The sequence below is a fragment of the Xiphophorus maculatus genome, chromosome 2 (assembly GCF_002775205.1).
Source record: "Xiphophorus maculatus strain JP 163 A chromosome 2, X_maculatus-5.0-male, whole genome shotgun sequence".
Classification (NCBI taxonomy): domain Eukaryota; kingdom Metazoa; phylum Chordata; class Actinopteri; order Cyprinodontiformes; family Poeciliidae; genus Xiphophorus; species Xiphophorus maculatus.
This window is the reverse complement of record NC_036444.1, coordinates 24,022,789-24,145,932: the sequence shown is the minus strand read 5'-3', so window position 1 is coordinate 24,145,932 and position 123,144 is coordinate 24,022,789. Positions and strand designations below refer to the sequence as shown.

At 39.0% G+C, this 123,144-nt stretch overlaps 3 protein-coding genes across 8 annotated transcripts; 2 read left to right on the top strand and 1 right to left on the bottom strand.

Annotated features, from left to right (window-relative positions):
- Positions 1–3,023: 3,023 nt before the first annotated feature.
- On the top strand, positions 3,024–10,577 carry fezf1 (FEZ family zinc finger 1). The gene is made up of 4 exons (XM_005799800.3): positions 3,024–4,185; positions 4,949–5,083; positions 7,105–7,237; positions 9,847–10,577. The coding sequence occupies exons 1-4, from the start codon at positions 3,382–3,384 to the stop codon at positions 10,080–10,082; spliced, it is 1,308 nt and encodes a 435-aa protein (XP_005799857.2). The 5' UTR covers positions 3,024–3,381; the 3' UTR covers positions 10,083–10,577.
- A 6,248-nt stretch (positions 10,578–16,825) lies between these two features.
- On the top strand, positions 16,826–49,116 carry aass (aminoadipate-semialdehyde synthase). The gene is made up of 24 exons (XM_005799761.3): positions 16,826–16,947; positions 18,231–18,469; positions 19,114–19,290; positions 22,579–22,663; positions 24,085–24,152; positions 24,251–24,397; positions 24,524–24,602; positions 25,711–25,838; positions 29,443–29,591; positions 29,718–29,840; positions 30,006–30,117; positions 30,244–30,303; positions 31,863–31,930; positions 37,957–38,078; positions 39,263–39,392; positions 39,564–39,674; positions 41,171–41,279; positions 41,385–41,525; positions 41,638–41,805; positions 43,212–43,307; positions 43,843–43,958; positions 45,861–45,949; positions 46,026–46,202; positions 47,714–49,116. The coding sequence occupies exons 2-24, from the start codon at positions 18,251–18,253 to the stop codon at positions 47,830–47,832; spliced, it is 2,793 nt and encodes a 930-aa protein (XP_005799818.1). The 5' UTR covers positions 16,826–16,947; positions 18,231–18,250; the 3' UTR covers positions 47,833–49,116.
- Positions 49,117–50,464: 1,348 nt separating this feature from the next.
- On the bottom strand, positions 50,465–115,197 carry ptprz1 (protein tyrosine phosphatase, receptor type Z1). Of its 6 annotated transcripts, XM_023347403.1 has the most exons (31): positions 115,173–115,197; positions 101,990–102,052; positions 100,381–100,560; positions 99,710–99,861; positions 98,035–98,130; positions 95,646–95,712; positions 95,399–95,556; positions 93,100–93,250; positions 87,781–87,965; positions 87,308–87,434; positions 82,867–82,907; positions 81,952–82,762; positions 80,473–81,024; positions 76,986–77,124; positions 69,754–69,839; positions 69,180–69,265; positions 66,440–66,460; positions 64,075–64,171; positions 61,199–61,281; positions 60,134–60,268; positions 59,853–59,987; positions 57,702–57,865; positions 57,490–57,625; positions 57,011–57,157; positions 56,028–56,121; positions 55,819–55,892; positions 55,401–55,517; positions 54,414–54,569; positions 54,031–54,173; positions 53,802–53,937; positions 50,465–51,312 (listed from the first exon to the last, which is right to left on the bottom strand). In XM_023347403.1, the coding sequence occupies exons 1-31, from the start codon at positions 115,180–115,182 to the stop codon at positions 51,190–51,192; spliced, it is 4,665 nt and encodes a 1,554-aa protein (XP_023203171.1). In that variant the 5' UTR covers positions 115,183–115,197; the 3' UTR covers positions 50,465–51,189. The 6 variants fall into 6 exon arrangements, with proteins under 6 accessions (XP_023203171.1, XP_023203162.1, XP_023203178.1 ...); XM_023347394.1 differs by having other exon boundaries at positions 80,473–82,762; XM_023347410.1 differs by lacking the exon at positions 80,473–81,024.
- Positions 115,198–123,144: the final 7,947 nt, after the last annotated feature.

The window sequence follows — 123,144 nt, the reverse complement described above, 5'->3', positions numbered from 1 at the left end:
TGAAAAAGACTAGAATGTTCCTTTCACTCCAACTCCTCTTAGGAATATATTGCACATATTTAATTATGAGATGTTCCTTTTTTTCCAGCCTAAACATTGTTGCTGTGTTTTGTCACCCTGGTTGCATTTTTGAAAGTCAATCAACACCTCCTTTGCTTTCAGTTACTTGTAAATATTTATGCCAGTATGGTTGGCTAATAACTCCCCTAGTCACAGCCACACCGGGGTTTTATGTTTTATCAACAAGTTGAAAAAGATCTGGTCTTCACCAGGTTCTCATATTATCTTCTTCTAACATCACGTTTACACACAATTGTTTCCCCATTATTATTAATTAAACAGAAACAAAGGCAAAAAAAAAAAAAATTGTGTATGCAAAGTAAGCTGAACAAGTACGGCTGTTGGGAAGGATTAAAGGAGAAAAGCTCTTCAGGAAAAAAACATTACGGTTGCCTCTTAACCTACAATACATCTGGAATAATAACTTCTGGAAATAGGAGATGAAAGATGAGAATGTTGCCTATAATGCACAGCTCTGTTTGGAGAAAATAAAAAACTGTATACTGTGTTTTATTTATTTATTTATTTATTTATTTATTTATTTATTTATTTATTTGTATTCAGTCATTTAAATTACTTACATCACACTTAGGTATAAATATTTACAATTTTTTTAGCACTTATGTTTATATTTGTATTTGTATTAACACCTTGGATGGAGTAGCTTGTCAACTAGTAAGCAATTTCCCTTTGATGATCAATAAAGTATTCTATTCTATTCTATTCTATTCTATTCTATTCTATTCTATTCTATTCTATCCTCATTCGGGAAGCACGGTGGTGGAGCAATAATGATTTGATCTCGATTCCAGCCGTAAAATCTGTGAACCTTGTTAATCGCATTCAGACGTGAATCCATCTGTCATGGAGCTGAAGCTGGAAGCTCGACCTTCACTGCTCGGCACGTAGAAGCAATGAAGCGACTGCTGCAGGTTAAAGCTGCTGCAGGTTAAAGCTGCTGCAGGTTAAAGCTGCTGCAGGTTAAAGCTGCTGCAGGTTAAAGCTGCTGCATGAGATTTAAAAACCGGGTCTACTCAGTTTTTAATACACAACTTTTCATTTTGGCTTAATAAAGAATGACAACATTAAAACAGTCACTGCATTTGGAGGTTATATTTAAATAATAAATTTTTTTGAAAACGTTCACTTGTTAATGTTTATTATGTCCTGAAATAAAACTCAAGCACCGGAAGAAGTGAGAGGAGAATTATTGAAACACTTTGAGGTTTCACATTCTCCCTGTTTTGAACTGAATCCTGTTTTGTTTCAAACAAACGTGGGATTATTGTTTCAGATTTGACTTGTTAAAATGTTTTAATTACATTAAGCCTAAAAATGTTAAAAGCAAATCGTAATGAATTGAGGCTCTCAGAAAACAGTCTTACACCATGTTTCCTTTCTGTCCTCATTGTCTGTAAATGTATTATTATTATTATTATTATTATTATTATTATTATTATTATTATTATTATTATTATTATTATTATTATTATTATTAGCATGTGAATATGTGTATGACAGAATGAGTGCGTGATGGTAGTGTGAAGCGCTTTGGAGTCATCTTGGTCCTTTTATATATATTGTGGGTCTTTTAGCTCTCATATCTTTTTATTTAACCGAGAAAACCTACAAAAATAATTAAACAAATAAAATTGATATCAACATCTTTAAACGTTTTTATATGAAATGTAAAAAAATATTTTTATTGAAGGTGTGAAGAGTTTGGAAGCCTACTTTAATTGGAATGTCCTACTGACACTCTGCGCATCAACGGTCACAGCAACAAATAAAACACGAAAGGAAGAAACAAGGAACGAAAGAAGCAAAGACTGAAGAATAGGAGTCGAACAGTTTTACAAAGAACAGAAACGTGATGATTTGATCTTGATCAAATCAAGAGACACTCGAAACATAATCTGTCATTTTAGTATTTTGAACCATTTGGACCTAATTGAAGCTATTAAAGTGATAAGTAGATAACAACAATTACACACGCACGCCCCCCCTCCCCCCATATACTGTATATATATATATATATATATATATATATATATATATATATATATTTATTTATTTATTTATAGGGCGAGACGACTTGATATATTCATTTCCTTTGAAAAGTGAAAGGTTATATTACCATAGGAATTCTGGAATAATAATAATAATAATAATAATAATAATAATAATAATAATAATAATAATAATTATTATTATTATTATTATTATTATTATTATTATTATTATTGTTGTTGTTGTTGTTGTTGTTGTTGTTGTTATTTTTGGGTGTTGCGGTTTTTAAAACGGTATGTTCTTCTTTAGGGTTTGAAATCTTACAGCTAAAGACAGTTACATTTTAAAATGAAGCAGACGAGCTGACACCGTAAAGGAGAGAGAAATTAACAAGATGTTGATGAATTGACCTAGATTACAACCGAAGCCTTGTCTTTAATAATAGTGAGAATACGTAGAATAGTAATAAAAGTTGGTGGGTCGCTTGATGGCATTTTCTGTGGTTTTCTGTTTTCCCATCACTTTTCTTCCTCCAGCCGCTTGTTTCTGCGGGAAATGTCTGACTCCTTCCTTCGGTGACAGGATGGGAGGGTTGCTGTCAGCTTCAACATGCCCGCGTTTAGGAATTTGTCATATCTGCACTGTTCGTGAAGGCGCCGTCTGTGTGATGAACTGGGGGATAAAAAGTTGTTGCGTTTGAAGCCACGGAGCTTCCAGTAAAAGACGGCGGAGAAACTGGGATTCAAAGTGGTCACAGAACACATCGCTGCTTTGAAATCCATTTTCTGCCGGACCGTTTGATGGCCAAGGTCCACGCGCTCCCAGCTCTGTGTCATCTGAAACTCGCGCATTTGAAGAGTCCTGATGTGATGTGAAAGTCGACGGCTCGTGACCTCGCGACCATATTAAAATGATGTCACGCGCAGCCACAAGTGGACTTGGGATTTATCAAGTTCCCTGCAGTTGAGCAGGAGTTGTGCCAGCCTCCTCCTGCTCCTCCTCCTCCTCCTCCTCTTTCTCCTGCGGAGACACGGAACTCAGAATCGACGGAGAAGAACTGAGCAAATGATCTACTTTCCCCCTGTACTTCCAGGGCGGTAACGATCAGCGGGTCTCGACACTCCGCACGCAGCCATCGAGCGAGCTGCGGCCGCCCGCTTTGCCATCATTAAGCGTGAAAACAGAGGCTGTGATTAAGAGGGGACTTCCCCGACAGATGATGCCCTTTCCTGCGGGCCGCTGAGGAGCAGCGCCGACCCCTCGCTCCTTCCACTACTTTGTTGTTGTTGTCTTTGTGCGGCTGATGCGAACATGATGGACGGTTCTCTCTGCCGCCCAGCGGGTATCCTAGGCGCCCCCCCGGCCACCGGGAGCCAGCCCGCGGGCTCAGACATGATCACCACCGGCGGCAGCACCAAGCCTCTCGCTTTCTCCATCGACCGCATTATGGCCAGGACACCCGAACCCAAGTCGATACCGCTCAGCACCTGGTTCCAGACCTCTCCCGTGGGGAAGCCCGACGTGTGTCCGTCCTCACTGCACTGCATGATCCCGCTGGTACCTCTCGGGTACGAGGCGGGCCACCGACTCAGCATCAGCGGGCTGGATCCGGGCCACTTGGACGGCTCTCACCTGCCGGCTCCTGTAGACATTTTGGGATTCGGGTTGAATTACCGAACCCAGCAGGAGGACTCCGTTGTGAGCCAAAGCGGCGGTCAGTACAAACTTTTCAGACCGCGGGTGGTGAACCAGTCCTCCCTCTCCACCGTGGGCACCATGTGTTACCTGAACTGCACTGGCGATGGAGGGGCCTGCGCCCCGCCGGCCGGCCTGGTCAACCTGCACCCGATGGCCTCGTACCTCCTCACCGCCCGACACAAAGCCCTCATCGCGGAAAAGAGCAAACAGCAGGGCGGAGAGCGCTACTCGGTGTCCGGGGTGCAGGCCTTCAAGCAGCTCTCTCCCAGCCAGATCCAGCACTACATGAAGGAAAGGGATCAAATGCTCACGGACAAGATGTTTAAAGGTTCCCCGGCAGCAGCGGCAGCGGCCCGACTGAGCGGCTCCTGTTCCGGCAGCAAACCCAAAGTGTTCACCTGCGAGGTCTGCGGAAAGGTGAGCCGGAGCCGGGGCGACTTCCAGCAGCCTGCAGGAGCGGTGCCAGACTGCGGAGGGCTTTTATCGCCGTTTTAAGATTTTTTAAAAGATTATTTCTGTCTAAATATTGCAAATGTTTGATTGTCATGACTGGTTTACCAAAAATAAACCAGTCGAGCGCTGCTCGGCCTTGACTTTTCAACATTTAAATTTCTACACACTCAAAAAGGAAAGGAAATTTCATAAAGGCAAGGGCATTAAATTTGTAAATAAATAAACGAATTAGTCAAATGGACCCTAATTTATTACTTGCTTTTCACCCGAGCTTTTTTCCGTTTTAGTTTCCTTCCGTTGAATAGAGAATTTATGGCTGCTGCTCCAACGGGAAAATAGAGGCCCAATAGATAAGAAACGCCAAAATTATTTCTATTTCTAAGTTTTGCTGTTTTAAAAATTCAGCAATTGCAGATTTTACCGTTAAAACAAAAATAACAGGAAGGATTCCAGGATTCGCTGCGCCATTTTATCACCTGATTGGAGCTGGGAGCCCAAAACAAACTCCGGTTATTTGCTCCGTTAATCATTCAGAATCAAGCGGGACACTGGATCGTTTTTTGGAGGGGGAGGAACGGGGGTTGGTTTGTTTCTTTTTTGAAAAAAAAAAAGAATATTTACAATAAAAAACAACAATAATAACAATAATAATAATAATAATAATAGAGCAGTAGGTGTAGTCTGATCTTCGTTCCTCTTCTTATTTCTGTTTATTTTCCTCTCTCAGGTGTTTAACGCGCACTACAATCTGACCCGGCACATGCCCGTGCACACTGGCGCGCGACCGTTCATCTGTAAAGTTTGCGGGAAAGGTTTCCGTCAGGCCAGCACGCTGTGCCGACACAAGATCATCCACACTCAGGTGAGACCGAGGAGCGCTGCTCGGCGGGCTGCGTGTGGTGCATCTGGGACTTCTGCTTTGGTTTCATGTTTTAATTCCGCAAAATGCTGTGAGTCAAAACTATTAAGCCTGTTTATTGATTGATTGATTGATTGATTGATTGATTTGTCTTTTTAGAATATGATTTGCTGGCCTATTTACTATTTTAATTAGAAACGCAAATCACGTTTAGTCTGTTCCAAAAATGATTGAATAACAGTCGACTAGTGATCAACTTTAAAAATGTGTTTTATGGTAACATTTTATCTCCGTCTAGATTGAGCCAGAAAGCCCACGTTCGCAGTAATTTATTTTAGGAAAGATTTTTCCGAACTACGTATTATTTCAAAGTTTTAAAAAACAGGGCGGGGGAGGTGGGGAGGGGGGAGGAGCAGTATGGTTAAAAATATCAGCATAAAGTGAAATTAAATTTTCCAGACAATCCCCCCCGGTCAGCTGACCCGCGTCTTCGTTTTTCTAATTTGACTATTAATGAGAACAGTTAGTGATGTGGCTTAGTTTCATAACATGTAAAATATTTGTTCTGTTATTAAAATGAAAAAGCTTTTAGTGAGTGAAATTAAAAGAGTCTGTGTTTTAGTTACACTGTAAAATTACTCAGATTAAAATAACAGTAATATTCTGGCAACTATTGTGTTTTCTCATTATTACATTTGTATTTGAATTCTACACTGAAACTAATGCACAGTTTGTTAGGTTACATTGGCAGGTTTCTACAAAACTCATCTAAACTGGACCACCTTTAGGCTAACATTCTCAAAAACCTTCAAATTAGAATACTAACACATAAATTGTCATAATTTTGCTCTATATTTCCAGAACAAAACAATTGTAATGCGTACTGATGCATTGCAATTTTACCAGCAAATATGAAAGATGATTGACACAATGTTCAGGAGTAAATTGGCCAGTTTTTTCAGGTAGAATATGTGAAAATAGAAATATAATGTAATAATAGCCCATGTCATTCATTTAATCTTAATTAAATCAGATTAACTGTAGTAAAAAAGCACATATTTCCATTTGAGACTAAAATATGGATAAACGTTCTATAGACAAGAAGTATGTACTTAGTATGCATAAGCTTTGTGAGTTTGTTTTGAAGTATGGCAATAACTGGCTTGTGAAAAAGCATTTCACCTGATTATATTTGAATTTGTCTGAAATTTGGCATTCATTGTACAAACAGTCTCAAATAGATCATTGGAACACTGAACATCCACTGAGATTCAGACTCTGTCTCAGGATGTGTGTTTTAAATAAGAAGGCCAGATGGGGCAGTTCTGCAGAGTGTGTCTCATAATTGAGACACACAGAAAACGGAACAGTGATGAAAAAAAAGGTCTTTTTAAAATTAAGAAAATTCACTCGTGTTACTCATAGCATCATTAACAAGCCTGTATCCGCTTTCATTAGACCAGTGGACCAATCAAAAGATCACTTATTACTGAGACAGGCTGTAAATAAAATAAAAGTGAAAATGAATTAATGTTCCAATCATGTTTACTTATTTTAGCTTCAATATTCTGGAATTAAAATAGAATGTAAATTGCTGTAATTGCTGACTATAATCAATTTTCCAGCTCTTCATGTTTGTTTCAATGAGGTACAGTTCTTTAGCTGGTGCTGTGGTAAAGAATGAAGGAGGTCAAGGACTTGGCTAACAGAGTAAAACATTTACTGTGGGCCTTTTTATTGATTCTATTGAAAAAAAAGAAGTTTAAATTATTAATGCAGATATGATCAATATGGCAAACAAGCCATTCTGAAAATGTAGCTTTATAAGACATAATATGTTTTGTCAAAATCAAATACTTTTATGTCAAATTTAACATAACTAAAATCACACAAATCTCTTCTTTGCCTCCTAAGCACCTGTACATCACTACAGTAATCCTTAGAATGTGTTGGGCATATTTTAAAGATAGTTTATCCCCAGTGACATGATCAATTAAAATATATCTCACAATTTTTTTTTACAGGAAAAACCTCACAAGTGTAACCAGTGTGGGAAAGCCTTCAACCGGAGCTCCACGCTCAACACGCACACTCGGATCCACGCGGGATACAAACCGTTTGTGTGCGAGTTCTGTGGGAAAGGATTCCACCAGAAAGGTGAGAAAAAGTTACACAAAGGGAATCCTCTGGACCGAAGCTCTTCCTGTGACACCTTTCATTCGATGCTCTGTATTTTAGCCGGAAACGTCTGGTCAAAGGAGTAAATCAGTTTCTTTTGTCATACTTTAAACCAAAAGAATTGACTTCTTGTGGAGTGAGCTTCTGCTCAGTGGCTCTCCTGGAGAGCAGCAGCAGTCCGTGGGCTTTGTTCTGAATGCAAACATTTCACAGAGAGTCGCCTAATGACTTTCCCCAGAAGCAGGCTGAATGCCAGTTCACAGCAGCTGTCAGCAGCGTACAGTAAACACACATTGTGGAAGATAGAAAAATATCCATGCATAAACTGGAATCCCTTTTAGATTACTATAACCAATGACCTTTACAATACTGTATCAACATTATCAATGTTGCCCTTAGAGCACTAAAAGAATGTTCAGTGATGTACAGCTGAGGAAACACCAGGATAAAGCCAGCATTTTAATATTGCTGTATATATTGGTAAAGATCACGGCCATGTTTGAAGGATGTGTTGTGCATGAAGGCAAATGGTGACATTTATAGATTACAACAAACACAATGCACATGTTGGAAACATAGATGGATCAAAACCTCAGCAAGGTTTTGATCCATCTCCGTATATATATATATATATATATATATATATATATATATATATATATATATATATATATATATATATATATATATATATATATATATATATATATATATATATATATATATGTACTGCTCAAAAAAATAAAGGGAACACTTAAACAACACAATATAACTCCAAGTAAATCAAACTTCTGTGAAATCAAACTGTCCACTTAGGAAGCAACACTGATTGACAATCAATTTCACCTGCTGTTGTGCAAATGGAACTTTGTACAGAACAAAGTATTCAATGAGAATATTTCTTTCATTCAGATCCAGGATGTGTTATTTGAGTGTTCCCCTTATTTTTTTTGAGCAGCCATATATATATATATATGGGGGGGCGGGGGCGGGGGTGTGGGCATGCGTGTGTGTGTGTATATATATATTTACATTTGAATAACGGAACACAGTATTCAGCGTTAACATTTTGGTGAAGATTATCTCCTGTTGTGCTGCAGGATCACATTTAACCAGGTGTTCTGTGTTGAATATGTATTTCTTTTGACACCACATTCCGAGATTGTATGTCTGAATGCACAGTGCTACTGCCTCCTCACATTCAAAGCAGCATATTGCAAGCATATTCTGTTTTGTGTTTTGATTAGTTACTGATTCTAGTAGTCTGAAATTATTCCTTGGTAACGTCAATTGCCAGAGTGATTTCATCAGGTTTCGTGTGGGCATCGTTCTGCTGATTAACAATGGTTTCAGAGCAAAGCCAGGGAAAGTATGGTGCAGATGGGAGTTTATTAACCTCCAACATCTCAAAAGAAGCGACGGCCCTCCCAGCTGAACAGTTGTAGCTGATGCCAGGAAATAACTATTTGTCTATTAAAAACCGAAAATTAAATGGTTAAAGTCTTAGATCTGTGAAATTGTGTCAAGAAGTGTAAAGAATGTTCTCTAAAACACAACCATAGTAAAGACTTTGCCTACTTAAAGATTGCTTCTATTCTTGCTCAAATGTTTCAGATCATCAAAAAAATTATATAAAGGAAAAACTGAATAAAGGAAGCATAAAACAAAAAACAAACAAAAAAACACTGACAGACAAGATCAATACCAATAAAAAGTTGGGTAAAATCAAGTTTCAGTTGGGTTGAAGGCCAATGAGTAAAAATAAGTTTTCAGACGGGTTTTAAAAATGGACAGTGATATGTAATGGTTGGATATGTAATGGTAGCATTCCAAAGCTTAGGGGCAGAGACAGAGAAGGCCCTTTCACCTATACGTGGAAGCTAAGAGGACCAGGAGCTGCTGGTCAGCAGACCTGAGTGACCAAGAGTGTAGCGGTGGAGAAGAGCCACGTCTGATTTTTCTCTTGAAAACTGCTCTCTGCGTTTACTCAGGTTATCTTTGTCTCCTGTTTAAACTGGTTTTATTTATCAAAAATGCAAAAACAGACAAAATCCATGATTTATTTTAAATCTGTAAAGGAGGAGTGTTATGTATTTTCCAGGCACATATAGTGGAATTTTGTAGCATAATAAAGTAATTCTGTTTCTTTTAGTTCCTTGAAATTGGCCTGTGTTTCTTTAAGAAACTCTTATTCTCTCTGACACTCCCCCTTCATCATTGCACCGATGCTCTTCCATGATGCCGTTTAGAACCGTTCTGAGGAGTGTTGGATTGAGAAGTATTTTGTATGAAAAGCTCAGCAGATGTGAGGTTTTCTGTGTGTCGGTCTGGAGGAGTGGGGGCTTGGCTGGGGACTACAGCTCTTAGGAGGAGCTTTGAGTAAATAGGCGGGGCTTTGTGAGAGCAACTGCTTAGGCACCTCTGAATGGTTGCCAGGGAAATTCAAGGGTTCATGCATGAGTGAATGCATGAGCACTTTTATATCATATGAAATCCCTTGAAATTATTTTTATGTATCAATTTGGTTGTTTTATGTTGGATCGAATGAATTTTGTGAGCAATGTTAAAACGTTGCTTGATCTCTGCAGGAAACTACAAGAACCACAAGCTGACACACAGCGGGGAGAAGCAGTTCAAGTGCTCCATCTGCAGCAAGGCGTTCCACCAGGTGTACAACCTCACCTTCCATATGCACACTCACAATGACAAGAAGCCATTCACCTGCCCCACCTGTGGCAAAGGCTTCTGCAGGAACTTTGACCTGAAGAAACACATCAGAAAGCTGCATGACCCAGCTGGGGCGCCCTCGCCCCTGCAGTCCTGAAATCCTTCTAAGCTATGACAAACTGAATCCAGCTCCTGGGCTGTTGAGGACAGATTCAGAAATGAGTAGCCTGTGTTCAGGTCTGTGCACTTTCTCTGCTCCAGTCCTTGTTAATTAGCACTGACTCTGAAATGCTCTGAAAACTAAGGTATTGTAGTGGTTTTTTCCCTTGTTTTACGCTGCATATGCTGCCCTCTGCTGTTTAAATGGGCATTTTGAACCTGCTAATAACTCAACTCTTTCAATCCAGCAGTTTTACCTTCAGCACAGTCATGGAGCCGTCCCAAGAATTGACTTTGATTCTTTACATGGCAAAGCGTGCATGAACTTAATCCACAGAGCATATTTTACCTCAATATTGTCCTTTTGTTCCCTCAAAATAAAAATAAAAAATTCAGTATTATTGATTCAAGCCTCCCTGAATCAGTATTTGCTGTATTGATGATTCCTAACCAATGCCACTGGATAATGTTTCATCTCATCAAAGCTAAGATAGTAAAGCCTGCTTCAGCAACACGTCAAAGTCTTCTGTGTCTTATTACTTCTGCAATGCTCTGACTCAGAGACCACACCATGGGACGCTCTGGCTTCAGCTTGCGCCCCCCTGTCTCCCTCCCTTCCGCCGCCCAGACCTTGACCATGGGAACCCAAAAAGGCAGTGAGGGGGGTTTTAACCCCTCCAGGACCTGGAGTGGTCTCCCAGGCCTAATATGGACTCACCAGGACCTGACTGAATATTTGCCAATTTTTTTTTTTGCCAATCAGCTCATCCAACTCAGTCAGATTTTCTAGTCGTGCCACTTCTCAGTTTGATTTAGGTCTGGACTTTGACTAGGCCTTTATGCGTATTCTTCGGTATTGATCTTCTATTGTAATGGTAATTGAACTGAATTCATACAGACCTTTTCTAATCATAACAACCCCTTAAGTGTCGTACACTACAGTCACAGTTATCCATTTGTAATCCCCTTCTTACACTGTAAAAAAGTCACTGTAGAATTTACAGTAACTTACTGGCAGCAGGGTTGCCAGCCAGTTACTGTAATTTTTACCATAAATAAATTACAGTAACTTTACTGTAAATTTTTTTTTACAGTAGCCTTACTGTAATTCTATTACAGTTTTACTGTGATTTTATTGCAGGGTTGCTGTAATTTTATTACAGTTTTTGCTGTAATTTTTATTACAATCTTACTGTAATTTGATCAGTGTTATTGTAATTTCTTTAAAATAGCACAGTAATTATATAACATGGTTACTGTGATTTCATCACATTTTTGTCATAATAAAATTACAGTACGACAAAAAAGTTGTCATTTTACAGTAGTTCATGAAACTGCATACTTTGCTAGCTTTTAAAAGTTTAAATGTGAACTTGCAACTTCATTTACCAAACTCTCAAAAAATGTTTTATTTTTCTAGTGAAAAAAAATACATGTATGTCTTAAAATCACTTTATTTTATTGTCAATTTAAATCTGACAAACTGAAGCAAAACAATATATAGTATTTTGCAACAGCAATATTTGCTTGTTACATAGAAGTCAAAGTATTGCAACCAAAGTGAAAAATACTCTGATCTTAAAACATAACTGATACATTTACCCTCATGGTAATATTACATTGAATACAATGAATTAAATAATCTTTACTAAAACAAAAGTACCCAAACGTCAAAGTTTCCAAGCAAACTGCGTGTCAAAGTCATAAAAAACAATGTTTTACCAGCTTTTCATGTAAAACATGCAGTCAAAATTCTAAATGTCTGTTGTTTTCTTCCTTTGAAGGAAGGAAGGGATCCAGCAATGTCAAATATTGACATTACATATTTTTCAAAACTTTATTGGAACCCCAACAGTACATCTTAAACATTTGGGCAAGTTTAAGACTTAGTGAATAGCCAAACAAAACCAACATGGATGAGTTTTGAGTTGGTCTCAGTCCTGAACTTCTCCAGAAATCATCAAAGGGTGGCTGGAAGATGAAGAAAGAAACACAGGCTTTAATACATGAGATAAACAGAGCATTAAACTGCATTTATGTCAGTTAAAGACAGACAGGATGAAAAGGAAAGATTTAGTGGACAGACACTCTCTCTGACCTTCCTTCATTGTAGCTGTCCTCCTGTCTGTCTATTAGAAATGGACAGGACAGATACAGAGAGACGGGCAGAGAAAAAGACAGACAGGGAGAGAGATGGAGTGAGAGAACTGATTGTGTGTAAATGTGTAATTTTACCATTTTAAAAGTTCCACTGCTTCATGAAGGAGGAGAATGGAGACCTGTAGATTCACTGTTGTCCTAGTGTTTTGCATTTTGTTAGAAGCTTTTGTTCTGCTTTCTGGGTTGAAGCCTAAGAATCGCCTAAAAACAGATGGGAGACTGTTTAAAATTACCCTTGTGTTTTTTAAGTACATCTACAAAATGTAGATTTTAAGTAAAATCTACATTTTTAGATTAGATGCCTGTGAACTACCAAATATGTTTTGTAAAGGCATTACTGAAATAGTTCTCATAGTTCTCACCTATGAAACAATACTCTAGGTGGCAAAAGGAGCTGCTGGACCCGCTTGTGCCCTTGATGCTGTTTCCTGAAAAATAACAATGTTCAGTGATATTAATTTTAATTTTAACTTAATACTCAAGTACAGAGAGACATTTCCATAGATGGATATATTATATCTCTATCCATATAATATGTTCTGTACCTTCTGTGCCTCTGTCTGTAGACCTAAGGATGGAAATACAGTAAGATGGCAATATCTCACTATGTCTTCCATCCATTAGTCTCTCTGTGTCTCCCACCTGGTTTAAAATAATAGCTAATGGCTTTATATTAACAATGTAAATGTTCCAACCTTGCAACGTTCAGATTTGTGGAGTACAGTTGTCCTCTCGACATTTTCCTCCACCTGAGCTGTGTCTCTCTGCAGCTGCTCCAGAGTCACTCTGTGCCTTTTCCCTGCTCCTCCGAGTCCTGCTTTCCCTGCCTGACCTGTTACTTTAGCTGGACGTCCATCTCCTGGTAGGACTGCAGTTGAGCTGGAGCTCCACTGACAGATGAAGACTAGACTCTGAAGTCAGCTGAATCTTCTGAACAGGGAAATCATTTCTGTCTCTATGTTTTGCAAAGGTGAAAACTGAAACCATACTGACAGGACCTGCATTTGTAAAGAACTTTTAAAACCACATTAGTATGGTTCCACTTCAGTTCCACATTAAATAAGTGTTTGTTGTAGTAATGTGACGAATGTCAGGAGGTTCAAGGAGTATGACTGACAGGGAGATGTAAATATGTTTATTTATTTTTTTATTCATTTCGAACATGATAGTAGCATAAAATCATGCACAAAAACAAGGAATGCAAAATACACCTATTTTTGTGCCACAGTAATCTTAGCATTCTGGAAAAGGAGTAGGAAGAAGTAAGAAACTTGTGAACTCCTACCCCATAAGCGCATACAATATTTTCAGATGGACCATCATTAATAAATCAAATCAAAAATAGAAATAAACAGGTTGATTAATTTTCCATTTTATCTGGGTTTACATGTCTAAGGATGTCTAAGTGTTTCAATAAACTTTATTGCAATTCAGTCGAATCATTTGTGCCAAAAAGTAGAGGATACAGAAGTTGTTAATGCCAACACATTTCATAAAGATGACCACAAGTGATGAACATCAAATGAGTTTAAAAGCATAAAATAGTTGCTGCCTTCTTCTTCTCTCGGTTGAAGGTCAAAAGTTGAGACAAATAACAAGTGCTTTGTTCGCTCTGTTCTTTTATTTTTATTTTTTGTGACAATTCACACTATTTTCAGATCCATATTAATCCATAACAAACTTTTAAAACTTTTAAAAGCTTATATTAATAATAGAAGCCCATTCTTGGTGCTCAGAAGGTTCAGCTGATTTTCAGTCCATTCCTGTCATAAACTCAGATGGAGCTGTGGAAGATGCCAGCTCAAACCCAGTTAGCAAGCTGATTGTTCTGAAATACTCCACAGAATTGTACAGCAGACCCAGAGTGAAATGTCCAGTGATGACAGATGTTCAGTCTGAGTAAAACTCATGATAAGATAAAGTGTTCCAGGCTGACCTGTGCTGTTAGCTGAAGAGGCTGACTCAGACGGTGGAAGGTGGAGCAGACTGTGATCCATCTGACCCTCCACCCACTGAGCACCATATTTCATTTCAACAACAAAGCTGTGTGCAGATCTTATTTAGGCATCAGACAGTGATATGTCAATGTGGAATCATGATGTAGTTTCTAAATTTAGACTGTTGGTCACTGGCTGGAGGCATTAACACAGCCACCATCGTGATACAGGGAACTTCTCTCACTAAGAATTGGCAGTATCCAATCTGCCTGTCTACAATTTAAATCACTTACAGTCAAACATGTGTTTCATATAGAAATCATATAAACAGGGCAGATCTTCTGGGGCTGACCCCAGTGTTGCCACCCTAAGGCAAAGAAAGCCTTGCCACTGTAGCTGGCAACTATGAATTCAAGAAATAATTATGGCAAAGTACATAGAATACATAGAGGCCTCATTGCCGTGATACAGCACCATCCAGATTGCAGACGGTGGATCTGCCAGTTAGCTAATACAAGTAAATGAACCGAATTTCATAAAGAACCCTTATACAAAGTATTTTAAGTTAATGCCTGTCACTGACATATTCTCTCACACACACTACAGTATATTAAAAAAGCGCAAAAGACAACATTTCTAACTTTTTGATGTGATTATGTGATTATTTTGGACTTTCTGAGTAAAGAGCACAATGTTTTACATTTGATACAACTGATTCTGATAAATCATTTTTATATAATGGCATTGATGAACACACACATGTCTACAGGGGTGTATTCATGAACATATTTACATGGCTGTATAATTCAATGTGCATTCGCCATTTCAAGATATGAAAAAAAAACAACTTCATTTCCTTTTTATTTTTAGGTATTTTATTATACTGACAATAAACTTTTATAATTGTTAAACATTAGCTACATATTTTTCTTACTTTTTTCAGGAAGAAAATTGTTACAGTATGATACAACTTTGGTATGGACAGCATAAACAATATGTGGAAAAAAGCAATAAATTCAAATAGACTCAATTATTTTATTTCATTACATAAACTGTCTTATTGCCCTAATATGTCAGAATGAGATATTTCTGAAATACTCACTGAAAAATACATAAAACATGAAAGAAAACTTAACTATTAACAAAATAGTTTGTGTAGGAACAAACATTTCTTACCAAAACTCATCATTCTGTTAGGAATAAAATGTGCCATTTAAGTTATAATTGGCACATTTATAACTGAGCACTATTGTAATTTAGTCAGTAAACACTGCAAAATGTATGTATGTATGGATTTATTTATTCTTTACCAGTAGGATGAAGTGACATCATGCCATGATGTTTATATAACTGTGACATATAAATTTAATGTCACAACTTTAAAGAAAACCATATGGTAACAGAGTTGACAAAGATTCTTGGATATATATTTTTAAAGAAAAATTGCATTTAGTAAAAACTGCTATAATGAGTTGCCGTAATAACAATATTGAACATTTTTCACTTCATAATTTATGTTGGGGGGAAAAAAAACACTAACAAACTCAGAAAACAAGAAGTCATATTTTTGTCAACTCTCCAAAATCAGATGACAGAAGATGACCTGAAACTGGCTCAGTGATGGGGTGTTATTTCACACACATTTACATACACACAATCATATGAAAGTTAGGGGTGGCAGACCTTCCCAAAAATAATATCAAAAAATATATATTTTGAAATACCTCAATAACGATATCACAACAAGATGTTCTGCTTTTTTCTTTCCTTTGGCCAAATAGTGTTTTTTTTTTTTTTTTTACTTTCCTTTGTAAACAGTCACCAAAATAAAATATATATTTATATATAAAATCACAAAATACTGCGTCAAAAAATAAATAAAATAGACAAACGTAAATGCAAACTAGCCAAAACCATTTTGGTTAACAAAAAACAGTCTGAAATCATTTTCCAAGTGTAAATAAAAATACTTAAATACACTAATGAAAGGAACTTCTGTGGTTCAACAGAACATTAGTTTTACAAGATGTCGAAAAGTTTCCCCCGCCCCAAGAACTCCAACAGCACTTTCAAAAACTGTGGTTTTGAATATAATATAATATAATATAATATAATATAATATAATATAATATAATATAATATAATATAATATAATATAATATAATATAATATAATATAATATAATATAATATAATCTGTCAATGTTATGATTTTTAGCTTTCATGTTCCCGAAACTGCAACTCCCTTATGACTTTCTTTCAACAGCATAGAACCTGTTTGCAGTTTGTGACAAGGGCGATCTGGCCAAAGCTAAAGGTTTATTCAATAAACTAGAATATTATTTAAAAGTTCATTTGTTTCAGTAATTCTCTTCTCACTTTTGTTCCACAGTACATTGATGTTTTCAAGCTTGTTAGTTATAATGATTTCTACAACATTGTGATTAGCAGATTAGCAGATTGTGATTAACTTAACAGAACAATATTGTGTGTTTACGGCTTTATGTAAACTATTTCATATCAACAGGGATGCGAATGACTCTGTTTCGTCTGTGCCAATACATTACGGCACGTAAATCCTGAAATGAATGTTTTTGTTTTTGAGGTTTTATTTTGAAACTCTGACCGGAAGCGGATTAGTTTACTCTGCGCACGTGTGGTGGAGCTACCTTGGATTTTCATGTTCTGGCTGGGTGACATACTCGGAGTATTATCGTAGCCTTTCTTGGCCCAGAGCCGCAGAGGCGAACAGAACCCGGTGAGAAAGGTAAGCTGGAACCCGCAGGAGCAGCGGTGCTGGTTCGGGTTCGGGTTCAGGTTCACGTTCTGGCTGTGTGGGCAGGTCAATGTGCGGAAGCAGCTCCAGAAACTGGAGCTCAAGCTACAGGTCAGGAAGTGTTTCCTAGAGAAGAGCTGCAGGGCTGCTGCGCTGTCCCCGGAGGCCCACTCTGTCCCACACTGTCTCCACTTCCTTCCCTGGGAAGAACTTCTCAGGTTACCCATACAGTGTAGCAGGGGACGTGATATGCAGACCATATGGTAACACCCAACTCACTGACGCTCCTATGTTGTTTAGAAGAAGTCCAGAACCAGAGCGTGTGATCTGCTGGGCTGTGGACATGGACACACTGTACGGTGTATGTGGTCAGGGCTCCTTTTGCATGAGTTATTGCATCAATGCAGCGTAGCACGGAGGAGAGCATGTTGCTTTGGTAGTGACCTCCAGGTCATCCTTTTGGTTGGTTCTGGAGCCTGTTGATGTGCAGTGTCCCTAGAGTTTAGCTCAGGCCAGGTTGCCATGGGAATACTATGGTGTTAGTATGTTTAGCAGTGTGGGCAGCATTTCTGTCCCGTCCTCCTTGTGGAGGACTTTACTGGAACAGGTTATTGAACAAAGCATGTTTCTATATAGGTCTGATTTCCTCAGAAACTAAAGTAACCATTTGAAGCTTTGAGACTTAATATTGAATATTTTTGATGGGTAATATGGATTTATGCCACTCATAGAGCCATAGTTAGTGGCATTTTCCCCCAATAAACATCATGATGTGTGAACTTGCTACAGATTGGCTGAACCAGCAGCTGCCATACTGACAGGAAGCTGCAGCTCTGCAGGGCCAGACGTTCTCTTCAGGTATGTGGTATAAGAACCAGAACCAGATACGTTCTGGTTCTATGGGCCAGTTGGTGGTTCTGGGTGTTCTGGTCGGGTAGAGCTGGGGCCTTAAGTTCTCCTGCAGCAGTGAGCCAGCCAGATCTCTCAGTTGCAAGTTGTCCATGCAGCTAGGAGTGATACCGATATTGGTATCAGTAGTGTGATCGATATTGGTAGCAGTTCTGTTATTGGTATCAATAGCTATATCAATATTGGTATGGATAATGGTATTCAGTATTTATCTATTAATATTGGAATTGTTATCTATTGATATTGATATTAGTATCAGTATTGATATTGGTATCCATATTGGTATCTGGAGCCCCCAGTCTCACCTCTGTGTCCTCTGAATGACCATGTTAGTCCTCAGCTGGTGTTCCTGTTTCCTGTCTCAGTCAGCAGGACGGCTGAAGCCATGCTCAGACTTGTGGGCCTGCACCGCAGCAGGACGCCCAGCTGCGTGGGGGCTCAGCGGCGCAACAAGCACCACAGGGCCGTCATGGCTATCCGCCGTGAGGATGTCAACCCCTGGGAAAGGAGGGCCCCACTGGCTCCCCGCCATGTCAGGGAGCTGACAAATGACGGTGTCAAAGTCCTGGTCCAGCCGTCTAACCGCCGCGCCATCCATGAGAAGGTAGGCCAGCTTTTTTTCAAACATAGACAGATACTCACTTGATTCGGGAACAGTCCACTACAGTCTGCTGTACAGCTAACTCATGAGCTATTCATGCAGTCTGAACCAGTACCTTGTGAAGGTATTCATATACCTGAACCTTTTCAGATTTAGTTGCATCATAAACTTGACACTCTTGTCTTTTTCTCTCTATATTTCTCAATTTTTTTGAAAACCTGACTTTATAATTTTTCTTGGCAGCATAGTAACTGCACAGTCGTTCTTGTCTTCTACTGACTGCTGCTGAGCACAGTCATCCAAGTGCGCTAAGCAGGAACGAACCATTTCATGCAGATCCAGGGGGTTGTTCAGTGAAAATATGGATGTGTGCTTTTTGGTCTGGGAGGGGTGACATTTATTTTTTACTGATAAACAATTTTAAGAACACTATATGATTAATTTTATAATTGACAAGACCCCCAATTTTTTCAGTTTCTATAAGAAATAAATAAATACATTTGTTCGAGGGCCTCCTGTCGGTCAGGGGCCCTTGGAATTGTCCTACCTTTTCAACCCTATACAGTGCTGCAGTAAAGCTCAGGCAGTGACGGACATACAGGTCATGGTGGTTCCTGCTGTCTCATTCACCATGAGCTCTGTTTCAGTTCTATATGAAGGCAGGGGCCATCATTCAGGAGGACATTTCTGAGGCATCTCTGATTGTTGGAGTGAAGAGGCCCCCGGAGGAGAAGGTCATCCCCAGGAAGACGTATGCTTTCTTCTCCCATACCATCAAAGCTCAGGAGGCCAACATGGGACTACTGGATGACCTGCTCAACAAGGTCAGTTACACACTGTTCTTCCTCTTAACAACTGTAGCCTACTAAGTACTCTGTATTCCTATGTTCACAACGAAATATGCTTTTGTCAAATATCAAGAATGATCTGAAAGTCTTTTATCAGTTATGTGTGCCAAAGCTTCACATGTCTAGCCCAACACACACTTCTCCTCAATAGACTTCCCTGTTCAATCTTTAAAGGGATCCATGGTTAGTTTGCCTATAAATGTTGTAAATTTTGTATTGACCAAAAATGTACTGTTTGTGATACAAATAAACACCTAATTGCTTAAAAATTTTTAAATATTTTGTTATATTTTTCACCCATGGAGGTTGCCATTTTTTCACCTTGCTGGGTTGATGACGCGGTTGTGTCCGTTTTCTACTTTACTGATATTTCCTCTGTTCCGCTACGTTACAGAGGAAATGCAGGAAGGCTAACTTTACCCCAGTTTTTTTTATCATGTTGTGCTTGACTGATGTAATGCCAGACTGTGTCTGTGTAGCCTGTAATAAAAAAAACAAACAGTGCTGTGACTGTATCATTTACCACATGACAAAAAAGAAGAGGGCAGTATGAAAAGTGCCGAACAAAACTTCCAAAGAACCTATTTGTGCCCTCAATATTTCTCTCATGAAAACTTTGAGCCATTTGTACAAGCAAAATTGACGAAGGCTTTAACAGGTGATCGTTACCTTCGCAAGCTAAAAGCAAATGCTGTGCTAACAGTTTTTATCTAGACAATGCGTAGACCTCACCTAGTGATGCGAAAGTGAGAGAAAAATCAGAGACATGAAGCGTTTGGAGCTCTATGAAATGATAACGGAGCTATTGCTACTGCCGCCGGTACTGAATGTGAAACCACCAATCTGACACTGGACGGGAGAACCAGACCCTAAACAGCTGCTACCGGACCAAAGACTAGACCTGACAGAGCTTCTTATAGAAATACTTAGCAGATCTCACACTTGGATCAGAGGTATGTGTCATGTATTTTATTTATGAAGATGAAGTTGGCAGCAGCGCCAACACTAGCTTCTTTGGCCATCTCTGTCCTCTTCATCTTCATTACTCCTTGTGATTTCTACATTCACATCAATTTCAATGTGCTGCTGTGCAATTTGAAAAGGCTTAAAGACTCATCGATGGTTTGGCTGGACAGAGCTGGCGTAGTCTGACCAAGCATGTCATGTACCCAGAATGCATTGCAGAGTGAACATGGCGACGTCCATGTGACAATATTCTATTAAAATTTATAAAAACTAAACAGCCTACCGTATTGTTACTGTATTATTTTTACATCTAAAATAAATATTTCTCAAAGTCACCCCTAGTTTCAAAATCAGATGGTTGATAATTTTTTGAAAGGTTTGATCATGGATGATACTATTTTAGTTGTTTTGTCCCTGACCTCTGATTCTTGTAAGAACAGTTGTTGATTGGTCTAAACATTCTGGCTCTAGTCATGTAGAAAACTTGCTGCCATTCATCAGCACTGTATTGGTCCACATTGGTTCTGGGATGGCATCCTGCTGATATGTCCAGGCCTGCAGGTCTTCCTTTCTGTCCGTCTCTGACACTTTGTCCTAGTTTCTGCCGGTCAGCCTTGATCAGTGCTTCAGCACAGGGTAACCCATGAGATATACAGCTGCTTGAAAGGAAAACAAAATTGTTCATTAATGTTTAATCTTTAGTCTAAGCACCAAAACTAAACTGAATTTTACTCATTGAAGACAAGAGAAGAACAAAGGAAAAAGTTAGGACACCCTACCCACTGATAGTTCATCTGCAGTAAGCTGGTTCTTGTATCCATCCACCATTTCTGATATCCTGAGGTTCTTCTAGTTAAAGGGTGTTTTTCATTTTACTTCTTTCAGGTCTCTGAAAGTCATTTATTTATATGTGTAATCTACCTTATCGTCACAAACCAAATTAATTTGACTGTAATTATCAGGCCACATAGAAGTCTGCATATCCTCCTTTACACACTAATTTTCCACAAAGTTGGAAACTGGGGATGAGGATATGGAAAGACATTACTTTCAAGCTTATATACACATTTAGTAAAATGTAGAGGACAACCCAGCAGGGTAGGCACATTCCTTGTGCTTCAAATCCTGCAACATATTTCATTCTCTGCACCCTAAGCGGAACAGGGTTCATTGAGAACAGAAATGAGTTCTCAGTGTCTCATAATTTTAAGGTCTATGTAACAATTTGAGATTTACAGTTGTCCCTAAACAATGTTTCCTTTAGTTCCATAGAGACTGACTTGATGGACTCCTAATCAGATGTTGAGGCCTGAGGGCCAGCCGCCGAGATGCTCAGTGATGGTCCCAGCCATCCTCACAAAAAACATTTTAATTAAGTGGCAACTCATTATTTTGGAACAATGTTGCTTTGAAGAAAACATAAAGAACAAAATGACAGGGAGAGAAAGGAGAGGTTAAAAAATCTGATTTCATCAGTTCAGTCACGATGACTGTGGCGGGGCTCTATTATGACTTGGACAAAACAAAAGTGAAAAGTTCACTTCAGTGAAATTTATTGTGCTGCTCTTTAGGCTTCAAGTGAACAAAAGAGGAGTTGTGCAGTGCATATACAGAGGACGTCCAAGGCAGGTAAAAAAAAGAAGGAAAAAACAAAAGAGCAGTACCTTCATTGAGAAAAGTCCACATTGCAAAGCTACCGGCTTTTCAGTATGACCTCTTGAGGGTCTAACCACAAACTGACTCCTTGTGGTCTTGAGCCCTTCTTTATAGCCACAGACTCTGCCCACAGGAAGAAAAAATAAAACAATTACTTCTAACTCAAGTAAACTCTTATCAAAGTATACAAAATAATCATAGCTCTGAGAAAAAGGAAAAAAAAAACAACTTGTGACCAAAAATACAATATTCAATTTAATAGAAAACACCCCATAGGTTCTGATGAGCTCATTAAGCCGTCATGCGACTCCTTCCCAGTGTGCCACAATTCGGAAAATGTTTGAAAATTTGAACCGGGAACATGTTTGACGCTGAAAATAACAAGCTAGGATGGATATACAAGAACACCGCATGTGCACCACAATGAACCGAGCCAGTTTGAGCTGAAACACAAAGTAAGTTGTCGGTTGTGTGAATGTGTGTGAGTGTGTATGTAAGTGTGCAGGTGTGCTTGCATGCTGGCACTTTACTACGTCCCAGCTCGTGATGGCTCTTCTGTCACAATGACCAATGGGAGTCAGGGTGTAATCTCCATCTATATTCCATGAAAAACAATAAGAAAATCAACTTTTTGTTTTTCAGGAAGTTCGTCTTATTGACTATGAGAAGATGGTTGACCCCAATGGTTATCGTATTGTAGCGTTTGGCCAGTGGGCCGGTGTTGCAGGTATGTTAGGTTCTCCTCTGTTTGTTTCAGCTGGTTGGTCATTTCCCAGCACTCCTTAGGCATAATCAGACATTATGATGAAACTGTAGCAAATGAATCATACTTTGTAATAAAATCAAATTTCACCTAATTAAAACCAGATTTTGTTGGAGCTAGGTCTTAGGTCTCATTCACACTGCAGGCCTTAAAATGTCTCAAACACGATCAAACCACTTGCATGTCTTGACAAGATGAACTTCATCCTTTGTACACAAAAGTTTTTAATATTTTTTCTTACAGTCTACTGTAAACTTCTCAGCATCATAGAGTGATGTTACTACCAAGTACTACCCAGTAACTACCCAGTTGTGAGGATTTCAGCAAAGATTTGAACGATTTATCCAAAACTGCAGGTAAATTACTCAAATCTTCACTGAATCTTCACAACTTCCTCTGCTTCTGTGCATTCAGCCTGAGTTGTTTACGGTTTGACTTGCCCTCATTACATCACAATATGGTGCTGGCGTTACTACCCAGTTACTACAGAGGAAACCAGCAACACTGTATTGCTGTGGAATTTATAGTAGTCTGTGAGAAATATTTATTATTAAAATAATAGGATGAAAGCACAGTAGTTAATCTTTTGAAATCATGTAAGTGGTTTTATTGAGTCAAATTTCTTTTTTGTGAAATCTGATTTCTTTATATTTTTTTTGTGTGGTCGTTCACATTTCCAAATATATGTGACATGTATGTGATCTGTTGCGTGAACTACAAATGACCTAAAAGCTGCTTGCATGCACAGCAGAGGACGCTGTAGAAGAAGAAGGAGTTTTATTTATAAAGCACTTTTTCAGCAACAAGGCAGATCAGAGTTCATAACATTCACACATAGCGAGCGTGCTCAGTGAACATAAACATGGATAATGGTGCAGCATATCTTGCTATTTTAAAGTTGTTATCCAACCAGAGCCAGCACATTAACAACTTGATCCTCATTATCATCCACCATGTTGTTTTTTTTCCCGCTTCTGTGTATCAGAATGCTGAATCGTGATGTTTATCAATAATGTACAGGTCGGATGAATGCCACCTGGCCATACAGACTCGGGTCACATTTGATCAGAGAATTGTCGGATTTAGGACTACATATTTACTGTATGTGCACTGGGTCGCATTTGTACAAATCCGATTTGTGGTGTTCAGGCTGTCATGAAAAGATCAGATACAGGTCACATAAGGGCAGAAAAATCTGATTTTAATCACTTCAGACTGCAGTGTGAACATAACCTCAGATTTTAGGGAGACCAAACAGAAAACCAATTTTTGTGTGCTAAATGAATCCAAATTCCATTTAACATGATTAAAAGTAATTTTTTTGGTCATTATCTTTTTCGTCAATCTAGGTGTATTAAAATGAAAATGACTCCACTTTCTTGTAGGAATGATTAACATTCTTCATGGTTTGGGACTTCGTTTCTTGGCTCTTGGCCACCACACTCCTTTCATGGTAACAAATTTATTCTTAATTTATTTGATCTGAATCTGTCCAAAAATGTTTCACAGGAACAAACAGAAGCAGTCACCTCTGCTCTCTGATGTTCACAGCACATTGGCATGGCACACAACTACAGGAACGTCAGCCAGGCCATCCAGGCCATGAGGGATTGTGGTTATGAGATTTCCATGGGTCTCATGCCCAGATCCATTGGCCCCCTCACCTTTTGCTTCACTGGAACAGGAAATGTCTCCAAGGTACACAAATGTTCAATTCAGTTTGAATATTCAAACATTGAGATTGAGATTAAAAGCAACCTGAATGAGAAGAGAAAGTCCCTGATTTTTATTTTTACATTCATTTTGTATTTTGTATTCCTTTAGGGAGCCCAAGATATGATCAATGAACTTCCTGTTGAATATGTTGAACCTCATGAGTTGAAAGATGTTTCTGAAACTGGAGGTATGATGTTTCTACAGCAGCAGTGTGTAGCTCAGCAGTTCTCCAACCTTTCAGACTGAGCTCCAACATTGAATAAAATGGCCACAATCTCACATACACAATGGAAAAATGGCTTCTGTGCAGTATCACATATTGGTTGTGTCTTGTTAAAATAAAGATGAAATAATTTTACATTCATGTAATTATGAGCCGTGATTACATGAATCATGGCTCATACACACGGCTTTATGACTCTTAAACACACAAACTGAACTTGTGTTTAAGAGTCATAAAGTTCATTTGGGCAATGAAACTAATACATTTATTGACCTTCTTTTACTTCAACAACCAGAGAATTCCCTCTGTTTTCATGATTTTCTAAAACAGATCAACATGAGAAAGTAGACTTTCTCAGCACGTTTACACGACCGGCCAATCGGAATGAAAATGCATCACATAAACACCGCAATCAGAATATTCTAATTGAATTAAGATCTATTGGAATTAAATTGTAATCTGAATGAGAGGGATAGTTTGGGACAATTGATAATTGGTTACCAGCTGGTTACCAGCTCTGAGTAGAGACCAGAAGAATGAGATCACAGATACAAGCAGCTGAAATGGGTTTCCTCTGCAGGGTGTCTGGTCTCTGCCTTAGAGATAAAAACTCAGAGTAGAGCCTCTGCTTCTCCAGAGGAACCAGTTGAGGTGGCTCAGCATCTGGTTAGGATGGACACCTCCCTGATAGGAGACCCAGGAGAGACAATTTACCTCAGCTAGGTTCGGAGAGGGAGGTCTGGGCCTCCCTACTTAAGGGCCAGGGACCCGATCTGGATAAGAAGAAGAAAATGGATGGATGTGCATGTCAGTGTTTCTGTCCTGAATAAAGCCTGGGCCATGTAAACACGTCATGACCAGTTTAACTAGTTTTGTGCTCATATAAGCAAAGCATTCGAATTATTTAATTCAAATACATTTTAATCTGATGAAGGATCTCTGTGCATGTACACAATCAGATTGTAGGATAAAATGAATCCATTTAGTTCAGTGTGTGTTGTCTGACAAAATGTGTCGACTTTAAACTTGATGTGGTGTTCTAACAACACACTAACAGAGTTGTTCTTCATAGATATGAACAAAGTGTATGCCACAGTTCTGAGCCGGCGCCACCACCTGGTGAGGAAGAGCGATGGCAACTATGATCCCATGGAGTATGAGAACCACCCAGAACTCTACACCTCACACTTCAGAACCAGCGTGAGTTACTTTTCTTCACTCTCCCTCCTCGCACCGCCTCCATGCAGCCTCCCAGGAGCTTCTGTCAGTCACTTGGAGCTCTCATGTTCCATTCAGCAGCAGGAACTAATATCATACTGTCCAGCAGTATGAAAGTCAAACACTGCCCTAATTAAAACCTATAGTGCAAAAGCACTCTGTACACAGGATATTTATCCCCATTTTGTGGGTAAATGATTGGTATATCAGATGAAATGTTGACATTTTCTAAATAAAGAAGCAAAGGATTACCTTTACGTCAGTAAACCTGACATTGTTTTCTGTAATGCTTCAAATATCCACACAATAATGCTTCTTGTGTTATTCTTACATATTTTAATATATTTGTTGCTTATATTGTTGTGCAATATTGCTTTTAAGTAAAATGCCTAAAAATAGAAACTCAACTTACAGGTCCTTTTTGGATCTAAAACTGTCTCATAATTCACAAATGCACAGAACAAAATCCACACTTGTATTTTTGATTCAAACACAAATATATCTTGATTTACAAGCTGTTTCTGGCGTGTGAGTTACGCTGCATTTGTGTGTGAATTTTGAGACTCCCCTGATGTCTCAATCCACAAATGTCTTTTTTTAATAAATGGTCTATCTGATTGGATGATCAGCAACCAATCAGATAGCTTCTTTGTTTCAACCAATCATATGAACGAAGCCCCACGTTTGGGGCTTCGTTCCCAACGAAGATTGGGAAGATTAACCCATTTCGACATTACTGTATTAATTATGTACCCATTTTCTCACCAATCACTGCATTTGGCTGAATTTTAATCAGTATTCTTAGCCTTGTTATAATGTAACTTCTTGTTTCATTATATCTCTTGAAAGCTGAAAATGCAAGATGAAAGCATGTGTGATTTCTTTCATTTTTAAATTTTTTGCAAAAACCATGTTGAGATGTTGTGTACAGTCTGCTTACATTGTTTACACAGTCAATGGGTGTAACTTGACATGTGGGACATCTTCCCTGCACTTCCTTTGTCTGTGCCCTTTGCGGCCTGCACTTTTTAAGATGTGCAAACGTGATTTTCTGAGCCATCTTTAAATGCACCACGAGTGTACACGTATTGGTGCGGGTTACACCTGTGGATCCAAGCTGGGTGGTGTTAGGATGTGTAATCTTCAGCAGGTAGCCAGGGTTAGAAGGCAAAAACCTTTTTGTTTCAGATAATGCTTTCTAAATGATGGTTAATATCATAAGTCAGGGGTGCCCAAAGTCGGTCCTCGAGGGCCGGCATCCTGAATGTTTTAGTTCTCTCTCTGGTGGAAGTAATAACCTTTTCAGCATGTCAGTGTTCTTCTTAGGCCTTCTAACGAGCCATTGTTGGATTCAGGTGCGCTAAACCAGGGAGAGAACTAAAACATGCAGGATGCCGGCCCTCGAGGACTGACTTTGGGCACCCCTGTCATAAGTAGACTAATGTTGGCATTACACATGTTTCTTCCCTTGCCAGCAAATGCCAGGGATAAACCCAACCCACTTTAATTTCTGTACAGAAGTTGTGCTCACTGCTGCTTTTCTCATATTTAAAAGAAATCTTTATTGTCACAATAGAAAGAGTCAGGGAGGACATTAGACCAGAGGCCAGCAGCAGGACTATGATGCAGGGTCTTCTCAGGTAAGGAGGGATTAGAAAAAGAGAAGGAAAGGGAAGGCTCTGTGTCTCAATTTCAACTTTTTCTATGACCATTCTAGGCCAAAAATATAGCTTAAGTAATTTGCATCTTTGACCACAACGTTTTGAAAAAGGTGCCACAACATCTGTAATTCTAGGCCACAATGATCACAAAAAAAAATCCAGTGCAACATCCTGGAGGGACTAATTTAAGATAATATAAGATAATACTTTATTGATCCCCTAAAAGGGGAAAATTTTGTTTGTCCTAGTATGACACACAATAATAAATAAATAAAGTAGTAATAATAATAATAAATATACAACAATAACTAACAATTAGCAGTGATAGTCTTAAGGACACTCAAATATTGCTCTATATATTGCTAAATCTATATTCAACATTTAAAACGCACAGCTCTAGACTGTGTGAGTATTATAAAGTCTGATAGCCTCAGGCAGTTTAGTTTAATTTGGTGCCTCTTCATAGTCTCTGAAAAAGATTACCGTATTTTCCGCACTATAAGACGCACCTAAAAACCTTCAATTTTCTCAAAAGCCTAATCCGGTGCGCCTTGTATATGAAAAAAGTTTAAAAATAGGCCATTCATTGTGTGCCGAAAATACGGTAAAATATTTTTAAAAAATTGAATAGTTAAATACATTACATAGTAAATAAATAATTGTAAAAATAATGTTTAAATTTTAGTGCATTAAGCAGTTGAAGGATCCCAATCATGTATTCAATTTTGGGCAGAATAGAATCCATAAACTGTGTTCTTTGCTCACTTTAACTTCCAGAGGCTTGCAGACACCATTAAAGGAAATATTTCCCCTTGTGTATTTTTTTGTCTGTGTCTTTAAAGTGATCCAGGATTGTTGAACAGAACATGTTGGCCTAAATATGTCGTAATTTTCTTGTTAGCTAAAAAGTTGCTGATCACACAGTGTTTCATTTATGAAGCTGAAGGTAAGAGCAGCAGCAAAACACTAGCTTCGTCAGCCAACTTCTTCTTCTGTTTGGTTCTCCTGATCTTCATCACCTCTTGTGCTTTCTACATTTCCATCGACTTGAAAGCGCTGCGGTTCAAATTAAAAAGGCTTAAAGATGTTACTCATGATCATCACTCTTTTGGCTAGGGCAGTTGGACCTGTAGAAGTCATTTACCCAGAATGCATTGCAATGTGAACATGGCAACTTTCATGTGACAATATTTTATTAAAATTTATAAAAACTAAACAACCTACAGTATTTTTTTTACATTTAAAATAAATACAATAACTAATGATACAATAACTAATCCTTGATTAGTTACAACTAATCATGGATCCCTTTCAATCCAGAGTGTATTGGGTTTGTTTGTTGTCCCTGCTACAGGAGCCGATGCTCATTTCTCCTATTTGTTGTTTTGAACCTTGTAGTTTTGGTAATTCGGTTCCCTAGCTGTTTGGTGCAGGATGTTCCATAGCAACCATGCTTCACTTTCTGATGTGACGTGCATTTTATTCTTTGTTTGGACATTTCTTTTAAATAATGTTCATGGTTGGATATTGGTTTAAATATTTTGACTGCATTACCTAAATCCATGTATATATATATATATATATATATATACAGTACAGACCAAAAGTTTGGACTCATTGGACTTATTGAATTCAATGAGAAGGTGTGTCCAAACTTTTGGTCTGTACTGTATATATATATATATATATATATATATATATATATATACTGTATATATCATTACCTAAATGATCCAGAAGGATTCACAGTAGGTATAGATGATGCATAGTGACATAATCAGCTGATCTGAATTGTTCTCATTATGTTTGGAACCTGCCAGTGGAGAATGAGCTTGCTGTGTGGATGGTGGCAGCATTATGTGGTGCTGTGTGAAGCAGGTTTAAGGTCAGCAGTGTCTCTCATCAGTCGTGTCTCTTACTACCAGGTTGCTCCCTACACAACATGTCTGATTAATGGCATCTACTGGGACCCCCACACCCCAAGACTTCTCAGACGCCTTGATGCCCAGAGGCTCATCAGACCCCTTAGATCCTTGAGTGCTCTCAACGAGGGGTCACCAGCGCTGCCTCACAAGTAAGAAACCTCCAAAAAGCAGCCATTGTGGTAACATGATATTTTCAGGCCGTAACTATAACTTTTACTGTTGATATGATGAATAAAGCTGATGCTCTGAGTGTTGACTGTCTGCTTTCTGCCCAGACTACTGGCCATCTGTGACATATCTGCAGATACTGGCGGCTCCATAGAGTTCATGACTGAGTGCACCACCATTGATAAGCCTTTCTGCATATATGACGCAGACCAGCACATAGATCATGACAGGTACACTGCAGACAGCTCACTTTAGAAGCTCTTCATCACGAACATCACTGTAGCTTTTGACACTTTTATTAGCATCACCACTTTTCTTAGGCTAATTTCTAAGGAACTTAGTCGTAGTCTGAACTGAGACTAATATTAGACCATGTTGTGTGTGTGTCTGTGCAGCGTGGAGGGAAATGGGATCCTCATGTGCTCAATCGACAACCTTCCTGCCCAGCTCCCGATTGAAGCCACCGAGTACTTTGGAGACCGACTCTTCCCTTACATCTGGGAGATGGTAAGCTGTGTGTTTTCCTTGTGGAGGCCTCTGTAAAAGCGCTGCAGCACGTCGCATTGGTAACCTCAGACTGATAGGGTTGGATTTCTAGAAAGTCATTTATTGATGATCAGTGTGTTATTCCAGCTGCTCTCAGATGCCACCAAGTCACTCAATGAAGAGGAGTTCAGCCCACAAGTCAGAGATGTAAGTGATGTCATTTGATTATCCAGATATTATTGATTTGTTTGGCAGAGTAAGGAGCATTGTTTAAAATTGTTTACACCAGACGTCATAGCAACTAGAGTAAAGTTTAAGTAATGCCCAGTTCACACTACATGATTTTAGAATTGTCGGCCGATGGTCAGCCGGTTTTCAAAACATGAGAGACCACACACTAGCCGATTGAAAATCTTGCGTATAATGTGTTCGATGGTAGAATGTGAGGTTTCACTCACAAACATTCCAATTCTAGATATGAAATCCCTTAAAATTCTGCAATACCACACCTAAATTTAGAGTAAACAAACATGGACAACGATGTTGAAGCGGTAACTTTAGTTTGGGAACATATTTTAACCGAAAAAAGACGCACCATAAGTCAAAGCTTTAGATTAAGAACTGGAGTTAGCGAGATCAAGGGTTATATTTGTTACACTACAATATGGAGGTGAGTTGTACTTTTTCCTCCCTTTTAACAAACATTACACTGGTTTGTATTTCTTTTCCTGTTAAGTCGTTTAATTAGCCGTAACCATTTAATTATAAGTTTTTAAGTTTTTGCTGTGTTGATGTAGAATATGTGCATGTACTGGGCCTTGTTTCAGAAAGTTGAATAATTGAAAGATCAGAGCAGTGTGAGCTAGAAGAGTGTATGTCCTGCGTACTCGTTTTTAGAAAACCAGATGGCAGTTATCCTTATTTTTTCCCCAACTGATCGTGAAAGGGTAACGTCTACCAGCTCCATTCATTGAAACTGCATGGTGAGTTAATTGCACATTTTCTGGCATCACCTCCGCCGCTCCTGAAGCCACGTGCACAATGTTTGTGCAGTGCACTGCGCTTGTCACAGTTTAATGAACTTCTGCACCTATTTCTTTCTATATTTACTCCTCTGTTTAGACTACAGATAGCTTACAATAGATAACATTTTCTGTATTTCCCTGTTGTGTTATTACTGCAGACTGAAATTAAATGCACCATTTCAACCAAATGTTAGAATGCGCTTCTAAACCAGATGTACTGTGTGCGAAAAGTTTATAATTTTTCTCTGTTTTTTTTTTTTTATTATAATTTTTTCTGATTGGCAACCTGTCATATTCACCAGGCTGAATTCTTCCTCCTAGTCGGGGACACCACATACGCTGTGATAGTCGGAGCTCTTTAAATCGGAGCGGTCCCAACATTCTACCAGCTGGACCCAATCAGTCGTAACACACCACACACTACAGGATGATCAGTTACAATTATCTCAAACGACTATCTTAGAACGCAGAACATTCTAAAATTGTCGTAAGCAAAATTGGGGCAAAAAATCGTGTCATGTGAACTGGGCTCACGACTTTTTTTCCCAAAGTGATTTAAAAATTAGGATGTAACAACCCCTTCAGAAAGCCTAAAAACTCTTCATCTGGACCAGTTTCTGATTATATCATAAAGGAATCTGGACCACTGAAAAGATATAGTTTTCCATTGTTATGACAGACAACAATCAGGCCTTTTCTTGTAGTATATTAATGTGACCATCTAAACATGTTTGTCTCCAGGCCATCATCACCTCCAATGGAGCTCTCACCCCAAAGTTTGAGTACATTGAAAAAATGCGAGAGAAAAGGTACGTCCCCCTGCTGGTCGCTGAGTCACTGTTTTCTGTTATCAGCTCTGAAGGTTGCAGCTTTACTGCACATACCTCAGAGCCAATGTGCTTAGAGGCCACGCTTATTGGCTGAATTCCCTCTTATGCTCTATCGAGGCCTTGTAATGACCCATTAATTTGATTCAGGTGTGTTGGAGAAGAGCTGTATCTAAACATTGCAGGACTGTAGAACATGAGGACTCTACACCCCTGATTTAATCCAGTCATTTTTATGCATAATCTGACCTAAACAAGGAAAAGCGATCCAGTCCTTATTACCTGCATTCCTATATTAACAGTTGTTAATATCAGGGTTCCTTTCAATATGATGATGTACTGTTTCAGAATTAAATAGGTGTGAAAGCTGCAGTTTGTATCTTTTACAAAAATGTTTTAACATATTTGTTAAAGCTGTCACTATGTTGTAACAGTCTGTTATGAGACAGATAATCTATGAATAGATTGATCCCCACCTCCTCCTTGAGTTACTATTGCTGTCTTAAGAAATGGAACCACTACTAATCAGAAACAACCAATGAGAACCAGGAATAGGGCCTCAACGCTGTCAATCAACCTTTTGTACTTGCTGCTAAATTTGATAATGGCACAGAAATAATTTACCGTTCCAGGAAAACTGTTTATCTGCTGTCATCAGTGGCCATTCTAACTAGCCTTAGCGTTTATTGTAGGCTCTGCTGTGGTGAACCAGCTGTAACGTAGCAGAGAGATTGTCTGTCTCATAACAAATATACTGCAGCTTTAAACCAGGACTTCTGGATGACGCTGAGCTAAAAGTGGACCTTTATATTTAGAATGCAGCAGCAGAGTAGTAGCAGCTGGGTCTTTATCTGTGGTTAGAGCTTTTCCAAACTGAATGTTTCCACTAAGTCTGAAGAGGTAGTTCACAGTTATTAAAAATGAATGAATGCTGTATTAGTCAGAGGTCTCTGTTCTTGGGCCAGACATGTTGAGGTCGACTGGTCAGGAAGTCGAGCAACCAGTTACACATGAGTGAAATGATGCCGAGGTCTGTGAGTTTGGTAAACTAAAATCTAAGAACAGCAGCCTGGCGTAAGTGTTCTTACTGTCCAGGTGAGAAAGGACAGAGTGCAGCGCTATAGAGACTGCATCCTCTGTGCTCCTGTTCTGCCTGTATGCAAATTGGTGGGGGTCTAGTGTGGGGGAGAGACAGGATCTGAGGTGTGCTAGGACAAGCTGCTCCAAGCACTTGGTAACGATGGGGGTAAGGGCTACCAGGCGGTAGTCATTGAGTCTGGTTGGGTTGGGATTCTTGGGGATTGGGACGATGGAGGTAGACTTGAAGCAAGTCGGTACTACAGCGCGGGCCAGGGACAGGTTGAAGATGTCCGTCAGCACTCCTGCCAGCTCCCCAGAGCACGTTCTGCGGACACGTCCAGGTATGCCATCAGGACCCGCAGCCTTGTGGGATTTAATCCTGCTCAGAGCCGCTCCTACGTCAGTGGGGAGGAAAGTCAGTGGCTGTTGGCCTGGGGTGGTAGCTGCTTTGGTTGCAGTTGTGGTATTCCCTCTCTCAAAATGAGCATAGAAGTTGTTAAGTTCGTTGAGGAAGGAGACATCAGAAGAAGCGGGGGTGGTATTGGGGTTCTTGTAGTCTGTGAGAATCTGAAGGCCTTGCCACATACTTCGGGGGTTGGAGTTAGAAAAATGATCCTCCACCTTCCTTTTGTAGTGGTGTTTGGCCTTCTTGATTCCCTTCTTCAGCTCAGCCCTGGCTGCACTGTCTGTGCATCCCCTGACCTGAAGGCGATGTTGCGGGCCTTCAGCAGGAGACGAATGTCTCGGTTCATCCAGGGTTTCTGGTTGGGGTACATGGTAATGCGTTTGTAGGTGGTGACACGTTCTATGGTGGTGGAAATATGGTTCAGTACAGATGAGGCGTACTGATCCAAGTCTGTATGGTGGAAAATAGTCCAATCTGTATTCCTGAACCGGTCCTGGAGCACAGCGTCTCAGCCCTCTGGCCACACCTTTACTGTCCTCACGGTAGGTTTCACGTTGGATGAGTGGTAAGTACCGAGGTGTGAGGAACAGGGAGAGATGGTCTGATTGTCCGATGTTGGGGAGGGGTGTCACATTGTAGGGTCCAGCCAGATTGGAGTAGACATGGTCCAGGGTCTTGTCTCCTCTGGTGTGGCAGGAGACATGTTGGTGGAATCTGGGAAGAACTGTCTTCAAGTTGGAGTGATTGAAATCACCCGCAACAATAAAAGCAGCCTCGGGGTATTTGGTTTGGTGTTTGCTAATAGCAGCATAGAGTTCTTTTATGGCTAGCTTGGCATTAGCATCCGGGGGGGGGGGATACACGGCAGTGCGGATGATCGAGGTGAATTCAGGTAATAAGGTCTTTATTTTTTATTTGACCATTAAAAACTCCACATTCTGTGAGCAGTGACTCTCGGTAGTAGCAGAGTCTGTGCACCAAGCTTTGTTAATATAAATGCACAAACCTCCGCCTCTGGTCTTGCCGGAGTCATCTGCCGTCCTGTCGGCTCGGTGTGTGTGGCGTCCACTTAGCTGGATAGCATTGTCCGGGCAGCTGTTGTTTAGCCATGTTTCGGTGAAAAACATGACATTTGAGTCCATAATCCGTCTGTCACTCGTGATGGATAGTCGTAACTCATCCATTTTATTAGCCAGAGAACGGACATTGGCGAGGAAATGCTGGGTAAAGGGAGCCGGTGTGGTGTTAGCTTTAGCCTAGCTTGCACCCCTCCACGCTTGCCCCCCCCCTTTGTTTACGTTCTCGTCGCCGCTTGCGTACATTCCACCCAGCCGGGAGACGTGAGCAGCCTCCGGTGTTCTGGAGATCTCTGGGATGAGTCGGAGATCGGCGATCATAGAGTCAAAATTGTAGCTCCAAAGGTCCAGAGGCTCATGTCTGCTGTAGCGCAGCAACGCGATGCAATTCTGAAAAAAAGTCCAGTAAGGAATAGATAAGATAAGGAATAGAAAAGAACACATGTTGTTAAAGTTAAAGTTGGATCAGGGCTGATAAAGTGGGGAATGACCAAGCTGGGTCTGGTCTGGTCAATGCAAAGTCCTTGAGAAACATACGGTGCGTTTTGATACTTCTTTGGGACAAGTTCTCTGATTTACTGATTGAAATTCTTTTCAGAGTAGAACTGCTATAAAATAATCACACATTTATGCCTTTTAGAACAGTGGCTGGTAGTCTAGCAGAGCTTTCTCTTTTTCTGTTTGGCTTTAAAATAATCTGAAGATCGACAAATTATGCAGAGCCATGATTTTTAAATTTATTTATTTTTAACCTGTGGATGTTGCAGCTGCACGACTTGTTTGGAGCAAGTGGCAAAATCATTTTAAAAAACTACTTTGATCAGTGACGTATTTTTGTTTCTCATTTTGTCAGTTAGTCTTCCATACAACCAGTTGTCTTAAAGATATCAGGCACTAAAAGGGACACCTCAGTGTGATCAGTGACACCAAGACGTGCCCCTCACTCATATTTAGGCCACCTCTAAGACTTGACCAGCTTTCTTCTTACTTGACCCCAAGTATGATTTTCTAGACAAGCTCTCCCTGCGAAATCTTAATCCTTTTGATTAAGTTCTGCTTCTCAAGATGCATAAACCTCCCGAGGGAACGTTTATCTTCTCTTATTCTAATTAAGCGGCCGAGTGCTTGACTGACCTCCAGTCAGTCATGCTGCTGTACATTCACGTGTGTGATGTCACTTCCAATTAGTCTGGAGGTAATGAGTCGTGTCTGACTCCTGGCAGGAAGAGAGGCTTGGACAATGCCATAAGTCACTCTGGGTGATTATCTTATAATGTTCATATTATTGTTGTCCTGATGTGGAGATAATCCAGAATTTTCAAATCAGCCTTTAAACAAATGCAGCAGTTTAGAGTGTGTAAAGCGTGGAAGCATATGGGTTTGCTTGTTGAATAAAGGTTATTACCATTTTCCTATTAAATATGTTTATGACTGTATTTTTAATATCCAAAACAGGTTTTTATCCTATTTCACGTTATCACAGTTTTCCCAATAACTGCACAATTGTGTAGTTGTTTGTGTTTCATTTCAACTTTTATTGTTGTGAGTTTGTCTTTACCCCATTCTCTCTGGTTTTGGCAGTTGGTCTGTTTTTCTGCAACAGAGTGACACACAGTAGCCACTCTCTGTTACTGTTGAACAGATGGCTAGGGCCGTGCAGAGACCTTTGGAGGGGCAGGGGCTCAAAGTTAAGAAGGGGCACATTGAACAAGATTTTAAAACACCGTAGCACATAGCAACACATAGCAACAACCCATGTTAATCAAGGATATAATATTTAATAGGATCATACTGTATCACTGTCATCATGTGGGGACAGTGCAAAGCAAGTGTAGTCTATGTTTTCCTTGTTGGCAGCAAAAACAGCAACTTTGTACCCGACGGTGCTGGAGGGCTGTGCTGATCTGAGATCATAGTTTTTAAACAGACCATAGGAGAGAAGGTCGCTGGTTATAAAGTTATGAAATAAGCAAATTTGCTGCCATTTTATTAGATAAACCCTAATAATAGGTGACTGTTTAATTTCCTTAGCAATTTTTCTGCAGACTGCTTTAAAGATCAAACAAGCTCAGAGGGGTTAGCACCTCTGACTGCATCCTTTGTGAACAAAGGAACGTTAAAGCAGATCCTTCCTCCCAACAGGTGATAGACTCTAGAACCATCACTGCTCTTAACAGACTCTGAATGTTTACATTCCTGCTGGTATTAGAACACACATGCTGTTACACAGTTTCACTTGTAGTATATTGTTGCTTTTTATACACAAACATGGATGAACATCTAGTGCAGTTTTTCTTGAAATTACCTTTCTCTGTTGCTCACATTTCTATTTTGCTATTTTCTATTATTATGCTAATTTTATAACGGCACAGTTATATTTTTCTTATCTTGTATATTTATTTTTATATTCCCTACTTTGAGTCAAGGTCATTCTTTAGCTGAATTACCCATCTCAAGATAAGTGTATGTGCCCATTTATGCTTAACTTGCTGCTGGTTCCCAGAAAGAATCCTTCTGTTCTCTTTTAACTCATTTTGAAATCATTCTTGCTGCTTGTTTTCGGAGTGAGGGTAGAACATTCACTTTGGAATCTGACATGTTGTTGGTTTCTGCTCAGAAAGGTCCATCCAGATGAATACATGTACTGGGAGTTTCCAGGATATCACACCTGGGAAAGTATGATCTGAATTACCCAGGTGTCTGTCTTGAAATCGAGTCTCAGAGCTAACGGGTCCTGAAGGAGAACCCCATACACACACCGTCACAGATTACTGTGACAGTGTTAAAATGCCATAAAACTGAGACCATTTCAAAGCCCTTTAAACATATAAAGATCCTTTAGAAATAAGAATGAGATGCCACTGTATTGTTTATGTGAGTGAATACAGATGAGTGAATACTTTTTTCCATTTACTTTGTCAAAATATCTGATGGATAGAAATGTCACATTGTTGGTGGAAAATGTTGTAAATTGATGTCATGTCTCATTTTATGCATTGCCAAAACCTGACATATTAGGAGGGTGTGTATACTTATGATCCTGCACAGCCTCCAGTTTGTGAATTATTTAGATGTTTTTACAAGATGGAGAAGACATTGTACAACCAGAAATAGAAAGTTGATCTGTATTTTCTTATTCTTGTGCTCCAACTTATTTGCAGTTTTTAACAGCTCTGTAAATGGCAAATGTAAATTGGCCTTTTAGTTTGGACTAAAACAGATGATATCTAAGAAACTGGGCTGTTAATCTGAAATTGCCATGATGATAATCAAATGCATTCAATAAATAAATTATAATAAATGAACAAATCACTAATACATTTGATAACACATTATTGTTTAGTTTGAAATAACAATGAATCAAAAATATGACAAGTGCACTTGTTAAAGAAACACACTTGAAGAACTTATTGTGTGCGCGTGCGTGTGTATGTATGTGTGTTTAGGGAAAAGGCTCAGATCCTGAAGAAAACTGGTATGAAGAGAGTTCTGCTGCTTGGCTCGGGTTACGTCTCCGGGCCTGTGGTGGAGTATCTGACCCGGGATGAGAGGACCCAGGTTACTGTTGGTGAGTACTGGTGTCTTCTCACTGGAAGGCTGGATCTGGTCAGAACTGCTGATTTTCACTCACTCTGTTGACTGTTGCTCCGGTAACTGCCTGTAACGCATCTCCAACGTTTCTGCCCCCTGGGATCTGTTCTGGTTGGAGCAGCTCTCATCCCATCACCATGTGGGCTGAACGACATCCCAACCAGAACAGCACCGCGTAGTTGATGTTTTGTCAGTGTATTTTTAACTCTGAAACGCCAGCATTATTACTGTTTTTGTATTTCCGACATTCCATGATGGAAAAACTATAATCTTTTTTTAAAACACATTTTTATTAGTATTGTGTTTTCACAATTAGAGAAAAGAACAGAGAATTGTACACTGTACTGCATATTACATTACATGAGAAGATTATAAGGAAGAGAAACAGAAACAAAAAAAAACCCAAAATTCATGTCAAATCATGTCTTCTATGGTCACCAAACATTTACAAACAGATTTAAAACTTGACGACAACACAATCATAACTAGCTGCTGTGGTGATAAAAGAAAATAAAAAGAAACATGCATAGGAGGATAAACAAAGGAGGACAAAAGGAAGATATTCTTTAGTTATGACCTTGTGAGACTTTCCGCCTTATAGGATTCTGACCTCTCATCACAAGTTGGGTCAGCTCTTTAGGTAAACAGCTAAGCACAGGAGACCACATATCAATGACATGTTTCAAGAACTGCATTAATTCTTTCATGAGGGAGGACCCTGAATAATTATCTTTACCACTCTGTGGCAGTTGGTGGTTTATCCTTAATCCAGTTGATCAAAATGTATTTTCTAGCCAAAAGCAATAATTTGTCACAAAATTTGAAGTGTGATTTTGTTAGAGTGACTAATTTTGACAGGAGGCCAAGAAGAAACAATCATGGGTCACAGCTGATATTGACACAAAACACGTCACTCAGCTCTTTAGAAGTTGCACCCCAGAGTCTTTTGATCAGTTTAAATTGCCAGAAATAATTGTAATAAGTTCCAACCTCTCTTCCACATGTATTGCATAAGGGAGAGGACTGGCGATCCATCTTATTCAGTATAAAAGGTGTTAAATGTAGACGATATGAAAAATGGTAATCTGATATTACACAAAGGTAACCAGTCCAGTAAGTCAGCATGTTGAAGATGTTTTCTCTGCTCTCTTTTCCATTCAGCGTCTGTGCTTCTGAAACAGGCTGAGGAGCTGGCAGCCAGGTATCCCAACACCATCCCCATCATGCTGGATGCCAGCAGCCAGGAGGGACACCTGGACTCTCTGGTCACAGATCATGACCTGGTCATCAGGTATCAGCTGCTTTTCTATTCACTTTGCACCCTGTCATCATTTTTCCTTCTTTTGCAGCTATATTCTTATATGTACAATTATTTTCAACTTGTGAAGTATTCCCACACTGGCAGACTAAGGTAATAAACTCTGTGAAATTAATGCTTCTAAACTTTCCATCTGTTTCCCAGCATGCTGCCTTACTCTTTCCATCCCATCATTGCCAAACACTGCATAAGGAGGAAGGTGAACATGGTGACTGCCAGCTACCTGAGTCCTGCTATGAAGGAGCTGCAGAGCAGGTGACCAACAAGAATCATGTTGAGATTTAAATCACTTTCCCAAGATTTCACCACCTTATTTTACAACTACTTAAAATAGAAAATAAATAACCTATTAATTAAGTTTTAGTGACAGAAGTTTGTAGTTGCAGGTCTATTTATTGACCATAAATTTTCATAATTTTCTGTGTTGCTGCTATTAATCATGAAGACTAAAACCTGTGAAAACCCAAAGATGTCTTTATCTCACTTGATTTAAAATGCTTTGGTTTTTACCAGTGGCAGCTGGCGAAGAACATCTTAGTGGGGCTCATGTGCCACTAGATGTCCCTTCCTAGTCCAACATAAGCATTCACATGAACTGTCAGAAAATCATTACAATTTTACTGTAATAAAACATTGTTCATACAGGAACATATCATAAAGGGCAAAATTAGCTAAAAGTAAAAGGTCTCTTCAGCAACTTCCAAAAATATGAACAACATTATTACTGTTTCTATATTTCAGCTGTTGTCACGAGCGTCAACAGCTAACTCTGAATCAAACTACACACTGAAAAAAATCTGACTTATGTATGGTTGTCTACAAATTGAACATGGAACAAACAGGTTCCATTCTGATGCATCTGTCAGTTAAGAATCAACTGACACCAAGCAACACAGGCCTTCCTACCTAAAAGAACTAAAACACACAGATATTGGAGGAAATAGTCTTGGCTACAAACATAAAATTAACCCAGAATGATTTATCCAGGTTCTACTGGAGCCACAACACCAAACAAATCCCTGAATTTATCTGACAATCTGTAAAGTTTTGCAGATGTTAGTGTTCAGAGATCTGAGTTAGCAATTAGAACTTCAGCACTGCATCCGAATGGCCATCTGACCCAGCAAACATCGTATCAAACATTAACATTACAACAGCAGCAGAAACTTAAAGAAGGCAATAAAAGCCCCATCAATATTGGCAATCAAAAAAGAAATCATAGCAACATTTATCCAGAACAGGATTTGTATTACGCTAACCAGAGCAACATAAGCATCATATAAACCACAGCAGCATTCACAACTATCAACAAATGACACCAACTGATGAACAGAAAAAGTAAATAAGAAAAATGGAGCATAGCAATATCTTAGCTAAACTGATAAACTCACAGAGGAACAGAAACTGTTGGAAAATCCTCTGTATTACCATTCAAGATGGAGATTTTGGTCCAAGCATCCCCCTCTGAATGTTGACCTCGCCATCATCAACCTTTTTATCATAGTGACCCAAAACAGCTGCTGGTGTGAACTGACCTGAGAGCGTTTCTAGAGTGGGTAGAAACGAGAAGAAAAAGCTGCCGCTAAACCAACTGGTTGGCCTTGAAAACCAGTGTGCTGGAAAAACAAACATTTTAAATATTTTAGATATTGTTATTGTGTTAGTTTTAAAGTAAAAGACATATGTAATAGAAAGAAACCAGTTCAAAACCTACATGTTTAAGAGTCTCCCTGTATGCATGTGTGTGTGAGTGTGGAGGAAGCAGGCATCACCATTGTGAACGAGATGGGACTGGATCCAGGCATCGATCACATGCTGGCCAAGGAGTGTATCGACCAGGCCAAGGCTGATGGCTGCACTGTGAGTCAGCTCGCACACTGAGAGAGAGGGAAACATTCCACCTATATGGGCTATAGGCTACAGGCTACAGGCTCTAACAGCCTCATATGAATCACTGCTGTCTAGGTGGAGTCCTACAGCTCCTTCTGCGGTGGGCTTCCTGCTCCGGAGTGTTCAGACAATCCTCTTCGCTACAAGTTCAGCTGGAGTCCTTACGGTGTCCTTCTGAACACAATAAGCCCAGCTGTCTTTCTCAGAGATGGCGAGGTATGGAAGCCTCAGAGGGACATTAACAGCATTTAAGCTTTTCTCAGCAGAATCTGTTCCTGGCGCTGCAGTTTGTCTAAAGGAGAAGTCTGATGAGACTCGTGTGTTCAAGGTGGTGAGCATCCCTCCAGGTGGGACTCTGATGGATTCGGCCACAGCAATGGATTTCTTCCCAGGTTTCAGCCTGGAGGGATTTCCCAACCGCGACAGCACCAAGTACGCCGAAGCGTACGGCATCCAGACGGCACACACACTCATCAGGGGAACCCTGCGCTTCAAGGTACAGTGGCTACGCTGGGGAAATTTCTCTGCCATAATTTGAGAGCACGCAGATTATCAGTCTGAAGTTTTGATGTTGTTTTGATTCTTTCACGCATGTTTGAGAAATACGTTAATCACCATGGTAACCATCTGTCTGTGCAAGCCTAAATGCTTGCTCACACAGAGAGTTACTTTTTCCATGCAGCTCCTTGTTGGAGCTGCAGTCTCCATCGAGCAGCCCCCAACCATGACTCCCCCACTCACCGGGTGGAACTACGTTTCTGCTGAGCTAATCATATTAGCTACTTTTCAGTACAACACTGGTAAAAATGTTGTTAGCGACTGAACAGAGAAACATTGTTGTGATCATGTGCTGAAGGCGGAGTGTCAGAAAGCCCAGAAGCTTCTTAAAGAGACCGAGGACAATTTCAAGGTGTTAAAACCACAGTCAAATTTGTTAAGTTATGGTTGATTTATACAATGCTGAAAAATGCTGTTGTATTTTCCATGCACTGTGTGCATGGAAAATACAAAATTCTGCATCTTTAAACATTTCCTTCTGTTAAATGAAACATGGTAGTGATGGGTTTCCTTAGGATGAGATTTTTTCATATGAAGCTTTAAGTTTAAAAATTAAGTTTTAAAATATCAGAAAATAAATCATGCCACATGCTGTTATGAGTTAGTGCATACGTTATTTCATTATGACACACTTTAAAAACTAAAGCAACAACAGAAACACAACTGACTCTACATCTGTGGCTTTGATTGTTAACCATAACCAAAGACGACTGACGGTCCCAGAGCAGAATGTCAATCAGGATGAGGTCTGAGGACAGAACCAGTGGAACTGAGTCGGTTCTTTTCTCATGATTCCATCTATTTTTTTGAAGTGCACCAGTTTCTCCTGCAGCAAAACAGCCCCGCAGCATGATGCTGCCACCTCCATGCGTCTCTGCTTGGACCCAGAAGTTGCCTCATAGTTATGACAGCTGGACATCCCATTCCGGCCATGCCTGCCTGTAATTGAGCAGATGAGCCTGTCTGTACTGTAGGGACGTAAAATCAGGAGTTTACAAAGACTATTATAAACTATTTAAATCCACTATAATGTCTGTATATAAACTTCTGGTTTCAGCTGTTGGTGAACTTCAGGATGACCTTTGTATAAATATGAAGAGAAATTTACATTAGGATGTAAATGGTGTTTTATTAACACATTTTGTTTTTGGTAAGTACTCCTTAGTTTCTTTCTTGGCATTTCCTGTCTGTGTTTAACAGGTGAATAATGTCCTATATTAGGCCTTATACTCATAAAATTCCTAAAAGCAGCCTGCAGGTTTGGTGCTGATGGAGATAGTCCTCTGGTTGTCTTTGCCTCCTGTCAGTGTTTGTCTCTCATCAAGTTCCTGTTGTGTTCCACAGGGCTTCTCCAATGCCATGGGTGGCTTTGTTAAGCTGGGACTGATCAATACTGAGCCCAATCCTGTCCTCCAGCACCCTACGTCTACCATCTCCTGGGTATGAATTGCTGCAGCAAATGGTTCATAAGCAGTCCTCTGATCTGTGCTCCGTTTTAGTTTAATTAATGTTTTCTATCTCATCAATTGACAGAAGTCTACTGCTGCCAACACTTGTTTATCAGTATCAAGGCTGCAGTGAACAGAGGCTTCTCATACTCATGACTTAAAGGCAAATAGTGTTAGCTTTTATGCTTGTGAGAGTTCAATCTTTTCAGGATGTTTACCAGCCATCAAGTGGTTGATAGATTTTTCATCCTGCCACTAATCTGCCTGAAAACACTCCTGAATCTTTTCTTTTGAGATGAGATGAAAAATGAAAGAGGTAAAATAAATTAGCACACTTAGAAACGTAGGCATGGAGGCTGGGTAAAAAGAGTTAAGAGACCATTGATGAACTGAAGAGGAGCACAGAGACAAACTCCACCACAGATAGAAAATTAAGTGTACTATAGGTTTAAAATTGTTCAGGTGCTGAAGAAAATAAATAAATAAAAAACATTTTACTGTTTTTTCATTTTCTTTCTTGTGTGCAGAAAGAACTCCTCTGTCATCAGATGGGCTTGCCCTCCTCCATGTCCCCAGAAGCTTTTGAGGGAGCAGTCTATAAGCAGGTTGGAGAGGATCAGTTCAGAATGGACACCTTGAGATGGTGCGACACCAACATAGCAGCTCCACACACACTCACTGACCAGAACAGGCCAGTCCAGTTGACCACCCAGAAAACATGACCTAACCTAGATGAGATAGAATGTTGCTTTACATGGAAACGAGTGAAGCTAATGCTCCATTCAGTTCAGAACTTCATCACTGGTATGAATGTAGATATATTTGGGCTTTTAATTAGGCCTTACAAGCTAAAGCACTACAAAAGCCTATTGAAATGTTTATCATTTTATGAGAAAATAAATTGACTGCTTGGAGACCTAAACATATTTAAAATCATGAAACTTTTCACAAATTTACATATTTTAAGGTTTTCATGAAAGTAGCACCAAAACCTACTCAACAGCAGCCCCCAGCAACTTTTCAAAACACACTTCACATTGACCTCACTTTATGATAAGGACAAGACCTATCCTCTACACCAAACAGGAAGTCAATAATCTTGGATTTAAGTTCTAATTTTTACCCCATTTTGGCTATTTATAGTCTGGGCTTTTGAACAAAATTCTAGAGACTTTAATCGATTGGTTTCAAACTTGGTCAGTTTGCTCATATGGGGGCTTAAAAACGTATCAAAACCGTGAGCTTTTGAAAATGTTGAACCTCAGAATATACAAAAACGTTTTTGGACCCATGGGCTAAACCCCACAGGGTGTCAACCATTTTGGATCAAAGCCACCATTTTGTCTGTCTTACAGACATTGTGTCTGCGCGAAATCCTTCTACGGCTTTTGACATGCTGGCTTCAAATTTTTTTAGCCCAGTCTTAAGGCATTGAAGATCGAAAGTTATCAAAAGCTTTTTGCTGCATCAAAGCATGTGGGTGTGGCCAAACCTCAAAATCTTACTATTTGCCATAAAACATCAAGGTTTGATGCATGAAACTCTTGGTGTGTCATAACAGATCATCAGTTTTAATATTCCGATGGTCAATTGGGGACATCACCTTAGCCCCGCCCCCTTTGAACATGAAGTTGGCTGTTTTGCTCCTGGATGTCTTTTTTTACTTTTTGATTCATACAGATTTAAACCTGTCTGATGACAGAGCAACATCATTCTGAATTCTTGTCAGATTTTTGCCAAACTTATAGGACTTGACATGTGTCCACTGTAATGACCGTTAGTGGCATGAACTGAAGGTGATTTGGAAGATTCACCAAATGTGTTACCTAGTGGACGCATGCGGGAATGGAGCGAGATCGTTGATAATGCTGTAGAAAGTTCTAATGAATATTAATAAGAATTTTGTTACATTATTTTGACTTGATTATGGCTTATCTTCAGTTTATACAGATATGCATACAGTTATGAAAAACATTGGAATCACAATTATCAATACCTTGGTCAATATGAATAATTTAAAATTACTCACCGAGTTAAGACAATGCAATGTCTTACCTCAGATACATTCTTCATGCAATGTATCTGTTGCATTAAGAACAATGTTCTGGCATGAAAGTGACACAAGCCTCTGCTGAGCTGCAACTGATCTGGCTGGGAGCAGATGCTGCACATCAAGCTGCTCTTACTGTGGCTTCTCTGCTTAGCAACATGGGAGCACACTTTGAGGCCCCTGTTCTGACAAGGACACCTGAAGTGGTGTAGCTATACAACCTTCTCCAAGCCAAGGTCGCCTGCTGCCAGGGATGAAGAGATGAGGGCCATGCAGGCACTGAGGTCAGGGGGGACAACTCAATGACCAACAGCTTAAATTCAATGAGTCCATTTATTTAATTCAACAGCAAAGAAGCTAGAAAAATCAACTGCACATCCTTGTACCTCAGTGCAAGGATGAGTGGCCCCAGCAGCAGTGCAGCAGATATTTACACTTTAGTGTAAAGTGAAAGTAAGATGAGGAGGAATCCAAGCTGTCTGTGTGTGGCTGCAGGCTGGGGATGCTGAGCGACGACGCTGTGCCTCATGCTGACACCATTCTGGCTGCACTCGCAAAGCACCTGGAAGCCAAGCTCTCTTTTGGTGAGTGGGGTGACCGCTGGTGCTGACCAGAGGAACACAGTCAGGCATGAAACTGATTCTTCTCTACTGGATCCAGCTAAAGGTGAGCGGGACTTGATAATCATGAGGAACGACGTGGGAATTCGACATCCAACTGGGGAGCTGGAGATGCGACAGATCAGCCTGGTGGTCTATGGGGAACCAAACGGTTTCTCTGCCATGGCCAAGACTGTAGGATACCCAGCAGCCATTGGTGCCCGCATGGTTCTCGATGGTTAGTGATGCCTCTCTGTAAGTTATCACATTAGTAATACAGACGCTCCAAACAAAGATTTTCTAGCTGTTAGGAATGATGAGGCTTCAAAAACAATAAGGTAATTGTAATGTATGAATCAAAATCTGACCAGATCCCCACTTGTTCCAGTTGGACCCTTTTTCCTGGAATGTACTGATTCTGTGACTCTTAGTCAATCTACCATTGTCTCTCCATTCTTCTCAGTTAAAAAGACTTATAAAAGTTCAATCAGGTCAGAACTCATTTCTGGCTGGTGCAGTCTAATTCAGTTCAGTCATTAATCCTTTATCCCAAAGGGAAATTATAAATTTGGTTGTACCTGAAATCATCAAACTATCATGAAAGAGTCATTGTAGATGCTGATGCTATGGCCAGGGAGGATTTCTAGTAGTAGTCAGTCTTGCAACAAATTTGAAGAGACCTCTGACTGCAGATTTTTGCTCTATGACAGACGGCAAAGACAATATTCACAGCAAAATGCCTTGATTGTAACAACCTGTGATTGGCTTGCTCTGCTAATCCTCATTTTCTTTTGCTGTTCCTCTTTAAATCGCTATCAGGCTGAATGTTAGAAAACCTGGCAGAGATGTTGGAGTAAGGATTAGTATAGTATAATATTATAGTATAGTATGATGAAGAGCTGGTTTTAACTTCCTCCTCTCTTCGATCCTGTTTTGTATCCATGAAGTTTCTGTTTCAACTCCTCTGAGATTTGTGATGTAGCTTAAGTACTGTTTGAGCTTTTGAGAAGCTAATTAGCTGCTCTCATACCTTGTTGCCATGGTTACACATAATAACAGCCTAAAATAAAAAAAGTAGAGCAAAATTCCTTCCAGCTGCACAGCATCCAGAAGCATCTTCAAACATGCAATGCCTCAGCACAATAAAGTTATAAACAAAAGTCTGCAAAAATAACTGAAGTAACAGAGCTACTGCTAATGCTGCTACCATCAAAGAATGGCCTGCAAACACAATCTACCAATCAACATAGCAGAGACATTACAATTTAAAAGTTGGGCATTAAACGATCATCGACTGATTCCAACATTTGAAATTTTTGTGTAAGTTGAATTAGCATAATGCAAGTTAATGTTAACCAACACATATGTTTACCAGCTTGCAATAGCATATAAGATAGCATTTGCATTTTGATTGCTTAATCATATAAGCTAAGTAATGTAAACTAACATGGCAACATGAACAATTTACCTAATAAAATCCTAATTTAAGTTTAGAAGTTAACAAAAATTAAATTAAGAATGGAGTGGCTTAAAGTTAGCAAACAAGCTATTGTCAAGATTGTAGCTAAGTTCAAATTATAAACTAGTGCTACATCAGTAACTAATGTTACATCAGTAGTGACACTAAGCAAAGCTGTCTGTGAAGGGAATGAAAATGTTTTCATTAGCCAGAAACGACTGCTGCTGCTGCTGTTAGTTTTTCTAACACGACTGATACAACAGAACCAAACACTTTTTTTCTCTCTGTAGGGGAAATCAGTACAAAAGGTCTGCTGGTCCCAATGACCAGTGACATCTATAGGCCGGCGTTGGCTCGGCTGAAGGAGGAAGGACTGCACATCATATCCAAGAGCACCCTACAGGAGTAGAACATAGTCTGCAGACGTTAGAGAACCGGCAGAAGTCCAAAGAATTTCAAAAGTGGATAAAATCAGCTTTTGATCATTTTACACCAATTCCTTTAACACTATAAAACCCAGCTGTCTGCTGGCCGTCTGATTGTTTTATTTTATTTTATTTTTTTTAAGAAATGTTTTTGTTAGACCTACTTGCTTGTCAAATAAAATTTTAAGTGTTAATAAAAATGTGAAAGCAGCGGTAGGCAGAACAGATATTTGAGTCCAAAATCACCAAATTTGGACATCCGTAGAATAATTAGTTAAAATAGTTGAAAGGAAATTCATGCTCAAAATTTGCAGTCTCAGGTCAGAAATTCAGGATGCAGCTGATGTTCAATAATTCAAATGTTTTTTCCTAACTTCTCATGTGTATCAGTTGAAAATATTTAGGTCAGACAACATGAATGAAACCAGAAGAACAAAACCTCTCAGACATCAAAGTGCAGACCTGCTGTAGAGACCAGCTGAGAAAACGTCACAGCTTGCAATGAGATGAATCCTGCCGCTGAATGCTCAGTGTGTGGCTGAAACCTCACAGTCAGGTCTTCATGTTGTAAGAAATGTTCTCCAAACTGAAGTTGGACCTCATCCAGCCTGACTGGAGCTCCCAGCTGATGTGCACCAACAGTTCTGGAGCAGTTTCACATAGATGTCTGTCAAACTGCAAGCCTTGGAAATGTTTTCTTTCTTTCTCTTATGACTTTGTAGTACTTTACCTTCATCAGCAAAATTATTCTGGATGCAAATGTTTACACCTATTTGTATCATTTTAAGTAGAAATGTCTGACTGTTGCATTATTAGTAGAAAACATGTTGCACTGCCGACACTGACCTGGTCAGTGTTTCATTCATCAATCACAGGTTCTAATTCTCTTCAAATAGAGAAAAGGAAGTTTTTTGAATATAGCAGATATATATATTTATAGATATAGATGACTCCATGTCATCTTAAAAGAAATGTTTGTAATGTGTAGATATCAGAAAGACTGAGAGGCTTTAGAATGTAATTCAGGAGACAATTCAGTTTTATTTCTGGAGAGATCAGTTCCATAAAACTCCAACATGAACAGCTTGTCAAAAGTTTTTTTTCTAAATGTTTGAGGTCACAATATCTGAAATACTTCTGTTGTGGGGTTTTGTTTATGTTTTTCCTTTTTGACAGAAATGAGATGGTTACATAATTAAACTCCTGCAAAGTAATGTGATGATTTCTTAAAAAAATAAAGAGCATTAAAGTAGATGACACAGTTTCAATATTTATCTAAATAATTTAGAATCAGTTATTGTGGAAAATGCATATTTGCTTGTTTTATTTAATCCTTAAAAAAATTAAATCAATCTTGGCATTTTTAGACCAACAAATCTGACCATAAGCATGATGGTAAATTTATCAGAATCATATAAACATTGGTCACTGTGTAGATTGATGTTCATTGATCAGGATCTGTTGTAGCCAGTAAATTGAACTGCTGCAGTGTCCTGTCAGCTCCTTGATCTCCAGCTGAGTTCTCACTCGGGAGAAAAAGAAAAAAGAAATTGCTGACTTGTGTTTTTACTTCTGCTTGATTTGGAGGCAGCCAAGCAAACTGGGCCACCAAGCAGAGGATAATTGAGGATGTAATTATTAAAGTCAAAAATGTAAATGAACTTGCAGATCTGGCAGCAGGTCAGAACAATTTCTGGGCTCTTGACCTATTTTCTGACCTGAAAAGACGCATTTCTTACAGAGTCTTAGCCTGGATTAACTCATAAGAAACGGTGCAGGGATAATGACAAAGAACTTCATAAAAGGAATATGTATAATCCATATGTTGAACCAGACTCTGTTTTCAACAGAAATTCAAATTGGGATATCTTGCTGCTTCCCTCTTCCCTTCACAAAACAAGACAGGTTGAAACATGAAAAGTGGGGGTCAGAAAATATCTGAAGATGGATTTTTAAAGATTTCAAAGATTTGATAAGTGGCTCCTAATGGATCACTGATGGAAAGATGGTTCCGAACTTATAAAGAACTTTTGGTTTTTGTTTTAAAATAAATTTTACTGTAAAGAAACCAGTACACCTGTCTAAGCTGATCGTCTAGGAGATGATCAGCTAAACAAACTCATCTCACCTGTTGTGTCATCCCTTCGTTGACTTCCAGAGCAACAAAAAATTGATTTTAAAATCCTACTCTTGGCCTTTGAATGCCTTAATGGTCTTGCTCATCCTTACCTCTCCAACTTGCTCTAGCTGAATGTTTCACCAAGCCTGGCTGACCGGCTTCTGTTGGTTGTACCAAAACCTAGGCTGAAGCTCCAAGACCGGCCCTTTCCTGTTAATTTGTGGAACAAGTAGCCATTGAACATTAGATAAGAATCTTCTGTTACTGTTTTTAAGAACTTGTTTTCAGTGGTTTTTGACACAATGTGTTTGTAGTTTTCTGCTTTAGAATTTCTGGTTGAATGTTCCTTTGCTCTCCAATCCTCTGCATTTGGCTCCTACTTTTAGACATCATGACAGTAACATGAAGTGTGGAAACAGTGAAGCACTCGGAATACCTTCTGTTTGTGTTATAGATGTATACATTTATATACATATAAACACACACACACACACAAATAGTTTTAATAGAAACTATCTTCTTTCAGTAATTGCAGCTTGCAAGTTTACATAGGAACACTTTAAAGAACCAACAGGTTTTTTTTTGCTTGCAATTCTTTCACTTTATCCCTTTAGTCCCCAATGTAAGACTCCGGCAGTGTTTCACATCCAACTAAAGATCTACATAGGCAGTAATCACATGCAACACATTTAGTTTGTTACAAAACTGAGTATAAAATCATTAATCACCTTTAGCTAAACAGAATCAAAGCATTTATTTGCACTAAAAATATAGAATCTAGAAGTATAAATAGAAATTTGGTCCATCAAAGTGATTACCATATTATTTACATTCGATCGTTTTATTATTCCACATCCTTATCTTGTTTAGCACACCGTAGCTACTGTTGCAGTGGTATTCACAGAATAGACTCCAGTGGCAGAGCCATGGAAAACATTTGATGTGAAAAGGTGCAGCTTCCCTTTTTAGGCTCAGTGCCAATAAATACAATGTTTAAAAAGAGTTTAGTACAAATTTTCAGGATGGTACATTAAAACCTTGGACAGTTAATGTATAAAATGTAATGAACTACAACAAAAGGAATACAAAAGGCACACAATATAAAAGCAGAAAGAGTCCAAATTCAGCAAAGCTGTTAAGAATCTGCCTGAATAAAGTCTGTCAAAAGTGATTCTATTAATGCTTGAAGAACATAAAGTACAACTTATCCTATCAGGACTTTTTACACAAGAGATTCAAGGCTGTCAGTGGTGGTTCCATTGTTGTCAGAGAATAGGAGGGTTTTCTCTGCTTCCTGTGTCCCGATGATGCTCAGCATGGCTTTGTACAGGAACTGGTAGTGCTCCTGCAAAAACACACTCCACTCAGTCTCTTGCTACTATTCCGCTTAACACACATGTAAGATAAACCCAGGTAGCATCAACTCGGAGCTAAATTTGATCTTATTTGGTTCACAGTAACAGACTCAATCCGAGGTTTAGCCAGCTTTTCACATTTCATCTCATTTCAGATAAAAATGTTCCAGGATTTTAGTTTTGATTTCATGTGATAGTCCATCATAAAGCAGTTTTCTAGTTTTTAGAGCATTTACATTTATTTTAAACCTGATAAAACACATTCAATATATGAACAAGTCCCATCTTCATCTAGCTGCTGGCTAGGCCCTAGCAGTTGGCTTCTTTCAGTCCTCTCTCAAACCACCTGTCTTCCTGGTACAAAATATCCACAAAGCTGCCTTCAAACGAGTGACCCTTTATCTTGACATGTAAATGAACAGCTGATTCTTGACCCGATGAGTTTGCTCTGTTCTGGACCATCCGTCTGCTGTTCAGCGTCTCCAATGAAGAGCTGGGAGCATTCGTCCTGCATTGGACCCTGTCACTGTGGCACACTGCTGAGCCGTGATTGGCTGTTTTATTCTGGGATAATCCAGCTTCTGTCTGACAGTTTCAGAATTCATTTGCATTACTTAATATTTTTCACTATTTTCTGAGCTGAGATTCAAAAACATGGTAATATCACTGAGGTGGCCTTTATTAGTTGGCTGTTATACAGATAAACTGAAAGATTTTCATTAGTGAATCAGAATATCATCGAAATGTTTCTTTCTGGTGTTTATTTCTGTTAGTATTGATGATTCTGGATTACAGCAGCTGAAAATCAAACATGTCTTCTAAAATTTCAGTAATATTACATCAGACCAATACAGGAATGGTCTGATGCCATTGGTCAGACTGCTTGACAGTTGTCAAGGAGAGTGACTGAAATTCTCTATAAAATAAGCTTCTTTCTTTGAAGAAAACCGTATGGTATCAGTTAACATTTAATATTCCTGTTGGGTTAATAAGGCATTTCTCAATCAAATTGAACTAAATTGAGAAAGGCATTGCTGAAGAAGCCAGCTACTCAGAATGCTGTATCCAAGCTTCTAGACATGGAATGTTGAGTGGAAACTAACAGTTTGATTGAAATCTGTGCGCAGCAGTGATAACTTCAGCCTTAAGACAATTGTGTAGCAAATTTTGACTTCTTCAACCGTCAGATGTCACTGAGCCAGGCTCTGGTTCTGGTTCTGGTTCAGGTTTTGGTTCTCTGGAGGTTTCTTCCTGTTAAAGGGGACTTTTTCTTTCCACTGTCGCTACATATTTGTCCAGGAGAAGTGAATTCTCTAAGTCAATAATTCAATGCAATCTGCTGGATTTCCTTAGATAGAAACTATTAAACTGACCTGAATGATAAATTGAACCTGATGCATTGCTTGATAACCAGGATCAGATGGGAGTGTATGTACTTGACTTAGAATTTGTTTGTATGACTGGTTTGAATTTACTTTTTTGCTTTAGTTCTTTGGGAAAACATGTCCAGAACTTCTCATTATTTTGACATTATTGGACATCTGTTGGTGTTTTACAAATACACTGCATTGAAATGTAATTACATTGAAAACAAATCTGTTTGGTTTAAACTTTGAAGGCGTTGACTGATGCTAGAGCATCAAGAGCCACCAAACACACCCTACTTGAGCTAGAATTGTCACATTCCTTTTCCGTAGAGACAGACAACCTGAACCAAAGACCACATCAGAAGCTTCTCACCAGGGCTAAGAAGGAAACTAGCTAGCTAGGTGCTCACTGGTCCATGGTTCCTTTCCAGTTAAAACATTTGAATTGCAGTTGGACATCAAGATCCTAGAGTCTGGAGGAAGAATGGCAAGGAACAGAATCCACTGATGTTCTGGGTGCCATGTCATGCACTGGTTCTGGTCCACTGGGTTTCTGAAGTCCACAGTCAATGCAACCATCTACCAGGAAATTCTAGAGCACTTAATGCTTCCCTCACCTGACCAGCTGTATGGAGCTGATGATTTTATTTTCCAGCAGGACTTGGTACCTGTCCACACTGCCAATACTGATAATGCCTGCTTCAATCGCCACGGTAACACCAACAAACTGACCTGACCTTAACCAATACAGAATCTATGGGTCAGGAGGAAGTATAAACTACTGAAGCAAACTCATCAGAACCACAGGCTGGTTTCCGCTGTTCTGTTGCATGCAGTAATTCATGCAAAAGGAGCCCAAGACACTGTGCAGTACATGGACATACTTTTCATTAAGCACGCATTCCTTTTTATTGGTCTGGTGTAATACTGTAATTTTCTGAGAGACAAAATTTGTGATTTTTATTTGCTGTAAACAATAATCACCATCAAAATTCCAACTAAATTGATTAAAATGTGTTTGTAAATGAGTTGAACTGCATTTATCCATAACTCAAATGTCGAACTGAAGAGTGTAACAAACAGATCTGTAATAAACTGGCTGTGAGACTCACGACATCACTGAAGACTCCTGGTCTCAAGAGGTTTGTCAGCCTGGCTGCTTGGAACACATCAGCCGAACCTTCAGCCTCCAGCTGCTGCTTTAGGGACGACAGAGCACAGAATGTTCCTGCCGTGACTCCGCCCACACTGCAGGAGAAAAACACCAGGACTCATCTCATGTAAAACCTTTTGGAAAAAGAAGACCCAAAAAGTATGCTAACGGGCTGGAGAGGGTCTTACTCATCATGGACCACGGTGGGATAGTCCCTGCTCGCCCTCTCTTCATTCACCAGGCTGATGAGCTCAAAGGTGTTACTGATGGGACTGTCAGGGTTCGGCCAGCAGGGGGCGAGGAAATGCTTCACCTCAAGAACAAAGTCATCCTGTCCAGATGAGAAGAGTTGACATGCCAACCAGATGCCTTCTGCACACAAAATCTTTCTGAGTTGTAAGAACAGCTTCAGTGATACTTTTGTGTTGTAAGATCAGTACAATAGTTTATTTATGTGTTCAAGTGAAATTAAGAAGCCACTAATGTTTTAGTGGCTTATATGACACATGTTTGCAACACGCACTATCTGCTATTATTAAGAATGTCATGGTGCAAAAGAAGCTAGGCTAACCTTTGCAGCAGACAGGGCGTATTCCCGGACCACCAGCATGTCCTCATTGGACAGACAGATGTGGGCCTCACTCTTTTGGGTCACAGTGAACATGTTGAAGCTGATGGATGGCTCATTGCTAGGACGCAGGGCACAGAGCTCCGCCTCCTCTGTAGTCTGTTGACAGAGAGACATGGGAAGGCTAACGCTAACTGACAGCTGAGCTTTGCTCCAGGAAGAATCCCAGAGCAGAGGAGGGGGGTGTGGCTCTCCTGGAGATGGGACCAATCATTAACAGTTCTTTGCATGAAAATGACCGTACATTATCAGATAACAAAAAGTAAGAGATCAATTATTGTCATGTACCCTCACAGCTAGGAACAGCTGTTCAGTTGTTGGCAATAAGTAGTGAACCAACCAAACAGGAACCCGGTAACACTGAGGTGAAGATTGGTTAAGTTCAAAGTGAGCATCAGAATGAGGACAAAGTGGGATCTAAGCCACTTTGACCCAGCAGGTTCTGGTTGTCAGTACTTGTTGTTCATCTGAAAAAGAGAAAATATCACGGGAGTGGCAGCTGTGTGGAAAGAAATGTCCTCTTGAGGTCAGAGCTGGTTTAGGAAGATATAAAGACAACTGGAGCTGATTCCAACCAATGGATGCAGGACGCTGTGAATGAACTCTTAATGTACAGAAAATGAAGCCTTGAAGCAGGTGGGCTGCAGCAGCAGAAGACCCCAGCAGGTGTCACTCTGACTAGCTGAGATCAGGAAGCTGGACAATAACAGGCTGGGAATGTGCTGCCTGATCCAGGAAGTCTCAGACTCAGTTGAAATAAATGGAGGGTTATAGAATAATGTGTCAAATATGACAATGAAATAGTACCAAAAATTATTTTTCTAATAAAATGGAGAGAAGTGTTTTGCCCACAGCTGAAAGCTTTCAGTGTTCCTGGACCATCATTTCCCATTTGGAGAATATCATTTGAAATGAATCGTTTTTGCTTACCCCAGGCAGTGAGATGATGACCTGGATATTGTGATCCCATATCATTCTCCAAAAGTCCTTTATGGTGCCAGGCAAGGGATTCTGGGTAATGATGAACTCTCTGTTTAGTCTGTAGCCCTGCAAAACAAAGCCATACCTTTGTACAGGCGATTAAAGCTCCAACTAGTTCAAGAAATGACTGGAATACCATTTGATCCCTCAATGGCATCACAGAACAAATAAACCTCTGAAGCACTGATGCTGAAACATTGAAGGCTGACTTTTATATAAAAGTAATGAAGCTGTTAACAGGCTCCTTTGGCTGTGTGTTAATGAAAAGAGAGATTCACATCCTATGGGAACCCTCATGAAACACACCTTCATCCTCTCCTATGATTCTGGCTAAGATTTAGTTACAACGGAGATTTGCTGGTCTTACAGTGATGAATGAGGCATTGATGTAGTCGGTCGTCTCTCCAGCTGTTATAGATAGACACACTCGTGACCTCTCAGCTACAAGAGAGAAGAGATCAGGTTAAGTACTTTGTGGATCATGTAAACAGGAGCTGAAGTGGAAAGATTTAAATGTGTGACTGAGACTGATGTGGCGTTCCAGCAGTTCATGGTGTTACCATGAGGCAGTCTCACCAGGTATCACAGAGCAGTCCCTGTTCTTGCTGGAGTTGTTGTCCTGCAGAGCGCTGGAGAAATCACTCTGCTTCACTTCACTGTGACACACCAGCTGTGGAGAACAGAAAAGAGCTAACCTTTAGGTTCTGCTGTCCTAACTAATGGTAGTCAAAAAATGGAGCCTGATATATAAAGACTTGTGCAGATTTTTTTTTAATCAAAATATGGCATATTTAAATCCACAAGAGTACATTTGCACAGAAGAAATGGGTGTATGGAAGTATGAGGACACATGGATCTGAGCACATTTAGTTTGTCTATTCTAACCAGCGTTCAGACCTGACTCATGGGCTGCACAAATAAACTTGATTAATTGCTTACTTGAACAGATTTAGGTTTACAATTAAGTATACATTTTCCAAAAACAATTTCTGCTTTTTTACATTATATTTAAAATGACATATCAAAAATATATCTCATGACTGGGGTGCTGTGGTGGCGCTGGGGTTAAGCACAACTTAACCCCAGCTTACAACACTCCTCAATGTGGCTGTTGTAAGTTCGATTCCCGGCCTGGTGACCTTTGCTGCAGGTCTTCTCCCTTCTCTCATTGCCCTCTTTACTGTCAATTCACTATCAAATAAAGGCCACTAGAGCCAATAAAACCTTTCAAATATACTGTATATGTACAGTATATACAGTATATATATATATATATATATATATATATATATATATATATATATATATATATATAGAGAGAGAGAGAGAGAGAGAGAGAGAATCATTACTGATGACTGTCATCAGTAATGATTTAAAAAATGTAATTTTTTAAATCAAAATCTATCAAACCCGTCTTATAACTGCTGAGCAGCTTTTTGCATGTTTTCTCTGGTATTTTGATGATTTATCTTTGATGATGACCCCCAAGTCCTTGTGGTTGGAAGGCCTTCTACCATCACCCTAATCTCCATTAATTTTGCATGAGTGTGTCAGCTCACCTTAAACTGTTTGTCCAGGCGAGTCCTCCCAGATGGTCCTGGAGTCAGCAGCTCACCCACATAATTGTGAAGGTGGGCTGCCAGTACTTCAGTGTCCCCACATAAGATGGCCTCCACCAAAGCATCATGGATAAAAATATACTGTTCCTGTAGAAGGAGGAACAGTATATTGCTACAGTTTGTAATAAAACCTCTTCTTATGTATTTTTTAAGGCAAACCTAACAGACAACCTTGCTGCTTTTATTGTACCGAATGGAGACAAGTGCAAAAAAAATCTGTGCAAGTAAATAATTTTAGTAGTTTCATATTGAAATTACTTTTGGATGATGTGTTGTGAAATTGGGCGATATAAAAAAATTTAGCGAGAAAAAAATGCTTTATTCCTGCACAGAGGAGACACATACTTTATCCTACTCGTCTCTGTTGCATTATCAGAATGAAATGCTGCATGTGTTTAAGTAGCAAGTTGAACTCTGACCTCAGTCTGAACCAGGAAGTTTCTTTGTGTCCGGATGTGCTTCAAGAAGCCAGGAATGTCAATGGTTCCTTCGTGTGATATCTGTTTCAGCATGCTGTCCAGGACAATGTACGTGCCTGTCCGGCCAACCCCAGCACTGCGCAGCAAAACAAGCAGTCAGAGACACTTCCAGCATCAGCTCAGGTGAAGATGACAGTGAAGCTTCATGTGACCTGCAGTGCACCACCACTGGGCCCATGTTGTCTGTGTTGGCTCTGGATGACTTGCGAATGAAGCTGAGAAGCGGCAGAGACAACTCTGGGACACCCATATCAGGCCACTGGGTGAACTGGAACTGTTCCACTGTTCGCTCGTTGCTCCACCCCTTCTTTGAGCTCTGCAGGAGGAAGGTGCAGGATAAACTCATTAACTTCAAAAATAACAATATTCTTTCAACGGTAGAAAACTTCTGGCACCTTAAGTTGTAAAACATTAGGACAATTGCATGAAATGTTCAGTTTTTCAACAAGAAATGTTTGCTTTTTGATGTCTAATCTTTGTTGTTTTCTCTGGAAATGAAACTTGCAAATGCAAATTGCATTTAAACAACAAAACATTCCTTCTTTCACTCATTAAGCAAAAATTATCAAATATCTTTGTTGAGTGTTTTTTGTGTACAGCATATTTAAAATATTCTCATTAAAATGCATCTTGGAAACTGAAATATCTTGGCATATTGCTTTTTGCTGGCTTTTGTGAAGCAGTCTGTCTCAGCACTGTTCATTTGCAATTGCATTCTATTCCGTTTACTTCTAGAATGTATTGGAATGTATGTAACTGACTTTAAATCTGTCCATATAAATGAACTGAACTGGCTGTGCATTCAGTTTCAGTAAATAAACTGGAACTCTTTATTTTATCATTCACATTTATCGTGAATGATGCTCTGCAAATACTGAATTCAATTTACCAGAATTCTAGCTGAGCAGCCCATCATTTTCTGTCCGTTATATGTTTGTCATTTTCTCCAATAAACTCTTTACTCATTCGTGTTTTTTTCTTTCAAGCACACTGCTCTTCTGAAGAATGTCTGTGACAACCATTTTAGTCAGTTCTTGTAGAGGAACGCTTTTTAACATTTGCTTCCATGCTCTTTAAATCTAAGAGAGCCACCTGCTTGGCTCACAGAATAAACAACCTCACTGCAAGCATGTGGATACAGTTAATATATTTCAAATATTCAGCAGCATGATGATTTGGTTTTGTTGGTCTTCTATACCATGTTAAACTTAGTTGTAGATTAGTTATCACGTAGCAAAATAATTTCCACCCATAACGACTGATTGATGTGGTTAGTGAGTGACATTGCACTGCCTTTAATTTGAACAAAACTTTTTCTCCTTTTTCTTTACAGTTTATTTACGTATTTATTAAAACAAAAGAAAGGGAGAATGTGTCATTTTTCCATCAGATTTGTCCATAAATTCTGCTTCAGTGCCGCTGTGCTGCAAGTTCCCCCTGATGATTTTTTGCACACCTTTATCATCACACTAAGCTGATATTCATCCTCCACTATAATCACATTTTAACAAAGAATCCTAGATAAAAAATCTGGGGATGGTTAGCTGGAGGGTTTTGCTTCCTTCCCATTGAATCTGGATGTTTGTTTTTTCCACTTTAAAATTTGAGCTTCTGGAATGTCAGTGAGCAATGAGAGAAACAAATAAATGAATCTAGGCAATGAGCTCATCTTTATCACCTGGCTCCTGGTTCTGAGTCAGGTTCTGCTTCTGTTGGAGGTTTCTTCTTGCTACAGGGGAGTTTTTCCTCTTCACTATCACTACAGGAATGCTCACTAGAATGAGGGATTGACGTAAAGTCAATGACAACTCAAACGATTGTCGCTACGTCCAGGAGGAGTGAATGCTGCAAGCCAATGACTCAATGCTCTGCTGGATTTCCTTAGACAGAAAGTTTTCATTATTCGAGCTAATTTGAACAATGAACTGAACGTAATGTTGTGAGTTGGTGCTGTAGAAATAAACTGAATTGAACTGAAAACAATTCAATTCAGGCACAGTTCAGTTCTCAGGACTTATCTCACATTTTCATCACACACTGTGACCTGAGTGGACTTCATGCTAAAGAAGTTAGCATTTTGTTCTTTTGTTTTTAACATTCAGAACACATAAGCACACTGAAAATTATATCTAAATTAATACTAGTGCATTCACAGTATTTGGAGGGCAGTAATCAAACACATGCAGAGTTTAAAGCTAAACCTTGAAGTAACTTGAAATTTGTCATTTCACACAGATATTTATTTTAGTCACATATATATTTAGATGAACATTTATAATTGAAAGTTAGTTCTATCATCTGACCTTTTTAGTGATGGTATCCCTCACACGGAATGTTCTGTGTGTGTAGTAAGCCAGAACTCTGGTACTCTTTACAGTCACAAGGTACGGCCCGTATTCCTCCTGCTCTTCTGCCGGCCAGTACTGATCACATTTTCTCTGAGGGCACACAAAAACAGAGGAGCTGCATAAAACATAAGTGATTAAAAATGCTGATTTGTGTCTCAGGTTCGATTTAGCCTTATTGTTGGTATGACAGAAGATTTGTTAAATTTCTTCCAGTGGGACCAAAGCCATCTACTCACCCGTCCGTTTTCTACCAGGTTGGTGATCATGACAATGATGTGAACGTTCTGCTCCCAGATCATCCTCCAGAAGTCTTCAATACTGGACCTCAGAGGACCCTGAGCAGCAATGTATGACCGCGGCCTCTTATACCCCTACAGAACACAAAGCACCTGCTTCAGCATGGAAAAAAAAAACAAACTTACCCACATTTACTGTCATTGTGCGTCATACACTTACTGGTAATTACTATTCAGCCTGTAAAAGAGGCAGAATTCTCTCACTCAGATTAATAAGAACGACTACAACAGAGTGTGTGGAAAATATTCACTTAGATTCTCAATAATTTTCACATGCAAAATGTCTTGCCATGCAGGAAACACAAACCAAATACTTCATCTTTTATGATAAAAATAATTTCAGTCACATTCCTGCAAACACATTCTGAAAGATGTTGGAACAGCAACACTTTTGCCACCTTGGGATTCATGTTCACAATGATTTAGAATGAAGCTATAAAGTGTGTCAGGCTTCATGTAAAGGCCTGGAGGATTCATTTTGTCTTTAGCGGCATTTGGGGCTTGTTTGGTCTCACTTGGTTCCTGACAGAGCATGTTTCTTGAGCATTGTAAGAAACATTATGCTGCTACCAGCATAATGTTGGTTTGTTTATTTTTGAATACTTTTTGCAGTACTAGTTATTTATTCTCAGTAATCAAACAAGAAAGAAGGCAGGGAGAGAAGAGGAGAAACATGAAGGTCCCATGATTGAACATCCACCAACATGCCTTGGGATCCTTCATTTTAAAATGTTCTTCTTGATATTGATGTAAAGTTTCCAAAGTCTGGCCAAACAGATACTTTACTGGAATACCAGACCCAGTACAGCACGACAGAAAAAGATTTAAAAACTTTTACTGCTAAATGCAGTTTCACCATGTATGAATGACAGTGTTCCAGAACAGAACTTTGTTTGATTTAAATACAATTAATTTGTCTAACACATTTAAACTGTGTTCTCCTTGTATTAGACAAATTGACTTAAAGAATCAATTTTCCTATAAATGAAACCAACAACTTCTTACATCCACATAGTTGGCATTAATATAATCGGTGGGTTTTCCATCTTTGCTGGCTCGTAGGGAAAGCTGAACCCGGCTGTGGTCATCTGAAGAGTAAAGAAGAAAACAAAACTGGATCAGATAAATATGAAAAATAAATCATAAAGCTTTCTGTTCTTTAAGCATACTTCTACAGACCAGAGAGCTGAGGACATTGCCTAGTGAGGAAAGGAGGACTTGGAGGTTTCCTTTGATCCATTCAAAGACGAAAAAGAATCTGAGCACTCAGATGAGGGAAGTCCATTACCAGGTCAGAGGTTGCTGGGCTAATTAAAAACCTCCCTAGTTGCAGGTTTCCAGGAATGGACAAAATTTGCCCCAGGAACTTGAAGACTATGGGCACTGTGGGACTACTGTGGTTGAGATGCCTCTGTGGTGTTATATGGAGGACTGGGTTCACACCGAAAAAAGGAGCTTTAAGAAAGTGACCCGTAAATTGTGCTCTGACTATTTAGTGATCACAATTCTCAGTGTGAAAGCTTGCTCTGTTGCATTGAAAAGGAGTCACTCACCAGTTGCTGAACATCTAATATAGGCAAGCTATTTGGCCATGGAACAATGAATCACAACTGGTGAAGCGGTTATGAGAATTTGACTGTCCAGTCTATTGTTTTGTGACCAATAACTGTGCTTAAGCATTTTATAGAGAACCTGGGATACCAGGGTTGCTTTAAAGGGCTGCTTGATCTTTTATACCCAAAGCGACAGCTATGAATGCATTCTTCCCTCAAAGTCAACTTGCCTCCAAGGCGGGTTAAAGTCCATCAGGACTGTCTCCTTGTCTTTGTCAAATTCAAAAATTCTTTATTAATCCCAAAGGTAAATTAAATGTCGTAACTCATTAATTTACATTCTTCAAAAAGTTATTGAACATGGAGATGGCTTTTGGCAATAAAGATCTCCAGCAGCAGTCTGTACTGCACTTAGTATGAAGAAGCTTCTGACTGAAGGTGCTCTGCCTTTCCAAGACAGTCTCATGAAGAGAATGGTCAGGGTTGTCCATAATTTTCTTGATCCTTTGCATAATCATCTCCAAAGGTTCCACAGTCATCCCCAGAACAGAACCAGTCCACTTTATCAGGCTGTTGAGCCTTTTTAGGTCCTTGGTTCTGATGCTGCTGCCCCAACAGATGATGGCAGAAGTGTCTAAAACTAAGATCTCAAGGATGCGGAGATTGTGGTGTCTGATTCGGGAACCACAAATTCCCAACTTTGCATTTCAAAGATTATTTAGTATTATTGACATCATCACACCACAACTTTCAGTGTGCACTGGAGCACTTTGCTGTTAGGCATGAAACATGTAGGATGATATTCAGCAATGTTTTTCCTTCCATTTCCTGTCTTGGTATTTCAAATATGCTGAAATGCAAATGTATTCCTCAAGATGGTATTGGTTGATACACTTTATTAAATCAAGCATCAAAGTAGACAGGACACATGAAACGGAATAGGAACCAACACTATATTGCCAAAAGTATTTTAAGTGACATCCCCTTCCTGATCCACAGAGTTCAATATGACATTGGTCCACCCTTTGCTGCTAGATCAGCTTCTACTCTTCTGTGAAGGTTGTCCACAAGGTTTAGGAGTGTTGATGGGGATCTTTACCATCCTACCAGAAGCGCACAGTGAGGTCACATACTGATGTTGTACGAGAAGGCCTGGCTCTCAGTCTCTGTTCTAATTCACCCCAAAGATGTTCCATCAGGTTGAGGTCAGGACTCTTTGCAGGCCAGTCAAGTTTATCCACACCAGACTCTCCATCCATGTCTTTATGGACCTTGTTTTGTGCTCTGGTGCACAGTCATGTTGTAAGAGGAAGGGGCCAGTTCCAAACTGTTCCCACAAAGTTGGGAGCATGGAATTGTTCAAAATGTCTTGGTATGCTGAACTTTCACTGGAACTAAGGGGCCTGAATAACAACCCCACACCATAATCCCCCCTCCACCAAACTTTACACTTGGTACAATGCAGTCAGACAAGTACTGCATTGTCTGACTGCAAGACAATGCAGTACATTGTACTGTGGTGGTTGTCCTGGCAACCACCAAACCCAGACTCGTCCATCAGATTGCCAGATGGAGAAGTGTGATTTGTTACTGCAGAGAACGCACCTCCACTTTTCTAAAGTCCAGTGGCAATGCAAGGGGATGGCTACCAAGCCATTGGCACGAATACCCTGCCTCGCTCCTCAATTGCACCCCATAGCATCACGACCATATCAACACAGTGTTGCTAAGGAGACAATGGTTCTCAAATTAAAAAAGGTGGATTTTGCCACTGCTTTGACTACAACAGAAAGGATCTCACTGAGCAGATGAAATAAACCCCAAACTCTGCCTTAAAATAAATAAAACCGTAGACTGCACACTGAAGCAGTTGTCAGCATTATTGTCATCCAGCAGAAGGTCTAAAATCCAAATCCCAGTTGGGATATTATGCCAGTTTGTAAGTTTTCCCATTGAATATGTGAGTGCTCTTGAGTAGTTCAGTTTCCTCCCACAGTTCAGCTACATGATGTTTGGTTTATTGGCCTCTCTAAGTATCCCTTTGATAAGAGTGTGATTGTTTATGGCATTTCTTACTGTGTTACTCTGTGATGACCTGGAAACCTGACTGGGTGAACTCTGACAATATAAGCAGGTATAAAACAGAAAGGATGGAAAAAATACACCGTGATGAGGATCCAGGAGAAAAACATATACACAGTACATGCATGCACACCCCCACAGACGCCCCCCCTCCCCCCCAAACACACACGCACGCACATGTTTTTACCACATTTGTTCTGTCTGAGGTCTGTAGAACCAGTTAGTACTGAACTGATATGGACTCACAGGCCAAGATGTTGTTGTATCTGTTCTTGGTCTTATTGTCAGGATGGTTGGAGCTGTCTGAGGTCATCCACATGTCCACTGTACAAGCCTGTACATCCTATAAGAAACACAGGCACAAAAAAATTACAAGTCTAGACCGAGGATGAAATTATGAGTGGTTTGCTGCCATATTTGCTGGGCTTCCTTACTGTTATTATTTTATGTGTACAAGCCCATTGTTGTTTTGGCCAGCCTGCATTGATTAAAGTAAATCAATTGTCTGTGTCCCTACTACCTGCTGCAGGAGGGATTTTTGATTTTTATTCAGATCATGCTTGTTTTTCAAACATGTCTGTGGAGTGTGCCCTGTAGTGTTGTTTGACAGGTGGCTGTGGCTCTATCTATTAGAGCATCTTACTCTAATTTTATCTGGAACATATTCTGTATTCAAGGCCCTTGGCAGTGAGATCATTACTCAACTTTACTGAATTTCTGCTGCATAAGAAAAATGAAAAACAACCAAGATGGTCAGATGATTACAGGTCATTTTCAACCTGATCTCTCGTGATGTACGATTGATTACAGACATATTAGAATGCATCTGACTGTTAAAAGTGTCGCTATTTACCGAATGAAACTTCATGACAACGGTCGTAAACATTCATCAAAACTCTTTCATCTTCATCACACCCCGTCAAATAAAGTGTTACCCAAATTTCTCTTTCCCTGTTCTGGCATTTAGGAAATAGACTTTTTTTTTAAGTGACAAGGCACCTATGCTGAACTTTTATTTACTTAAAGTCCCCTTTCTTCATATGTCATGTTCTCAGTGTTTTGAGGAACAGAAACCTCTTTGCGCAAAAAGACATGTTAAAAACAGGCTTCATTTTTATACCATAACCTTGTTAGGGTATAAACTACGAGGGGCTGTTTGGGACAAAAACTATGTTTTGACTCACACACACTAGTAAAGACTCATACACACACAAAATTTTAAAGTTGCGCATTTTCACTATTAAAATATTACACACGCATACAATTTTTCTTTCTCACGCGCATACATAAAAGACTAAGATTGCACATATACACTAATAAAATATTGCACACAAACACACACACCCGCACGCCTCCACACAAAGCATACAGACATACTATTCTGAATGATAGGTCGAAAATGTATGTGTGTGTGTGTGTGTGTGAATTAACACTAGGCTAAATGAATGAATGAATGAATGAATGGGGATGAGTGTTGTATTTGTCTGTGTGAAAGTAGCCACGGAAGAGGCGGGGCATCATTTGGAGATCAGATCACGCATACATTAAAGTTAGTGAAGTTAGTTTCAAGATGGTAAACGCCGATTACTCCGCTGAGCGCCAATATCTAATATCCAACTTGAAACTAACTTCACTGTGGTATCAACGCATGCGTGATCTGATCTCCAAATTATGCCCCGCCTCTTCCGTGGCAACTCTCACACAGACAAATACAAGACTCATCCCCAAACTAATGTTAGTTCACCCCCCCCCCCACCCCCCACACACATTTTTGACCTATCTATCAGAATAGTATGTCTGTCTGTATGCTTTGTGTGTAGGGGTGTGTTTGTGTGTGATATATCGCGTGTGATATTTTAATAGTGAATATGAGCAATTTTAGCATTTTTTTTGTGTGTGTGAGAAAAATTGTATGTGTGTGGGGCATTGTAATAGCATACATGTGCAATTTTAAGATTTTGTGTGTGTGTATGAGTCTTTAGTAGTGTGTGAGAGACAAAACAGTTTTTGTAGTAAATGTACTCTAAACATGCAGTTCCTGCATGGGGAGTAGTATCTCCATGTCTTGGAGTTTTCATTACAAAGGTTTTAATCAATTTCTGTAAGTTTAGCCAGAAGTTAATTTGTGGATCGATTTGCTTTGATTTGCGTGTATGTGTGGATTATGATGTGATTATGAATATGATTATTATGTCAGTGATGATGGTCACATCATCACTGACATCTGGTGTGAATCTGACTATCAACAGAAATATTAGAAATACATCAAAAATGCATTAATATGTTAAAGGTTTATTTTTTCCTACTTTGGCCTCATTATAAGAGTCTGTATAAGAGTCCTTTGCTAACCTTGACTTTATTGAGATCTGGAGATAAGACATATTTTAAATAGAATAGATTTAGATGTTTCTATGATTTATTATGCTTAGAAAGTATATCTCACATTGTGTTATCATCAACAATGAATGAATGAATGAGGACAATTTAGAGTAAGGAACTCTTATGGTAATAAGAAATATTCATATTGAAGACATTTCTGAGACGAGACATATCTACTGTCTGATGCAGGATCAGTCAGTAAATTCACACAGTCTGGAGGAGAGCATCTTACCTCATAACTCTCTTTCAGTGTCTAATGATGAGTGTGAGGAAGCAGCAGGCAGTCCAGATATTTCCATGACAACACAGACAACCAGAGAGGTGCAAAATATACAATTACAAGACAACACAACACAAAAAGAAAAAAACAAAGTACACAGTTTGATGCAAGAGTTACAAATAAGGCCAACCAAAGGGAAACTCCCCCAAGTCTCAAATAATGTGGATAAACCAAAAAACAAATGAAAAAAAACTATAATCAAACACTGCACTTGCATCTGTACAAACCTCCTCCTTCACCCTAAACACACTAGCTAATCTTTGTTTTCTACTTATTGATGATAGTGATACATTCAGAACAGTTTTTAAATCAAATACAACTCTGGTTACTGCTAAGGTTTCAATAACGTGTACATGCTTTGTGAGCATGTACACTCACTAGGCATATGAACAAATTCATTTGTGTGAAAATGCTTCATCAACCCTGAAGCATCTGGCTGCTCCAACAGGCCAGATGCCTTAACCTTCATGTTCATGCATCTGCAAAAACACCTCCACTCATGCCATAATCACAAAACTGTAACTCTGAGTCTTCCCCATCTGTGAGCACACAGGATATTTTAATAACAAAAGACTCACAGGTATCAGCTGCTGAGATTTCACTACAGAGATCAGGACACGCGGACTGGAATGTCTCCAGCAGCACCCTTCACCTGCCTTCCCTGCTGCTGGTCAGAGGGCCCACCAGGGGGCACTGGTGCATGGCTGCCTATCAGACTACCCCAATGCAGCTGTGGCTGTAATGTAGTAGCCATAGATGGTAGCTCACCACCTTCATGCACACCTGAATGTGTGCATGAATGGATGAATGCAGTGTTTAGTGCTTTGTGGTCCTCTGGATTTGATAAAATGCTATGCAGATAAGAGCTACTCATCATTTACCATAAGAATACCACATGGTGTCAGAACAGAGTTATTGTTTCATCCAGTCCAAGTGCCTGGAGCTGACACTTGTTGTGAATTGGCGCTATATCAATAAATTGAATTGAATACAGTATGACTGAAATGCCTGGACAGAACATGAAGAAAAAAAAGTGAATGAACAATTTCAATAACACAAGTTTGCACAGAAGGAATGGTCACACACTGACATGAAAGATCACCAAATGTACTTGTTTGCATAGCAACACATGTGAAATTTGGATTACAGGTCAGGCTAAAATAATCAAAAGCTGGTGAACCATGTAGCTGATAAACCCAAACTGTTGGAAATGGAAAATATTATTAAGGTAATATCTACTGATCATGTAGAATGTCAGCATTCTCAGTGCCCTTGAACTCTCACCATGAACCTGTTTGGGTCACACACACAAGGTTGGATGCTGTTTTCCTGCAGCTGCCTGGGAGTCAGACAGCCTGTCCCTGGTTTTGGATCTCTTATCCTTGGTATAAAATCAATGTGTCGACTGGCAGAACTTTCATTCACAGCTGTTAATCTGGCTTGTTCATCATTGATTGTCTTTTAAGCTCTCTGTCTTGTGTACAATATACAAATAAACCTGACTGAGTGATTTCATCTAGCAGTGCTTGACAATAATTTTTTTCCACAACACTGTCTTCAAAAGAGATACAAATAATAAACATTTTGTCCAGGGCCACCAGAAGGAACCACAGGCTGTCTTGGCTTAGAGCGCAGAGCTGAGAGGCTGCAGCCAAACTTACATTCTGTGAGCTCATCAAATGTAAGATTATTACATTTTATGAGCTTCCTATTGTTAGTTAATGACTAACTGATTGTCAAAAGATCTTTTATTCATTATTTTACTATTCATTAAGTTAATGTTAACAGCCAGTGAAACTGCTAGCTTCACTGCACTGTTAAAATCTACATTACTTTATGTGAAACTAGTAAGAAATCAGAGATAGTGCTCTATTTTTATTCATTCTTCTCTAAAGGTCCAGTCTATATTAAAGATGCCTTTAATTTCACAATAAATTTCCATCATCATCATCATCATCATCATCATCATCATCATCATCATCATCATCATCATCATCATCATCATCATCATCATCATCATCATCATCATCATCACCATCATCATCATCATCATCATCATCATCATCATCATCATCATCATCATCATCATCATCACTAAAATGTCTTTATACCAAAACCTTTGGGATATCGTTCTCTTTGGTGGCAGTTTGAGGACAAAGCTGGAGCCTGTATTCATTCTAAGTCAGTGAACAGAAAAGACACAAGTGACTTCCTGTTCACAACAATGAAGGGAGGCTCCTCACAAACCATGTGCATGACTGCAGTCCCAGTGAACAGGCATTTTGAGAGTGCTCTAAGCTTATTCTGCTCTTGTTCTTAGCTAATATTTTATTAGCTCATTTAATTGTGTCAAATCTCTTAATTACTTGTTTTTTGTGTTTGTAACTTTTTGTTTGTTTTTTCCAAAACATGTCTCTCTTGTGAATGAGATCTTGGATCTCAACAAGACGACCTACATGAATAAAGATACAATTTTGGGGGGGTTTACATCTCTGCAATAAAAAAAGCATTTCAGTTCATTCTATTTATTCATGGATCATTAATGATCCCGGGATCAATATTAGTCAAACGACGCTGTAGCCATGCATCATGGTTTAGTGACAGGGACAACATCCAGGAGCTGCTTGCCAGCGCAGGGTTTCTGCACATGACAGCTGGAATCACAAGTAGAGAGATGTTCCTTTTCTCATACCTCAAACTCTGCGGTGAAGCCCTGAGTGCTGTGAAGTTCAGCAACGTGTTTGACAAAGTCCTTCACTAGAAAAGCCGTGTCCTCACCTGGAAGATTTAAAAAGGAAAATTAAATACATAGAATAAAGATGATACAGAAACCAGACATTTTTGGGAAAATGTAGTTTAGGCAACTTTATTTCCAAAGTTGATCTTCTTTTCATTTTTTCAATGTAGGCAAGAATCATCCACAGAAGACTACATTAAAGCCTTAAAGAGAGAGAGGACAGATGTTGTTTTTCTTAACTTCTTTAAAGAAGAAAGCACTGGTCAGCTGGACTGGTCGTCAGTATTTGTTAAACATTGGTGCTCTGCAGGAGTTTGGATATTTATTTTATAATGTCGATTCTTTTGAAGCATCAGTTATAACATAACACATTCTGTGATTCAGAAAATGTGGTAACAAAGTGATGTAGTATTTAGGAATTTAAATTTGCAAAACAGTATTTGCCAAAAGCAAGAATGAGTTTTATGTTTTCAGATTTTCATACATATATATTAGTATTTGTAAGTGTGTGCATGTGTGTGTGTGTTACCAGATGTTGATGCAACAGCAGACTGTGTGATGACTCGGGGTGATGACATGTTGTGGATGTAAAAGTGAGCCGTCTGGAAGCACATTCTGTAGAAAAGAAAGAAACAGGATGAAGGTTTTACTTTTCTTTGTTCAACACATAGATTGTAGAAACAGAAATGTTTCTGCTGCGGCCATCTTTGAGCTCAGGGAAAACAAGTTTATGACCAACTTAAAAACAGAAAGACAAAAATAACGCCGGCAGCAGAGCAACAGCAGTGCAGTGAATCCAATAGCTGTAAGATGCTTTTGTTTTCATGTGATTCTGCGTGAGCCCAGATTTTGACATTACACGTTAATCTTCACATAAACATGGAAAAAAAGATGTTCTGCTAATCCTCAACATGTTTTTAAACGGATGAGGCTGCAGTAATGAACCTGCGAGATCTCAGCCAGAAATGGACATCGCCTGGGAAGACGGCTGAGCCCAGAGATTAACAGACGGATACTTAGAAGAAAACACAATAATCAAAGACTGAGCCTCACTGGTTCAGAAAGCCAACAATGGATTTCTGTTTACATGGTCAAGAAGATGTTTATACACATTCACTATGTTCATACTTTGCTTTAAATCTGCCTACGCATCTAAAACTGATCTATCTGTTCAGTTTAATCAAAGCAAAGATGTTTGGTAAATTTTGCTCTCTTTTGCAATGACACAAGAACGACTCCGAACAGGCAGACCAAGACATGGACAATAAATCTAATATTTACACATGATGTCTGAGTATAAAACTGCAGACATAATGTTTTTATTTTTGTTCAAAACAGAGCATTTTCTTCTGAATTCAATAAAATTGAAGCAACTACATTCAGTATTTTTACACTAGAAAAACAACCATCTCTTCTCTTTTGTTTTACTTTTAATCATCTGTAATGAGTGTAGAATACTCCACGACAGAATTGACTTCTGTCAATTCTTGTTTGTCATAGTGCTAAAAAAGCATTTTAAGGGCCGTGCTGTGGTGGCGCAGGGGGTTATAGCACGCCCCACGTTTGGAGGCCTTAGTCCTCGACGTGGACGTCGCGGGTTCGACTCCCGACCGGTGACCTTTGCCACATGCCTTCCGCCCTCTTTCCTGTCTGCCTACTGTGGCAAAAAATATGAGCCACTAGCGCCGCAAAAGCTCTTCGGAGAAAAAAACCAAAACATTTTAAAAGTCACTTTTTTCTAAAATCTAAAAATTTCCCAGAGACACATTTAGAAAAATCATCCCCTTCAGATTTGATCTATTTCAGTATTCTAGATTTTGAAGTAGAGATGATCAAATGCAATCCAGAGTCATAAAAAACTCAGTGAAATGGTCTATTAGTTTAGTGCTGAGCTGTGAAGCAGATCCCAGTGTTAGTCAGTTTGTTTTCTGAACTCTAGACGTGATTTTAACGTTGGAGCTACACAACAAAGGTCAACCTCATTTAGACACTTTTGTCTATTCATAGCTGGGAATTAGACCCATAGATTTCTTCTATGTTTTATTTTAGACTTCAAGCTGAACATTCATAAGATCCACATATTATGCAGCTGGTGTGTAAATCATACAGAAATGCTAAAAAATGTCTAAAGAGTAAGTCAAAGACAAATACATAATAGACAGCAACTCTAATTTGCTATTTTTCAGTAGTATAAAAATGACGAGATACTGACAGCTATTGTACTGCGGTAATAGATTGAAACATCATGCTGTTTAGAATCCTGCAATTTCAAAGAAGAACTGCTGACAGGGATGAAGCAGAGCTGACAGAAAATCTCTGCTAAAGATTGACTGACACGCTGCATAAAGTATATCAGTAATGAGAGGCCCACAGCTCCAAATCAAATACAGTAGCATTAGAAATCCGCGATGCAACAGCATCTACTGTCCGCAGTAGATGATGTGGTCTTTTCAGAGCAGTGCTTTCAGTGTCCACCTGGTGGACAGACTCCCTCTGCTGTTGCCTGTCAAACTCTGGCCTGGACCTGCAACACTTTCTAAAGAGTTGATCAAAAGCAGGACATTCGTGATTTTTTGCCACATGACCATCACAATTACTACAGTTAGTAATAAAATGTGTGGTGTTGTCGTGCAGTTTGATGTCAGCCTGATCTGGTCAGTGTCTCATCTCTGTCCAGTTGTGATTTAATCTCCATCTACAGTTGTGATAAGGGTATGTGGTGACATTTATGTTTTATTATGGTCCTCAGTCATCTCACGGATCTGACATATTGGAACGGCCTTAGTGAGCAACAGATCACACACAGTAAATGTCCAAAGTGTCAAATAAGCAGTGTCAGAGCATGGGAACACTATAAAAGTTCATACTAATAGTTTATTGATGCCTTGAGGCTTTTATTCTCAAATCACTGACATATGGCTCAGTAGTTTCACCAGCCCTTTGCCCACATGTGTTGAATTTGTGTTTCTCTATAGTGATATTCATCTGAGGACTGCACATTTCACAAAACTTTCTTTTGAGGCATATGGGTTCCTCCCTAGATTCTACAGAAACCAGGACACTTCCTTTGTCCTCATCTCCACTAGACGCCCATATCGCAGCTGCATACACAAATGATGTTTCACTTTCAATCGCCTCAGGCCCGGCCAGCTTTAGAAGAATGCAGGGTCGAGCTTGTCCTTCAGCTTGTCTGAGTGTGCTGCGACGAACATGTTTTAGCGGGAGGGGCCATCTAAAGCCATCCGCCATGTTGTGAAAAGAACAATGGTTCCACACTATGGTGGTTCCTACAGTACTCACAGCATGAGATAATTCACAAAACCACTGAAGTCCAAGGTGTGGGCTGTGGTAATAAAGAGTCCTGTTGCATTGATAACTTGGTTTCATAATGACTGTTAGCCACCAGCAAATTATTTAGTGGTTTAGTGACCAGGATGGAATGACCTGCCTGCTGTCCTGACTTCAGCCCTGCAGGAACAGCTTGTTCAGTGTGAGGCCCGGTTGCATTAACTGTGTGTGTAAAAAATATCAGAGGCTTACCTGGTAATCAAGTTATAAATGTTTAGTGTTGAATGCTTTGTAATGAGACCTCTACTTCATTTAGAGAGAGTTTGAGAGCAAAACCACAAATCATTCATTTTTATAGAGCTGTGCAGGCGATAAACCTTGATTTGATGTTAGTTTGACTTAACATAATCTTTTACTTTCTTGCCAATGTTGTGGCTATTGACAAGTCAGGCAATGTTTTCCAAAGCTGTATTGCTTCTCCCTGGGTTGTCACAAAGGAACAATAGAGGAGGCGAATGCAGCAGGATTAGTGGAGGTTTGGCTTCTTGTCATCATCACATCGAGACACGAATCCCTGGACCAGCCTAATCAGGCGGATGTCATTTTCTATCCAGTGAGCCTCTCTAGACATATCAGCTGAGTGGATGCTCAAATTGCTGCAGCTGAGAAACATCCCTGGCCGAAGATTAATCCCCATGCTCCTCAGATTATTGCCGGATTAGCACTGCTCAATCTTTGATATACAACAACAAGCAGAGTGCAAAACAAGAACAACAAGTTAAGTCTAATGCGGCACTGGAAAATTACTTGGAAATGTGCAGTCAGTAAAAAAAAAAAAAAAAAGGCTAAAAGTGTTAAACACTGCCTGACAGCATATCCAATCAGATTTCTGAAGATGGTTATTTCACAGTCTGAGAGGAAGAAAAAAAAATTTCAAATAGATATTTTGCAAATAAATAAATAATAAAAAAAGCAGTTAGTGGCAACAAATCAAAACATTAAGAAGGGAGTGAGTGGGACACACCTCCATATTGACTGGTAGCTCAACCATAAGGTGGCTACAGGTAAAACCAGGCTGCGCCGACACCCAGGAGTGAAACTACATAAGGAATTTTGTGTTGAATCCACAACATTCCTGATGTTGTGGATTCATCTTCCAAGAGAGTATTCCAAGAAAAGGAAAATCTTGGATCTATGGAGGAATTCTTCTGCCAATTTAAGTGTACACATTTTTATTGAGAAGATGAATTTTCCTGTTTGCAATCTTACATTTTATTCCACTCTCCATTAAAATATGTCTTTCAAACCAGGGAATGTACAGGCATGATTTAGACACAGCTGAAGAGCACATAAATGTTCCAGACCAGATGTTTCCACCACAGGATGGTTGTGGCTTGTTATGAGTCCAGATGTCCCCCATGTCCACTTCTGCTTTGTTTTAGCAGATTTCTCTTCAGGTTGCTGTTACATGTGCATCTGCTAAGATGTCTTTCCTTCTACAATATCCACAAAGTTCACTTTTTATTGAATTCATCATCTGATTTTCATTTTGCCTTCAAATGATCACACAGAGTAATCATCAAATTATATTTGAAAAAATAATTTTTTTTTTCAAATAACAAGACCAAGGCCCGAAGATCTCCAGTCCTGGGGTGTGGTCATGTTATGAGTCAGTAGTAGTAAAGATTTCAGAAAGAAGACAGGGGCCACCTGGTCTGGACTTTTCTCGACACATTTGAAGGACAAACAGAAGCAAATCCGCAGCGAGAGCCTGGAGAAACTTTAATGACGGCATAGAAGAATATCAAAACATATTTAACAAAAAAAAGCAATGCCGTTGTTGCTACAAAATTGAGCTAGCATGGCGGAAACCAAGTCAATGTGATTTAGCAGAAAATTACTAATTTATTTAACATGCAAAAAAAGGAGAATAATTTTGTTTGTCTTAAGAAATTCTAGTTATAGTTGTAAAATTGACCTAAAACCAGGGTTTTTGTGCTTGGGACCAGGAACATAATAGAAAAACAAAAAACATTTCATCTCGTGCACCTGGTATCCCAAATGACAAGCAGAGACACGCACCACTCTGCTAAGGAAAATCTCACTACATTAAAGTGAATGATAGATTCATATCCACATAGGCACCTCTGTGAAGATGATGAAACGAAATGCAACACAAAGAATGTTCCTGTGTCATATGAGCAATGTGTGGGCTGAAGTTTTATTGAGACAAGTTGACTGACAAAAAACTATGAGGGGCCATAAAGGACAAAAATGATGTTTTTTTTTCACGCACACACATATAATATTAGACATCGATATGTAGACAGACAGACAGAGAATAATTATACAAAGACTGATGATGTTATTCAGCCTTTATTTCGATTGTGATTATTTTTCCGCATATGACTAAGAAAAACGTGACATTTAAGATTAGAATATTACATCAGAGCAACAAAGACATACCGAAATATGGGTTTAGTGAAAAATATGTTTAAAATCTGCTTTAAGGTTGCTATTTTTATACGGTATGTTTGGTCTAACAAATGAGCCTCATCTCAGTGCTTATTCTAATTTTATGATTATGGCTGTGTATATATTATATGGTAAATATTATTTGTGATTAATTTTCCCAATCAAAAGCAAACCATGAGCAGTCTGTTTCATGCTGGAATAAATGTCAAACTATCAAGGCAGAATTCATTATGAAAATTAAAAGACTGAAATAATTATTTTCTGTTCATGTCATAATTTAGGTGAACAGTACAGGTGTGGATATTTAACCTACACCAGTGTAGGTTAGAGAGTTATTATTTATTTATTTTTTTTAGAGGAAACTTTCTTAACATAATAATCAGAATAATCAACTTGAACAAATGTATTTTACTACCAGAGGTTCCACTGCATTTACTTTAACGTGGTTTTTGTTTATTTAAGCCTGTTGTCAGTGACGAGGACGTTACATCTCAGACTAGAGATTCATGAAGAGAAACATTCTCCTCATTAATCAGAAGTGTTCAATGAAGAGAATGTGCTTCTTGTTTTTACATCTTGTAAAAAACAAGATGGACAGCGTCTTGTGTTTATAAGATGTGCATACATCTTGTAAAAGCAAGAGTACGAGATGTATGCGCAGTGGGAACCAGTTTCATTCTACTCCTCTAGTCTTTCAGTTAACAACCTCTACTGCCCTCTTCTGGTAAGTGTGAGAAACTTACCAAAACAACCAGAAAAGTGATATTTAGATTACCAATAATTTACAGAAGGATGTTTTTTATACATAGACGCAAAGTTTATAAGTATTTTGTCTTGAAAAGAGTGAGGTTGTCATAAAAATAAGTATGAGGAGAAATAACCAAAGAGTGTGTGACATGGAGGGGGGCATATTTAATGACTTTTTCAAGTGTAAAGAAAATTTCACAGATCAGTTTGAAAACAAATAATCACGCTCTTTAGTCAAAATAATGTCACTTGCAAAGGTATTTATGTTATTATACTATTTTAACTGTATCACTTTTAATAACCATAAACATAAACTTTAAATTATTTTATGTTGATTTTATTTGACTGACCAGCACAAAGTAGAACATGTGATAAAAGAGCTGGAGGAGACTTGAGACTGGGGTGGATGCTCGTTTCAGGAGGAAATTAACTTTTAAAAAACCTGAGCTGCATAGAAATGATTCAGACCTAAACACATTTATGTGTTAGAATGGCCTAGTGATCAAAAAGCTTGTATGTTCCATCCAATGTCACCGATCTTGAGCAATTTCAAAGAAAATTGCTGCTAAACTTTAACCTTCTGGATCAGTGTTTCTCAACTTTGGTCCTCAGGGACCGCTGCCCTGCATGTTTTAGATTTGTCTCGGTTTCAGAACACCAGATTTTAAATGATTGCATCACCTCCTTTGCAGCCATCAAGTGCTGTAGAAGCCTGTTAATCATTAACTTATTCAAGTCAAGATGTGTAGCCAAAGGGAAACAACTAAAACATGCAAAGCAGTGGTCCCTAAGAAGCAGAAATGAGAAACACTGCTTTAGATGTACATGCTGATAAAGACATGCTCCAAGGGACTTTTGGCTTTTCCACACAGTGTTGACTAAGTCGGGATGAAAAGAAATAGATGCAACACCTTTCAGGATTTGTTTTGTAAAAATTTGAATATTATGAATCAGTTTGTTTCCACTCAGTATGGGCTGCTACGATATGAACCATCTCCTGGTTTTGTTTAGTTGATTCAAGTTAGCATTTTTTTTAAATATAAAAGTTATACTGTAGCTTTAATGTGGACCCTTTTGAAATGTTGGGTCATTCTTCTTGTTTTTGCATCTTTTTCAGATTGGGATGACACCATCAGAATGGAGATATATTCAATAAAGGGACTATCAAATTAGGATTTTATTTCAAGATCAGAGAAAATATGGAGGTGTTTGGCAAGCAGCATGTGGGTGTGATGGAACAGTGGTACTGACCTCCAGTAGATGAAGATGCCAATGAGAACAACCAGGCCAAGGAGAGTGAGGGTGGAAATGATGACCAGAGGAACCACAGCCTTCCTCTCCTTCTCACTCGTGGAGCCAACCCTGGACTCATGGCTGCTGTTACTGGCATCTGCACAGAGTCAACAAAGGCGGGTAGATGTGAAACCATTCTCTGGGACAGGGAAACTGAAGCTGATGATTGTTGGTTGTTAACAAAATGCTTCCTTTTTTAATGTTCAAATCATTTTAGAAATCAGCTCCAACATTCATTATTTTAACTGTTCTGTTAAAATCAAATAACTGTTGTAGTCACATTGCTCAATGTGACAGAAATGACTTTTTCTTGAAAAATTACAATTATCCAAGAAACATAACTTAAATGAAAGCCTTTAACTGCAAAAGATCACTAATGACCAGCTTTAAGCTTTAAGCTTTAAGTTCTTGCTGGGAATATGACAAAAATCGCCATTGGCTCATTGTTTAGCCTCTCTGTTTCTTTCTCTAAAGGTTCCGGCACACAGTGGGTGGGGAGTAACTAAGTACATTTACTTGCATTGCTGTAATTACAATTTGTCTACTTTGCACTTTAAGTTGTTTAGAAAAACTGAACTTTAACTTTTAATTAAATTTGTTTGGAGTAAAGTATTTTATTCACTTACATTTGAAATCATATTCACAAACGAGTAAAATGAAACAAGAAAACATCAGAAAAAAACTGACATTGATCTTTTGGCTAGTTTTGTATTTTTCCCCTTAGCTGGCATGTATTAAACATTGATAAACAATGTTCTGATGTTAGTGACACTAACTAACATCAATAACTAATTTGTTCTTTGTTGAACAAATTAGTTATCAAATTTTGATTTTGCTTGAATTAAAAATTCATTGTCCTGCAGTCTATAAATGATTTATTGTTCACCCTGTTTCAAAACAAACAACACTTTTTGGTCTGTAGACCACCTGTGTAAAATGTCGCAGTCAATAAATCAAATGCACCAATCTGATCAGATTTTGGAAGTAGATGCGCTTATCATGCAAAAAAATCTCTGGTCATAAGCTCATAGGCAGTTTTTCCCACTGTGTTGTGTTGGTTTCTACGAGCAAAATAACATGTAGCACAACTAAATACTCTCTGTTTAGCTTTTAATTGTGACATTTTGTAGCAAGCAGACCGACGTTTAACAGCTGCCTGTTGACGAAAGAGTTGAGCTCCGGCGGGCCGGGGAGGAGAGCCACACAGAGGAAGGGGGTGGATGGGGAGAGGCTCCAGACAACATGGATAATTCAGAATATTTTGGAATAAGAAAAAATGATATTTATAAACAGATGAAGTAGTGTTTTAGACTGCCTATTGCTACCAGATCTATTCTGACTCAAAGTGGAGCCATAACTGGTTCGCTCTCCGAACACCCAGCTTACCTTCACCTCTGCTAATGACAGATTCAAATGTTTTAATATGAATTTCAATCACTGACTCGTGCTGATTCCACAGATAAAATCTGACAATGTATGTGAGATCTTGACTAAATTCTGTTAAACTACATTTATCCTTAAAACAGCTTCACAATTAGTTGTAGAAAATCCTACCTGGTCTCCAACTAACTCAGTCAAAGAAATCTAAAACTAACAGAAACATCTTTGCAGGGCACCAATGGCATCACTTTACACCTCACATCTGTATTCTGGGTGATGATGTTAAAAAAGTTGTTAGATACTCTGAGATGCAGAATCTCCCTGTCACCATCACCCTGGTTGCCAGGAGACATAACAACAGCACCATTAATAAATAACTACCAGCAAGTGTTGATCATTTTCTTACTATCACCAAACAGATCATCTTACAGAACTGGAAAGCAAAACATTCACTCAGCAGGAAACACTGGAACAATCTATTCACTGAGAAGACATCAGTGGTAAAAGTGAAAGTGAAGCAAGCACATTGCATTCTGGGAAGGATTTCTAGGTCTACACCATTTTAGTAACTCAGAATAACATTGTGTAATATTCCTGCCCTTCCACACATTAAAAACTATTTTATTACCTTAGGACCTTGTCATGTGTCAGAGTGTCATGCGTCAATAGGAATGACAGTGCTGGGTCCCCTGAGCCCTTATCCTTTGCCCTCCACACCCCCGCATCCCCGCCACACACATGCACACAGTCACTTAAATGGATTGAGGTAATCAGGGAAACTCAGAGGCGTCAAATTCATTTTGGTCCACTTCAAGATCATGAACCTCCTCAAATCTCAAAGGGTCGGTTGAAACAGAATGAATTAATCAAACCACATATTAACAAACTGAAAAAAAATGTGATGGTTTTCTCTGAATTTTGCTTTATCCATCAGAAACACTGAAGATTCCAGTGTTTATGCAACAAATTGAAAGGTTTTTGACAGAGGAACGAAAGCGGCTCATTCATTTGGTCCTAAGGTCTCACCAAGATCCCTCTGAGAAGATTTCAAACTAAATGATGAAGACAGGGTTCATTGATGACACTTAACATAAATCACACTGGAATTGTTCTCACCCTGATGGAACATCTGCCTAAAACAAGGCATGGTCGGATTTTTCTATGAATGAATCCAGCAATTACCAAATAGTTACCAGTTCGCTGAAGAGAAGTGGAACCTACCACTTCTAAAGCAGATGTGGTATTCTGCAATTAATGGTGCAGGATATTTTTAATGAAGTCATTCATTCATTGCCTTGAAACTCTGTCTGAGCATTAAAAAGTGAAATATGTTAGATTTGTTAATGATGCACAACATGCAAAAACATAGAAGACTTCTTCAGTCTTATATTAGGACCAGTATCCCCAGGCAATAATTATTAGCCATTTTTGGTAAACTGCTTGACAAATTTAAATGACAATACCATTTTGCCATTTAGATATATTGTGGTAGATCTATAGTTTATCTACCACAATAAAGACACACAAAAATCATCTGAGGTTTTAAAGAACTCTGCTGCCCTCTGGTGTCTATGATCTCAGGATAGCGATAGGTTAGATCTTAGCTGGATCTTGTTTTGATCTTAAGAACAAATCTATTGAAGAGGTGAAAGTCATAAATTACATATTCATACACCTTCCTTAAAAGATGCAATCTCTAAACTTTTAAAATATTTCTTTCATCTTGTTTTAATTTCAGCTAAAAAAAAATAAAAAAATAAAAGGTTTTATCTTGAGCAGTTCCTAACCAAACCCTACTTCCTATGTTATTGATTTTTGGGACTTTATCTGAAATAAACACAAAACAAAGTAAAAACACACTTTTATAGATAATGATGTTCAATGTTGTTGGGTATAATGTTTAGGAAAAGTTTGCTTTTGTTTACCTTTACATTTCATTTTTCAATGGAAAAATCAAATGTATTTTGTTGAAAATCACTGATGGATGTTCACACAACACTTGGTGCCCCTTTCGCTTTTGTTGCTCTGAAGGGTTTTTTTTTGGCATCAGCTTTTTTATTTTTACCTGAGACTGGGTCTTCTTCCTCAGACTCTGTCTCTGCGCGTTCTGAAATAGTGAAGTCAGAAGATGTCTCGTTGTCATTAAGGCCTTCGCCTTGCCCTGAGCCGCTAACCTCTGTCCCTCCCAGAGACCAGGGTGAACCTGAGGTCACCTCTGAATCAGTCGGTGCCACTTTGCCTCCTACTTCTGGACTGATGGCACTGCCGCTGCCACTTTCAAAATAGAAAGCTGAAGAGTGTTCGTCCGCATCATCTGGGCTCTGACCAGATTCCAGCAAAATGAATGGAGGGACAGTGCTCACGACTTTGGTTGAATGAGGAAGTGGGCTTACTCCAGAAGCCGAGGTTTGGCTTTTATCCCACTCCTGGTCTGATCCTTCCTGTGAGTCAGGGAAGAAGGCTGAGCCAGAGGAGCTGCTGCTAAAGTCTAACACCTGCTCCTCTGTAGTGGGAGTAAGTGGGGAAGTGGTGGGCGGGAAAGGGAGGGAAGAGGTCTGAAAGGTGGTGCTTCTCTCTGATGCTGACAAACTGGGATCCGCACCAACAGACAATGTGGCTGTAACAGAAAGATGCAGGTCACTATGGGTGGCTTGGAGAAATTGTGGAGAGGACATTGAGATAGTGCTATGGGATAGCAGAGAGTGGTCAAAAGACAAAGCAGCAGAGCCCAAACTTTTCAGAGATAGTGGAAGGTTTTCTACATCACCACCAGAAGCTGAAAGTAAAACCATGCTGGAGTATAGTTCTAAACTTGTAGCGCTCTTGGCTGCTGCTGACAGTGATACATGAGGAGAGGTATGCAACCATGATGAAGATCCTGATGTCTCCAGAGAACAGCCACACACAATGTCTACATCACTTGCTAGGAGTAACCCATCACCAATGATCTCAGGAACTAAAGACTCTGTGGTGCTCCCTGTTGCATAACTTGAATCCTCAAATCCAGTTGCTGGAGATTTGGACAATCCCAGAGAAAAAGTGAAATCACTAGAAAAAAGGACTGAAGGCTGCAGGGTAGGGCTGGAAGAAAGAGATAATGTTGAGGATGAAAAATTCAAGGAAGATTGGGAAAATTCGGCTGTGATACTGGCGTGTGTTAGGTCCAGCACTGATTCGAGTGGAGGGGTATTACTAAGTACAGAGAGATCACCTGAAGACCCAGACAACAAAACATCATTATCACTATCCCAAAAAGTGAGGTTAGAGAACACAGAGTCAGTTGTTGGACCAGGTAGGGAGTGTGAGGGGTGAGAGAGGTGAGGCAGGTTGGAAGCAAGGAGGAAAGGGATTGAGGTGGAAGTCAGGTCTTCACTAGACAGAAATCCAGTAGCAGCATGCTGGGAGTCTGGAGCGCTGGCAGACAACACAGGCCACAGGGAGGAAGGGTCATGCAAGCGAATGGAGAGAGTGGCGCTTGGGTCCAAGGTGTCACACATAGGGGAGGAGGCAGAGGAAGAGGAGGGGAAGAAAAAGCTGCGCTCACCGTTTGACAGTGGCTGAGTGGACTGAACAACAATGCCACTCAGCATCACAGATGTGGATGAAAAATGAGGCACGGTGGAACTTGTGGCACTATGGTGTACAGCTTCTGTGGATGAAAAGGTCTTGGAAGTAGAGGGTGATACCTGAACCTCAGGAAAACCTCTGGTATGAGTAGAAACATTCTCATCAGTGGTACCGTCTTCACTTGTGGCTTGTGCCAAACCAATCTCGGCTTGCTTAAAGGACGGAGATGATTTACTGCTCATATCTGTGGTGAGAGATGACTCTATGGTAGGTGGATATTGAAAAATCACTTTTGAACTGTCTGTCTTTGTGTCAGGGGCCATAACATTAACAGTGCTTGGGCCAACTTTTCTGTTTTCGGATAAGTCTTCATGATGTACTTGTACATTTACACCATCTGTCTTCGTATAAGTGAGAAGAGGAGAGGGAGAAGTTGAAATTGTCGGTTCTCCTGTTGTGAAATAAAAAAGAGTGTTGCTGCCAGTGTCTGCATTTCCTCTGCTTTCTGGCAACTTAGTGTCCTCTGGTGGTTGTAAGGGAGTACTGATGGGTCCCGTCTCCTCAGAGGGTCTTAAAACTTCCTCAGACTGGCTGGATATTAGAGCAGAAGCAGGTTCAGTAGTGGTTCTTCTCTCACTGGACTCTTCTGTAGAAGTTCCAATGCCAGACAAGTGAAACCAAGGCGGTGCAGATGTTGTGGTCCTTGGCGAGTCTGCAGTACCCCAATTTAAGTTCTTGTTCCTGATTTGGTCCACCTCATTCCAGGACAAGTCAGGTTCAAAGTTGCCCTGTATGTAAAATTGGAGATTGTAAGATGTTATAGCAAGATGAGTTGTACATGTAAAAGCTAAAATGGGATGTGCATAGAAAAAAAGAGTAGAGGTTCATGTACCTCAAATTCAGTTTCATCTGAACCTGGATCCAAAGCATTTTCTGAAAAGGAGAATAGGTTATAAAATTAGATAGATCAAATAATTGAAAAAGAGAACAGGCTTTTTTTAAACTAGCAAAATACACATGATGATTGATAAACAGCTTCAATTTTTGACTTAACCATCTGAGGCATTATAAACATTAACACCAACATCCTTGGTCTGGACAAATAAGGCTGAAAAGAAGAAAATGAAATGATTTGGATTAAAAGATTTCAGGGGGGAAGAGTCAAAGGCATGTTAAAAATGATAAAAATGTGAAAATGAACTTTAGTTTTATTATTTAAATATTCACAATTAATAATAAAATAACATATTTAAGTAAGTTAAGGACGTTCCTGCAAAACTGAAATCAAAGTGAGACAAAAAACTGAAAAACAAAGGATCAGCACCATCTTCAAGTCGGTATCTAAAGTAATCACATGCTTTCAGTCCAGAAGTTTTAATCTGTCAGGTCATTTCATCCTTATTTTTCTTCTGCTTATTTAGGATTTAGTCACAGAGGCAGCAAAACTAAGGAGTTTATTTCTTTAAGTACTACTCATCTTAACAAATCCCAAAGAACTTGCATTTAATTTTCACCATTACTGGTCATTGTAGTATTGGTACACACCCACCAAACACAAACACACACATGCAGGAAAACAGGCATGTTCATGCATGGATAATCCAAAGGAAACAGCATTGCTTAACATTTAACTACAAAAACCACTAAATAACCAAAATAAGTATAAAGAGAAATAGGGTGGGGGCAGTTAGGGCAGATGGGCAGAAAGGGGTCTTGATGCCCTTACCTGTCTAGGGCTAAGTTACACATCATGGAAACCAGTAGAGACTGGTCTGTGAAGCTTCAGGTGAAGGGTGAAAGGCTGTTAAACAGGGTTTTGGGGGAAGCTACCATGAGCTTTGACAAAAAGGCCAAAAATAATGCTTTGGTTGACAATAGAGCTACATTGTGTCAGCAGAAGTAGTGGGTCACCTTTCCAAATCATTGACTTGTGTTCTATCACCACCAGCAGCTAATCAACCACACAGACTGCTTCTACAATCATCCGGGAAAGAATGGGTCGCTGTCAGGACACCAGTGAATTCCAGCATGGCACCATGATAGGAAGCAACTTGTACAATAAGCCCAGCTGTGAAATTTCCTCACTACGGAATATTCCACAGTCATCTGTTATTGGCAACATAAAGTAGAAGTGATTAGGAATGACTGCAACACAACTACAAAGTAGGAGGCCATGTAAAATAACTGAGTGGGGGACGTCACAACCTGAGGCGAACAATGTGCTGAAGTCACCAACTCTGCAGAGTTAGTGACTAAAGAATGGTCCAGTTCAGGAACAGTGGAATGGTTTTCTATGATTGAGCAGCTGCATCCAACTGCAAAGCAAAGCCTTGGACACAAGATGTGCTCACTAGAGTGACAAATCATGTCTCTCTTTCTGGCAATCTAATGGAAAAGTAGAGCTTGGCAGTTGTGGAGTACAGCACTGTTCTGACTGAATTGTGTCAAGTGTAAAGTTTGGTGGAGGGAGGATTATGGTGTGGGGTTTTTCAGGAGTTGGGCTGAACCTCGTACTTTCAGTGTAAGACACAGATAATGCTGCAGCATAAGAAACATGATGGACATTTTGCTTTTGAAACGTGGAAACAGTTTAGGAAAGCCCCTTCCTGTTCCAACATTACAGCCCACCATTACACAAAGCAAGGTTCATAACGAGATGGATGAATGAGTCTTGATCTCAACCTGAAAGGACACTTAGATTAATTAGTGTGAGAACTGCGAACAACATCAGTGTCTGACTTCACAAATGTACTTCTTGAAGAATGGTCAACATTTCTGCTAAACCCACTCCTGAACCTTCCTGCTACACTTTTTCAATAAGAGCTGATGTTGTGATAGAAAAAGATAAAACTACAGATCAGGAATGAGATGTCTTTAAAGATCAGGTGTGTGAAGAAGTAAGTGACCCAATACATTTGTCAATATAGTGTACATTCAAGCATAAAAGGTATAATTTTGTGCATAAACTCAGAGGACTAACTTCATTCTGACTTGTTTCTTGTTATCATAACAGACATGGAATGCTAAAAAGAAAAGTAGACCCTTTAAGCAGCTTAATTTTCCATGTTTCTCTAAATTTTTTATAGCATAATAACAGCAATGTCTTCTTGACATTCATTTCTTGATGAAATTATTAGACATGTGCTCAGTAAAAGCACATGTCTAATAAATGTCACCATCATATTTGTTGTAAACAATTGTTTTTTTAAATTCAATCCAATAATTAGATTATAGCAAGTCTTCATAAAGCAGCATTTAAAGGAACTGTGACGGCATTTGAGACTGGAGTTTTCTCAAGATGGTGGAACTTTGATGTGTTTGGTTCCAACTCAAAATAACCATTTTAACCACTCGATGAAAACCAACATGTTTAAAGTTATCAAATACCTGTTTATCCACATAAACCCATGAAATAAACTGAAGTGAAAGCAACAGTTTGTTTAGATGGCACTGCATTCTCGTCTCGTACATTATTAGTTGGGCAAACAGTTTGTGGGCTTGAATACTACTGACTGACAATGAAATAGAATGCAGATTTTTCCCTTTTTAACAAGATAGAGAATTTATTTAACATAAATTACAACTAAAATATTGAAGATCACAATCACTGCCATTTCTATGATTACATGTACTAAATTTGGAAACATACAGACAGCTATCCCACAGGAAGAGTCAGAAGGGACAGATGCCAAAGAAAAATCAAAGCCAGAAACACAAAACATGAACCAATGGACAAAAGTGAGGTATGAACTGTTATCTTAGAAAAACAGAAATCTGTGGGGAACATATTTGAAGAGAACACCGTCAGACTACAATTAAGTAACAAATAAAATAATTGGAAGATATAGAGAAAGCCCGGAATAAAGAGAATGGAGGAGGGAGGGAGAGATAAAGATGAAGACAATATTTAAAAGATTAAGATATTTTAAGGTTCAGCAGGTCAAAAAAAATCAAAATATAAGTCAAAACAATAACAAAAAAAGAAACAATCATCAAATGGGAATTCTCCCTTCATATAAATACACCATGAGGCCAGCTACATGATTTTAATTATTTCAACTGAAACAATTTAAACTTTTCGTTTTGGAATTGTATTTATCTAAAAATGTATTTGCACTAAATGTATTTCTGACCAATAATCATGAGCATGATAGCAGGGCACCATTATAAGATTTGATCAATTTTCCAGGTTTATCAAACTTTTGGCTCAACTTTATTTATAACTTAGTTTTATTTTTGTTTTTAAGTGGAGCTCTGTTGAGTACTTAGTAGTCAGTATCTTACCAGCACTAAGCTGCACTTAGAATCCCAGAAACTGTTGGTGAACAGTAATATGTATCTGTGAATGTGCGTAAGTATAAGTTTATGTGTGTATCAGAAAACAGAATATTTTAGAATGTATTCTGCAGCAGAACTTACTTATGGTTGAAGTAATTAGAAATATAAGGCAACATTTTATAAAAGTTAAAAACCATGCTAAGTTATTTTTAGAGCTGTACAAAATATTCAATTGCAATTATCACAATATTATTGTTTGCATTATTGCAATTGCAAAGGCCTAAAAAATGCAAAGTTTGGTTGTATGTCATCTTTCTTGTACCGTCCCGTCACACTTTGCATTCCAACATGATGAACTTTGATCCCCATTGAAATGACAAAGTGCTTCCATACACAGGTTAGACAGTGACTGCGAATAAAAACGGCAGAACTCCACTTCAGTCTGAACACACTTCTTTCATCAGAAATGTAGAGCAACATTTACAAAGCAGAGAAAATACTCACAGTTTAACTTAACTATTGTAGAAAGACAATTGTATCAGGAAACAACACATCCAAAAATGGAAGAGAAATTATCAAAGAAAATCTTTTCAGAATCTTTTTATAGAAATAGTAATTTCAAGCCATTTACTATGACTCATTTTCTGAGAAATAAATTGTTATTGTATAAGATAAGAACAAGTTCAAGGAATGTAAAGAATAGAAAAGGCATAAACTATAAATATAAATAAATAATCCAGGACAGGACAATTCAAAGTGCTAGAAGGCAAAAGGACTTCTTTCATGTCATAGTTGTGTCAAGACAAGAGGGCCAGTTGCCCAGAACAGTACCGAAATATTACGTCAAAATATAGAAGTAGATCAGTCTGTTTTGCATGATGATGTAGAGTATGGCAAAGATAAATTCCATCCGTCAAAGAGAAAGACCTATGAACATGTTATAAGAAGCAAGAAGGACAGCTTTTTGCTCCTTTCTTTTAGAATGAATGAAACCGGGGATCTGAGTGAGAAGTCTCAAAGCATCTATGATTGGCATCAGGCGCGGTCGCTCTTACCAAGGTCATCGAAGGGCATGACAACTGTCAGCAAGTCACTCACGCGTCCACGCAGACCATTGGTGCAGATGGCCACCACTCGTACCTCGTAGGTAGAATTGGGCAATAAGTCATCGAGTATTGCCCCCTAGTGGTGAAAGATGAGATCCACTTTGACTGTACAGCTTAATCACCCCAACTAGTTCAAAACTAATTTTTCATTTTTCACAGGGGTTTGGTCATACTGTAGTTGTCATCTAAAAAAATCTTGTTACAGTATCTGGCAAGGCTGGAGCTGATGTTCGAGGAAATCGTTGTTTGACTGCATATGTGTGTTAGTACGATTCATTAGTCACATTTCTAATCAGGTAATACATATAAACTGCAGTTTGATTCATAATAAATGTTTTACTTTGATTCAGTTGGCAGCTTGTGATGATTGATCTCAGTCTCTGAATGGTGTGCTCTTGGTTAAGTTTTGGGTAATTACTCACAGTATCCTGATACCCATCGGTCAGGTATTCAGACAGGACAGAGTCCTCTGCCTTGGCCAGTTGGTAGGTGATGGAGTACTTCTCAATGTTGGTCTCATACACTGCCCTTGGCCGCTCCCATGTCACCAGCAGGCTGCTGAGGTTCTGGGGAGCTGCCTGGATGCTCTCAGGCTCTGAACTGCACACTGACAGAAAAACAAACACCAAATTTAAATAAAGACATCAGGAAGCAATTGCTATCTGCTAGAAGATGTGGCATAACTTTACCAAAACAAAACAATATTGGAACTAGTTTATAAGAAAATCAACTTTAACATCATTATGAGACTCTAGTTGTTCCTACCAACATCACCACATCACACAAAATTTGGATAATTTGTTTTACAAGCAGACAACATTTCCTATTTCTAATATTATGTGAATGATCAAAATTTTAAACTGATGGCGGGAAAACATTTTCACCAACTAATATTTCATTATAGAAGATGTATCTTACGGCATTGACTGTCTAGCAGGGGTGTACTGGAACACAGTGTTTTCCAGAAGTATTTATGACTTGAACTTTTTCACATATTGTTGCATTTTAAGCACAAATTTAATTATATGTTATTGGGAGATTATGTGACAAAATGAATACAAAGTTGTAAATAATTCTGAAGTGATTTTCAAAATGTTTTACTAATCATCAGTCAATCAAGTTCATTTGAATAGCACATTCCAGTAACAGAGTGCTTTACATAATAAAAACACAAAAATGCTAAATTATAAATTACAGTCAACAATTTTACATTTTGTCAAGAGCCACCATTACACATCAAATATGTTGTTTAGTATTTCATTAATTTTGGTTTAAAAGCAACTCTAAATAGGTGGGTTTTTAGTCCAGACTAAAAGAAACTCAGTGTTTCAACTGTTTTGCAATTTTCTGGAAGTTTGTTCCAGATTTGTGGTGTATAGAAGCTGAATGCTGCTTCTCCATGTTTGTTTCTGGTTCTGGGGATGTAGAGCAGAACCAACACCAGAAGATCTGAGAGGTCTGGACAGCAGATCTTTAATGTATTGTGGTGCTAAACTGTTCAGTGACTTATAAACTAACAAAAGTATTTTAACGTTTATTCTCTGAGTTCCAGGCTCCACTGGACGGATATTAGTACTGGGTGATGTGCTTTATCTTCCTGGTCTTCCATCTCTTGACCAAAGATGAGGGTCTTATATAACACAGACCAGTACACTGAAAGCTTTACTTTTTGACTATTTGCTCACCACAACACATCAAAGCAGAGCCCATGTTGTTGCAGAAAAAGCCTCAATCTGTCTGATCATCTCTTGTTCCATCTAACCACCATGAACAAGACACCAAGGTACTTAAACTGTTCCACTTGAGGCAGAAACTCACTCCCAATCCCGGTCACCTCTCATTGAGCAGTGAACCACTCCAGAACACTCTGAAGGTTGTATCCTGAAGAAACCAGTAGCACCAGATCATCTGCCAAAAGCTGCAGTTAATCACATTGGGAACAAGCGTGACTTTGTGCCAACAATGCAGACACAGCTGTAGCTTGTGGCTTTGGGCATGCGGTGCTCAAATAGAACCGACCCAATTGCAGCTCACAGCTTAGTTTTAGGAGTATTTTTTACTTCACTGTACTTTTTAACTTTAGTGAAATAATTTGATCATAAAGCATTGCTACTCTTACTTGATTAAAATTAATGGATTTTCTACCCACTGAAGAATACCAAAAGGTCAACAAACACAGACCTGCAGTTTTTGTTAGAGTTTCAGAAGATTTTTATTGAAAGAAACTGATTTGGAAAAGTTTTCTTTTGCCTGATTTTGTTAATTTTTTTGTTACTAATATGAATTATTGTCATTTTTGCTCTTAAAATATCAAAATTTCCACTTAACTTTACTTTTTTTTTTTTTTTTTTTTTACCAATTATGTAATTTTAAAATGTTGAACAACTAGTAATTTGAGCAGTTACTCAATACTTGAGTAGACTTTTTACTCTTGAGGAATTTTTGGATGATTACTTTTTACTTTTCCTTGAGTAAAATATATTGAAGTAGTGATACTCTTACTTGAGTCCAGTTTTTGGGTTCTCTGCCCACCTCTGGTTATTATGAGGCTGGAAGAGATCAGCAGCCAAGTAATTGTGAAAGCCAGGTGAAGGTCCATATAGAAATCAGTGTTAGGTGCAGGTAAGTACAACCCAGACAGAATTTTCCTGGCCTCATTGTGAAATAGCAAAGTTGCTGGGACAGGTGAATGAGAGTGCTAGCACTGGTATGCTGAAAGATACCTATCCAAATGCATTACTGTGAAGATCATAGATCAGGTGTGTGTGGAGCAGAGTATCAGGGCATTTTGTAGATGATGATCACAGAGGAGAAAGCTGCCTGTAAACTGTTATGATGTGATGTTAGTTGGTTGTGGATCCAAATCCAGAACAGTGGACTTTTGTTCTGCATTTGAACAGAAATAGATGATGAAAAAGGAATTTAATGAAAAATGATGAACAGCAATAAAGTTACAAGATCACAACAAGCCAGGGCACAAACGCAAAACACAAAATTCAAGTAAAAGAAACCAGTAAAGAGCCCGAGGAAGACATGGGAAAGTGACGAGAGTACACAAAAGGATCCAGCGAGGAGTGAATAAGAATGAGAAGCTACAATACCAGGGAGGCGAATGAACAAAAGACCTGGACTGATCAGCTAACTGATGACAGGTGTGAGTGGAGGGAGCAGGAGGCAGGAGGCAGACTGAGGAGAGGGAGAGACAGAATACAGATGGGAACAGAAAATAATTCTAACACTAAAAAATAACTAGACCACAGGTGCCACTGCTCTGCAACTTTTAGATGTGCCTCTGCTGCACCACACCTGAATAGAATAATTAGGTCATTAGCAAGACTCTGGAGAACTGATCTACACAAGGAGGAGGTAATTAAGCCATTTCATTCCAGTGTTTTGTACCTGTGGCACATCTAAAAGTGGTGCCACTGTGACTGGACTTTGAAGGCCCTGAGCTAGACTAAAAAAATAAAACTAGTGTGACAGAATAACTGTAAATAAGAAATAAACATAACTAGAAACACTAAGAAGACTTGAACAAGAGGAAAACAGGAATAAGACAGATTTAATCAAAATAAGAAACTAACACAAAATAATAATGAAACTAGAATCAAGTCAAACTACAAAACATCCCAGCAACCCAGAAACCTAACACAAACTGTGGGTAAAAACTGGAGAGCAGTGGCAGCAACTTGTGATAGGATCCTTCAGAACCAGAACTTGTCCTTATTTTTGTCACCTTGCCTTTAAGGTGGAGGAACAGAAAAAAGGTTGTTGATGAGGCCTTACACAAGAAGAGCACCAGAAAGGTGGCTACAAAGCTGAGTAGCAAATCAAACTTGGTGAAACCGCTAAGACCAGCACACTGATGTTGGATGACAAGTTTATTAAAGTCAGAAGGGTCTCTGTACCTTAAACATTCCAGACATTAAACTGACATTATCTGTGTAAATCCTAGAAACTTACTGAAAGCCACCAAGCAACTCTGACCCACTGTGGGCATGAAATTAACTGGTGACCAGAGGAGAGAAGACAGGAGTTATATGAGCTCCCCTGCTTAGTAAGGTTAAAGAATATGCCATGCTTTTATCAACAACAAGCTGTATTCAAACAAATTAACAGTATTTAAAAATAGTTTTTCTTATGTCAGACTGAAGCAGACGAAGCTGAGCAAAAACTGGTCAGAACCAGTAAGAACGTTCCCTGATGATTGTTTTTTATTTTTTTATCACAATTAATAGAAATCTTAAGTCAAATTATTAGACACAGATAAAGTATATCAGGCTGCTGCTGGACAAATCCAGTTATCCTTATCAAACTTGTAACCGATCTTATTGTTCTGACCGTTATTAGACACAGTGCCTCCAAAACATTTCTGCAGTACTGGAAATGGTTCTGAGTGTTACTGAGGCTGAAGTCCCTGATTGGTTAATCTGATGATTTATTTCTGGACCTCTATGTGTTTGTAAAGTTTAATGATATGACATTCATGGTATAGAAACAAAATGAGTGGCTTCCATCTGACTGCATAAAGCAGTTTGCAGTTTATTTAAGCAGATGACAGATTAGCTTATCTGAGTTAAAGCTATGTTTAGCCTCTAACAAGCCCTTCTGCTAAAGCTTCTGATCACAGGAAGTCTTTTCTGAATTCTATACACTTTATCGCCAAAATATCCAGTTCAGATTTACCTTCCAGCATCCAGAAGGTATATATGAAATGTAAATCTCAAATTTAAACAAAACAAAACAGGAAAGAGTTAAAATATTTACTGTGTTTTTCAGAATGATTCTGGGTCAAACATAAGATTAACAGTAATACAGATGAAAGATAAGTCAGATCTGGGATTATCAGTGATTAAAAGGGGCTGAGGGGTCAGTTACAATAGGTAGCAGGAGGCTCAAACTGTGCAAACACTGACACACTTCCTTCTCAGCAGAGCTGAACTAAAATCTCTGCTCTCACTACTCATACCTTCTTTCTTGTGTGTGATTATGTGAAAATACCATACTGCATACATGTCAGTCAGGAGAAAGACCTTCATGTCCTTCATTTGCTCTCAGAAAAATAGTCATTATGGATGATTCTAGTGATGCATGGAAATCTGATTTAGGTGACTTCCCAGCTTTGACCACTAGAGGGCAGATTCAATCAAATAGTTTCATAACTATTTGATTGAAATGTATCCATCAAATTTGCAACACCTTATTTTACGATTTTAAACCATTGATTCTCCCTTTCATGGAGTAAGAAAATGTGTCTTATCAACTGAATCTATGACACATTAGGATTAAGCATGAAAAAAAAGTTCAGCTGGACCTATGATGATGACCTGAGCCAACAGAAGTCCAATGATAATATTTATCATCATAAGTGATCTTACTCTTTTCTACAGCAGGAGCACACAGTGACACAACTCTCAGCTCTACCTAAAGAAATGGCATTTTGTGATGCTACTTTGTGTACTATCTCAAATTCAGAGTTAAAATGACAGCAGCCATAAATTTGCAATTACAATACAGTCTACTTCCTTTGTTTATATTATGGTAGTTTATTAAAGGATTTTTTCATAAGGGGAAATAAATAAACAAATAAATGTCAAAATCAACACTTGGAAATAATATGATGTAGTCATTAAGATCATTAAAAAAATTGAAATTCCAATTTTCCCAAAACAAAAGAGCAGAATATAAACTGCTGCATAGCCTCAACAATTGCAAAACGTTCAGATTGGAGTCGGACCAACCTGGTGTTTGCACCTCCTCAATGCCTGTGTAGGAGGAGAACACCTGGCCCATGAACTGCTCCTGCTGATCTCTGTAGTTGTTCTGCAGGTAGTCCATCAGCATAACGTATCCAGCCTGCTGCATCGTCATCACCTCACAGAACATCTCCAGCTGCAAACAGGAGGACCCACAATAGCATTAGAGCAATAATAGCAGAAGGAAGCATGCTGTATCTGATAGCGTGTAAAATACATCTGTGCTGAAAAGAAGCATTTGAATTTCATACTCCAAAAAAATACAACATTTATTTGGAGTACCGTTTGTCAGTAGGAACAGTTGCCATGGATTTCCCAGCAAGACCTGCTGGATCAGGTTAAATTAGACATTGATCTACAAATTGTGCAAAGTACTAACATCTTCAGGAATCTGCAGTCCTCAGCCATCTTATTTAAGATTAATGTTTGTGATCATACAATTAAAAAAAGATTGAAGAAGTACTGCCTGTTTGGATGAGTTGTTTGGATGATGCATTTAGAACAATGCTCAGCCAAATGCAACTTCGAAAGGATCCACATTTGTGTCCTCAACATTTCTCTCCAGAAGTCTTAGAGTCATTTGTACGAGCAAAACTGATGAAGGACCTAACAAAAGCATTACCAAGTGTGAAACCAGGGCTCCAACACCCGACCAAAGACCAGACCTGACACAGAGCTACTTACAGAACTACTTACCGGATCACGCAGTCCAACCAGAGGTATGTGTTATTCATTGTTTCATTCATGAGGCTGAAGGAGCAGCAATAGCACAAACACTTTCTTGTTTCCTCTTCCTTCGTTTGGTTCTCCTCATCTTCATTAGGAGGACCATCAATTTCAACGTGTTCCGGTTCAAATTGAAAAGGTTTAAAGACCTTACTAACTTCTGATTTGGCTAGATAAAGCTAATTCAATCGGTTTTAGCATATCTCATTTACCCATAATGCATTTCAGCGTGAGAGCGATGAGTTTAATATTTGAATCAGATCAGATGACATGACAGGCAGGAAAAATTATATATATATATATACTGTATATATCCATTATCATGCTTGTGACCCTACTAGGGGTGTAGGCCCTACCCCTTATAGGATCACGAGGGGTGCTGATGCCTATCTCCAGCAGTCAACAGGTGAGAGGAGGGGTCACCGTGGACAGGTCACCACTCCATAGCAGAAAATGGTAGATCATGTGTTGCTATTCATATGCTGTGACAGATTAAAATAATTTTTTTTACCATGTCCTGATGTAAGACTTTCACACAGCACCAAGATTAATCCAATTCAAATGAATATAGGGTCACTGCATCTGCACACAGAGCTTCTTTCTCTTAAAGCATTTTCATAGTTTGTAAGAGTATGGAAAACTTGAAGGAATATGAATCTGATTATGATAGTCTTTTGTCTATGAGTCTGTGTATGTACCTGAATCAGGTGAGTAACTGACTCATCCATTACAAAGCACAGCATGTTCTTAAACTCACGAACAACACTGAACTCGAAGCATCAACTAAAATCATTAAGTTCTGACAGAGTGAACCCGGTTGGAATGTAAACCAGTCAGAACCTGTCGTACAACTTCAAAGACACATTAATGCAGCCAGAGTAGAAGTAGCACAAAGCTCAATAAGCCATTTCTCCTCTGTGATGTTCAAGTCTCGCATTTTAAACCTGAGTCCATCTGCATTCTGGAAATTGTTTCAAACAAAAATAAAAATATGATGGATGCGCTACTGTTAACATGATTATTGTTGTTTTGAGTTTTTACATGTAGGCGTGTGCATGCGGGCGTGTGCGTACGCGTGTGTGTGCATGTTTGGGGGGGTGTGCGTGCGAATGTTTCCATAGCTTTAATATCCTAAATGAGTCTTGTATGACGATGTTTGTTTTCCATGAGTTCTACCTATGCATGACTGTCACACACAGATACTCTGAGGCCAGCCTTTCACAAACAAACACACCTGATGTGCTGACAGCTTTCTCTCTGCCCCACCCAACACTGCTTCATTCCCTGTATTGTGGAATGATAATTTATCCTGTCAACTCTGTGAGTGAAGGCCTAAAACACTGTTTTAAGGACAATGACAGTAAATGTGATTCAGGACCTCTCCTACCATGAACCATCCATCTTCCTGCACACACCAACTGGTGACTTAGCGCTCTTTGCACATTGAACTATTTACATAATGACTGCATGTGCACTGTATATCAACTCTCCATTTTTGGAATTTGTTCATTGTAAAGCTAAGTATTTTTATTGCTAACACTGACATCTAATTTCTCACCTGGTCATCAGATATGGCCACCTTGTTCTTAAAGATGATCCACTCGACAGTCTCGTCGCAGGTCGGTGTGGTCAAGGATCCATTGTAGATGAAATATTTCTCTGTGGAGTTTGGCAGGAGACCCTGCAGGGTAAACGGTGACACCGCTGCACTCTTTCCTAGACAGCAAATGAAAGAAACAATGAAGGACAAGCAAAAGAAGTGAAGGGCAAAAAAGAAGACGAGGAAACTAAAGAAGCTGTTGTACCATATCTGCTCACACTGTTGACACCACTGATGATGGGAGCGTAGTTCATATTGTCTTCAGTGCTTGTCTGAACCAAAGAAAAAAGTCATAATTAGTTTTTACTGATTTGAGATTTACTCTCAAATCTGAATATTTCACCTGTAAAAATACTGACAAATAGTAATATTGAGCTGTGATACAGAACTTTCGTCTCATTTTAGTCTCATCCTTTACACTGTTGTAGTTTTTAATACTAACGCATGCTTCTGTTTTCAATACTTATTGAAAACAAGTATTTGGTAAGTCCTCTACCAAACCTACCAAATGCAGGTTTGGTAGAGGACTACCAAAACTACCAGTATTGCTGTTTTCAGTACTTATTGAAACTTATTGAAAACAGCATAGTGACCTTTAAATATATCCCAGTGATTTTAGTCTCCTCCAGGTTTTGAGTTTCTATGGTTTTCTATATCAGTTATTTGATGTTTTATGCTTCAACTAAAATATTTCTATGATAATAATATTTAGCAGATTGCAGCTCATCAATAATTTTGTTCTTTAGACCTTTGCAAAGACACCATGTAAGATGTGATTGCCCTTGACGCTATAGTACAGTAAGATGCTTTTGACTCTGCAGACTCTCTGCAAACTGTTGCTCTAATGTTATTAATCAATAACTGATTAGTAAAGGCATGATTTGAAATGGAATCAGTTCTAAATCATCAGCGCTCAGACTCCCTTCTGTTGCTACATATTTATATACTTTAAAAATGGCATTGACTTAGTATACATTAATTCATTCTCTGAAATTCATAATGTACCTTGTTCACTATTGGATTACAGCATTGTATCAGCTCACCTAATGATCTAGACACCTAGACACGCTCCTCCTAAAGCTTCATGTTGGCGATTCAATATATCACTTCTTAGAAATGAAGAGTTCTGCAATTTCTTTGGTAGCACCTTAAAAACCTTTATAGAAATTAATGCAGGTTTGGTAGAAGACTACCAAATAACTAGGAAAGAGCAAAAATCATTGTTAAGACAAAGAGCTGAATTCCTAATTCATAGAACTAGAAGGAATTATTTCAATGGCTCTAGACCAGGGCTGGGCAACTCCAGGCCTCGAGGGCTGGTGTCCTCCAACTTTTAGTTGTGTCTCTGCTTAAACACACCTGAGTCAAAAAATGAGGTAATTTGAAGGACTCTGGAGAACTTGACTGCACTTAGGAGGTGATTCAATTATTTGACCGAAGCATGTTGAACCAGGTAGACATCTAAGAGTTGGAGGACACTGGGACTCGAGAACTGAGATTGCCCACCCCTGCAACAGACTGAGCCATTTACTGGCCTTAAGACTGAAGCAAAATGAGAAACTCTCCAACATTATGTCCATCTAAACACCTACTGGTACCTTAACTGAACCCTGTGAAATTAATTTGCTATTCAAAACTTATTACTCTTCTCTTTACTCATCTGAAGTTGTGTTCAATGCTGAGTACTGTGAGCAATTTTTTCGGGATCTTCAGCTCCCTACTCTTGCTGCTCAGGATTCAGAGAAACTTAGTGTCTCCATTACATTAGAAGAGTTTGCCTCTATGAAACCTTGCCTCTCTGAAAAAGGCAAATCCCCAGGCTAGGACAGTGTCCCACCAGAGTTATACCTTGCCTTCTGGGACATTACCAATGTTAGGTGTGATTAATGTGGCATTGGACAAAGGTTCATTTAATTCAAACACCAATGCCACATTAATCACATTACTTCTCAAATCTAAATATGACCCAGCTCAATGCAGTAACTACAGACCCTTGTCCCTCTTAAATGGGGATGTTCAACTCTATGGGAAAGTGCTTGCCATGCGACTCGATAGACATTTATCTTGACTGATAAATAGTAATTAAACTGGATTTATGAAAGGCAGATTGGTATTTGAAACTCTTCGGCACATTATTCATACAGCAAAAACAACTGATTTTCCATGTTCTGTCTTGTCTCTTGAGACTGGAGTGACCTTATCTCTGGGTCACCTTGGACAACTTCAAACTAGGTCCACAATTTATCCAAATGTTAAAGGTTTTCTATGCTAACCTGTCTGCGATGGTGTAGACTGGTAATACCTGTTCCTCTCTATTTCCCATCTTAGAGGCACTTGTCAGGACTGGCGCTTTCTTCATTACTTTTTGCCCTGTCTCAGCCCAGAAAATTAGACAACACTCCTCAGTTCTTCCTATCTCGCTCAAGGACACTGATCATTGCATATATCCTAATTATGTTGTATTGTGCATATTTTTGTGGATGTAAAACAACAATTACAGTAAAAATAACTGATTGTAAAAAAAGATACTGAATAAATTTACAAAACAATTTCAGTGTGATCGTTTTTATTGAAATTCAACACTTCAAACATACCTCAAACAAGACAGCTAGTGCTGTGATTCTGCCACTGGACTGGATCGCTTCATCTAAAGAGTCAAATTGATGAGCCTCATAGCAGTAGATCTGCATCTGCAGGAGAAAAGCTAAACCTGTTATAATGGTTATTACTGGCATCGACATTATTTCTTTTGGATTCAGGATAAGCATGCAATGAGGCAAAAACATGTCGGACACCAAAAAGGTTAACTTAAAGCACAAAATCCACAGAGAGGCTCTCCTCTCTAGGTCATTTTATCAGACTGCTTTTATGTTAAAAAAACACATACTCTAAGATTCTCCTTTAACATTAACAGTTTATTGGAAGGAATATTAACATTTACCATAGATTTTAGTTATTACTTAAACGTTGCCTGGATTGTTTTGGTGTTTTTATTATTTTATTGTAGTTTGATCATTCTGTGTTCCCATCATGTTGTGTTGTAGGCGGACCAAAAAGCAGCAGGCAAAACACGTAGAATGGTCTTCAGCGTTTAATGAAACAAAATCAGAATCCAGTAACAAAGGAACATCCAGAGGAGCACAACAAAATCCAAAGCAAAATCCAAAACAGCAAACGTGGAGAAACAGAGGGGAGAGATGAGCAAAGTGATGAGCATAGTAACAAGGCACACTGGCAAGTTGTGACTGGGATAGGTTGGCGGACAACTTGGGTTAGGTGCTTTGCCCAGAAGTAAATAGATAGTGGGATCTAGTTTAATAAAAAATTGCTGTGAAGTCAACAGGAGACATGGTAAATGATCCGTACCAAAAGCAGCAGTGACTTTGAATCAGGTCCTAGTTCACTGTCATTATGTGTCTGATCTGTATCACTGGACACCAGAGGTTGTGCTACATTATTTTGTGGTCTTTCATTTTGACTGATAGGGTCAAAAAAACAACAAAAAACATCAATGGAACTTGTATTAAGAATGACTCATCAACTGTGGTCTGAAAGCAATCTCACTTCCTCCTGATGCACATGGAATTGCACAGTCACCTGTGAGCAGTGACGGCAGTAGGTCATTACAAGTAACAAGTTACTGTAGTCCGATTACTTTTGTAAATAGCAAGTAAAGTAAGGGATTATAATTGCAAAAAAAGTAATCAGATTACTGTTACTTCCATGCAAGCAGAGTGCAATAGGAAACCGTGAGTTTGTGAGCATCTTATGACAATAATGTATGAGAGTGTGTCATCATGGTAGCAGACAAAGTAGATCAGCAACAGACAACATTAAGTATGGGAGAGTGCAGCAAAACCATGCAGCGTGGAAATACCAACATTAGTTAACATTTGCTGTTCCCTGTGCGTGGGAAGAAAACTTTTCTCCAGCGAAAAACTCCACTTCAAATCTGAAAAAGAACCTAGTGAGATGCAGAAATCCCCCATGGACCCTCTCTACTGACTTTACCGCTGCTGGCAGCACATCTAAGCGATGATGCTCTGATGGTAAATGTTTTGATTTCTTGACCTTTGTAACATACTCTGCATGTAAAATTGAAAATCTCAGCTTGTCTGCATCAAGTGGTCAGGAGGAAAAATTATAATCTGTCAAAATGACAGAGAGTTGTCAGATCTTTCCATCACCATGTAAAATGGTCAAAGATGGAATATATTCGGTTTACGCGAACCCTACAGCAATCTTGAGTCTTCATGAGTTAGATCTTACCTCTAAAGGATATTTGACTCCGTCCAGACTATGCTCCGAACCCTCTGAGGAGGCATTGCAGCGTCCCCAGTGGAAGGTTATGCGCCCAACTTTGAACTTTGACCTGAGACCTCCTCCACTAATGTAGAAGTCTCCATCCACATTGACTGCCACTGACAGTAGAAAAGACAAAGATGTCACATGCATGTGGGATGTGTGAGGATGAATGAATTGGAGTTCAGGCTCTAAATTCAATTATTCACCAGAGGTGAACTTTGAGCAACTTTGTGCTCAAAGTTCATATTTAAACTCCTGAAAAAATTATGTTGCTTATGCCACTTATCAGATGTACCGAAAACAAATATTCTGCTAATCCTATTTATCGTTACAATTACAATTATGATGCTATTGTTATTTTTTACATTTTTATATTATTGTATGTTATATAGTTTGACATGGGTTTCATTCTGGACATCAGATAGAGGACTGTCATTACATAGAATGATGGGATATACACTTAACAACATAGTGCAGGATGATGCAGTACATGTGGCCCCTACACATCTGCTGGCTCCAACATCAGGTCACTGTGACATCTCTGGACCCTAAACGGCCTCAGACTGCCAAATAATGCACCTACAACACACCCCTTCATGTTACTTAGAGATAATTTCCCTTGTGAAGGCTCATACCTGTCTTGCCATCATTCTTGATGGTTGTGCTGTCAGTCGTCATACTCTCCCAACCATCAAACCTCAGCTTCTGGTACTGCAGCTTGACTGGAGCCAGGTCCTCGTTGATGTTGATGGGAGACTGCTTTGCACTGCTGCATAAAGGAAACTTCTTGGCCCAGTGTTTTTGGTTTAATCCTCCTGAAAGGCATACAGAAAAATTTTGCTGAATTTTATATTTGACCATCTCCCTTCTAGCACTGATCTAGGAAACCTGACAAATGTTAAAATAAAGAATCAATCAGGCCCCTTCATGAAATAAACAAGGCGTCTCGGGCATCTACATTGGATGCCTCCTGAACTCCTCCAAAGACACACACCTCATGGTGAGGTGTTCATGTCCCACCAGGGGAAGACCCAGGACATGCTGGAGGGACTATGTTTCTTGGTTGGCCTGGGAATGCCTTGAGGTTCTCCTGGAGAACCTGGCATAAGTGGCTGCTATCCCTGCAACCCAACCCCAGATAAGTGTAAGGATTTGGTTTTCTTTGTGTTGATTTGAGTTTTTCAGTGTGTTTATTTTAGGTTCCTGTGTCTTTAGAGTCTCCGTGTTGTTGGTTGTTCTGTCTTCCCCTTGATTGTTCCCAGGTGTGTCTCGTTCCCTGATTACCCTCTGTGTATTTAATGTCACCTGTGTTCCATGTTCTTTGTCGGGTCCTCATCTCATTGGGTTCTTGTCTGCTGTCAAGTCTGTCGTTTCGGTTCAGTCGTTTCCAGTTCCTACCAGCTCTGAGCTTAGTTAAGTCAGTTCATCTGTGCTGCCTGGATTTCTGGTCTTTTGGATTATTTCATCATTAAACAACCATCATTCACTACAACCTGGGTCCTCTGTGTCTGCCTCACCACCTCTCTACCGCACAAATCATGACAATAAGCATACTAAAATGGATGGATGGATGAAAACTAGAGTTAAATCAGAAGATTGTGCAAAAAGGTAGTAGATGAAGGGTTGTTGTTGTTGTTATGCATTTTCTTCACTTCAAAGTTTGTTTCTTTTGTTCTCTGTTTAATTGTACTGGATAAGTGCCATATTACATGTAGAAAACATTTCAAAATGATTTATAATGAAATAAGATAATACTTGTATCATTTTTTAAATACAAATTTAACAGTATCGTGTGAATGTTTGAAATAAAATGTTACCCATAGACTCACTAGCAGGTGCAATGATCTAAAGCCTGTTTTTCTTTTTGTTTGTTTTTTACTTGCAAACTTTAAAATGTGAGCAAACATTAGGTTTTTTTATGTGGTTCAGGATTATGTTATTATATAAAGCCTGACCACACATATTTGTGGTCAGGCTAAGCTCTAACTAAGCTCTATGGATACCATAGAGCTTAGTTAATTAGGTATAATAGCACATCGTCTTAATAACTGAGATACTATAATATCTCACAATAATCATGGAGAGTTTTCCTTGTTTAGTATAAACATGGTTGAACATGCCACCCAATGTCTTGTGTGGATAATTTGTACAGCAGCAAACATAGAAGCAATAAAGCTCATAACAACAACAAAACATATTAGACTGCCATAATTTCTTTTGTGATATTGTTCATAAGAAACTTACCTGCGTACGACCAGTCAATGTCCTCTGCTAACTTGCGTTGATTTCTGTATGTATAACCTCCAGCTGCATCCAGAACAGAAACATTATCACAAAAACATATCAAGTCACTAAAGCCTATTACAAATGTGTGCTAAAACAATTTTCTTTAATTAACATATTTCTCCGTATCATAGTAACAGTGTAACATAAAACATAAAATGTTCTAATGAGGGTAGGCTGTTTGACAAGTTGCACATTGTTGAGTCTGCACTGCAACTGACCAATCTCTTACCCAACTAGAAGTGAATGAGTTGTGTGCTTCAAGACTTTTGGATGGTCTTATTTGCTTAGTTATAAGACCAAAAATGGCATAGATCCATTTTTATGGATCTATACCCATAGAACATCTATACCCATAGATCCATAAAAATGTATCTACTGGCAGCAGGAAGGAGTTCACTATATCATTGTAAGCCATGTTCAGAAGAATCAGAATATACTGTATTGATTCCAGAGGGGAAATTGCCTGTTCATCAATACATCACAGCGGTTAGAAAAATGCTTTTCTCAAGTGAAACTCTGGACCTTTTTGCTGCAAGGCAACAGTGCTGCATACACGAACTGTGAACAGTAAGGAACAGATATTACTCTAGCCACCCTATAAATATGACACATTCATAAAATACCAGGACGTTCATGAAGATCCCCTTCTGATAGTCACAGTCTGTTCATTAAGTCCTTAACTCAAAATCTTTATGTCTTTATTGACATCTTACTGTTTGGCTGTTTGGCCTTGGGCCATTAAATCTCTGGAAAAAAAAATGTTTGACAATATAAAATTCTGTCTGATATAGGCTGTCTTGTTTCCTCAACAAAAATGTTCCATTTGGCCACATGTGAAACTTCAAAAGCCTTTTAAAACTTAACTTTATATAGTTTTTGATGTGACTAAGTTTACCAAAACGTTTTTTTTTAACCAATTTACAGTTTAGACCTGCTGCTTTTAGCAGCCTCTCTACACTTTAAGGTGACTGTCCAGGTACACTGTCGTGGCCTGACCTGGTTGTGCTTCCCAGCATTGGGTTGCAGTACACAGAAGATTTAGAAAATAAATTTTCCTTCCATCTGAGACAGACCTCCACAGCAGGAAGTGAAGATCCCCAGCTTCACGGGTATAAGAAGTCTGTTTCTGTTTTCCAAAATCTTTTAGTTAGCATCCTTCAGATGCAGTGTTAAGGAAGGATGTTAGTTTAGTTTAGATTGGGATTTATTATTTTTTATTTCTGTGACAGACTGGCAACCTGTCCAGGATGTACCCCGCCTCTCACCCGAAACGTTCGCTGGAGATCAGCACCAGCACCCCTCTGGACCTCACTAGGGACAAGGGTATAAGAAAATGGATGGATGGATGGATTATTTTTCATTATTTAATCAAGCTGTACTGACCTTTTCTAATTTTGATTAATTAAAAAAGTCTATAACATTTTAGAGAATTATTGACATTAAATTGCTATGAGTCACTGTCTTTCAAAGGTTCTTCAACGGTAGTAAAATCATCTTAGTGCAAAATTATGGGAAGTATTTATAGGTTGCCTTAGAGTGAGTACAGCACAAGCTATTTGAACATCCCTGGGACTTAGAATGCAGGTGAGTCTTCACCAATAACCAGCTAAATAGATTTTCTATGAATTGTGATGTGGATTATACCCTGTAGACTTATTGATCTAATTCTGGAGAAGTAGATAGCTGGCTGGGTGTCAATCGTCTCATAGAATGAATTGAGATATTAGGGGAAGCTGAGTACTTCATCTGGAGAGTGGGTTAGCCTCTCAGTGACAGGAACTTGGAAGGGAGTGGGGCAGGAGGAAAACTCGTACAGTAACACTGAAAATCCATGTCCGGTACACCAAGACACCAAGATAGCAATTTCCTAGGGCAGAACAACAGCCACATATCATCAGTTACCCACCTCCATGTTTAGTACCTGTGTAATTTATCAGATTGGACTTTTGCACACCATGAAAGACATATGGACTGCTGGTCTATATGTTCCAGTGTTGTTCATCTGTCTATGTAGATTTTTTGCAGTTCATCAAAAAGCAATCCAATGCAGAATCTGATTTTATAATGAACTAAGTCGGTAAATAAGTAGCTTTTATTTAGAACCTTTTAAAAATAAAGTGCTTCACAAAAGTAAAACAAAAAATAAAAGCTACAAATGAACTAAAAGCCAGCCTAAATGAGTGTGTTTAAAAGTCAGTAATTGCTGTGAGCACAGTGACAGGGGTACAGAGTTCAACACCATCAGAGTCACATCCTGAAGAGCTCGAGCTCCACAGGCCTTCAAATGAACCATTAGCAGCATTTAGTTAGATGAGAAATCTCAATGGGTACCTGGGCATGGAGTGCTGTAAATATCAAAACTAAAATCTTAAATGGGATTCTAAAATGTGACTGCACAGTGGTGCAGTTGGTAGCACTGTTGCCTTGCAGCAAGAAGGTCCTGGGTTTGATTTCCAGCTCGATTCCCAGTTCTCCCTGTGCATGCGTGGGTTCTCTCTAGGTACTCCGACTACCTCCCACAGTCCAAAAAACCTTGCAAACACATTCTGCAAAGTCAGAAAGCGAGCCAGATTTATCTTATTTAAACAAGTCCAAGCATGAATGATCATTAATTTCTGGTTCTGAATTTGATACAAAAAAATCAGAGTTTAGAGCTGTTTCTTAAATGACAAAAACAGTTTCTAACAACCTGTTCACAGTGAGTCTCGACAGACTATCAAAATAAAAAAAAAACAACATAAAAGTTTTTGACACTGTTCTTCACAGGAGATAAAAACATGTTACCTCATAATCAAGATATTATCACTAGGAGCATAATGTTTAGAGTTTCTGTCTTGTCATTTTAGGATAATTCCCATGGAGCCACAGTTTGATTTCACACATCGGCTAAGCTTTTTGTAATTTGTGCAATTCAAACATTTTAGAAGACCAATACAATTGTATGTCATCTGTATACACATGTGATAAGACACATGTTTATAACATTTAAGAAGTTTACCCAAAGAGTAAAGATACAATATAAAGAGGATTGTGTCTAAATCACATCCCTGGGCTACATCACAACGCATAGCTGCATCTAAAACATGCTTATTCATAAAAACAGTCAAATATCCCTCTGCAAGATGTAATTTAAACCATTTTAAAACATCATAAAATCCTTGAGTCTATCACCCACAGTGTTGAATGCCAAGGTAAGATCCAGTAAAATCAAAACAGAAAACTCCCTGGAGTCAGCTGCCATTCCCAGATCGCTTAAAATTTCCAGCAAGGCCATTCCATGAAGTGCAGTTTACGTAAATACATTACTGATAACATTTGCCTCCACAGAACCATTTAGTTGTTCCGCAAAAACTTTCCCAAGGACTTTTGAGGAAGAAATTATAATTTAGAGATTGACCTATAGCTGTTGGGGAGAGCTAAATGAAAATGTAGTTTATTCAGCATGAAAAACAGCCATAAAATTAGATATGGGGATAACATTCAGAGGGCTGAAGGTGCAGCAGTGTAGACATATCCTGTAGTGAAGAAGGCAAACTGCTGTTGGACACTTTACAGTGAAGTTTAAAAACTCATTGCAACACTCTTTTGTCAAGTGGGAATGATTAATAACTAAAACTTTAGCATTTTTTTGGAAGGTGAATATTTTTGGTAGATGGTGTCTACATGGAGGTTTTCAATTTAAAGTGAGATATACAGACCACTATAAATGTGTGCTTTTTAAAATTAAGGCAATACAAAGTTTTTCTTCTGACTTCAAAGACATTAACATTGAAGGTCTGAGGTGATCTATGACTTCCAGTTTCACCCTGGACCTCAAAGCAGGATCAGGGGCAGGACAGACAGAGTCTCCAAGCTGGTCTCAGTTAGGGTGGAAACAGAAAACAGGCTGTTTAACCAGCTGCTGTGACATTAAACAGCTGTCAGCTTCCAGACAATACACCAGCAGCAGTTTATTCTCTTCTTTGTGTGTCTGCCTTGTGCCCAAAAAACTGTTAGAGATAAGAACTCATATGGTGAAGCTTTATCCAGCTTTCATCTTTTCATGGCTCATGTCCTTTTAGTGTTAAAATTAAAATGGACAGTGTGAATAATCCCAACAGAGAAGTAAACTATACTGTTTAAAAGAAGCCTGTAAGTTGCTTGTCATTTCTACACGCTGTCAGTATGGTAACAGATGCCATACAAATACAATTTTCGGTTCCTAACCTATCAAAAACCCCTTGTGCATATTGTTACATTCCTCAAATAATGACCTGTCATTTTTTCCAAAAGTTATTACTTTTTTTGCCATCTTTTGCCAAAATAAAAAACAGGTGGTGTTTTTTTTGTTTTTTTTTACTTAGGGCAATACTTTAGGAATGTCATAATATGAAATGTAGTAGCTTCACTTAAGCAGCACCTCACCAGTGCTGCTTAAGTGTCATGACTGGATCATGGTGGTCATAGGTTATTTAGGGTTCTATCTTTCTGGGCAAATTTGGTGGAATTTGTTTAGTTGGACACTGTACGGCCTTAAAGCGTCTCACCACTCAACAGTTATGTTTTCAGCGGTAAAGCTTGGTACAACTCTGTCACAGCCTTTGTTCAGGTATGAAAGCACAGCGCTTCTCCCTCCCCACCTCTGATGGTGAGTCAGAATTTGAAGTAGCAAGGGTTGCCATGCCCTTGCTACTATCGATGCATGGATTGAAACAGACATGTGTACTTTATCTCCCTAACACTAGTAACTTTAGGGGTTGTTAGGACTCTGCTTTTTTACATGTTTGACAATGTAGCAGCCATTCAAATGGGCTTTGTAATAAAGACTCTTTAATAAACTCTTTAATAAAGAGTGTGTACCACACTGGTTCTGGGAATCCCCAGAACCAGTGTGGTTGTGAGATTTTGACTGTCTCGATGAGTCTGCAGCCTCCTCTCCTCCATTGAACACAACCCAAGTGTTACAAGTCCTGCAAGACTCAACCAGAATTCAACGACAAATCCCAGATCTCATCAGCTGATGACTGACAATCATGGTTGGAGTTGGACATGGCATGGCTGAGACGTAATGATCAGCTTGAACAATTACATGAGTGTGTATTTTCAATAAGCCACCTGCAGGCAGGTAAACAGCAAAAGTGTGATAAAATGCTAGGAACCTTAAATAGACTGCCCACATTGTGTGGATATGCTTGATATATTTTGCAGAGTGTGACAGATCCATTGTGAAACAGCAGCACAGCTCAGAGTAACTGTCTGAAATAGCTTAAAGGCATCATTTACTTAAATATTCATCTGTCAAAACACAGGTTGTGACAGGGTGTCCTAATTTTTATTGACATTACTATATGTTGAAAATCCTCAAATTGTTAAAAGCAGGATATGTGTTCAGAAACAGGATTAGCCCAGTAACAGCGGGGTCCTGCTCCAGAGAACATTAACCATCATATAGCCTCTCTGACATATACAGTGCCTAAAAATAGTTTATACTTTGATAAATAAGCCAAACAGTAAACAAAAAAAAACTTGTCAAAAATGAAAACTGATTCCTACAAAAATAATGACAATAAAATGATCCGATATAAAATGATCCGATATAAAATAAGTGGTCCGGGAATCAAACCCGCGACGAGGACTCAAGGCCTCCAAACATGGGTTGTGCTATCCCGTATGCTACCACAGCACGCCATCTGATACACTTCTGATGAAAAATACATCTTTTTTCCCCTCAGGCCTTGAGACCCACTCCTTTAGCGGGTTAATGTAAAGAATTCTTGTACTGCGTCTCTGATCTGGAGTACAGATCTCGTAGGTGGTGGGACCCAGTTTTTGAACAACCTCATATGGACTAAGCCAAAAACTTGCTGTCATCAGTAGGTAGCAGTACCAATACCTTTTGACCTGGTTCAAAACTTCTCTCATGAGCAGTTTGATCATACCAGATTTTTTGCTTCTGTTGGGAGACATGCATATGTTCCTGAGCCAATGAGGTAATCTTTTAAAAACCTCTGTCTCATCTGGAGGACATAAGAAATTGTATTAACAGGTTCCTTTGCAGCTTTCTCCCCCTCCCACCTTTCCTTCAAAAGGGCCAGTGAACCTCGCACCTCATGTCCAAAAAACAACTCAAAGAGGGAAAAGCCGGTAGAGGCTTGGGATACCTCCCAATATGCAAACAAGAGGTAAGGAAGCCACTGATCCCAATCAGACCCAGCTTCATTGATGAACTTATGAAGCATTTTCTTAAGAGTCTGATTAAACCTCTCTGTGAGTCCATCAGTTTGCGGGTGATATGGGGTGGTTCTTAGTCCCCTAATGCCAATCAGTTTATACACATCCTTCAGTAATTTGGACATAAAATTTGTCCCTTGATCAGTCAGTATTTCTTTGGGGAACCCCACTCATGAAAAAACCTGAACCAGGCAAACGGCAACAGTCTTAACCTTAACAGGTTTCAGGGGGAACACTTCAGGATACTTTGGTGCATAAGCAGTGATAATCAACATAAATTGGTTACCTGATTTGCTCTTCTAAACTGGACCCACAATATCCATGCCCAAATGTTCAAATGGTGTATTTATAATAGGAAGAGGCTGAAGAAGAGCTCTCGCTGCAAATCTGGTGAATGTTTTTTGACACCGAGGACAACTCCTGCAAAAACTGGTCTGGATTACACATCTTTGTGTAATCCAGACCAGTAGAAACACCATTGGATTCGGGCTATTGTTTTATGTTTCCCAGGTGAACAGCCCAGGGAAATGAATGGCCCAAAGTTAATACTGTTTTTCTGAGTTGTACTGTTTTACTGTTTAAACTCCCTTTTTGCAGCTCTAAAAGCACACGGTTGGGTCTTCCTACTGGCTGCCACAAAGGCATCTGCCAGGGAAATTGCCTCTGCTGCATCTTTTGGGTTTCGTTCCTTAATCCAAACTTTGAGTTCTGGAGACAACATTCGGAAATACTGTTCAAGAATTATGACGTCATTTACTTCTTCAACAGTCTTACCTCGGGGCTGAACCCATTTGCCATACAGTTCTTAAATCTCACATAAAGCTCCTTGGTGAACTCATTTGGCTCCACATGAAGAGAGCAACATATCTGTCGATAAGTCTCGCTGTTAATTTTATATTTCTGTAAAATAGCAGCTTTAACATTATCATAGTCCATTGATTCATCCACATCCATATGTACATAAGCACTCCTGGGTTTACCAGTCAAAAGTGGAATCAACTGAAATGCCCAGTCACTTTTTGGCCATCTGCAAACCCATGCTATCCTCTCAAAAGTTATAAGGAAATGCTCAATGTCATCATCATCACTTAGCTTTTGCAGTTTTGGTTCTTTATAAAAATGTGTAAAAACTGAGTCACCTGGCTTAACAGCAGACAGTGCAGGTTCTGGTGGTGAGCTATCCACATTATCAGGCCTCAAGCCTGCAGAGGAGAGGGCGTGGTCTTGCACAAAAGGCCTCAGGCCTGCAGAAGACTGGGCCTGAAGCTCCTCTTGAAATAAACTGAACTGGTGTTGGAGAGCCTTAAACCTGTGATCTTGACGTGCCATTTCTTTCTCCCACTGTGCCTCTCGAGCTTTCTGCTGTCCAATGTGGGACGGAAGGATCCCTGCCAAGTCAGATATGGTTGGCTCTCTCCCCTCTTCATCCTCTTCACAAGCTGCACCACACTCCTCATGCTCTGTTTGCGCTTCCTTGTCTGATGGAGCTGACTTGCCTTTACCACTCTGGCTCCTCTACTAACACTGGGGAAAAGATGGAGGAACCTCCACAGTATTTATAATTTAAATGCTCAGATTAAAACTGGATATCTGAATTCAGTGTTCATTGGTTTCAACTTTGAACTAAGTTGACACCTTCACTAAAAACTAGTTCATGCATAAGACTAATACATTGCATGCATTTGTTGTGTTTTTATGTTATGTGCTCTTTTCTGACTTTAAGGCACATTGTGTTTTATATGATACTTGCATTGCTTATTGGATTTTGTTTTTAATCACACCCAGAAATGTCATCTTCTATTTTAAATAGCATTTTGTTTTAAAAGGAAATTGCATGGAAGAAGCTTGGATTAAACTGGAAAAATGTGTTGTATTGAATTGTTGCATATGGAAAAAACTAAACAAAATGGACTGCACTGCCATAGCATTACCATTATAACTTACAGGAATAAAGGTCCAGACTGCGCTCAGATTAACCTATCTTACTCTCCCAGTCTTAGCGGCTGGTATTAGACACACCACCCCCACCCTGCTCAGTCTCTTGTCTCCTTGGCATCTGGAGAACAGGGGCAGGGATTTGGGTGGATGACTGGTGTGACAGAAAGGAGGGGCTAGTTGTTACACATTCTACTGCAGGCACCAGTTGTCACCCTAAAAGCCTGTGGATGTCCGGGCTCTCTGAGGGCTGAGCTAATCCTCTTATTTATCATCCAAATGGGGTCTGTGGGACTCCCACAGACCAGAGGGCAGGGCACGCCACACTCCGCTGAATGAATACACTGACACAGTTATGGCCTTTTCTTTCTAAAGAGACATTATGCAAGAACTTTCCATAGATTGTAATGGCTTGTCTTTTTGTTCTCAGCCACCACCAAAACCCAAACTTCAGCCCTGCCATTACACTTTACTTCGTTCATTAAAAATGAGCATTTGTCTTCTCCTCTGTTGAAACATTAATTTTCAATAAGCAAGGGGTCTCAGGAATCAGCCATGCTCCTTGAGGGGGCCTACAGACTATCCAAGCAAGTCAAGTCAAGTTCATTTTTCTAGCACATTTCAGCAACAAGACAGTTCAAAGTGCTGTACATCATAAAAACATCAAACAGTAACCAATTATGAAACAAACATTACATTCCCTGGACAATCCCCTTGTCCTTGAATAACAAACTTTTATCTGTGACCAATTGAATCTGAGACCCTTCAAGCTGTAGCTTGTGGACTAACATGATTCATTTTGTGTCCTTGTAGGTTAGCTTATAGATATTTCAATGTTATAAATCCGAGAACATTGTTCTTTGCAAGAAAAAGATGCACTGCTCCATCCAGTTGGAGGTCAGGTATTTAGTTCAAGAAGAGGAGTTTGAATATCACTTTGTCGTGTCAAGGTATGATGATAGAAAATTATCATCATCATCATCATCATCATAGAATGAAATGAAAGATGGATGGATGGATGGATAGATAGACAGAGGCCTAGTCTGTCATAGTGCAGGTGATGCTGTAGTCTGAGTTGGGGAGTGTTGCTGTGGAAAGCAATGTGTAGATTGACCTAATACTCTCTCAACCCAGTCTTGGATAAGCAGATGACAATGATTGGATGATGACTGCTTAATTGAGTTTAATCATTTAAAGGAATTTAGTTCTTGTAAGACGACCGACACCGATGATGTTGCTGCTGTTTCTAACTCATTCTGCTGCTTGTGGACTCAATGTTGGCGCACAAGACGTAACCGACAGAATCCGGTTAAAGGATTTTCAAAATAAAAGATCCTCCAGATTCAACACGTAAAACGGAAGTATTTAATTATTTCTTGCGCGGCCCGGTACCCATTGGCCCTGGGGTTGGGGACCACTGCTGTAGGAGACATTATCATAACAGCTACAAGGTTTATTGCCTTTGAGGGTGTCTGTTATTCTCTGAATGACAGCATCATCAGACGAGTAAGCTGAAGAGGTACAAGGAAACCAAATATTATTGACACCACTCTGAAAAATTGTCATTTTCCAAAGCATAAGAAGATGAGATTAGTGTCTCAATAAGCCTGTCACAGCCACAAAACTGGCTCCGGAGCAACTTGGATGGGCTGTCTTTAGCAGCAGTGACAAGGAAGACCAGGAGTAAGAAGAGCACTATAAAAATAAAATTTTGATCAGCAAGATTTGGTTAAAATGTTTTTGTGATTAACATATTCAGCAACCTTTTTTTAAATGATTTTAGCCTATGTAAACCTATGATGAACAGGATGTAGAAGAAGCCACATGATAAAGGAGCTGCGTGAGATGCTGAAGGCATGAAACTCTGCTTTTAAATGTGGTGTCAGCGAGGTGCCCAGGTCAGCCAGAGCCAACATAAACTGCTAATGACCCAAGACTGCCAAGCCAGGTTCAGTATGAATTACGTCATTAAGTATGCGGACGATACGACAGTGGTAGGTCTCATCAGGGACAACAATGAACTGACATACAGAGAGGAGGTGAAACATTTGGTGGACTGGTGTGATGCAAACCATCTAATCCTGAATGTCAACAAAAAAAAAGAAATTGTTGTTGATTTCAGGAAAACAAGGTGGCCATGTGACCCCAACAACTCTAAGTCAGTGTAAACTCAAGATGAGTGTCCAAGTCATTCTTACGATGAGCTCAGACTCTACCTGTGATGGTGGCAGTTTTGCCCTCGGGACACTTGGCAGTTTTGAACAGTAGTTGAACAATTGTATTTGTAATATGTTATTTGTGATTTTAAAATGCACTTTAAAATGTTTTGTAGGTATAACAATTAAATCCTAAGACAGTAATCTTTAGATCATTATCTTGTGCACTGAAATGGTCCAAAAGGTTGTCTGAAATGATGAAAGCTTTTCTTTATAGGTATAAAAGTGCTCCAGCTGGTTTATGTAGACCATTCAAAGAACCAGTTCAAAGAAGGGGCACACCTATCCATTCAGTTTGTAGGTGTGTCCACTCTTCTAAAGTTGCATGTAACTGTATGCACAGTTTTGTGTCTTTTGTTCTAGGTCTTTATTGTAAAGAGTATGTGTTGTTGCAGAGGTCAGACTAAAGTCTAAAAAAACAATGACTTTGATACTGCATCACCATGTACATGTCAGATCCAGCTTCGCCAAACTGCGGAGGCAAAAATGTTTAAAGATGAAGAATGAGGCTGAAAACATATTAAATCAAAGGTTTCAGTCTCAAGTTGTGATAAGTACAGATTATTATCAATACTATTAGCATTTTCTGAAAATAACTCTTGCAAAGGAAGATACATGATGCACTTCAGTTGTAAAACTGAGGAGGATCAAAAGGGAACCTCTAAAGCTACAGTGATTGTGAATCACAGCTGACCTCTGTAAGGCCAAAACATCAGCTAGTGATTCATCACAGGCCCTAAAGACATTTAGAGTGTACACTAAGTTCTTCCTCAAACTTCTACTGTAGGACCACCTCGGAGAAATCAAAGCATATTGTCACAGAGCTGCAGGCAGACGCATGAAAACTTTGCTCCTCTGAAGCCCCGAAAAACAGCAAAACTGCAACAAGCAGTAACACAAGGGAGATTGTTCTGCAGAGAACTTAACTCATCATCAGCCGAGGCTCCGGGGTTGAGCTTCAGAGTCTCTCATGTTTCTCTTTTAACTATAAATGGCAGAGAATATAAGCTGTGGGTTATCTACCGGCTAAGCTTACGCCCCTAAAAGGAAGAAGAGACATGAAAGAAACAGAGCTGCAGCAGATGGTTTTGGCCCAAATTAAAACAGAACAGACCACTAGCAGCTTACTGCCTCTGTGAAATCTAAGTAAAACCTGAAAATATCGTCTTTAGTAAGTTATCCATTTCATGCTGTATGATGCTGTGCTTGTTCCGTTGTATTCGACATTGTTGGTTGAATCTCATTTTTCTGTTTAAAGTTTATTTTGTTAATTGATGAAGTTCTTTCTAATTTTTGACTTTCTAAGACCTTAATCTGCTGACAAACATAGCCAGCTCCTTCTTTCTTCGGGATCTATAGATATTATAATAGAATAAGATTACATGCAAAGTGGAACCTATTGAGACCTGTATTAAAAATGTAACTTCTGACAAAGTGTTTAAATGTTCAAAGGAAGAATGCCTATGAGTAGAAGAACTGGGACTTATTTTTTCCCTGACAAGCTCTGTCAGATTTTGTGAGGATCAGCTATAAAAAATTTATTTCAAGTTCTGCCACACATTTTCTATAATATTTAAACCTGGACTTTGACTGGGCCACTCCAGAATATCAAAATTGTTATCTTGCTAGAAAATGAATGTTCCCTGAAACATAATCATCAGTTTTCAGTATTACACACAGACAGAGTTCCAAGTGGGACTATTTGTTGTGGTGCTGGACAACTGTCTGTCAGTTTCCTCATCATTTTGAATTGACGATATTATTGTCTCATTTTCAGATCCAGTATTTACCTCCATATTTACTTCAAGTCAAATCTTCATTTCTGTATTTGTAGGTTTTTTTGGAAAAGTTTGTTATCCTTGGTGGATAACAGAGGCATCATTTACTGATTAAGCTTGTACACTTGTAGGTCAGAAAATCAAGTAAAAATCATCCCTTTCCTAAATTTAAAGTAATCCAGTTGTGAGGGTAGGTAATATAAAAATAACTAATAAAGGTGGGTGAATCATATAGCTATACAAAAGGCGAAAACTATCAATACATGACTTAAGCGAGAGGCCAAGAAAAGCTTCTCCTCCTTCACAACCAAATGCATCCCTTTATCTTCTTCCCTCACTAATGTCAAACAGAGGACATCTCCTGTCAACACAAAGCACTTCATTTATGCTGCTAATCCCTGAAGGAAATCCATCATCAAGGTATTTGCTCTGTGTGTGCTTATGTTGCTGTGTATCAAAAATAAGATTCATTGCCTAATTACTTCCTGAGTAGATTAATAAGCAAATTAACAAGACCAGTTGAATTCATGTTTAACTCAAGGACATCAAAAATTTGACATGATTTAAGAACTAAACCATTCTTTAGTAAAATAATTGTGATTCAGTTGTTTGACCAACACTAATGCTCTCATTAGGTTAGAGGAACCGCACCAGTGGGCAAAACCAACGAGAGTCCATTTTAATCCAATCAAACTGTTCAAGTGTGACGACTGCTGAAATTAGCCATCCGTGCATCTGATTTGATTTTATTCCACACAGGAAAGTGTCAACCTATGTAATGAAAAATGTTATAATGTGCTCCTCACCCCTCTTTTGCTTTAGGTTCTCTGCATAGTCTTATCATCAGATTGGTCAAGCTGCTCTTCCATAGAACCTCTAACAGCAGAAGGTCCTTGATGCTCAAGACTATCCAAGTGTTACCAACCCAGAACTTATCAGCATTAAAGCTGTACTCTGTAGCATTAAAGAACAACTCCCTTTCCTTTTTAATAAATTTCTTACTTCTGCTCATCCAGTAATTTTTGACAATCTTGGCGTCAACGAAGAGGATTCCCTACTTGGCTGCCAGGAACAGAGCACCTCAGTGTGTGAGCTCGCCTGGAACTATCCAGCCTCCAACGTCACATAGCCTGCAGAGACAGGAGGACCGATTCATCACGTCACGGTCGTCAACGATAGAATCCTGAACAACAATCATCAAAAAAATCTGGTGAGAAGAATTAGTTTGGTTTTTCACAATTTTTGATCATCTCATAAACCGCTGACAAGAAAGCAGCAGTCACTTCTGGTAGAGCAGCCACTGAAGAGTTACTTGTCTACAGAGTTTATTGTTACAATGAACCACTTTGAACAAACATTCAGGCTTGTTTGGCCACCATTTGTAGATTTGCTCAATGTTTACTGCCTGGTTTCCCTAGTTGGCAGTGTGGAAACACTTCATGACTCGAATGCTGCTGGACCCTCAGGTTCATTCAGTACATCATCTTCAAATTTAGTGAATTTGTAGTTTTTGGCATCATTGGGATGATTTGATCTGAATCACAGTTTACAAAGTAGTGTAAACTAAGACAATTTAGTAAACGTAAGAGGGCTTTACATAAAATTCTCCTCTCTTTTCCTTTGGGGTGCAGGGTTGGCACTCTGTCTTTTCAGTTTCAGAGTTTAATTAAGTTGTTTCTCTGTAAGGGGAGCTTTTCTCAGGGCCTCTGACAAACTGTTTTATATTGGCTGTAAGATAAAAAAAAACTCTAGAACAACCGGTAATGGTTTGCAAACACTTCACCTAGAAGGGGATCAGGGTGAAGAAGGGATTTCTCTTCCCCTTTGCTTCCATGTTAGTAGTTGACTGCCCTCCGCACTGATGAAATATGCAACTTTCTGGTTCACCTTTACTTTCCTGTGGAAATTAATCATAGAGTTGTTTGCTATTTGAAGGTGTTCTCTAGTTAATACCATAGAGTTCAAGACAACTTCATAATCTTATATTCACATTAGAGTATATTCACATGTGTGTAATTTTCAAATTGTACACATTTAAAATAGCTCTCTTGATTTTTTTGGAAAAATACTCCAATATCTCTAACAAATGACAATTTCAATTTTCAGGTTGTTTCTCTCTCAGCAGATTCACATCACAAATTCCACCTGTTCAGTTATATTCAATAAATCAATATGTGTGAAAAAGAGCCTCGTTTGTCAGATTAAAGGTCCCTTTGAAAATAACCTTTAAAGCCAAATTCCTGTATTAAACATGTTTTGCTGGTCTGATTCTAATCTTCAATATCATGTTTCTATTAACAGTAAGCAGAAAATCATCATAACAGAAACAAAAGCAAAAAAACAATCTGTGTGGAATTAATATATATAATGCCATTTACATACACCGTGTTCCAAATTATTATGCAAATTGGATTTAAGTGTCATAAAGATTACATTTTTTCTTTTGCTATTAAATTTATAGATGGTATTGTGTGTCAGGGATCTTTGAATCACTACAATTAATTTCAGAGAGCTGGTTGATTAGTTTGTCTGGTGAGCTCAATTAAAGGAAATCAACACATTATTAAGCAGGCCACAGGTTTCAAACAATATGGGAAACAGAAAGGATCTCTGCTGATGAAAATCATCAGATAGTGTAGTGCCGTATGACAAGGTATGAAAATATTAGATATTTAACGAAAACTGAAGCGTTATCGTACTGTGAAGAGATTTGTGGCTGATTCAGAACAAAGATGGGTTTGTACAGATAAAGGCAGAATGAGGAAGGTTTCTGTTAGACAAATTCATCGGATTAAGAGAGCAGCTGTTAAAATGCCCTTACAAAGCAGCAAACAGTTATTTGGAGCCTCTGGAATGGGGGTGGGAAATATATTTTTTTGTTTTAATATAGTTTCTGTAGGACAAACATGACACAATCATTCTTAATGTTTTCCAATGCTATAAAAATGTGTAGAATAAGTATTAAATTTCAACATTTCTGTCAACAAAAATTTGCATCATAGCCTGTGACGTTTCCTTCAGCTGGGCGGGTTGCCAGGCTGGTGGCTGCTGTAAACAACCTGATGGGTGTGTGGTGAGCAAAGGAGAAAAGAGAAAAATAGCTGAGGAGAGATTCTACAATTATTGGACCGAATCATTTGCATTCATTGCCATTGCAGAAGAATTACCTGAATGTTTGCACTGACTTGCTTGGCATTTGCACACAAATCAAACTTAAACTGTATTAATTTAATTTTATATACTTTACCTTTTCAAAAGGCTACTTCTTTATTTTTATAACTGCAGGTTGCGTTTTATTGCACTCCGTTTGTTGCCCAGAGAAGAGGCAGGTTATGCACTTTCTGTTTTGTTGTTTGTTCGATCACACACTTAACGGTGATTATTTACAAAGACAGGAAAATGACCCTTTCCCTGTCGATCTTCATAATAAAAATGACATCAAAAATCTGGTTTCTTTATTGCATTTCTTTAATTTTATCAATGCAACAAAACATAATACATTAAAATTGTAAAGCACCATCATGCAACAGAATAGTCACGTGGTGCGCCATTCCATCCCAGACGCACTGCAGGGAAAATAAACGTTTAATCATGAATGCTAATAATGTATACACAGTCATTTTGATAATAGGCTAATATAAACACTTAAAGAATGTTTTGCCTTCATTATAAACCTTATATAAGGCTTTAAATTTTTTGCGGCTCCAGACAGATTTGTTTCTTTTTTTTGTCCAATATGGCTCTATAACAAGGGTTGCTTGCCCCAGTCATCATAGCTGGGGCAAGCATAGCTAAACCACACTTCATACCTAGTGCTGGTGATTATACACCAGTAAGTTATTTGCTGATCCTCCAAAAAAATAAACAAACAAACAAAGAAAAAAAAACAGAAGAAGTGAGAAGTTAGATGGCAGGAGGGGGCCAAGCTAGAGGTGGGTAACATGGCCAAAAAACCATATCAGGAAATATTTGTTTAAATACCCAGATAATGACATCACAAATGATCTTTCACAGCTCGCCCTTTCCTCTGCCAACTGCACCATTTGCTTTGTTTTACTAATAATCAGTGAAGTTCATTTTTTGCGTATTAATATTAAAGCACTTCCTTTTCTGATGAACTCCACATTCTCGTTTGCCCACTACACTGTTTTTGGCTTACTATGTTGTAATTTAAAACATAAAATGAGACATGTGGACAACAAGTTTGGATTTACAACACAGCTCTCTAATACCATTAGAAATGATCTTATTTGAAGTGAGAAGAAAACCCTCCAAAGCCTCAGTATTGCAGTTTGAGAATTGCAACACAGTTTGATATGGGCACTATCAACCATCAACACTGGAGTTGAACTGTAAATAGTTAGACTATCTAAAGATATTTCAGTCAACAATTCATAAATTAAATTCACTGTAAACTCGATGATCCACCAACACATAACCTCTGTTAGAGAGAATCAATTTCTAAAAAGCTTAAGAAAGAGGTAAAATATACATTTGACAAATTTATACATCTTTCTGGCCTGTTGACAGCTGGAGATAGGCACTGGCACCCCTCCAGACCCCAACGGGATAAGAGTGTAAGAAAATGGATGGATAGAAATTTACACACTAAAACAAAGGGACCAGCTTCTGCTCCAACTACCCTTCAGCTGTCCTCTGTCCCTCTGCAGGACACTCGGCCTCCTCATGCTGCCATCACACCATGTCAGCACTTCATCATCAGGAGCCGCCTTGCAGGAGCTGCTCATCTGCTGCCATGAACTAATTGCTTTTTCACTTGCATGAAGCCATCATGCTGCTTCAGTGCGAGAGGGCAAACATCATCAGCACCAGTGCCATTCATTAACAGGCAGACATTTTGTGATTGTGCCATGGGGATGCAAGACTATTTTTAGGAATGAGTAGATTGAAAAAGGCTGCGGGGGGTGGGACACAGAGGAAATTATGGATTTCATTCTTTATCCTTCTCTAACCTTGACACAGTAAAGCAAGGTGTCCCATTTAGCTGTGTTAGCTTGTAATGATGACCTGATTAGTTATACAATTAAAACACCAGTGTCTTTATTTAAAATTGTATTTGTTTATGCCAGCTCTAGATTTATATAGATCTAGTAAAAGTATTTATGCGTTCAAAGGTTTTCCACATTCCACACAAAGTGATGCATGACTATGAAGTGGAAGGAGAGTCTTACATAGTTTACATTTTTTTCACAAAAAATAAAAGTTTCTGAAAAGAAAAGTCTTATATGCATTTATATCCAGCCTCCTCTATCCGGATACTCCACAAATAAAATCCAGTTCAATAATATCTAACTAAACAGAATCCATCTATGTATAACTGAATCTCAGAATGAGTTACCAGCTGTTCTATAAAGGCCTCAGAGGTTTGTTAGATAATATTAGAGAGCAAAGGCTTGTAAACACAGCAGACAGGCCAGGAAGAAAAGCATGGAGAAGATGGCAGCTCCTCCAAAGTGTCAGCTAATGCAGAAATCCACTGTTCAAGTGGAAGAATCTGTTGACAGGATATATACAAGAAGTGCACTTGATAAAACCATCTTATGTTGAAAGAACACTATAAAACTACCCTGAACATACTGTCTCCATAGTTAAACATGGTGGTGCCAGCAACCTGCAGTTTGGATGCTTTTCTCTAACGGGGATTTTATTAGCAGATCAGCACTGATGAGAAAGTGGATGGAGCAAAATCCAGTACAATCCTGGATGCAAACCTGTTAGACTGTAGAAGACCTAAGGACGGGGTGGAGGTTCACCTACCAGCAGGAGAACCACCCTGAACATACAGCCAGAGCTACAATAGATGGTTTAGTTCAAAGCATAGTCCCATGTCAGAATGACCCAGTCAAAATCCAGACACAAAATGGCTGACAATAGATGTTCGTCATCCAATATGACTGAGCTACAACAATTTTAAAAATAAAACAATGGGCAAAACCACAAATGACTTACAGATTTAACTGCAGTGGAAAATGCTTTTAAAACCAGGACATATTTACATGCTGATTTTGATATTTCAAAAATAATTTTAAACCTTATAACATTTTTCTTCCAGTTCATTATTATGCACTCTTTTGTCTATCTGCCACACTGAATCTGGATAAAAGACATTGAATGTCCATTTTATGTAAGACAGACAGACAGACAGACAGACAGACAGACAGACAGACAGACAGACAGACAGACAGACAGACAGACAGACAGACAGACAGACAGACAGACAGACAGATAGATAGATAGATAGATAGATAGATAGATAGATAGATAGATAGATAGATAGATAGATAGATAGATAGATAGATAGATAGATAGATAGATAGATAGATAGATAGATAGATAGATAGATAGATAGATAGATAGATAGATAGATAGATAGATTCACACAAGATAGAAGCTTGTGTGAAACTGCACTTGGCATTTATCACTGTTGATTTCTTCAGTGTTTCAACTGCATTTAGAATGTTAAAGAAAAGATAAGAGTAAAATATAGATATCAGATCAAGATAATGTTAACAACTAATAAGAAAAGGGGGAAGAGGGGTGAAAGGTGGGCCATCCTTGTCATCAACAATGGATTGGGATAACAGATCTAGCTTTTTGAGTACTTAGTTGAACTTGAGATTTTTTCATAAGTGTCATTCATTCAGACTTGACTGGACGTAACTTTTACATCCATATGTGGAGGACTGGCCTCAGACAACAATTCTCTTGACCTTTTACAGCTTACCATATAATAATCATGTTGTACGTTTTCAAATACTGAACTCACATGTAAGCTTAAAATATCACTATCTTTGTCTTTGGTGTTGGTTGTGTTGTGCATCATATTTCATACAAAACATCAACCCTCTTCTGAAACCCTGAGGTATACTCAGCTGCTTTGGCTTGCTTTCTGTATGTCATTCTTTTTTTCAGTTATTCAATTTTATGCATTTAGATAAAAACTATTGTAAGTTACAAGTTTTAGCACAATTATAAAAGAAGCAAAGAACAACTTTGCAATCCATTCAATCCCCGAGTCACAACATTGAGATTTAATGTGAAATGTGATTTAAAACAGGATTCATTGCAGCCTGAGAAAACAACAAAATGTCCCCATGGAGTTCAGTAAATCTATGATTTATTTAACCTTTTTAAAAAGCTACTTTTTGGTAATCAGTCTAGCATCATAATTCCGGTAGTGTATCAACACTCCTGGTCATTTTTTAAAGAAATCCTGAAACTCACTTTTGACCTGTTTTTTTTGTTTGTTTTTTTTTCTTCAAACAATACATTTTTTCTCAATTTGTCAGAGTGATTTGAATAGAGACATGGTGATGTAGAGTTTAACTCCCTGTACTGTAAGCTTGTAATGTTGGTGACTTAAGCTCATTCCTGCTGAACTCGTGGAAGCTGATCTGGATAATAAGGTCAGACTAATTCATGAAATGTAAATGTTCTGTAAATACAAGAAAGGCCCTGCTGAAGCCCATCCAAGGTCTTTTGTGTGATCTAACATCTGCCTAAAGCAGTTCTGCAGTCACCTGCTTAGATCCCTAACACAAGCAGATGAATGGAAAAGAAACGGAGCGTATCAGCCCTTTCACTGTTGAGGACTTTTTCCAGCCCATGTCCTCCACTTAGGCCTTTTATCGATGGTCTTTTACTGCATGGCTTTTTCTTTGTAGTGCTTCGTTGGTCTATGGCCCTTTAGATAAGGGCCATCGAAGGTTCGGGATCAAACAGGGACTACAATCTTGCAGCCAGTCCACAAGTGGATCCCAAATCCAATGGCTCTCCACAAGTTCCTCTACAGAGGCTTTACTTGTTTTACTGCTAAACAGGACCCTGATGTGAGGGGTCCCGTCAGAGGTACTGTAAGCCACCTGGATCTGCCGACATCCTCCATTACATAGTTCTGAAAAGCCGCAACCACAGAAGATGAGGTGAAGGAGAGGGTGGGTCAATGTGGTGGCAGAACGCCAGGCAGGCATCAACAGGGACAATATGGCCACCCCATAACACCATCCTTCAACCCTCACACACCCAGAAATGAGAGGGCAGCCAAATGAAGAAGAGGATTAGAAAAAACCTTAAGGGGGTGAAAAGAAAGAGAGTAGACAGCAGATGAATGAAGCTGTGCCGCTGCCAAAGGGGAGCGATGCATGAAAACGGTTAACAAAACATGTGCAGCAGCAGAGAAGATGTAAAAGAAAGACAGAAAATGAGAGATTAAGAGCTAAGAAAAGCAAGAGCAAAAGAGTTAGAAAAAATGTTAAATAGCAAAATATAAAGATCTTGGCTTGAGGGAATACACTGTAAGAAACATTTTTCACGTGCCAACTACTACCAATTGCAGAGGCTACACTAAACTACCAAAGGCATGTTTAAACAAAGTAGGTCTTCAGGCTTTCTGGATCTGTCAAGAAAATATTTGCCACCTTAAAGTTATTACATTTAATTGTCAGAATAATCAATAAATTACTAGTTGTTTACAACAGCCCTAATGTGAACACATAAAGACTAAGAAAAAAAACATTGTCTATGTAAGGATAAAGCACTGTTCTAAATCAATATACTTCATTATACCTTGATAGAATATTATATTTTATTATTTTATTAAAAGTAAAAATTGATTCGGGACAGTTCCGTTGAATTTCAGTCACAATCAGGCTGACTAACACCAGGCCTGTAAAATAAAAAAATAAAAAAATGTTTTAAATAGAACTTGTCTAACAACATGAAGCCTAAACGATCTTAAACATTATGGCTCTGTTGACAAAAAAACATAATCAAGAACAGATGAGAAACAACATCACTAACATCTTTCAATCAGAAAAAGGTTAGAAAGTCATTTCTAAGCCTTTAGGACTCCAAAGAACCACAGATAGAAACATGGAACAGAAGTGAATATTCCAAAACGGTCAAAGCATGTACGCCGAAGTGACAGGGGTAGCCATGCACAAAAGTGTGTACT

What these genes read in the sequence shown, in the direction of transcription:
- fezf1 (XM_005799800.3), top strand. Translation starts at nt 3,382, where the DNA reads ATGATGGACGGTTCTCTCTGCCGCCCAGCGGGTATCCTAGGCGCCCCC. An exon ending in CCTGCGAGGTCTGCGGAAAG is followed by an intron (nt 4,186 to 4,948) that starts GTGAGCCGGAGC and finishes TTCCTCTCTCAG; the next exon opens with GTGTTTAACGCGCACTACAA. An exon ending in ACAAGATCATCCACACTCAG is followed by an intron (nt 5,084 to 7,104) that starts GTGAGACCGAGG and finishes TTTTTTTTACAG; the next exon opens with GAAAAACCTCACAAGTGTAA.
- aass (XM_005799761.3), top strand. Translation starts at nt 18,251, where the DNA reads ATGCTCAGACTTGTGGGCCTGCACCGCAGCAGGACGCCCAGCTGCGTG. An exon ending in GAGGACCCAGGTTACTGTTG is followed by an intron (nt 38,079 to 39,262) that starts GTGAGTACTGGT and finishes TTTTCCATTCAG; the next exon opens with CGTCTGTGCTTCTGAAACAG. An exon ending in GGGGAACCCTGCGCTTCAAG is followed by an intron (nt 41,806 to 43,211) that starts GTACAGTGGCTA and finishes TGTGTTCCACAG; the next exon opens with GGCTTCTCCAATGCCATGGG.
- ptprz1 (XM_023347394.1), bottom strand. An exon ending in GGACTGCTCTGTGATACCTG is followed by an intron (nt 55,893 to 56,027) that starts GTGAGACTGCCT and finishes TCTCTCTTGTAG; the next exon opens with CTGAGAGGTCACGAGTGTGT. An exon ending in TCAATGCCTCATTCATCACT is followed by an intron (nt 55,518 to 55,818) that starts GTAAGACCAGCA and finishes TTTGTTTTGCAG; the next exon opens with GGCTACAGACTAAACAGAGA.